Source organism: Petromyzon marinus, chromosome 21 (genome assembly GCF_048934315.1).
Source record: "Petromyzon marinus isolate PM22_M1 ecotype Great Lakes invasive population chromosome 21, UKy_Petmar_22M1.pri1.0, whole genome shotgun sequence".
NCBI classification, from domain to species: domain Eukaryota; kingdom Metazoa; phylum Chordata; class Hyperoartia; order Petromyzontiformes; family Petromyzontidae; genus Petromyzon; species Petromyzon marinus.
Window position 1 is genome coordinate 6,084,831 of NC_133687.1, and position 119,216 is coordinate 6,204,046.

Genomic DNA, 119,216 nt, shown 5'->3' on the forward strand with positions numbered 1-119,216 from the left:
CCATGCAGAGATACATATCTAAGAGTAATCTTTAAGCTTAGGTGACAGGTGGAAATTCGCACAGTTGGTTACATACAGTGTGTGAGCACATTCTTTGTGGTATGTTGAAAATGCTCAAAAGTGTTTAAAAAATTTGAAGCATCCTGTATTTATCTGGAGTGCGTGGCACCATTTGAGGTGCTGCTCACATCTCCCGTTTTGTGTTTGTCATTGGTTTTGTCATTTACATTGGCATCTCGTGATCTGTTGACAAAATTAAAAAGTGTGACGACTTTTTCACTTTCATTTATTTGCTTCCAGAAATTAGGTTAACCTCCAATGTCAACATGGTTCACATGCGGACTGCTTGCATGCACTGAGTGAAGTTTAATAGGAAATCTGACACTCACAGATTGAAGTTTGAAGATTAAATCGGAAACCAGAAAATACTGAATTGAGGCTATGATAAAATCTGACATTGGAATAAAATTTATTTATAAGCATACAAAGGACGTTTTTACACAGCTATTTAACACAATCGTATAATCAACGATATGAACAACTTAATATAAAAATACGTACAAATTGCATGATCTGCGAACCGCAGGATGTAATATATATAGGGGAAATTTGTGAATGTGTCTCTGTTCAAAATTTTTAGTGTACGTCCCGACATGCAACAAACTTCAAATTTGCCATGTGAGTACTTTCCAGACGCAATAATGCATATATTTTGCACGGCAAGTGAGCAGTGACGTCACATCTCTGTCATGTCACCCGCATTCGGCACCGTTACACAGCGTACCTGCTGATGTCATGCATCCCCCCCCCCCAAACCCTCCGCGAGTAAAGTGCCATACGAATGTGTTGCAGGTTTAAGGCGTTCTTCGCGCAGCATTGCTTTATTGTTTCAGTCGTTTACTGCCATACGCACCCTGAAAGTTGTGTCTGCAGCAAGCGCGTGTATGTGTACCTATTGACACACGCGTATGTGTGTGGGGGGAAAGGTAGTGTAGTGGTTAGCGCACTGCACTACGAACCCGGCCACCCGAGTTCGATTCCCGCTCATGGCCACCACTGGTGATGATTATTTGAACCGGTCCTGAGCCTCGCCTAGCTCGACTCAGCCTCAAACGAGTAACTGGTGTGGTGTGTGAACATCGCCACTGCGGGGACAAAGGCGGCCGGGCGTGGTGAATCCAAGTCCCGGGCGAAGCCTGGTAGTAAAGCTAGTTTAAGATAAAATCGGGCATTTTCAAGATGGCTGCCGGATCGGCTGAGCGGAATCGGTTAAAAAACCTCGAATCACGATCCGCAATGACCATATATGGGCAAAGATACGCCTCTTTGACCAACGGCACGCCCACAGTCTTCTATATGTGGGCAAATCTCTGATCGGTGATTTCGTCAAATGTACGATTTTGTGGTATTACATCGCCGTCCACCATCAGGGCAGGGTTGGAGCAGAACTCATTGGCACTGATTCGTCTCTCAGCCAATTCTGCAGTAGTAGACTCAAGACGGGCATGTTCAGTAAAGCTTACATGCCCGAAGCATAGCATGAATTCTAGATTTGAAGCTTTCGTGACTGCAAGGATCCATACTCTTTCGTAGGTAAAAAAATAAAACAACACAAGTGTGAGAGGGATTAAGGTGCCTCGACAAAGGAATTAGCATAAAAAAATAGCATTTGATTGGCGGACTTAGCATGATGAAAGGTGTAGCACGCGGCAGTGCACCTTTAAGCTGTGTGAGAGGGAGATTAAGGTGCCTTGACAAAGGAATTAGCGTGATCGGCACTGGCAGTGCACCAGCCTGTGCTGCAAAAGTTTGGAGTACCACTACTTGAAAAAATATACTGTACCAATGAGAATTAGTGTAATGTTTAGTTCGATTTAGAACATCTTTCCAATGGTTAGTTAATTTGAAACCATCTTCTCGGTTGAAATTGTGTCTGTGTTTGTAGATCTGAATTGCCTCGTGAACAAATCTCTGATAAAAACCTGTGGGTTTGCAAAGAACCTTGGTATCGGAGAAAATTATATCGTGATCACCCACAGCGTTGTAACAGTGATCAGCCACGGCAGAAGAATTCGTGCTGCCGTGTTTCAAATCTGATTTGTGCTCGCGAATTCGGTCAGAGACATGTCGCTTCGTCTCCCCGATATAGCAATCACCGCAGGTACAACTCAATTTGTAAACCCCGGGGTACTGTAAGTCAGGAATGACATCCTTCACGGATGGGATCAGATCACGAATTTTATGTACTGTATTGAACCGGACCTGGATCTTGTGTTTGTTTAGAATTTTGGAAATCTTTTTAGTAACGCCTGCTATATATGGTAGTGTGATGGTTGGCTCTGTTTCACTCGAGCGTAGTCTTCGAGACAGGCTGGTCCCTTCACCTGATGAAGGCCATTTGTGTTGTGGCCGAAACGTCGTGATTTTTGCTGTTTTATTTTTTTTACCTACGTGACTTTACTGAATAGAACCAAAAGAGTAAAGCTGCTACGCTTCGGTGGGCGTTTCTGAAACTTGCCCCGTCTAGCAAAAAAACACATTTGGTGAAAAAAAATGTCCCCATAAATAATGTAACGATAAAGTTTAATGATATGATGTACACACACAGCAAGATGTCAGGACGAATAACTGAGGGTACACCGCCGTGTTGCTGTATATCACTCCGCATAGCATTTCGTACGACTCAGCTACCCAGCTCAAGAAAGTAGTTAGTTGTCGACCGCTCGGAAAGCACGCTATAACGGTGCAAGTTATGCGTTATGACGGGCATGTTCCCTGTTATAACGGACGCGTGTGATGTGTTCTCGAATGGAAGAAAATGCGTTTTCTGAACATGTTTTAAGTGAGGACTTATCTCTTTATTTATAGGCATGCTAAAAGCTCTTTGTAATAACGAGCAAATTATATCTTGATTTTAAGCTTTCGTGACTGCAGGAATCCATACTCTTTGGTTCTTTCGGTAAAGTCACGTAAAAATAATAGATCACGACGTTTCGATCGCCACACAAGCAACCGTCTTCAGGTGGGAGTGAGAAACAGGCTGCTGAAACAAGTCCTTATATATAGAGCCGAGAGAGGGGGAGGGTTGCCACATCGGGCAAGAGGGTGGGGGCTGAAGCTTGTGCTGAGGTGGCCATTGTATTGTGAGAGATTAGCATGTCAACGAGTAGTGACGGTTTATCAGCACTAGGGGGATAGAGCGCTGAACAGGGTGAAGAAAAGGTAGCGCTGAACAGGGTGAAGGAAAGGCGCGGAGGCGATCGAGAGTCGAGTGTAATGACGGTATATCAGCCACTAGGGGGATAGAGCGCACAGCAGGAGACACAGACAGAGATACACACACAGAGAGACACAGAGAGACACACACACAGACACATAGAGAGAGAGACACACCTAGAGAGACACACAGAGAGAGAGACACAGAGAGAGATACACACAGAGACGCACAGAGGGACACACCCAGAGAGAGAGACACACAGAAAGACACACCCACACAGAGAAAGAGACACACACAAAGTGACACAGAGAGAGAGGCACAAATACACACAAGAAACAAAAAGAGAGAGACATACAGGGAGACACACAGAGAGAGAGACACACACACAGATAGGTACACACACAACAACATCACAGCCAGTTATAGTCTGCTAAAAAACAAGAGCCACCGCCACATCGAGGGAAAGGGGGCAATGTTAAGAAACCCATGAGTAACATCAGCAAGGACGAGCGTTTTGAACTCGCTCAATTGAAAAAGAGAGATGACATTGCCATCCTCTCAGCCGACAAGGGCAATGCCACTGGCATCATGGATAAAACCACTTACAACAACAAAATTCAGGACCTTCTTAATGATGGCAGCTATACCGAAATCAATAGACATCCTACCAACCGCCTGGCCACGAAAACCAACAATATAATTACTAATTTGACTTCTAAGATACGTAGATGATACGTTCGTCATCTGGCCATATGGCCTGTCAGCACTGAACCAATTTTTCAACCACATAAATTCCATACGCCCATCTATCAAATTCACCATGGAAGTAGAAAATGATGGCAAGCTACCATTCCTGGATGTTTTGATCGAGAAGAGACCTGATGGCTCGTTCGGACACTGTCTACAGGAAAGCCACTCACACGGATTCCTATCTAAAGCCTGATTCCCACCACCATCCAGCCCAGAAGAATTCCCTCATCAAAACACTACACCATAGGGCCCACTATATCTCCGACCAGCACCACCTAGCCAGTGAACTGGAGCACTACACCAAGCACTCAAGATGAATGGATATTCGGATCGCACAATCCGCAAAGCTGTATCCCCAACTATGGGTAGAGAACCATCTGAGGACCCAATCAAAGCCATCACCTTACCATACATAGCAAGGGTTACCAAAAATATTTCCAAAATCTTGAACAAACACAAGATCCAGGTTCGATTCAACACAGTAGACAAAATCCGTGACCTGATCCCATCTGTGAAAGATGTGATTCCTGACATGCAATACCCTGGTGTCTATAAAGTAAGTTGTGTCTGCGGTAGCAGTTACATTGGAGAAATGAAACGACATGTCTCGGACCGTGTTCGCGAACACAAGGCAAATTTGAAACACGCAGCTGATCACTGCTTGAATGTGGTGGGCTCACACGACATTGTTTTTTTCCGAGACCAGGGTACTCTGCAAACCTTCGGGCTACCATCAAAGATTTGTTCATGAAGCCATCAGATATATAAACACAGACATAACTTCAACCGAGAAAGATGGGTACAATTGAGAAATCATTGGAAGGACGTTATTAACCAGGTAAAGCCTTAACTGCCTGTTGATGTTTCCATCCATTCTGTCATTGTCAGCAGTTTTTTCCGACTCTCTGAGTTACATTACCAAGTTCAATGTCTTTACTTTAACGGGTTAAATGTCTCACTAACAAAGCAAACATTGCCCCCTTTCCCTCGATGTGGCGGCGGCTCTCGTTTTTTACCAGACTATAACTGGCTGTAATGTTGTTGTGTGTGTCTCTCTGTATGTGTTCCTGTATGTCTCTCTCTCTCTCTTTGTGTGTATGTGTGCCTCTCTCTCTGTGTCACTTTGTGTGTGTCTCTCTCTGTGTGTGGGTGTGTCTTTCTGTGTATGTCTCTCTCTCTGAGTGTGTCCCTCTGTGTGTGTCTCTGTGTGTGTCTCTCGCTGTGTGTCTCTCTCTGTGTATCTCTCTAGGTGTGTGTCTCTCTCTCTATGTGTCTCTCTGTGTGTGTCTCTTTCTGTGTCTCTGTGTGTGTGTCTCTTTGTCTATGTGTGTCACCTGCTGCGCGTTTTATCCCCCTAGTGGCTGATATACCGTCATTACACTCGACCCTCGATCATCTCCGTGCCTTTCCTTCACCCTGTTCAGCATTGCTTTCCTTCACCCTATTCAGCGCTACCTTTCCTTCACCCTGTTCAGCGCTCTATCCTCCTAGTGCTGATATACTGTCAATACACATTGACATGCTAATCTCTCACAATACAATGGTCACCTCCTCAGCACAAGCTCCAACCCCCACCCTCTTGCCCGATGCGGCAACCCTCCCCCTCTCTCGCCTCTATATATAAGGACTTGTTTCAGCAGCCTGTTTCTCACTCCCATCTAAAGACGGTTGCTTGTGTGGCGATCGAAACGTCGTGATCTATTATTATGTTTATGTGACTTTAACGAAAGAACCAAAGAGTAGCAGATGATAACCCTCTAAAAAGAGTCACGAAATTATTTTTCCAGTCTTGGTCCATCAAGGAAGCAGATAGCATCTCATTAGATAGAGTAGATGTTTGTGGTATAACATTACGGTATCCTTCAAGACAGAGCTGATGAATGACTGATATCTTTTTGGGAAGCAAGTTCATATGAATTATTAGAGAGATACAGTATATGGGTTAATGTTGTGGCTAGACATCATATTTGCCCATTACATTTTTGTTGACCAGGCTACCGTGCGTTCTGCTGCCCGCAACATGCGGGGCCCCAGGTGAAATCCCAGTGTGGGTCCCCCGACGCCATCAAACTAAACCGGAAGGATTACATAATTTGACACCATCATGTCGAAGCACGAGACCCCTCCCCCCACCCCAAAGCGCGGGGCCCAGGCGGTCGCCCCGATTCACCATGTACCCTCGGGACGGCTCTGCCTGCAACAGCTGTGATGTCCAATTCAAGCACTTCCCAGAATAAATCCTCTATAGATATCGAGATTTGATATTGGGTGAATTGCGGCAGGGGTTGTGTTTTTGAAAAACGGTGCATAACTCAAAATAAAAATAAAGGAAGTGGTTGGGGTTACGGAGAGCATGCTATCTAACCTCATTCTTACGTCTACATATTTCACTGATTACAGTACATTTTACATTTATAATACATTTATTAAAGATAGTAACAACTTATTTAAAGAAATTACAGTACATTTTACATTTATAATGCATTTATTAAAGATAGTAACAACTTATTTAAATAAATTACATTTAAAAATTACATAAACAAAAAATATGTTTTACATGTGTAGTGTGTTTTACGGAGACACACACTTGTTCTTGGAGGCAACACGTTTATTACAACACCCCAACAGGGTTCCTACATAAACGTACACTGGTTCTACATCTAGGTGATAACTACACGGTTAACTAGACCACAAAGGGGTAACTACATAACCGGGTCAGTCAGCAACATACTGCCTGACCCACGATGCCGAGCGTAACATTAAAGACCGAAGATCGAGGATCGAAGAGATGTAGCACCGACGGGTTCCATTCCAACTGGGTCCCGAACCCTCTCGGGACTGCCCCTTTATCCTGCTAAGCATGGCCTGACTCCGCCCTCGGCCACACCCCCTTCTAGATCCTACCAGAAGGCTCTGGCCCATATAACACGTCCCTTGAGCCCCCTTTCGGGCCCCATTGCTCCCGTACCTTGGTCACGTGCCCTCTTGGGTTCACACAGAGTATCACGTCCTCACTTGTTCTCTCTCCGACCCTCACCAGAACTATGTCCCCTAGGGCCCGCTTCAATGCCATATCCACTCTGGTGCTAGAGAGAGACTCAAGATGCACAGTTCCACTCCTGTGACAGTAGCTGGCGCTAACCACCCTAGTGACTCCATATAAGTCACGACACATGTAGTGAGATGGTTACCGGATATATTGGTAGGCAAATGTGTGCACAAGACAAAGTTCACGCGGACAAGATCTTGAAAATATTGCGCAAGGAGATGCTGATGCTGCCCGTGCTTGTGGTTGTCGTACTGAACTTCAGGCATTGCTAGTGAACTTTGCTACCTGACTAACGATTAGCTCGCAGCGTATTCCGTACGTCATGGCCAATTCGCTTGAGTGGGAAGGAAATAATAGTACGCGCATAACAAAAATAAGTGTCAATCTAACGCGTTATTTCAAAATCGCGTTACGTAAACTCGCGGAAAACGAGAGGCGACTGAAATGTAACAGGCAAGTTAGGTGCTATGGCCGCAGATCATTGCTACTGGATAGAGAACTGAATTAGATATTACAACTGTGACTTATATGTTAAGAATTTCACTTCCTTTTATTATGGAGCCCAAGGACAGAACACATTGCCAGGCATGCCTGCATGCATTTCAGGGTCCATTAACACGTTATTTTTGTTTAACTGGTTTAATTATCACACCTCCGATTAACATGGTTGGCTAAATAAGGTGAAAAATAAGTTCAAGATACATCAAATAAAGAGCCATGGCCAATCTACTGCTGGATGAAAGCCGCCTCAAGCTGCTGCCATTTCTCACGATCGGAAATATAATAATAGTTCCTACACACGAACTGGTTTAGAGTATTTGGCGACTATAAATTTCCACACAAGCCACGTGGTTGAGCGATTTGTGGATAGGTCGCTTCTGAAAAAGAGCTATATAGCTCAGTGGGCCTTACCTGGTAATACAAATTTTTATTCTTAGTTCTTTCGGTAAAGTCACGTTGAAGGGAAACAATAAAATAATAATATATATAAAACAATAAAAATTCTCACGACGTTTCGACCATAACACAAACGGTCGTCATCAGGTGTGTCGGTTTGCATACATTTATTTATTTTCAAACGGCGTATCTATTAATTTATTAAAAAAACCGTCAGCGCCACGCGCAGCTATTTGGCAGTTTATTTAGAAGGACGAGTCCATCTATGTTCTGAAGAGAGGAGGGGGGAGACGAAAAAATTAATGTATGCTGTCTGAAAGCCACTGTAAGCGTGAACAATCAATTAAGACCTGAAATGGTTTATCAAATCTTTACAATGATTGCTAAGCCAGAATCCATCTTCTCGGTTGAAATTGTCTCAGTGCTTGTATATGTGGATAGCCTCATGAACGAATCTCTCATGGTAGCCAGATGGCTTACAAAGAACCTCTGTCTTGGAAAAGTCAATGTCATGTGAGCCTACTGGATTATAACAATGATCTGCCACGGCCGAGGTGTTGGTCCTACCGTGTTTAAGGTCTGCTTTGTGTTCACGAATGCGGTCCGAGACATGGCGTTTGGTTTCTCCAATGTAACTACTACCACAGAGGCAACTTAGTTTGTAGACACCAGGGTACTGTATGTCCGGAATCACATCTTTTACAGACGGAACCAGATCACGGATTTAATGTAATGTGTTGAAACGGACCTGGATCTTGTGTTTATTCAAGATTTTGGAGATCTTTTTGTGATCCCCGCAATGTAGGGTAAAGTGATGGTTTTGAAAGGCTCCTCAAGAGGGTCCTTCTTCATGGTTTGAGTGATAGCTTTGCGGATTGTATAGTCGGAGTAACCATTAGCCTTAAGAGCTTGGTGTACGTGCTTGAGTTCACTGCCTATGTGTTCCTGGTCGGATATGCATTGGGCTCTATGATACAGAGTCTTGATGAGAGAGTTCTTCTGTGATGGATGGTGGTGGGAATCCGGTTTCAGATAAGCATCCGTATGGGTAGCTTTCCTGTAGACAGTGTGGCTCATTGAACCATCAGGTCTCTTTTTAATTAGGACATCCAAAAAAGGTAGCTTGCCATCTTTTTCGACTTCCATGGTAAATCTGATGGCTGGGTGTATGGAATTGATGTGGTCGAAGAATTGGTCTAGAGCAGGCCGGCCATGTGGCCAGATGACAAAAGTGTCATCCACGTACCTCTTCCATAAGGTTGGGCGCAGAGTGGCAGTCTGGATGGCATCAGTCTCAAATTTTTCCATGAAAATGTTAGCTATAACCGGAGATAGGGGGGAGCCCATTGGGGTGCCCTCAGTTTGTTTGTAGAAAGTTCCATTCCAAGTGAAGTATGTATTGGTTAAACAGTGTCTCACCAGGGGGGGTACCTCAGTGTTTAGTCCTTGATGAACCAAGTCTTCAATGATTGCGATGGTGTCAGGTACAGGAACCTTGGTGAATAAGGAAACTACATCAAAACTGACAAGCAGGTCGTCTGGGGACAGGAAAATACCCTTGATTGTCGATACCAGGTGAGTAGAATTTTGTACCGCAGAGGTGGTTTTTCCAGTGAAAGGACGCAGGATTTCAGACAAAAAAACGAGCCAGTTTGTAGGTGGGGGAGTTGATAGTAGAGACGATGGGACGAAGGGGTGTATCTACTTTATGTATTTTTGGTAAGCCGTATAATCTTGGTGGCCTGGCAGCAGAAGGTTTCAACGAAAACTGTTTAGATTGATCAATTAATGCGGTTGAATCAGAAATTATTTTGTTGGTTTGTGTGACGAGGCTGTTGGTGGGATCTCTTTTTATTTTTGTATAACTACCATCGTCGAGTAATTCTTTAATTTTGTTGTTGTATTCTATTTTATCCATGATGACAGTAGCATTGCCCTTGTCAGCTGAGAGGACTACAATATCATCCCTCTTTTTTAATTTATATAATTCAAAACGCTCATCTTTGCTGAGGTTGCTAGCTGGCATCTTAGCGTTTTTGAGGGTTGCAGCGATTTCAGATCTTGCTATGTCTGCAGCGATGTGACCCAGGCCCCTGAGAGCAACGTCTACTTGGGCAATTATATCATTAACTGGTATGTGTTTAGGTGTGACTGCAAAGTTTAGACCTTTAGCTAAAACGGATTTCAGACCATCGGAAATAGAACTGTTACTGCGATTAATTACGACTTTGTTAACGTCTAACTTTTTGGTGTGTGGGTCCGGTCTTTTGTTGAAGAGGAGGTTAAATTTGGAAATCAGGTTGTCCTTACATTTGGTCGACATAGTAGCAGCTGAAGAGGCAGTCATATTGTCTACATGTTCCCAATCCGATGTGGACATTGTTGCCGTCAATGATAAGTGTGATTTGTAGAGTGTCTTGTCTAACTGATCTAGTTCGGTGCGTATAAGTCTGATTTTTTCTGATATAAGAGCTAAGCTAGTTTTGAAAAGAATTCGTTTCGCATTAGAAGACGTTACAGCAGCAGAGGTCAGTGTAAATGCGATTGGTAGTAGTTACATTGGAGAAACCAAACGCCATGTCTCGGACCGCATTCGTGAACACAAAGCAGACCTTAAACACGGTAGGACCAACACCTCTGCCGTGGCAGATCATTGTTATAATTCAGTAGGCTCACATGACATTAACTTTTCCAAGACAGAGGTTCTTTTTAAGCCATCTGGCTACCATGAGAGATTCGTTCATGAGGCTATCCACATATACAAGCACAGAGACAATTTCAGCCGAGATGGATTCTGGTTTAGCAATCATTGGAAAGATTTGATAAACCATTTCAGGTCTTAATTGATTGTTCACTCTTACAGTGGCTTTCAGACAGCATACATTAATTTTTTCGTCTCCCCCCTCCTCTTTTCAGAACATAGATGGACTCGTCCTTCTAAATAAACTGCAAAATCGCTGCGCGTGGCGCTGACGTTTTCTTTTTTAAATAAATAAATACACCGTTTAAAAATAAATACATTTATGCAAACCAACACACCTGATGACGACCGTTTGTGTTATGGTCGAAACGTCGTGAGAATTTGTAGTTTTATATATATTTTATTATTTTATTGTTTCCCTTCAACGTGACTTTACCGAAAGAACTAAGAATATGAATTACTGCAGTCACGAAAGCTTTAAATAAAAAAATACAAATTTTGTTCAATAGTTTAGATTTCATTGTTCCATTTCCTCGATAGATATCTTCTTGGATGCGTTCCATTCCTTGACTAGAACGTCTTAATGATTCTTGACCATCATCCATCATCCCTTGGAGCGACGGTTACTCCCCAAGCCAGGTTACCTTCGTAACAATTTTCATGATGTATGTATGTTGAACTTATTTAGCACTGTAGATAGGCCACCAGGCTAATTGGAGGTGTGGGGGAAGGACAACAAATTAAAAGTGCATAACTCCAGTAGCTTCCTAATATTTGCAAGGAAAAGGGTTCCAGACGGCCACCAAAGCGCATCTAAAACGTGCGATGCCGTGAAAATGTAATTCACCCGAGTGTGTTCTCTAGCCTACGTTATCCTCTTCCTGTCTCTCGGTGTAATAACAAGCATGCACTTTTCAGTTTTTGTTCCATTAAAAAATATCTCGTGAAATGCCCACATTTGTGAACCATGTCGTGAACATAGTTTTATTTGTAATAGATTTATATTTACATGGCTTTGAAAGCAGAAAACAAATACATAAACGTAATAAATGCATTATTAAAACAATATAATCGCAAAATATTGTAATCAACGACAGTGGCATAAATTAAAACTACAATTTTAAAAATAAACGCAGCATAAACCACAACAGAAATTTGGGGCAAGTGGTGCGGCCAGCACCAGGCCCGGCCGTCATTGTCTCCGTAGTGTCGATGTTTACACACCGCACCAGGCACTTATTTAAGACCGAATCCACCTAGGGGAGGCCCAGGACCGGTTCAGATAATTGACACTGGTGTTGGCCGCGAGCGGGAATCGAAGTCGGGTCACTGGGTTCGTAGCGCAGCGCGCTCACCGATATACACCCGGTATATATAATAGGCAACGTTTCGGGCGACCGCCCTTCTACGCACACGTGGTCTGATGCACAATTCCCTGTCCTGCATTTAAAATTTGGTAGGACCCTCCTGGAATACTCTTGGGGGTCAGTGAGGCTTTCCTATATGTAAACAAGAGTAACTATAGTACTAATAATGGAATAATCTACGCATATTTCATTCAAATATGCATTCTTGCCGTGGTGGTGGTCCATCTTCACAGTGGTTGTCCTCTCCGGCACGTTATCTCCTCGTGGTGCAATGCAATCGCGTGGGTCCTACTATCGCAATGGGTCCTACCAACGACTCTGGGAGTCTGAATTAGCATTTGGTGCCCTGCTCTGTGTGCTTCTTCCGATTTCTCAGCATAATTTGCTGCCATGCACAGCTCCGTAATTCGTAGCTGGACGTATTCTGCACTGGCTGAAAAAGTACTTTAAAGGTATATGGGTCGTCTGCTTTTCACTCCGGAGTTTCAGCTCTTACGAAACCCCTCCACCAAATAGTCGACCAGCCTGACGCGTGGCCACATCGGCTATAATGTCTTCAGAGCCCGATAAAATATGTATCACTTTGTATAAACATATAACCATCATCATCATCATCTCTATGGAGTTAATAAAATGATTGGCACTACTTTGTCAAAAATCCTAATGTAGTTGTATCCCTGGTAGAGACCCATCACCCACCTTGGCAATGTGGAATTTACACTTCTGGCTGGCTCCGGACTGCCAACGGCGATGAGCGCGCCACCGACATCGCGTGACTTTACTGTACCGATGAGTTCTGAGGATGCAACCACGCTACAGTCCTGTCTCTGTGTCACTGCTGCCTGTTGGGATGGCCACGTATTCTCAACTCTAAAAAAATGTAGGGGGGGGGGGTTACGACACAGCAAAATATGCCAAGCGTTCAGCTCTTTTGAACTGGTGGTCTGGATAAGGCTGTGATCGCTTGAATACGCAATGCTGCGCTCCCTCCTGTGTGTATGGTTGAAGTTCAGTTATTTATCTGTTTCTCGCGGAGGAGACGAGTGAAGTGACGTCATTGCTTGACCAGGGGCGGGGGGGTCAATGGGAGACGTGGAGAGGAAACGGCGGCCAGCGGGCCGCATGCAATACCCCGCGGCCCCGATTCACACGGCCCAGGGCCACACAAGGCCTGCCACTTCGAAACAGCCCCCTTCAAACGACCTTTGCTCGCGTTACTGCAAGCGTCTTAGCCGCACTAATCGGATACTAGAGGGAGGGGGTGGATATATTTGACATGGAAACAACACTGTGTGAATGTTATTTTTGTATGTCCTGCTCAGTCACTTGTTCATAATAAAGGGGTTTCTTTTTGGGTTAGATCGCGTAAATGTAAATGTATCGTTAACCCACCACCACCCGACACAGCCACTCGGTAAGGTTCGTCACGTAAAACGAAACGTGCCGATTAGCTACCACCGGAGTGCTGGAGAGTAAACCCATGAAATTTACAATTTGAGTACTACGTTTCGCTGGTGATTACAACCAGCTTCATCAGGCGATTTGCCATAATTGTGAAGAAGTCTTCATGTTTCCGCGCTTAAATAGAGTAGTAAGATGATGTCATCACTGTGCTAACTCAGTCACTTGTGTCACTGCAATGGCCCCTAAGTAAAGTGTAAAGCTTCTCCACCCCCACCCCAGCTTAGAAAAAGGGGACAGGAAAAGCTCAGATGCGGTTCAGCGTGAGGGCGATGTTGAGTTTATGAAAATACGAGCGGAGCTTGCACAGCGGGCAACTCCGGCTCTTCTCTCGCGCCTCCGCTCTCCTCTTCTCAGCCTGCATCTTCCTCTCGCGCTGCCTCTCTCTCTGCCGAGCCACCTTTTGTCTCATTTTCTGCTGAAGTCTCTTCTGCTTCTGCTGCTGCTGTTTCTTTTTCAGATGCTGCTTTTGGTGCTGCTGCTTCTGCTTCTGAGACTGGTGATTATTTTTCTGTGGTGGCTTCTGCTGTTGTTTCTGCTTTTGCTGCTGCTGAGTCTGATGATTGTGTTTTTGTGGTGGTGCTGGTGGCTTCTGCTGTTGTCCTTTCTGCTGCTGCTGCTGATGATGAGCCTTAACACGCTGCTTTTGCTGATGCCAATGCTGCTGCCACTGCTTTGTCGCCGTTGGGTTGACGTTGGGAACCTTTGCGGATGACGATGGCGACGATGACGATGACAATGTAGAACCTTGAGACGGTGGTGACGATTGGGATGACGATGATGTCGCTACTTCCAATGAAGATGACTCTTCTGAAGATTTTGATGCTGTTGATTCTGATGATGACCCTGATGATGCTGATGACCCTGATGATGGTGGTGGTGGTGAGGGGGCAGGGTCCCAGGGAAGCCACGCTCCGCCTGTGAGGCCCGGGTCGGCTCGCCGGTCGTGAGGAGGGAACCACACGGGCACAGCTGAGCGGTTGTACGCAGCGAGACGGAGCAGCAGGCCTGGGAGGTGGGGAGAGGCGAGACACCACAGGGGGGAGGGGAGAGAAGACCGGGGTTAGGGGTGAGGCAGTGCTGAAGGTGGTAGAAAGTGGGAGTGCGTAGTCATGTAATTGATTTATTATTATTATGACGATCATTTGAGATCCCCTGGCCGATAGGCTCGCATTATTAAAGGTGCCAAACGAGCCGTTTGGCACGATTCCCGTTGGGTACTCACTGTGATATTCAAGCCGTGTGATTTGTTGATAGTTCTTCCTACTACGTGTACGTAATTACAAGTGTGTGTATGTGTGGGGGAGCCATAGTTTAGTAGTTAGTGTGCCGCACTATAAATTCAGCGACCCGAATTCGATTCCTGCTCGTGGCCACCACCAGTGACAATTATCTGAACCGGTCCTGGGCCTCCCCTAGGTCTACTCAGTCTAAAATGAGTACCTCATGCGCTGTGTGAACATCGTCACTGGGGAGACAAAGATAGCCGGGCGTGGTGCTGGATACCCACCCCCTCGTGTGCGCCATGCCGCCCTTCATAAGTGCTCGCTAACAGCGCTTGCCCGAAAAGTCTGTTCACACTTTACGGGGAATCTTTGTGTGTGTCTCTGGGCGCGTGTCGAGTGGTGGCCCAGTAAATTGTACACTGCACCATTAGTAGGCCTTTGCGTGCTGCCGCCAGGGTCCAAATTTTTGCCAAATTTGTTAATTGGGATCATACACCGATATCGATTATCGCCTCCTACCGGTAGACCAATGCCTCCAGGTCGCTCTTGTAAACGAGACTCATCCCAGTCTCATGAGTCCTTACATTTCTTATGCCGACCCCGCGATATATCGAAACCGCGATGGGGAAAGTCCAGATGCAGAAGGGTCGACTGTATTTTTCCACCCTCCCCCTATATTGTGATACGCGTCTATTCTAAATAAACAACGCACGAAATAATGCATTGTGAAAGGGGCTAAGAATGGGGAACATGCCACGTGTCAGTTGATGGGAGGGGCGTGGAAACTGTGCAGACGAGATAGTAAAGTGAGCGAAAGTGGAGAAGATGCGTGGATGTGGAGGCTACAGAGAAGATAATATTCATATTGGCTTACTTACCTAGGAGAGCCACACTGAGTTTGAAGAGTCCGTTTCAGGGGGAGGGGGGTCTTGTATTAAATGGGAATGTTTGGCCAATACCGGTGACAATGCATGTTTTACTTGCTTAACTATGGGAGGAAACCAGATAAACCCTGATGAAACACGTGCATAACAGGGGGAGAGAACATACAATAGGCACCCGAGTCGGAAATCGAACCCTGGTCGTTCTGGCTTTGTGCCACAACTTTTTACCACCATACTAACCTTGTGGTGTAGGCTGGAGAGAGAGAGAGAGTGGACAGGCACGACGGAAAGTACAGCAAGTAGGTCTGGTGCCTGTTAGTGCATCTCACCCAGCACCACCTCCGGGTAGAGCGAAGAGACGTCGTGTCGCTCGTAGGGGTCGGCCGATATATTGAAGAGCCACAACATCTTCACCTCCTCGCCGCCATCGTCGCTGCCGCCACTGTCAACGTCACTGTCATCGTCGTCATCATCATCGTAGTCGTCATCGTCGTCATCGTTGGTCACTTGCACGTGGCGGTGCCACGCGCGGTCTCCTTTGAGTCCCGAAGTCGATGGAGGTGTTGCTGGTGCTGCTCTACCTCCACCTCCTCCTCCACCTCCTTCTCCACCAACTGCTCCTCCACCTCGTTCACCGACTCTGCCTCCTCCAACACCTATTCCGCCGCCTCCTCCTCTTACACCTCCTCCACTGCTAACTCTTCCACCACCTCCTCCGCCTCTTTCTCCTCCAGCGACACCTCCACCACCACCACCACGACCACCACCTCCTGCTTTACCTATTTCTGCTCTATCATCACCCCTTCCTCCTCCTTTCGGCGGTGCCGAGTCCTTGACCGGGAACCCCACGAAGCCCATCCCGACCACCGCGCTGTGGCTGCCCGTCATCTTGGTCACCTTGCTCACCAGGTATGCCGTCACGGGAGCGCTCCTGGCGCTCGCGTGGCGCTGGCTACGGCTGTCGTTACAGCTGTGCGCACGCGTGCTCGTGCTCTCGGTGGCGTTCCTCGCATGGCTCTCGCATTGATGGCCGTCGCTGCCGTCGCTCCTGCTATCCCGTCGAGTCACGGCACCCGGGTAAGCGTTGTTGCCGTTGCTGGGATGGCTGTTGCTTAAGCTGCTGTCGCCACGGTGGCTGTTACTTCTGTCTGCGTTGCTGTGGCTCCCGTTTCTGCTCCTTGCATTGCTGTTCCGCGGAGTGCTGTCGACTTGAAGCATCTTTCTCCTCTTGCTGTTGCTGTGCGTTCTCATGGTCCCGTTGTTGTCACCCTGGCCGCAGTGCCGTTTGCTGTCCTTGCAGCTGAACCCGGGCCCAGTGCGATCCTTGCCCCCAGCTGGGCTCAGCTTGCTGTCCACGTGCTGCTGCTGCAGCAGCGGCTGCTGCTGCAAGATATAGTTGCTGCTGTCGATGACGTTGCTGTTCGTGTAGTGGCTGGGGAATAATCTTGTCCCGAGATTGCCGCTCGGCGACGCTGATGATGACGACCCTGATGATGAAACAGAAGAATGAGACGACAAAGACAACGAGGATGATGATGCCCTCGCCTCTTCCTCCATCACTGCCCCTCTCCTCCCTCTCCGGCTCCTTCTCTTCTTCCCTTTCCTCTTCCTCCTCTCGCCCTTCCCTCTGCTGCCCTTGCTGCCTTTGCTGCTCTTGCCGCTGTCGCTGCCCTTTGCGATCCGCCCTCGCGAGTAGGAACGCCTCTCCAGGTTCCACCAGCGGCCCTGGAGCTCCGGCCCAGTCCGAACGGGGACCCAGTCGCCGTGACCCGGATCCCCGGTCAGCAGCTTCCAGGGCCCCGAGCGCAGCGCGGCGGTCACGTGGCAATCCCAGACGCCCAGGCTGCACGCCCAGTGCGAGGAGGATGGAGATGATGACGAAGATGACGAGGAGGATGAGGAGGACGAGGATGAGAGGGGGGAGGGGGCGACCCTCTGTCGCTGAGCGATTGCATGTCTAGAAACGCGCTGTGGTGGTGGGTGGGTGGGGTAAGATGTTAGCAGGTGAAAGGTGATTGGTGAGTGGTGGCGACGAGCCAGGTCAGGGGGTGGTAGGTGATTTGTGAGTTGACACGAGTGAGGCGTTGGCAGGTGACAGGCGAGGGGTGATGTGACGGGTGAGCGGTGAGAGATGATGCATCGGCAGTGAGGAGTGCAAGGCGATCGGTGAGGTGAAGAGTAAGGGGTCGGAGGAGATAGGTGAAATTACAGGTTAGCGAGTGGACAAGAAGTATTTATAGAGAGAATCATTATCATTGTTTGTATTGTCATCAGAATATTTATTTAAACTGGAAGGATCCGATTGACTAGAAAGCTCTTTTTCACAGATGTCCAGTAGGGGACGGATAACACACAAAAAATAAAAAAAACACGATCGGAGTGCAAAGTAGCAAGTCACTAATTATAAATAAAGTATTTGTAAATTGCACGTGCAGTTTTCTCTGTGCAATGAGGCCACGTGGACAGTCGTTTTACCAGGTAAGGTCCACTGAGCTACATAGTAGCTCTTTTTCAGAAGCGACCTGGCCACAAATGATAGCTCAGCGAAGTGGCTTATCATGTGGCAATTTATAGCATCCAAATACTTTAAATGCTATGACCTGGAGATAAATCTACGCAAGCACGGGGACTTCCTGAACACCAGGCGAGGTAGTTAACACCTAGCCACCGTGGTGAGATGTTCGCGCAGTGTGCCGGCGTGGCCATCAACATAAGGACTCCGACACTCACCTTCATCGGGTTGATGTTGTGTAGAATTTCCTTCCGTGGTGACTCACTGCCCTGGCTGATGACATCCCACACGTCAAAGCCGTCCAGGGGCAGGGGCAGCCGGTCTGATCCCTCACCAGTACCGTCTGATCCCCACCCAACGCCATTCCCACCTTCTCGCTCGTCTTCTTTGCCATGTCCTCCTGCACCGTCCCCTTTTCGTCTGCTCGCACCTCCTTTCCCTTCTTCTCTCCCTCCTCCAGCCACATGTGCTCGTGTGGTCCCATCTCCTCTCTGACCTCCTGTCATAACATTTCTGTGTTCTCCATTCCCACCTGTTATCCCATGACCTGCCACACCTTCTCGTCTGGCCCCACCTCCGCTCCCATCCGTCTGATCTCTTTTCCCATCACCTCTCGCGTCTTCTATCCCACCTTCTCTCCCACCTCTCCCCTGGCCCCACGACCCTCGGCCCACCCTCCCATCTCCCGTTTCACCTCCCCTCCCACCACCTGCGGCCACATCCGCCCGTCCGGTCCCATCTCCATGCCAGTCTCCTTCCTTGCCATCTGTTCTGTCTCCTCCTCCCTCTCCGTCTCCTCCCGCTCCTCCGTCCCCGTCTCCTGCTCCCGCCAGCCTCCTTTTCCTCCTCCTCTCCGCGAAGAAGGCGGGCAGGTCGACCCCAGCGAGGCGAGCCAGGGTGGGGAACCAGTCGGTGACGTGAATGAGCCCGCGGCTCACGGAGCCCTGGCGCTCCGCCGGGATTAGCGGGCTGTGCACGAAGCCGACGGCACGCATCCCGCCCTCCCAGTAGCTGCCCTTGCGGCCCCGCAGTGGCCAGTTGCTGCCCCCGATGTACGGCTGCCCCCCGTTGTCCGTGGAGTACACGATGATGGTGTTGTTGTAGTAGCCGTAGCGCTAGGAGGGAAGATTACGACGGCGTTACCGACGTTGCCACAATCGGCATCATTGACCAGGAAAGCCTAATTTATTTTTCAGACTCAAAGACTCTTGTGCAGTTTGGAGGCGATGTTGCCAACTGGGTACAATGAGCGCAACCGCAGTATTGACCAGGGCAGCCACACCGGTCAACCCGCAGACCTCTGCAATGGGTGGCAAAACGAGCGATGCCCATCGTGATCACCACACGGTTGTTATTGGTGTCACCATCATCATGGTTATCATAGTTACCATTGTTATCAGCACCATCATCAGTCAAAAATTATGACAATGGGGGGCATTGGTTAAACATCTCAATGTATCAGGGCCCTTCTGAAAAGGAGTCTTGAGACTCGTCGAAGCTCTCCCGGGTAAATAATTCGCGTAGTAATCATCAACGTGTTGATTGTCGTGGCGATTGTGGTGGTTTCCGGCGGTGCTCATGGTGGAGTCGCGCAGCTCCTGATGGTTATTGTAGTTGTTGTCGTGATGATGTGACCTGCAGTGCTCTGAATGGGTGAGTTCATGGGCGAGGGAGTGAGTAGGTAAGTGGGTGAGTAGGTGAGTAAGTGCGCGAGTGGGTGAGTGTATTGTTGAGTGGTTGAGAGTATAAATGAGTGAGTGTGTGAGTAGGTAAGTGAGCGAGTGAGTGAGTTCTTGCGACCTGCAGTGTGGTGGTAGTGGTGGTAGTGGTGGGGGGTGATGGATGAATGCAGCATGGGGATGAGACGACACGGCCAGTCCAGTGAGCCCCAACCCTCGGCACAGGTGGAAGGAGTCGGTCAGTGACGTTAAAACGGAGTGGCAGAGGGCGGAGAGGGTTTTTGACGACGGATGTTGAGGAAGAGGAGGTACCCTCACCTTGAGTGCGCGCGTGATGTTGCTCACCGCCTCGTCCAGCGCGGTGACCATGGCGAGGTGCCTGCGGCGCTCCACGCTCCAGAGGTGCGCGTAGGGCAGCACGAAACGGCGCGGAGCCTGTGCAGGGGCGTGCGGCGCACGGAACGCCACGTACACGAACATCGGCTTCTGCTGCTGCTGCTGCTGCCCTCTTACCTGCTGCCCTTCTCCCTGATGTTGTTGCCCGTTTACCTGCTGCTGCTCTGCCTGCTTCTCTTCAGTCAGATGCTGCCCTACTTCCGGCTGCTCTCCGTCCTGTTGTCCCCCCTGATGATGCTGACCTCCTGCTTGCTGATGCCCTTCTCTCTGATGCACTTTTCTCTGATGCTGCTGCCCTCTTGTCTTCTGCTGCCCTTCTCCATGATGCTGCCCTCCCTGGTGCTGCTGCCCTCCTCTATGTTGCCCTTCTCTCTGGTGCTGCTGCCCTCCTGTTTGCTGCCCGCCTGCCTGATGCTTCTGTTGCTGCCCCTCTCTCTGATGCTGCTGCACTCCTGTCTGCTGCATCTGCGGCTGCCCTTCAGTCGGATTCTCCTGCCCTCTTGTCTGCTGTCCTCTTTTCCGCTGCCCTCCTATCTGCTGCATCTTCTGCTGCTGCCCTCCTGTCTTCTGCTCCTGCTGCTGCCCTTCTACCTGCTGCACCTGCTGCTCGTGCTGCTCTGTTACCAGCTGCCATCCTCCCTGCTGTTTCTGCCACTGCTGCTGCGCTCCTTGTCGTTGCATCTTCTGCTGCCTTTTTCCCTGCTTCCCTTTGTCCTGCTGCGCCTGCTGTTCTTGTCCTTTTGTCTGCTGCCATCCTGTATGCTGCCCCCCTCCCTGTCGATTATTCTGCTGCTGCTGCTGCGGCTGCCCATTTGCCTGCTTCTCTTCCCTCCGCTGCTGTCCTTTTACATTTTGCATCTGACGCTGCCCTCCTGTCTTCTGCTTTCGCCCCTGCTGCAATCGAGACTGCCCTTCTCTCTGATGCATCTCTTGCTGGCCTCTGCCCGCCACTGCCCTCAGCACACCCATTCTCGCGGGCTGCGCCCGGGTCCCGCGCCACGGCTGCCCGCTACTCCGCGTCGCTGCCCACCTTGCACACCTTTGCCCACGCTGCCCCACCGCCACCTGTTGACCCCTTCGTTTCTGCTGTCCACGCTGCTGCTTCTGCCCATTTAGCTGATGTTTAATTTGCTGCTGATACTGCCCAACGTGCTGTTGCTGCCCATGTAGCTGAAACTGCCCATGTATCTGCTTCCCATTGTGCCGCAGCAGCGCATGTGGTTGCTGCTGCTTTTGTTGATGCAGCTGTTGATGCCCAATTAGTTGCAGCTGCGCACGTGGTTGCTGCTGCTGTACGTGTGACTGCTGTTTTTGATGCCAATTTAGCTGTTGCTGACCGTGTAGCTGCCGATGATGATGATTGTGCTGCTGCTGTTGCTGCTGGCGCTGTTGTACACCTAACTGCTGCTGCTGTTGTTGCTTCTGATGTTGCCCCTGCTGGAATTGCTGTACGTGTAACTGCTGCAGGTGTTGCTGCAACTGTTGCTCCAACTGTTGCTGCAACTGTTGCTTCAACTGTATCTGCAACTGTTGCTGCTGCTTCTGCTGTTGTATGTGTAACTGCTGTTGCTGCTTCTGCTGTTGTACATGTAACTGCTTCTTTTGTTGCCGATCCTGCTGCCCCTGCTGGTGTCCCTGCTGCTTCTGCTGGTGCTGCTCCTGCTGTTGTTTTTTCTGCTGCCCAGGCTGCTGCTGTCCCTGTTGCTGGTGTTGCTGCTGTCCCTCCTGCTGCTGCCCCCGCTGCTGCCCCTGCTGCTTCCCCTGTTGGTGTCCCTTCTGATGCTGTTGTTCTGGCTGTTGTCTCTGCAGCGGCTGCCCCTGCTGCTTCTGCCCCTGCTGCTGTCCCTGCTGTTGCCCCTGCTGCTTCTGCCCCTGCTGCTGCCCCTTCTGCTGCTGCATCACGTTGCCCTCCCTCCAGTGCTGCTCGAGCAGGCGCAGCACAGCGCTCGTGTAAACCTCCGTAGAGTAGCTCCCCGCCGCCTCGTAGTCCGGGGTCTCTCCATCGGAGTGGTCGTAGCCACACAGCAACCCCGCACCACCACCAGCACGGGTCTTCCCTCTCAGCCTCACCGCCGCTGCCGCAACCCTCCCCAGATGGAAGAGACCCGGCTCTCGACCTGCTTCTTGCGGAGGCTCGGGGTGGTAGTGGTGGTGCTGCTGCTGGTGGTGATGGCGGGGAGGCTCCCGTGTGGCCTCGTCGTCGTTCTGGTCGGAGTGGACCTCGGAGGGCATTGCAGGAGCAGCAGCCGTGCCGGACTCTCCACCTCCCCGGGTCCCGGCCCTCTTCCCAGGGGCGCCGCCTGTCCCCGCAGTGGTTTGGTTATCGTTAAGCGAAGAAGAGATGGAGGAGGTGGATGGAAAGGAGGAAGCAGAGGGAGAGGAAGACGATGTTGACCAAGGAAGTCTCCAAGTTGCCTTCTTGTGGACAGAAGTCTTCAATTTCATCTTCTTCATCTCCATCATCTTCATCTTCGTGTCTGCTCGCCTCCCTGCCCCTCCCGCTTGACTCGCTCGCCACTGCTGAGGGGCTGGTGGTGATGACAATTTCAATTTAGCTTCTTGCTTCTTCGTTTGACCTCTTTTGAAGCTGCTGATGCTGCTGCTCGAGCCTTTGTCAATTCCTCGTGCAGGAGCACTCCTTCCACTTTGAAACTCTGCTGCTCTCTCATCATCAGCAGCAGCATCACCCTCCTTACCACTTGCTCCTCCAATTACCGCTGCTGCTGCTCCTGCTGCTGCCCTTGATCCTAAGTCTGTCCCTGCTGTCCTAGTTCCTGCCCTTGATGCTGCTGCTACATCTACTGCCCCTGTTATATCTGCTGCTGCTGCACCAGACGCTGCCCGCGGTGTGCCGGCCACCCCTGCTGCTCCCGATACGCCAGATGCCCTTGATGCCGCGTCTCCCGCCGCTGCAGCCCCAGACGCTGGCCCTGCTGCTCCCGAATTGCCCGCTGCCCTCGACGCCGCGTCTACCGCCGCCGCTGCCCCAGACGCTGCCTGCGGCACGCCCACGGCCCCTGCTGCCTCCTCCTCCGCTGCCGCAGACATTGCCCCGTCGGCGGCGGCGGAGCCAGAGCCCCCCCCTGCGGCGCAGGCGGTGTGCGTGAAGTGGTCGGCGCTGCCCGTGAGCGAGCCCAGGAAGGAGTCGAACCCGCGACTCGTGGGGAGGCATTCACGGCGCCAGAAGCCCAGGTGCCACTTGCCCACGGCGTGCGTGGCGTAGCCTGCGCCCTCCCGCAACGCCTCGGCTAGAGTGGGCACCCCCGCTGGCAGGCACGACGGCTGGCGTGCACGGATTATGGAGTGCTGCATCCCCGTGTGGATCTGGTACCTGCGAGGTGAGAGGTGTCGGGGGGCGTCGGAGGGTGGGCGAGTGGGTATGGGTAGGTGGGGTGTGGGTGGAGAGATGGGTGAACAGTTGATTCGTGAGACGTTAACTACCTCGCCTGGTATGCAAGAGGTCATGGGTTAGATCCCGACCCTTACGCCTGCTATATATTTGGAGTTTGCATGTTCTCCCCGGGGTCACGTGGATTTTCCTCTGGATCTTCCGGTTTTCCCCTGCACATGTAGAATCGACATCACGTGTTTAGAGTAAATGGCTGCTATAAATGTCCACACGATAAGCCACTTCGTTGAGCTATCATTTGTGGCCAGGTCGCTTCTTAAAAAAGAGCTTAAAGCTCAGTTGGGTCTTACCTGGTAAAATAAAATAAAGCACAGTTTATAGTTTAGCTTCTTCTGGGTTTTACTGCCACCGTTGATGAGCACAAGGCCCAAAAGTCCCCAAAAAACCGTCAAGCGGTGGCAAACGGTGCAGTCTGTGAAAAGTAAACATGATTAAAAGAGTTCACACCATTTCTTGCGTTGAGCAAGATGATCGATTGGTTGGGTAGAGTGTTGGTCAATTGATCAGCTGTTTGGTCGGCTATTTAGTGGCCATTCACTTTGGGTTTTTAAAATTATATTTATGCAATGCTCAGTCTGCTCTTCAATTTATCATCGGTCGTTTAATATAATCGATGAGTAAATTAGTTGTTCACTTATTATACCGAAAATGAGTCTGTTGCTACTTGAGCAAATAGTAATTCAATTCATTGGTAGAACATTCCACCAGTGAGCTGATTACTCAATAAATGAGTTGACTCATCAGCTAATTAATTGATTTATGAATAGCTTAAATGAATTAGTCAGGCGGTCAAGCATTTAACTTGGTCAACTCACCTATCACTCGGTCGGAATCAGCATCGGATCCAATCATCTATGAAGCTCTTTTTCACAGACGTCCACAGTCACTCGATCAGCCAGGTAAATGTAGCCAATTGAGTGGTCAATCAGACAATCGGTCCGTCGTTGGTCACTCGCTGAACTGGTCCGTTACACTCGGTAAATGACGCGATAACCTACCTGCCCGTGAGCAGCTGGCTCCTGGTTGGGGTACAAATGGGCTGCACGTAGTAATTCTCCAAACGCACCTGCACGCACGCAAAGACAAAGATCCCCCCGTACAGCCTTAACAGACTGTTGGGGCAAGTGCTGTTAGCGAGGAGCATCTATGAAGGCCGGCACGGCACACGAGGGGGTGGGTGGCCAGCACCACGCCCGGCCGCCTTTGTGTCCCCAGTGGCGATATTTAGACACTGCAGCCAGGTACCCATGTGAGGCTGAGTGAACCTAGGGGAAACCCAGTACCGGTTCAGATAATCGTCGCTGGTGTTGGTTGTTGTGAGCGGGAATCGAATTCGGGTCACCGGGTTCATTGCCCAGTGCGCTAACCGCTGCATGACCGCACGCTCTCACGAAAGGGTTTTATTTCCTACAATTCAACGGTTCAAAAGTATATATTTTTTACAGTAATATGTATAAAAGGCGAAGGATGTCTGCAACAACTCACTTGGCTCCCAATTATACGTTGCTCGATCAAGAGTCAGATCAGTTGATTCATTTTGTGTAGTGTCGGAAAAGAACCCCAAATTGACAATTGTGTTTTTAGATAAATCTTTGATTAAAAAAAATATTAGTTAAAAATAATTAATTGCGTGAATGTTTAAATAGGATATGCTAGATCGGCGTATGTTACGGTAAAGCTAGTATATATTTTTTATTAACTCTTAAGGTGGGGGGCAGCTCAACCACCCTCCCCTTATTCCGCAGCAGGCCCTTGAATATTTATCAATAATTATTTTTCACTCGAAAAAAATCTAAATTTGTCCCCCCGCTCGCATATTAATCGCGTCGCCTGCAACGATTGGCGCTAAACTCCCCCCCCCGGCCCCCTACCCCCAGGCCCCCTCACCCCACCCCGCCCAGGTGCAGTGAGCAAGGACCGTGGATCGAGCGCACGCACCCCCTGCGCTGCCAGCCGGTCGAGGTGCGGCGTGCGCACGTGCGGGTTGTGGTAGCCGATGTCGTTGAACCCTTGGTCGTCCACGAGGATGAAGACGATGTGCGGCCGGGGGGCCGCCGCGCCCGCTTCCGCGCCCAGGCACCGCGGTGCCCAGCAGCAGAAGCGGAGCGCCGACACGAGGAGGAGCAGCTGCTGCCGCTGCCGCCACTGCTGCTGGATGGGTCCCATCGGCGCGAGGTGGGTGGGACGGAAGAAGCGGAGGAGCCACCTGGGGATGAATGTATGGATAGGGGGGGGGGGGTCGCTTCCTTCCTCTGCCAGACGCTCACTCTACACCTGTGTCTACACCTTCGTTTAACCTGTCTACCTGCTACCCTGTGTATCTTTTTGTCGACCTAACTATCCACCTATCTGGATAACTAACTTCAATGTGTATACTTATCTCCCTGCCTACCTGTTTGTATTTTTGTCCAACAACTTACTTGCCTACATGTCTGTCTGTGTAAGTACCTGCCAGTGTCTGCATATGCGTTGTTTACCCACCTGCCCGTGTATATACATAAATATATACCTGTGCAAATACCTGTCGGTGTGTCTCTCCGCCTATGTACATAGCTATCAGCTACTCTGTCGACTTGACTGTCTAGCCACCTACCTACCTGTTTCCTACCTTCTTACCTGTATATCGATGTTGCTAAATGTTCCGTGTGATTGTTCACTTATCCTGCTTGTGTGTACCCATGCAGCTATTGATGTTCCTACCTGCATACCTGTGTATTTACCTGCATGCCTACCTGTATTATTGTCTACCCACCTACCTGTATGTCTACCTGTTGAAATGTCTACCGACCTATGTACCTTTCTGCCTATCTACCTATATGTACCTACTTACCTAATTGTCTAATTATCTACCTGTCCACCTATCCACCTATCTACTGCCTGTCTGTATAAATACCCGTCTGTATTTTTGTTTGACTACCTCCTTACAAATTAATATATTTTACTGTCTCTCTACCTGTATAAAAGTTGATCTACCCACCTGTATGTCTACTTGTGTATCAACTTACCTGCCTACTCACCTGTATGTCTACCTGTTTATTGACTTACCTACTCACCTGTCTGAACTTGTGTCTGAGTTTTCGACCTACCTATCTGTATATTTACGCTTATATGCCCAACGAAGCCTCACCGAGGCTCAATATTCTTTTTTCAGGAGGGTCCTGCCAAGTTTTCACAGTAGAGGAGTGGGCGACCATTGCGGCATAGATTCCAAATGTATAAATGTGCGGTACAATTATTTCAGATCAACGTAAACTTGGACCTTGACACCTATGTCCACGTCTGTGTTTTGTCGGTATGTCTTTCTGCCTACCTGCCTCAACCCTTCCTATTTGGCCTAGTCTGTCCGCATGCCCTATCCACGCGTCAGCGTTGTATGTGTGAGTCCTGAAAAGCATGTGGGGGGAGGGGGGGGGTGGTTGGTTATCGCGCCGCACTACAAACCCGCCAATCCGAGTTCAATTCCTGCTCACGGCCAACACCAGTGACGATTATGTAAAACACGGTCCTACCCTGCCCCCCACCCCTAAGTCGACTCAGCCCCAAATAAGTACCTGGTGACAAAGGCGTCAGGGTCGTGGTACTAACCACTCACCCCCTCGTGTGCCGTGCCGGCCTTCATATGTGCTCGCTAACAGCGCTTGCCCTGACAGCCTGGCAAAGCTATACGGGGGACCTTTGTCGTTGGTTGCGCTGACAGAGGTCAATCGCCCCACCACACTTGGAACAGGGGAGCGATGGATCATGAGCCGGGGGAGAGAAACGAAAGAGCACCGTCAGTGCGGGTCGGCTCGACAACACCACGCGGAAGGATGCGGACGCCACGCGTGCACACGCGCTCGTGCACGCTTCACGTCTGTACGTAACAAGAAACCACGTGAACTGGCACTCCCAGAGGCATACGTCAGGGACGCCGCGGTGGCGAGCTGTTAACTCCCTCGCCTGGTATGCAGGAGGTCGTGAGTTCGATCCCGATCCCAACCCGGACGCCTGCTATATATTTGGAGTTTGCGCCTCTATCTCTCCCCGTGGTCGAGTGAACTTATCTCCGGGTCCTCCGGTTTTCCCAAGGACTTTTAGAATCACCAAGCATTTAGAGTATTGGCTGCTATAAATTTCCACGTGATAAGCCACTTCGTTGAGCTATTACTTACGGACAGGTCGCTTCTGAAAAAGAGCTATATAGCTCAGTGGGCCTTACCGGGTAAAATAAATAGTTTTTTGTTTGTTTTAATACAGCAGCAGCGAACTTTGCTGGACGTCCTTGTACTGATGAGTTCCAATTAGCACAAAGCCATGACAACATAACCACCACGCATTCGGTCACCTCTTTTGAGCTGAAGGTCTGAATAAGGCTGAGACGTTTTGCGCACGCAATTCGCGCCTTTGCGTGTCGTTAAATCTGCAACAGCCATCATGCGCCGCTAAGTGGCGGTGACGTCATCGCGGTGTTTGTGCCAGGATAGGTACACTTTGAGGCCACATAAAGTGTCTTAAGGCTCGCTGATAGGTCACGGGATAGACCCAGGTGCCAGGAGTTGACTGAGATGATTGGCAGATGCACCACCTGTGCTCCCCACTGTGCCACCTCTGCGTGTTATCTGCCCAGCGCTCTGCTCATTGTTGTGAGCATCGCTCCTCTGCCCACCACTGTTATTGGAGGGCGACTGCCTCCAACTGCCCAGCAGCGTCCTTCACGAGTCTCCTCCATCCACAGAAGCCGATCTTGACACCGCTGATACCGATCATCTGCAAGTCCAATCAGCTCCGCATTCTTCAGTATCATATCAGCCCATCTCTTCTTTAGCCCGTGCCCCGCCCGTTTAGCCCCCTCTATCTGGCAAATCAAAGGCTGCTTGGGCAATGCGGTGGCTGGGCATGGGGGCTGCATGACTCAAACAAAGGTAGTTTCCCTGCCAGATGAGCTCACCGATGATGGGGGCTGTGTCCTGATCTCTCAAGGATCTGTGAGCACCCCACACAATCCAGTCTGTTAAACCCAGGATGGATCGATCACTGGCGTGCCAGCCTAAATGTTTCAAACCGGCCCAGATGTTCCATCAAAGGGGTCTACTTTCGGAAGCAAAAAATAAGCGAGAGCATAATTGTGGCCGAGATGGCCAAGAGCTTCGTTTGGCGCGATGTACCAGGCAGCTTCCACACAGCAGCGTGACGTAGCTTGTGAAAATGAAATGCCGCTTGACTCATTCAGAGTGAGACCTCTACTACCCATGCAGAGCTGGTCATAGGCACACTGATCAGTTATGGAAGCGCCTCCACTCTCTCCACAACTGTACCATTACTCAAGCGGTAGTTGAGTATTTGATGACAAAAAGATACCCAGGCAGGTGCTTTGTTCCGGTTGAGGGCTGATGGTAAGATCCGCATCTCTTAGTGGCACATTCTAGGTTCAGCAGTAGCGTCTCTAACTCCTGAGAGCGAGGAGTGATGAATAATTATCAGATCATCAACATACGTAACAATAGGTAGCCATCCCTATTGTGACGTATGTTCTGTAACGGGAATCCATTCAATGTATCCGCACCAGGCGAATATTCCTCTGGTACAAACAAAGGAAAACATCTCAAACTACGTGGTCAAAAGAGATAAATGAATCATGTGTATGCCAGAAGACATCCCTGTGAAAAGGAAATAATGACTCCAGGCCACGAAGTTTTGCCCGGGCGTGATGGCCCTAGATAGCTGGAATGGCTTTTCCCATCAGTCAGCATTTCTGGGGGGTCTGAACTGGGTACCCAATGCAGCCGTAGCATCTGCGTGAACCGCAGTCCCATTCCCACTCGGCACCACGAGGACTTGGGCAAGATGCCAACGCCAGCTGCAAGCGATGAAACTCCGCTTGAAACTTTCAACAGCGGTCTAAGACCAAGATAGTAGGACCACTTTCAAAGACAAAGATCCCCCGTGTAGCCTGTCACAGACTGTCGGGGCAAGTGCTGTTAGCGAGCACCTATGAAGGCCACCACGGCACACGAGGGGGTAGGTGGCGAGCACCACGGTTGGCTGCCTTTGTCTCCACAATGCTGATGTTTACGCACAGTGCCAGATACTCATTAAAAGCTGCCCAGGGTTCTTCGTCCGTGCGTGACTGTGTATGACAGTGCAACTAAGGCTTCTGTGCGACTGTTGAGACTACGTGTGTAACATGATGTGTGTGTGGGGGGGTGGGTGTAATGTGCGTGTGTGTGTGGGGAGCGGTAGTGCAACAGTTAGCGCCCTGCGCTACCATCCCGGCAACCCCCGTTCGATACCCATTCATGGCCACCAACACCAGTGACGATTATCTGAACTGGTTCTGGGCCTCCCCTAGGTCGACTCAGCCTAAAATGAGTACCTGGTGTGGTGTGTAAACATCGCCACTGGGGACACAAAGGCGGCCAGGCGTGGTGTTGGCCATCCACCCCCTCGTGTGCCGTGCCGGCCTTCATGGGTGCTACTCGGTAACAGCACTTGCCCCTTCAAGCTGATCAGGCTATATGGGAAATCTTTGTTTTGTGTAACCGTCTTCGTCGCGTGTCTATGCGAAATTGTGTTGGGACTGTGACTGTGGGTGTGTGATGTGAGTGCGTGGCACGGAGCGCAACTATGCCAATGCAATGCGTTACTCAGCTACACGTGCTGCACACAGGCAGTCATGCATCTTTAGACCATACAATGACAAAGATCCCCCGTTTAGCCTTAGCATACTGTTGGGGCAAGTGCTATGAAGACCGCCCTGGCACACGCGCACAAAGGGGGTTAGTGTAGTTGACACCACGCTCGGCCGCCTTTGTCTCTGCAGTGGTGATGTTTACACATCACACCAGGTACTCATTTGAGACTGAGTCAACCTACGGGAGGTCCAGCGCCGGTACATATATTCGTCACAGATGTTGGCCGCGAGCAGGAATCAAACACTCTTGGACTACTAAGGGTCACCAGATTCCTAGAGCAGTGCGATAGCCACTGCGCCACACACCCGGAGAGACGTACAAAGACACAAATGCCCCGGAAAGCCTGAGCAGACTGTCAGGGCAATTGCTGTTAGCGAGCACCTACAAAGGCCGGCACACGGCACATACATCCTATAATCACACATGTACAGATGTAGTGACATCGCGGTATGTCACTGTGCTGTGCCGGCCCTAGAGTGGCACGGCGTGCGATGTAACGACATCACGGACACCACTATGATGTGGGTGTAGTGCCGGCCCTAGAGGGGCTCTGTGAACGCTGGTTGATAGCGCTAAGCGGCACCACACTTGTCGTGCAGTGCCAGCCCTGCAGGATAGGGTGTGGGTGTGCCGGGGTTAATAAAGGCCATGGCACTCTGGTTGAGGGGGAGGCCGAGACACCCATCGCCTTCCGTAGCATACTATTGGCGCTAGAAAAGGCTGCCTTCACGAAGATGGACCACGACGGAGTCGATTCGCTGGTCCTCGAGAGATTGTTGACGTTGGCAAAGGACCTCAACATCATCCTGCTGGCTGTTGGCAAAGACGACTTGTTTCTGTGACCAGTTACAAGCTAATCACTCAGCTGTTTCAATGCTAAATTCTATGCTAATTCCTTTGTCAAGGGGTACCTCTGTGGATGTGTATACTTTAACTTAGCTATTTCAATGAGCCATTTCAATGCTAAATTATATGCTAATTCCTTTGTCAAGGCGCTTTGTTTTCCTCTCACACAGCTTAAAGGTCGTGATCTAAGCGTGGCTTCTCTCACTCCAGCGCTGTCCTCCAGACAGTCTCGTCCCTTCACCTGATGAAGGCCGCTTGTGTTGTGGCCGAAACGTCGTGATTTTTTGTTATTTTATTTTCACCTACGTGACTTTACCCAATAGAACCAAAGAGTAAAGACGACTTGTCTTCTCTCAAGGTTGCAAGATGCATCCAGGCACACATGCTCTTGCAACATCATAAGGGGTTAGCGGCGTGTACCGCGCCTCGTGAGGTGTGGGATACACCCGAAGATGTGGAACCCGTCCAAGCCTGCGCTTCCACTCAAGGCGGAGGCTGGTGGGGGGACGGCATGGTGCGATGAGATGAACAACTGTGCTAGCCCATGCGTCGCCCGCGCTTTGCGAGGGAAACATCGTTGGCGGTATAGGGGTCACGTCGAATACAAAGCCGCAACCAGTTTCTGATGAAAAATGGATGGATAAACTTTGTTCTGAAAATGCGGAATTGTCCGAGTCCCAGAGGGGTGGAGTTGAGGTCGCTTTTGTGTTTAGCAAGGGCAAATTTGACATCAGCCGCACTACGCTTTGAGTGAACACATTGATACGGGTGACGCCGCTCCCATCCGGGAGAACCCCTACAGGCTGAGCACTATGGAAAAGGAACACGTACGGCTAGCGGTTGATTAAATGTTGGGCGCCGGTATCATCTCGCCGTCCACCAACCTTTGAGGAGCCCCAATTGTTCTTGTTAAAAATCAGGATGGTAGTTTGCATGTCTGTGTTGACTTCTGTAAGCTTCATAAGATCTCTGTGGCTGATGCGTACCCTCTCCCTCAGATGGACGATTCCCTGGATGCTCTAGCGGGAGCACGCTATTTTTCGACTCATGACCTCCTATCCGGATTTTGGCAGTTGCCACTAGATGAATCATCTAAGCCCAAGACAGCCTTTCGTACACCGCAAGGCTTATTTGAATTCAATCAGCTTCTGATGGGTCTTCATTCTACGCCGGCTACGTTCCAGCAATTGATGGAACTGGTTCTAGCTGGCCTCCAGTGGGACTTGTGCCTGATATCGCGATGATGTTATCGTTTTTAGCCGTACGTTTAAAGAACATCTCGAACGGTTACGTGCTGTCTTTTTTAAAATGCGTGCGGCGAACCTCAAATTTAAACCGCAGAAGTGTCACCTGCTCCAAAAATCTGTTCGTTATCTTGGTCACATCCATATATATAAAAGTCAAAAATTGTGGGTTTGTGGGTTTGTGTGTGGTCGCTCGCTTGGCTCTCCAACGGTGGGGTTTACGTAAAAAAATATAGCCAGATACCACGCCGTAAGCCCCGCGGTCAGCAAGCGCTATTCCTTTTTCACATCCGTCAACTTTAAATTAGTTTAATTAGCGATTTAGTGCGATTTTTGTGTGCTTCACTATTATTTATTTATTCATGACGTGTGCATGACCATACCAACTCACGTGCCTTTGGTGGGGGGAACGGCCCATGCCAAGTCGCACGCCTTTGGTGGGAGTGAGGGGGACATTTCTTTCGCGTTAAAAATGCTATAAAAATACACTAAACGCTGACATAAATTCTTCACTGTGTTATGTCCGCCCCCCCCACCCCGATGCGTGGAGTTACTAATATATAGAGTCGCTAGATGCTAGCACTATAGGCAGTAGACCATTTAGTTATCACGCACATCCGACCATACCAACTCACGCGCCTTTGGTGGGGGGTGGGGGAACATTTTCTTTCGCGTTAAAAATGCTAAAATAATCTTCACTGTGTGATGTCTCCCCCACCCCGATGCGTGCAGTTATTACTACTAAACAGTCGCTAGATGTAGCAGGTACCACCACAGTCGGTATGCACTGTTGTAATCATAGCAGGTACCACCACAGTCAGCATTCACTGCTGTAATCATAGCAGGTATCACCACACGGGACTAGGCCTCACCACGCCACTCTGTCAGGTGAGTACTTTGTGCTATAGAGTCGATAAATACTGCTATAGAGTCAGCATGTACTACTGTAGTGATAACAGGTACCACCACAGTCAGTATGCACTGCTGTAATCTTAGCAGGTACCACCACAGTCGGTATGCACGGCTGTAATCATAGCAGGTACAACCACAGTATGCACTGCTGCAGTGAAAGCAGGTACCACCACAGTATGCACTGCTGTAATCATAGCATGTACCACCACAGTCAGTACGCACTGCTGTTACATTTTTAAGAGTAGTTTTGAAATATTTTTAAGACCCGGGCAATGCCGGGTACTTCCTGCTAGTAGTCAGTAAATCAGGGATAGTGACGGACCCAAACTAAACCGCGTGTGTTCGTACTTGGCCGACCCCCACGTCGGTGGGGAAGGTGTGGAGTTTCATAGAATTTGCGTCCGATTACCGCTGTTTTGTCGCCGGTTTCGCCACTATCGCCAAACCTCTCCACGCCTTGACAGCAAAAGGTCAGAAGTTCCATTGGGGGGAGGACGAGGAGGCCGCATTTGTTGCGCTCCGAGATGTCTTGGTGAATGCCCCTCCCCTCTGCTGCCCCGACTTTTCCTTGCCATTCGTCCTTGATAGACGCTAGTAACACTGGAATTGGCACTGTTCTGTCTCAAGTTGTCAATGGCGTCGAGAGTGTTGTCGCATATGGTAGCAGAGTGCTGTCTCCGGCCGAACAACGGTACCGTGTCACACGCCGGGAACTTTTGGCTATTGTTTTTTTTTGTGCAACAGTATCGCCCCTATCTTTATGGCATACGCTTTGAGGTGTGTTCTGCCCATTCAGCGCTACAGTACGCGCTACGTATTGAGGAGCCATCTGGCCAACTTTCACGTTGGTTGGAAGTCCTCCAGGACTATTTATTTACGGTTTCCTATCGCAAAGGTTCCCGATACACAAACGCAGACGCCCTGTCGCAAATACCAAATGAGCGACAGGTGTGTGTGTTTCTCAGGCTTGGGCCGTTGTAAAACGCCTACCGAGGACTCGCCCCCTCCCCTTGCGGCGTCGGCTGGAGTTGAAAACTGAGGTAGCCAATGGACCTGTGGTGCGTGATGCCGTCATTGGCTTGGACCATGCGGAGTGGGGGCGCCTCCAGGTTGAGGACACTTCCCTGCTTAAGTTACGACGCCGTGTCAAGGAGGCTGACGGGGGTGGGGATCGACGGGTGTAGCCTCTGTCATCCTCAGATATGGATTGCTCATGCATTGGGACGGAGGGTTGTGCCGTGACAACATTGTTGTGCCCACTGCCCTATGGGGTAAAGTCATCTGGGCAGTGCACGAGTGACTGCTGCACCTGGGGATGCATAAGACGCTAGCCACACTTAAGCTCAACTTCTTCTGGCCTGGCATGGCGGAAGATGTCGCAAATTTATTGAAGGGGTGTGTGCAGTGCGCGCGGCAGAAACCCCCACTAAAACCCTGTTGTCCACCATTCCAATCCATTCAGGTCTCCCGCATAAACGAGCTGGTCGCTCTTGATATCCTTGGTCCATTTCCCACTACCTCTCATGGGAATAAGTATTTGCTAGTGGGTGTCGAGTATTTTTCACGCTGACCGATGGCATGGCTTCTCCCCAACCAGTCGGCGGCGGCCATCACCGAGGCATTCCTCGATGGCTATGTGATGGACAAGGGTGCCCCTGAGCGTCTTCTGACTGATCAGGACAAAAAAATGGCTTCTAAATTACTGCGGGAGGTGTGTGACTTGTTGGGAACAAAGAAAGTACGTACATCACCATACCACCCCCAGACGGATGGAATGGTGGAGCGGCTGCACAGGACTCTGACCTCTATGCTGAGCCATCAGGTCAGCGAGTCCCAGCTTGACTGGGACTTGCATATTCCCGGAGTCCTGGCTGCCTATAGAATGTCCCCTCACGCATCCACCGGCTACTCACTATTATTATTTATGTATGGAAGAGAACACGACCCCCCGATTGATGTCCAATTACGAGCCGCGCCAAACAAGGCTGAATCTAAAATTTCTGACTCTATGCGCTTTACCCTTCAGAAGCTTTCGGAAGCGCGTGAGGCTTCCAGGAAAAATTCCAATTCGTGCCAATTGGCAAATAAACGGCTGAGGGGTTACCATCTTTCCGCACATGAGTGGGTTCCAGGTGACAGAGCCTGGCTGCACTTTCCACAGGTACCGGTGGGTACATCACCCAAATTGTTTAAACCCTGAAGGGGGCCGGTTGATGTGATTCGGATCATTCGGCCCCAGTGTGTTCAGATTCACTTGGGTCGGCGGAGTTGGTTTGTACATCCCTCGCGCCTCAAGCCTTTCATCACACCGCGTGAATTCATCCCATCTTCACTACGCAGGGGCCAAGTGTCAGATGTGTCCGGCGAGCTGAGGTGTGTACCCACTGAGGTTGGTCCTCAGGTGATCCAGTCCTCAGGTGCCACGCGTTTAACGTCCCCCAAGCCACCACCTGCGCCATCTCCACTGCATTCGGGAGAGGAGAGCCCATCTGCCCGGCCGACTGCTCATCATGAGGAGTCGGGTTCGACGGGACATTTGCAAATTCCCCCCGGGACCTCCAGGGAGAGTGAGCCCACCTTCCCTGGGTGCCCAGCCACAAGGACTCGATCAAAGACTCTTCGGTTTTCGTGATCCCCATACATACACGCTCCCACACCGTCCGTTGGTTGTCGCACTTGGCAGGCCGTATTGGTTATTGGCTGAACCTAGCCTTTATTGTGCTTGTGGGTGTTGTTACACGGGGAGGGTGGGAGATGCTGGTGATGGAGGGGGTCCCGAGCATTCGCGTTTTACTGCATTTTTTTCTCTCTCTTCCCTTGCTTTTGCTTATTGTTCTGTACTTCCCTCCCCTTTCCCCGTGAGTTATTGTATATTTGTAGATAGTGTATATATTGTATAGAAGGGTTTTGGTATTTATTTGTTGAGGGGGAGTTAACAGCGGGGATAGCTGAGTGCTACGAGGGGGGGGGCTGATGTAGTGACATCGCGGGATGTCACTGTGCTGGACCGGCCCTAGAGAGGCACGGCGTGCGGTGTAGCGACATCGCGCTCACCACTATGATGTGGGTGTAGTGCCGGCCCTAGAGGGGCTCTGTGAACGCTGGTTTATAGCGCTAGGCTGCACCACACTTGTCGTGCAGTGCCAGCCCTACAGGATAGGGTGTGGGTGTGCCGGGGTTACTAAAGGCCATGGCACTCTGGTTGACCCGAGAGGACACGTGACCAGTTAAGTCTACAAAGGAGCCCCAAGTGGGGGCTAGGAGTCGTGGCCAAGGGCGGAGCCAGCCACACCACAGAGAATATAAGCCGGATCCCCCAGAGGGACCGGCGTTGTTGTTCATTTTGAAGAAGTCTTCGTCAACGTCCTACGTTCTACCAAGTCTCCAACACGTGGACCTGGACCCGAGCTGTGGTCCCGGTCCGTAGTAGCTAGTTACGTTGTAATTAGTGTAGTTAGCATGGTGGTCACCACCATAGGTTGTTCTTCTGTTAAAGGGCAGTTACCCCATGTGTTGGTGTTAAATAAATGTGTTGCCTGCAAGAGGACGTCTGCAACTCAGTTGAACTCACAACACATACATACAAGACAAAGATCCCCCGTATAGGATTAACAGACTGTAGGGACAAGTGCTGTGAGCGAGCACCTATGAAGGCCAGCATGACACATGAGGGGGTGGGTGGCCAACACCATGCCCGGCCGCCTTTGTCTCCCTAGTGGCGATGTTTACACACTGCACCAGGTACTCATTTGAGGCTGAGTCGACCTAGAGTAGACCCAGGACCGGTAATCGTCACTGGTGTTGGCCGTGAGCAGTAATCGAACTCAGGTCGCCAGATTCGTAGCGCAACACTACCGCTCCCATACATACACACACAATGTACACACATCCATTCATACACAAACGTCATGTCCGCACGTTCATGTCTGTGCGGACCGTGGGTATCCGTGTGAACTGGGGGTTTTGTTTGATGATGTAAGAAGCTTGTGTGTGTGTGGTTAGTGCAACTCTAAGATGCGAGCGATCTGAGTTAAATTCCCGTTCACGGTTAAAAAAAAGTCTGTGACAATTATTTGAACCGGTCCTGGGTCTCCACTCGATCGACTCGATCTTAAATGAGTACCTCGTGCAGTGTGTAAACGTTAAACACTTGGGAGACAAAGGCGGCCGGTCGCAGTGCTAGCTACCCACACCCACGTGTGCCGTGCCGTCTTGTATCAGCGCAGGCAAACAGCACTTGCCCCAACAGTCTGTTAAAGGCCACACGGGGGTTCATTGTCTTTGTGTAGTGTGTGTAGTCGTTGTGACTACAGTGAGGGAAAAAAGTATTTGACCCTCTGCTGATTTTGTACGTTTGCCCACTGACAAAGAAATGATCAGTCTATAATTTTAATGGTAGGTTTATTTGAACAGTGAGAGACAGAATAACAACAAAAACATCCAGAAAAACGCAAGTCAAAAATGTTATAAATTGATTTGCATTTTAATGAGGGAAATAAGTATTTGACCCCTCTGCAAAACATGACTTAGTACTTGGTGGCAAACCCCTTGTTGGCAATCACAGAGGTCAAACGTTTCTTGTAGTAGGCCACCAGGTTTGCACACAACTCAGGAGGGATTTTGTCCTACTCCTCTTTGCAGATCTTCTCAAAGTCATTAAGGTTTCGAGGCTGATGTTTGGCAACTCGAACCTTCAGGTCCCTCCACAGATTTTCTATGGGATTAATGTCTGGAGACTGGCTAGGCCACTCCAGGACCTTAATGTGCTTCTTCTTGAACCACTCTTTTGTTGCCTTGGCCGTGTGTTTTGGGTCATTGTCATGCTGGAATATCCATCCACGACCCATTTTCAAAGCCCTGGCTGAGGGAAGGAGGTTCTCACCCAAGATTTGACGGTACATGGCCCCGTCCATCATCCCTTTGATGCGGTGAAGTTGTCCTGTCCCCTTAGCAGAAAAACACCCCCAAAGCATAATGTTTCCACCTCCATGTTTGACGGTGGGAATGGTGTTCTTGGGGTCATGGGCAGCATTCCTCCTCCTCCAAACACGGCAAGTTGAGTTGATGCCAAAGAGCTCCATTTTGGTCTCATCTGACCACAACACTTTCACCGAGTTGTCCTCTGAATCATTTAGATGTTCATTGGCAAACTTCAGACGGGCATGTATATGTGCTTTCTTGAGCAGGGGGACCTTGTGGGCACTGCAGGATTTCAGTCCTTCATGGCGTAGTGTGTTACCAATTGTTTTCTTGGTGACTATGGTCCCAGCTGCCTTGAGATCATTGACAAGATCCTCCCGTGTAGTTCTGGGCTGATTCATCAACGTTCTCATGATCATTGCAACTCCACGAGGTGAGATCTTGCATGGATCCTTAGGCCGAGGGAGATTGACAGTTCTTTTGTGTTTCTTCCATTTGCGAATAATCGCACCAACTGATGTCACCTTCTCATCAAGCTGCTTGGCAATGGTCTTCTAGCCCATTCCAGCCTTGTGTAGATCTACAATCTTGTTCCTGACATTCTTGGAGAGCTATTTGGTCTTGGCCATGGTGGAGAGTTTGGAATCTGATTGATTGCTTCTGTGGACAGGTATCTTTTATACAGGTGTAGTGGAGTAGGAAGGTGTGTTGTGGAAACTGCGCGATTGCATGATCACACGGACAGTGTGGGTTATCTTGGGTCAGCCTGTGGAGAAGGCGAAAACAGTGTGGGTCGTGTTAGGACAGCCAGGTGCAAAGGCTGGGATGATGAGGTAACGGTTGGGCCAATTAAGTCAGAGGATCAGCAACGGTAGTGATTGGCTGTGGCTGTTGTCAAGGGCGAGGAGGCGTCGAGATGTCTGGAGAAAGGCAGGTGTTTGAGGACGCGAAGCATGCGGAGGCACGCGGGCCAATTAATTAGCGATAATGAGAATGGGGATAAATTGGGGGGAGACACACAGAGAGGGAGAGTTGGAGCTGGGAACTGGACGAGGAAGACGTCGAGTTTGGAAACAGAGTAGAAACAGAGTTGGAAACAGAGTTTGGAAACAGAGTTTGGAAACAGAGTTTGGAAACAGAGTTTGGAGACAGAGTGGGAAACGGAGTTGGAAGAGAGTGTGAAGCAAGACGAAGTAGTTAGCAGTGGAGTGAGCGTAGTGATAGCGAAGCTGAAGCAAGACGAAGTAGTTAGCAGTGGAGTGAGCGTAGCGATAGCGAAGCTGAAACAAGACGAAGTAGTTAGCAGTGGAGTGAACGTAGCGATAGAGAAGCTGAAGCAAGACGAAGTAGTTAGCAGTGGAGTGAGCGTAGCGATAGCGAAGCTGAAGCAAGATGAAGTAGTTAGCAGTGGAGTGAGCATAGCTATAGCGGAGTTGAAGACGCTGTGTGCGGAGTGTGCGAAGTCGCTGTGTGCAAAGACACTGTGTGCGGAGGAGTTGAAGAGAATAACCAGCAGTGGAGAGAGCGTAGCGATAGCGGAGCTGAAGATGCTGTGTGCGGAGTGTGCGAAGTCGCTGTGTGCGAAGACGCTGTGTGCGGAGGAGCTGAGGAGAATAGCCAGCAGTGGAGAGAGCATAGCGATAGCGGAGCTGAAGACGCTGTGTGCGGAGTGTGCGAAGTCGCTGTGTGGGAAGACGCTGTGTGCGGAGTTGCTGAACGGGGAGTCGCTGAGTGCGAAGCAAGTGAAGTGATAGTGGGGAGACAAAGGTGGTGAGCGAGACGAGCGGAGCACGGCGAGCAAGCCATGGTGACCAGGATACTGTGGAGTGTGGAGGACATGTTGAATGTTGTAAATAAAGCGGTGTTCGAAGAAAGACAGAAGTTGTCCGCGTAAAGTCGAACACTACATTTGGTGTCAGAGTGACTACGAACCACGCCGAGATGTCAAAGAAGGCGGCAAAGAAGATGAACGTGCCGGTGGACTCGTCCGATGACAGCAACGACGAGGACATGCTGCCCATGTCCGGCCAAGTGGCCGATACTCCTCTGGAGGGTCGGGTCGATCAAGAAATAACAGAACGAGACGGCGGTTCGAGCGGGGCCGAGACCCCCGAACCGTCGGGGGATTGGAGAGTCCTCATGGCCCAGTGGGAGGCCAGGATGGCGATGCTGACAGAGGCGTTCAACCACTTTATGACATCGAACCACGTACAACCAACGGTGTCAAGTCAACCAGCAGATGTTGCCGCGGGGTCGGAGTGATTGGAGAAATCCGACGACAAGGAAGCGCAGCCGTCGGGAACAGCACGGCGACTTCATGTGCAGCGGTTCGAGGCCAAAGTTGGTGATTGGACGGCATTTACACGACGGTTCCGAGCGGCTTATCAATCTCTGGAGTGGACTGAGGGTGCCGCGCTGCGGGCACTGTAGACGGCCCTCGATGATGATTCTTTGGCGACATTTAATGGTTTCCCTGCCGCCGTCAGGTCAACGCTTGATGGGGCATTCGCGGCAATGAGGAAGGTGTACGAGCCGCGGTCGGTCGCCAAATGTAGATTTCAGCAAAGGAAGCGGGAGGGCACGGAATTCCCTCTTGCGTTCCGCAGCACGTTGTTGGCCCTCGCTCAAGTTTCATACCCAGCGATGGACCAGGAGGCCCTAGATTCCTTGCTGCAGGAGAAGCTTTTGCAGTTGGCGAAGGAAATACGGATCGTCCTTTCGCTTCCTGACAGCAACAACGATGACGACATGTCGTCTCTACAGATCGCCAGGAACATCCAAGTCAACCTGGACCTCCGCGACGAGCCAGCGGTGGTGGGTGTGCAGCCGCTGCTGATGAGCGCTGCCGCGGCCGAGAGCGCGATGGCGGTGAACGAGGCGCCACCGATTGCAGCGGTGGCCGGGGTGCCACCTGCGGGCGTGCTGCGTCGTCCCGCGGTGTATGGAGTTGGCACACAACGGACGTGCTACGAGTGCGGACGGAGAGGACATCTCGCCCGCGACTGCTGGCGGCGCAGGGGCGGCCTTCCAAGGGCGCCGACCAGCTACAACCGAGGATTTCCCCAGGACCGAGGATTCCGGGTGAGTCGCGATACATTCAATACACGGCCGCTCTTTCCACGTCACCCATCTGCGTCATATCACCCACTCCCATCTCATTTGTATGTTGCGCAAGGTCAGGACATGTGGGGCGCGTTGGTGCATCATGTGTTGGGAGCCGCGCCGGTGTCGTCGGATGTGATGGCACGTATTCAAGGAGTAATGGTCAGGGTGATTGTTGATACAGGGGCTTCTGCGACCCTTATTTCGTTACAAACTTTTTGCTCGCTGCCGACTTCACCCCAGGCCCTAGAACCGGTAGACGGGCCATGCATAGCAGCAAATGGTGGCAGCCTTGGTATTATTGGTTGTATGGTCGCGACGATTCAAATTGGGGAAGTGAGCATTACGGGGAATGTCTTGGTTTCTACGACCTTGGTGGTACCGTGTTTGCTGGGCACGAATTTTTTGCAAATGATGCCGCTTAAAATTTCAATAGAGAAGGGGTGTTTGGAATTGCCATCGGGGAAATGTCTGAAATTTTTGGGAACGCCTTCTAAGTTCGTGGTTGCGAACGCCGTGGTGCAGGCTGTGGTGAGCCGCACCGTTCGTGTTCCGCCTGCGACTCAGATGCTTGTGCCACTGCGCTTTAAGAAACAGATGCCGTTCGATGAGCAACAGGAGGGTATATTGCTGATGCCCTCAAATGCTGTATCTTAGATGCCCACCTTGGTAGGGGCTTTGACTATTGTACCGGCAAATTGCGACCCTTTCATACAAATTGTGAGCAACAGGAGGGTATATTGCTGATGCCCTCAAATGCTGTATCTTGGATGCCCACCTTGGTAGGGGCTTTGACTATTGTACCGGCAAATTGCGACCCTTTCATACAAATTGTAAACGCGGAACACGAACCGGTTGTCATTCAGGAGGGTACCACGTTACCGAAAGCGATGGCAGCGCCGGGTCCGGAGGGGGAGGCGTGTTTGGCAACGGGACAGAGTGAGATGTTGTCGGGTGATGGAGATGATCCAGAATGGTTGCGAGATCTTCATATGCAAAACTCCGAACTAACGCCTGTGCAACGGTCGTGTCTTCATGGGTTGCTCGTGGAATTTAAAGATGTGTTCAGTTCAGGTAAATATGACGTGGGTCGTACGTCGTTGTTGCGGCATCACATTGATACTGGGAATGCACCCCCAATCAGATTGAATACCCACCATGTAAGTCTGCTGGAGAAAGATTCTATTCGGTGAGCCGTTGATGAGATGTTAGAACAGGAGATAATTTCTCCTTCATCCAGCCCGTGGGGAGCTCCTATTGTACTCGTTAAAAAGCGCAATGGGGCCATGCGATTTTGTGTTGACTACCGAAAACTGAACAAGGTGTCTGTGGCAGAAGCATATCCGCTCCCACGTATTGATGATTCGCTAGACGCCCTGTCCAGCGTGAACATTTTTTCGACCCTCAATCTGTTGTCGGGCTTTTGGCAATTGCCCTTGGATGAAGAGTCTAAACCTAAAACCGCTTTTCGAACACCACAAGGGTTGTTCCAATTCAATGTACTCCCGATGGGGCTCCACTCCGCGCCGGCCACCTTCCAACGATTGATGGAACTCGTGTTGTCAGGACTGCAGTGGGAGTCGTGCTTAATATATCTGGACATCATTGTTTTCAGTAAGGATTTTGACGAACATTTGCAAGCGGTGTTCGAAGAAAGACAGAAGTTGTTCGCGTAAAGTCAAACACTACACAGGTAACAAGCTGAGATTAGGAACACTCCCTTAAAGAGTGTGCTCCTAATCTCAGCTCGTTACCTGTATAAAAGACACCTGGGAGCCAGAAATCTTTCTGATTGAGAGGGGGTCAAATACTTATTTCCCTCATTAAAATGCAAATCAATTTATAACATTTTTGACATGCGTTTTTCTGGATTTTGTTGTTGTTATTCTGTCTCTCACTGTTCAAATAAACCTACCATTAAAATTATAGACTGATCATTTCTTTGTCAGTGGGCAAACGTACAAAATCAGCAGGGGATCAAATACTTGTTTTCCTTCACTGTATGTGTATACTGTGTGTCTGTGAGTTTGTGTATCTATGGGTGCGTGCCAACGCCTGTGTCTGTGACGTGTGTCTGTGAGTGTATGTGTCTTTGTGTATACTGTATGTGACGTTGTGTCTGTGAGTGTATGTGTATCTTTGTGTATACTATGTGTCTGTGACGTGTCTGTGGGTGTATGTCTTTATGTATACGGTGTGTCTGTGACGTCTTGTGTCTGTGAGTGTACTTGTGTCTTTGTGTATACTATGTGTCTGTGACGTTGTGTCTGTGAGTGTACTTGTGTCTTTGTGTATACTATGTCTGTAACGCTGTGTATCTGTGAGTGTATGTGTCTTTGTGTATACTATGTGTCTGTGACGTCTTGTGTCTGTGATAGTATGTGTGTATTTGTGTATACTGTGTAACGTATCTGTGAGTGTATGTGTGTCTTTGTGTATACGATGTGTCTGTGACACTGTGTATCTGTGGGTGTATGTGTGTCTTTGTGTATACTATGTGTCTGTGACGTGTCTGTGAGTGTATGTGTCTTTGTGTATACTATGTGTCTGTGACGCTGTGTATCTGTGGGTGTACTTTTATCTTTGTGTATACTATGTGTCTGTGACGCTGTGTATCTGTGGGTGTACTTGTATCTTTGTGTATACTATGTCTGTGACGCTGTGTATCTGTGGGTGTACTTTTATCTTTGTGTATACTATGTGTCTGTGACGCTGTGTATCTGTGGGTGTATGTGTGTCTTTGTGTATACTATGTGTCTGTGACGCTGTGTATCTGTGGGTGTACTTTTATCTTTGTGTATACTATGTGTCTGTGACGCTGTGTATCTGTGGGTATATGTGTGTCTTTGTGTATACTATGTGTCTGTGACGCTGTGTATCTGTAGGTGTACTTGTATCTTTGTGTATACTATGTGTCTGTGACGCTGTGTATCTGTGGGTATATGTGTGTCTTTGTGTATACTATGTGTCTGTGACGCTGTGTATCTGTAGGTGTACTTGTATCTTTGTGTATACTATGTGTCTGTGACGCTGTGTATCTGTGGGTGTATCTGTGCCTATGTGTATAATGTGTCTGAGACGTGTATCTATGGGTGTGTGTTTATTTGTATACTTTGTGTATGCGTGCGTGCGTCCGACCCGCCCCGACTGTTGTAACGTTCTTACCAGCCCCTACTCGACATCTGTGAAAAATATATTTTTTAGCTCATCGGATTCCTCCAGTACATTTGAATATTCTGATTCTGTGTGCCTCTGTTTATGTGTGTGCCATGTGTGTACCGTGTACATGGCTGTATTCACAACATGTGCTCTGTGTGTTCTTGAACACAGGCACGCACACACAAACACAAAGGTTCCCCTACGGCCTTAACAGACTGTTGGGGCAAATACTGTTAGCTCATTTGAGGCCGAGTTGACCTCGGGGCAGGGAGGCCCAGGACCGGTTCAGGTAAATCGTCACTTGGTGCTGCTGTCCGCGAACGAGAATCGGAACTCGGGCCGCCAGGTTCGTAGCGCCAGCGCGCTTAACATGCACGCGCGCGGACACACACACACGCGCGCACGCGCACGCACGCACACGTGCGCACACACATACCGTAGCCCTGTCCGCTCCCACAGTGGCAGGAAACCAATCTCGCTATGAATCCGGTCGCGCGCAGGGGGAGAGCTCTCGAGATGTTCCAAAGAGAGAGAGAGAAGGAGGGAGTTGACCATGAGAGACACAGAGAGAGAGAGTCAACGGCGTGAAGTTGTATGCGGGGAGAATTGGGAGACCCGGCTTCGACTGGTGAAGCGGTGTGTGCGTGAGAGAGAACGGGGAGAGAGAGAACGGGGAGAGAGAGAGTGCGGGGAGAGAGAGAGCGGGGAGAGTGGGAGAGAGTGTGTTTGAGAAGGGCAGTGTTCGCTGCTGCTGCGGTATTTAAAAAAAAGTAAAGTGTGGGTGTATGCTTACATCTCCGATGCGCGGAGAGTGTGTGTGACTGGGGAGGGGTGGTGCAGTGGGTCCCGAGCCTCCCCTAGGTCGGCTCAGCCTCAAATGAGTACCTGGTGCGATGTGTAAAAATAACGCGACTTGGGAGACAAAGGCGGTCGGGCGTGGTGCTGGCCACTCACCCCCCTCGTGCAATGCGCAGGCCTTAATAGGTGCTACTCGCTCACAGCACTTGCCTCAAAAGTTTGTTGAGGATATACTGGGGACCTTTGTTTGTGGGGAGCGGTAGTGTAGCGGTTAGCGCGCTGTGCTACCAACCCGGCAACCCCAATCTCCCTCACAGCCACCAACATCAGTGACGATTATCTGAACATGTCCTGGGCCTCCCCTAGGTCGACTCAGGATAGAGTCCATTGCAGTGTTTAAATATCGCCACTGGGGAGACAAAGGCCATCCACCCTCTCGCGTGTCGTCCCGGCCTTAACAGGTGCTCGCTTACAGCACTTGCCCCAACAGTCTGTTAAAAGCTATACAGGGGTTCTTTGTCTTTGTGTTATGAACGCAATGCTTGAGATGCCGATAATGATGATGATGACGATGACATAAAAGTACTCGAGTTTGATCATCGTAATGATATCTTTGATGATGCTAATTCATTTGCTCCTTTTGGCCGATGATGCTGATGATAAAGAAAACGAGGAAGCTTCGTAGCATCATCATCATCGGTAGGAGCAGTCGCATCACCATCGTTGACAACAGCGGTCACATCCTGCGGATGATGATGAGGGGCCGTCCATAAATGACGTCACGCGATTTTGGACGATTTTTGACCCCCCCCCCTCGTCACACGGCGTCACAAAAAGTCAGACCCCCCCCCTCAAATATGACGTCACAAAGCTCTGCCCCCCCCCCCCTCAAAAACCATATTACCATTTTGAAAATAAAACATGCTTCAAATCGCATTAAACTATTGTCATTGTAGTGCGTATTTAATGTTGCGCTGCACTCTGATGTTGTAGGAGAAAACATGTATTAAAAAGTCTATTTAATTAAGTAGAACGTGCTGTCTATATTTATTTAAAGTTGCGCATTTTGATGTGACGTCACATTTCTCACCTCCCCCCCCCCTTGTCACACATCGTCACAAATGTCTGACCCCCCCTCCCTAGGTGCGTGACGTCATTTATGGACGGCCCCTGATCATAATCATGATGATCATTATTATCATCAGTAACAACAGCGTTAATACATTCATGGAGAAAATTATGAAGATCATCATGAAGAGTGTTCCGTTACTGAGAGTGCTACTGCTGATATTGCCCACGCTGATGCTGATTAATATTACAATCGTGATGAACGTCATAAATCGTTCGGCGAAAAGACATCCCATTTAAATACTTTAATAAACTGCTTTGGAACAACAACAACAAAAATCGCCTCTATCACAATTCACATTAAACACACGCGCACACACTCTCAACTCTCAACCACAGGCGCATATGGCATCAATTCCATCCCAGCTCACCCATTACGTGCCTGGGGGGGTAGGAGAGGGGGGGGGGGTACAGGGTGAACGGTGGGGGGGGGGGGGCTAGATAGTGGTGGGGGTGAGCGATGGCAGTTGCCTCGGCATCACTAATTAAATGCCACCTGGTTTAATCAGTCGAGAGGTCACGTGCACGCCAGGCAGGTTACCATTATTGAAATATTTTCCATTTTTTGTTAATTTCCCCCGGGAAAGCCTCAAGGTTATTTCTTCAGGCGGGGGGGGGGGGGGCTTCTATGCCAAGGCGTCGTGGAAGGGGGCGACGTTGCTGCTGCCGCTGTGATCCCAATCCACTCGTTTGATGATCATTTTACTATTGGGATGTTCGGTCAATGGCGGTTGCATAGACATGAGCACGGGTGGCGACGTACGGTGCAAAAGAAGTTCCGCATACGTGGTGGGGTTTTTTGCCACGAGCGAGACAAAGGCGGCCAGGCGTGGTGCTGGCCACCCACCCTCTCGTGTGCCGTTGGTTACTCGCCAACAGCACTTGCTCCTACAGCTTGTCATGTCTTTGAAGGTTCTATATGGGGCATCTTTGTCTTTGTTTGTATTTTAGCTGGAGAAGGAACCCGTAGGGAACCCACGCATAGTAGGGAGAGTGAGAACATACAAACTCCACGCAGAAAGGCGCCCGAATCGGGAATTGAACCCAGGTGGCTTCTTGCTGCGAGGCAGCGCGAGTGCTCGAACCGCATCAACCGCCATCAGCAGCAGCAGCATCATTTGCATAACCACTATCATAATCTTCAGCAGCAGCACTGCCATTAGCAGCAGTAGCAACATTCATCATCAGCAATAGCAGCATTATCATTAGTAGCCAATCAGACACTAGCCCTGCCTCTATCCCGAACCCGAACCACACGAGCCAATCAGCAACTAGCCCTGCCTCTATCCCGAACCCTAACCACACGAGCCAATCAGACACTAGCCCTGCCTCTATCCCGAACCAGAACCACACGAGCCAATCAGACACTAGTCCTGCCTCTATCCCGAACTCGAACCACACGAGCCAATCAGACACTAGCCCTGCCTCTATCCCGAACTCTAACCACACGAGCCAATCAGACACTAGCCCTGCCTCTATCCCGAACCCTAACCACACGAGCCAATCAGACACTAGCCCTGCCTCTATCCCGAACCAGAACCACACGAGCCAATCAGACACTAGCCCTGCCACTATCCCGAACCCTAACCACACGAGCCAATCAGACACTAGCCCTGCCTCTATCCCGAACCAGAAACACACGAGCCAATCAGTCCCCTAGCCCTGCCTCTATCCCGAACCAGCACCATACGAGCCAATCAGACACTAGCCCTGCCTCTATCCCAAACCCTAACCATACGAGCCAACCAGACACTAGTCCTGCCTCTATCCCAAACCCTAACCACACGAGCCAATCAGACACTAGCCCTGCCACTATCCCGAACCCTAACCACACGAGCCAATCAGACACTAGCCCTGCCTCTATCCCGAACCCTAACCACACGAGCCAATCAGACACTAGCCCTGCCTCTATCCCGAACCCTAACCACACGAGCCAATCAGACACTAGCCCTGCCTCGATCCCGAACCCGAACCACACGAGCCAATCAGACACTAGCCCTGCCTCTATCCCGAACCCTAACCACACGAGCCAATCAGACACTAGCCCTGCCTCTATCCCGAACCCTAACCACACGAGCCAATCAGACACTAGCCCTGCCTCTATCCCGAACCAGAACCACACGAGCCAATCAGACACTAGTCCTGCCTCTATCCCAAACCCTAACCACACAAGCCAATCAGACACTAGCCCTACCACTATCCCGAACCCTAACCACACGAGCCAATCAGACACTAGCCCTGCCTCTATCTCGAACCCTAACCACACGAGCCAATCAGACACTAGCCCTGCCTCTATCCCGAACCCTAACCACACGAGCCAATCAGACACTAGCCCTGCCTCGATCCCGAACCCGAACCACACGAGCCAATCAGACACTAGACCTGCCTCTATCCCGAACCCTGACCACACGAGCAGTATATTAGTTCTGCATCTTTGAAAACTCGTTGTTATAAATGGTGCCCGGTCGATTAATGGAGCCTCCTAATTTGCCGAAGACCACAACGCCCTGAATGTGCCCGATCTCGACGAATCTCGTTCGCGAAGCATGCCTGAGCCTGGTCCGGTGCTTGGGGAAGGCAACCCCCCACAGGTGCTTGCCAGGTGCTGTAGGCGCCGTGCTCCAGTTCTGCGAGGTGCCAGCAGAGGGCAGAACAGTTAATCAGAATATGTATTTATACTGGAGGAATCCGATGAGCTATAAAGCGCTTTTTCACAGATGTCGAGTAGGGGCTGGTAAGGACGTTACAACAATGGGTGCGGTCCACAGATAGAGTCGGACCCATGTGGATTTAATCCATCTGTTCGGATTTTTGAGCGTTATCCCCTCGTATTTAGCGTAGTGGGGTTTTTATTTTATTTTTCCGACGTCTTCGGACTCCTCCCACACGAAGCCAAAGTCTCACGAGTGGAATCAATGGCCAAACATCCCAATGGGGACAGGACCCTCCCGACAATGAGTCTTGAGACTCAGCAATCGGTGCCTTCCCTGCGCGAATGCAACAGCAAACACCCGCAAATCGTTTAACGCATCTTTTTCTTTTTTTGTTAGTTCTTATTACAACTCAACGCGCGTTCGGTACAAAGCGCCGATCACAGAACGGAAGGGGATACAACATATATGTCTGCTAATTTTTTGTAATCTCAGGAAGCCCCCAGCACGTGCAGCGGAACGTCGGATGGCCATGTTTTTGTTTATTGTAGTACGGAGTTAGACTGATGGCCTTAATCTTAGTTGTCTTGTGGTTGTTGTTGTTGGTGTTTGACTTGCATCCCACTGGGATTTTTGTACACAGCGTTGGTGTACGGTGCTATCTCAGGAATATTTTGCTGTTTTTTTCCTGGATTTTCTGTTTGCACAGTCACAGTCACATAGTCACTTTTAAAGATGTTTTTTCTTGTTCATGTTATTGTTTGTTGCGGTTGCACCCGATTCAAGAGCCGAATGGCTCACAGGGCTATACCAAATGAATGGAACTCTGAACTATGCCGAGTAACACGGGGCACAACCGCACAACGCCACCACGCCCGAGACCTTCCCCTGCAGTGCATCGGACCGCACGGCAGGGGGAGCAGAGTGATTTCCAGAGTGGTCCAGATGTCCTGTGACCCCCCCCCCTCAATTGATTTACCTCAAATGTGTTTTTTCCCCCCTTTTGCTTATACATTTCTGTTTTAAATGAAGCTTAATTATGTATTTACTTCAGGTGGCCGATACGAGTTCATGTACTCTTGGGGAACGGCTTGCGGTGAGCGTATGGGCTCATGAAAGATCACACACCAGCACTATGAAAGATGTTCGAAAGGATTTGAAAGATTTAACAATAATGATACGTATTGAAACAGTGATATTGCTCGCGTTATATTACACACCCATTGGGGTATACAAAACCTATTACGTTTTAGAGAATAAAATTGGGGGGGGGGGGAGGGGGGTCACAAGACATCTGGACCACCTTATACTGTACAATATTTTAGTACAGGCGGAGATTCGTATTTGTTTGTGGGGCCAGGCGACGTAGGCTTATTTGTCAATACTTGTCAATAACCCTCCACCACCCGACACAGAGATCGTCACGTTTGCAAAGCGACTGTGCTGTTCTCCAGTTGTCCGGATGAAAATTGGGAGAAGTTTTGCCCAATTATTGGTCAAGCTGGTTCAAAAACTTAATACATTTACGAATGAACTTAACGTGACTCGTCGCCGCGTCCTATAGGTTCCGTGGGATGGCCAGCGCCGGCTGCTGGGGAAGGGGGGCGCCGCGTAACCATGAGCGCACGGCGAGGGAATGCGGGAAGTCGCGAGTGTTTATACACGGGGCAGTGTGAGTCACAGAAAGAGGGGGGCGTGTGTGATGGGGTGTGTGTGATGGTGTGTGTGGGATGGGGGTGTGTGTGTGATGGGGTGTGTGTGATGGTGTGTGTGTGTGGGATGAGGTGTGTGTGTGTGTGATGGGGTGTGTGTGATGGGTTGTGTGTGATGGGTTGTGTGTGATGTGGTGTGTGTGATGGGGTGTGTGGGATGGGGGTGTGTGTGTGATTGGGTGTGTGTGATGTGCTGTGTGTGATGGGGTGTGTGTGATGGTGTGTGTGGGATGGGGTGTGTGTGTGGGATAGGGTTTGTGTGTGAGATGGGGTGTGTGTGATGGGGTGTGTGTGATGTGGTGTGTGTGTGCGAAATGCTGAGGGAGGGTGGCGTTTGTGCACAGACTGCCCTATATGACATATAACAACAGTCTGGACCACTGGACGGGTTCCGCAGGATTGGAAGGATGCCCTGGTGGTCCCCCTCTTTAAGAAGGCTGACCGCACAGACTGTAACAACTACAGGGGCAGTTTAACACGTAGGCTTTCGCGACCAATATTATTCATAATAAAGGTTTTTGGGTTAGATCGCGTTTATTTATAAATGTGTCGTAACCCTCCACCACCCGACACGGCCAATCAGCAAAAAAAGTGTCACGTTGACAAAAGACAAATAATTCACTACTTCAGCCCACCGGTGTGTTGAAGAGCTAATCCACATTTACAGTACTCAAACTGTAAATGTGGATTAGCTCTTCAACACACCGGTGGGCTGAAGTAGTGAATTATTTGTCTTTTGTCAACGTGACACTTTTTTTGCTGATTGGCCGTGTCGGGTGGTGGAGGGTTACGACACATTTATAAATAAACGCGATCTAACCCAAAAACCTTTATTATGAAACTACAGGGGAATCTCACTCCTCAGTGTGCCGGGAAAGGTCCTGGCAAGGATTATTCAACATCGCCTCGCCAGGCACGCTGAGGAGATGCTTGCGGAGCCCCAATGCGGTTTCAGGAAAGGGCGGTCCTGCACAGATGCCATATTTTCTGTCCGTCTGCTACAGCAGAGGTGTAGGGAATTCCAACAAGACCTTCATCTCTGCTTTATTGACCTGGTCAAGGCCTATGATACCATCAGTAGGCCTGGGCTCTGAGTTGTTCTTCGTGCTTTTGGAGTCCCTGACCCTCTGCTCACGATCATTAAGGACCGTCATGATGGTGAGCGGGCCCGGGTAAAACTACGTGGCCGGGAGTCAGAGCCATTCCCTGTACACCTTGAGGTGCGACAGGGATGTCCTCTGGCTCCCACATTATTTAACATCTATTTTGACCACGTAGTTCGTGAAGCCTTCAATAGCTGTACCGGGGGAATCTCCATTTGGTGCAGATATAATGGGAGGCTGATCGATGTCCGGGTGCGGTCAAGGGATGGCTCCCTATTGCTCAACCACGTTATGTATGCAAATGATTTGGTAATAGCTGCTCATTCAGAGGAGGATTTGGAGACGCTGCTGCTGAGACTGGAGCGTGCCACTAAGAAATGGGGCCTTACCATCAGCCCCACCAAAACTAAGCACCTGCCTGGGTATTTTGTACAACTCCCAATCCGTGATGGGGCAGTTGTGGAGAGAGTGGAGAGTTTCCCATACCTAGACAGTGTGCTTATGACCGGCTCCAGTTTAACAGCAGAGGTCTCACTCCGAATCAGTCGAGCGGCAATATCTTTTCATCGGTTGCGTAATCCTGTGTGGAAGCTACCTGGTCTGTCGCTCCGCACTAAGCTTCAGGTCTTCTCGGCCACGGTCATTCCCTCCCTTCTCTACGCTTGCGAAACGTGTACCCCCCTTAATGGAGCATCTTCGCCGGTTGGAAACATTTAGGCTGGCCTGCCTACGATCCATCCTGGGTTTAACCAGACTGGATTGTGTGAGGAGCTCAAAAATCCTTGAAAGATCTGGGCAAGGTCCCATCGGTGAGCTCCTCCGGCAGGCAAGGCTGCGTTGGCTGGGTCATGTAGCCCGCATGCCCAGCCACCGCATGCCGAAACAGCTTTTGTTCTGCTGGATCGAGGGGGCTAAACGGGCGCGGCACGGGCTAGAGAAGAGATGGAGTGACGTGGTACAGGAGGACGTGGAGCTGAGTGGACTTGCCGATGACTGGTACCAGCGGTGTCAAGATCGGCCTCTGTGGAGGAGGCTCGTGAAGGACGCTATTGGATAGTTGGAGGCAGTCGCCCTCCAACAACAACGGAGGGCGGAGGAGCGACGCTCACAACAACGAGCGGAGCGCCGGGTGGATAAAGCACAGCAGGTTGGCACAGTAGGGGGCACAGGTGGTGCATCAGCCAATCGTCTCAGTCATCTCAGTCAGTCGACCCGTGGCACTTGGGTCTGCCCCGTGACCTCTTGCCAGCGGACGTTCGACACTTCACGTGGCCTCAAGGTGCACATAGCCTGGCACAAGCGTCGTGGTGACGTCACCGCTACTAAGTGGCGAATGGCGGTTGTTGTTGTTTGGGGAGCGGTAGTGTAGCGGTTAGCGCGCTGTGCTATGAACCCGGCGACCCGGGTTCGATTCCCGCTCACGTCCAACGCCAGTGACGATTATCTGAACCTGTCCTGGGCCTCCCCTATGTCGACTCAGCCTCAAATGAGTACATGGTGCGGTGTGGTGCTGGTAACCCACCCATCGTGTGCCGTCCCGGCTTTCGTAGCTGCTACTCCCAAACGGCACTTCCCCCCAGGGTCTGTTAAGGCAATACGGGGATTTGTCTTTGTGATGGGGTTTGCGTGGTTGGGGTAGCGGTTGTCACGCTGCACTACGAACCCGAGATCAATTCCCGCTCCTCGCTTTGGTCGGCTCAGCGCAATGTGCAAACATCGCCACTCGGGAAACAAAGTCGGCCTGGCATGTTGCTGGCCACCCACCCCCTCGAGTGCCGTGTCAGACTTCATAGGTGCTCGCGAAGAGCACTTGCCCCAAATAGTGTAGTAAGGCTATACGGGGGATCTTTGTCTTTGTATTGTTCCACATTCCTCATCTTCCTCTTCCTCCCCGTGCCGCCAACACTCCCGCGCGCAGTCCCACACCCATCCCTTGCACAACTCTACCCATCACCACGAACACGCCGACTCACTCACCGCAGCTATCAACGCACCGAGCCACACGGCTATAGACACCCCCGGCTTGCATCAGTCTCTTCGCGCCTCCGATTAGCGCGAAAGAAGTTAAACATATCACACATTACTTACGTACCTGGATTTGAACGTCTCACGGGCAAGTGCTTCGGTTGGCAGGTGAGTGAGCCTCCGATCACGACGAACACGCCGTCGATTTACCCGTGTTCTCCGGATTATAAGACGCACTCCCCGCAACCTCAAGCCCTCCCCCCTACCCCATAAAGCGAACGTTTGGGGTGCGTCTTATAATCCGGTACGTGTGTGTGTGTGCGCGCGCGCGCGAGTGACCAGATCTGCATAAACTTTATTGACACCGCGTTCGGGGTGCGTCTTACTTTCCGGCGCGTCTTATAATCCGGAGGATGCGATATTGTTCCATAATAATCATCAGCAGCCAGGATCAATCCACTGCTCGATGAAGGCCACGACCCACCCCCACGCCCGCCTGTACCAACCGCGGCAAACATCAGTGGCGAGTGGCACCACAGACGTGGTGAAGTATGGGGCCGTCCATAAATGACGTCACGCACCTAGGTGGGGGGGGGGGGGGTTCAGACATTTGTGACGATGTGTGACGACGGGGTGGGGGGGGGGGGTCTGAGAAATGTGACGTCACATCAAAATGCGCAACTTTAAATAAATATAGACAACACGTTCTACTGAAACAAATATACTTTTTTATCTTCTTTGGTTCTTTCGGTAAAGTCACGTAGAATGAGAATAAAGAACCAAAGAAGATTAATCCTTGCAGTCACGAAAGCTTTAAATCGAGACTTTTTATGTTTTCTACCTACAACATCAGAGTGCAGCGCCACATTAAATACGCACAATGACAATAGTTTAAAGCGATTTGAAGCATGTTTTATTTTTTTGGGGAGGGGGGGCAGAGCTTTATGACATCATATTTGAGGGGGGGGGTCTGACTTTTTATGACGCCGTGTGACGAAGGAGGGGGGGGGTCAAAAAATCGTCCAAAATCGCGTGACGTCATTTATGGACTGCCCCCTAACCGCGGCGGATCCACTTATACTGCTGTGTGGACAGAGCTCGAGGAGGGGCGGAAGAGGGGAGGGGGTGAAGAATCTTGCACCGTGGTTTAAAATGCCGCACCGGGCGATCGATTCGAACCGGCGAACCTCTCGCTGGGTTGCAAGTCCGGTGCGTTACCCATCGCAGCACGAGCCGCTCCCCCCACCTCCGGCACTCTCGAGTCTCGACGTGCCCGGTTTGACCGGGGGACGTTCGCGATGTGGTTTCCTGACAGTCCAGAAATGAGACCGGTTTCGCTTCGTATTCTTCTTGGTTCTGTCGGTAACGTCACCACGTAGAAGGGAAACAATAAAATGATTTTAAAAAATATATAAAACAATACAATTCTCACGACGTTTCGACTGCGACACAAGCAATCATCATCAGGTGTGAAAACCACAACGAGAATTTGTTTTAAAAAAAAGTGGCGGTTATTTTTTTTATTATCAGATTTTCGGTTTCGCTTCGTTGTGTATGCGTGCGTGCGTTGAACTTATTTCGCACCGCACGTAGCCAACCGTGCGAATCGGAGGAGCGCGGGTAGGGACAACGAAACTAAGCACACAAAGGCATACTCTTTGTTTTTTTTTTCCGGTAAAGTCACGTAGGTAAAATAAAATAAAAAAACAACTAAATTAAATCACGACGTTTCGGAGGCAACACAAGCTTCCGCCTTCAGGTGGAATAGTCACAGCGTCAAGTGGACAGCTCTGAGATATTCTGCTGTGACTATTCCACCTGAAGACGGAAGCTTGTGTTGCCTCCGAAACGTCGTGATTTAATTTAGTTGTTTTCTTTTATTTCATTTCACCTACGTGACTTTACCGGAAAAAAACCCCAAAAAGTATGAATCCTTGCAGTCACGAAAGCTTCAAATCTAGAACACACAAAGGCATTTCTAAAGAAATGTGTTTTCAACCTAAGTGACTTAAAGGTGTATAGCTCCAGCGGCTTCCTAATATCGGAAGGAAGAGCGTTCCAGACGGCCGCAGAAGCGCGCCTGAAAGCGCGCGACGCGGTTGATCGTCTTCGGTTCGATGGCAGCAGCCAAAAGCCGCTGCTGCTGCGAGGATGAGCGGAATTCGCGTGATTGATGGTATATGTTTCTTGACAAGACATGTGTTACACCACGTGGCCTGATGAGCCCCCCCCCCCACCATAGACTCCAACGGCTGTCATCCATTCTATCGATCTGGCCTCTCTATTTGATGTGCCACGAAGAAGGGTCATTGCCCGAAACGTCTCAGCTATTATATGCTTTACCTTTCTAAGGCCGCCGTGCTATTGACGCAACGTTTCGATTTGTCGTTGTGATTGTTGGCTGCGCTTGTGCACCACTGCCAACGCAGCAGCGGTAGCGTCACCAGATCACTGCTGTTAATAGATTCATGACGCGCCCGGACAGCCAAGTTTCGACTCGCCCTGCCATTAACATATTTTCCGGATTACAAGACGCACCCCCCTCTTTGAATTGTAAATCCATAATTAATGGTTCGAATGACCAGACCTGTCGGCTTCTTGACATCGTGAACGCGATTTGGGGGTGCGTCTTACTTTTTGTGAGCGTATTATAATCCGGAGAAACCGGTACTGCATCAATCATCGCAAGCGACAACCGTGCACTTGACTTGACTTTGTTTACAGTGCACGGATGTTCAGCACAGGGCCGGAGAGTTAGCGAGTCGATGGGATTGAGCAAGACTCTTGTCAGGAGCGGCTCGACCATTTCGGCGAACTGGTCGGTCGCCTCGGGCGCCAAGTTAAGTAGGACGACAAATTCCAGGATAACAATAGAAAAAAAACACAAATAAAATTACCAAGCTGTCGTTATTTCAATTCCCGTGCGCCTACAGAGGGAAATATGAATTATGATTAATTTCTCAACATTTCTGAGAATGTATTGGTTAGACAGACGGACAAACCGAATAATTATGCCTCTGTTTAAAAAAACTGCGCCTCAACAAAACATTAAACGGAAAATATGGGCTACATTTTTTTCCAGTTTACCAAAAACATCAGCCTAGATCTGCCCTTGGGGTTTGCGGGTGGTGGCGCCGATTGCATGGTTCGCCTCGGGCGCCAATTGCTGGCAGCTCGTCTAGGGCCGCCCCTGATTGTTCTTGGGAAAAGAGGATATGGGATGGAATTTTAAAGTGGAGGCAGCATTGCGAGGGAATAAGCGGAAAGAAACGTTTTGTGACCTGCAGTTTGGCGAGTTGGTGGGTGAATGGTGGATCGGTTGGTGAGTGAGCGTGTGAGTGACTGCGCAGTGAATGCACCGTGAGTGAATGCCCCGAGAGTAATTTACCTGGGGAGTGAATTCCCTCTACGCGTTATCTCTCACACAGACTTTGCGAAGCAGTACAAAGCAAGAGTCATGCTGCCCGCCACCGTGAGTTCCTGCGAGAACCACCCACTGCACCGTGTACTCGTCGTGGTTCCGTGTTAACCCTCTGTAGCAGCAAACGCACTCACACATTCATGCCCATACGTTCAGACGTGCCCAGTACATTCATCAGCAGCAGCAGTCGTAGCAGCAGCCATGGTCGATCCACTGCTGGATGAAGGCCTCCCCAAGCCACTGGTCCAAGTGATGTAATAATCCACGCAGCACCTGGGCACGAGCTACGTTCGTCTCTCCATCTGCACGCTGAACATCATCGCGAAACGCCTTTCTGTTCATTGGCTGCCACTCCATCGTTATCCTTGACCGTCCATCACAAACTCGTGACATCAATGCCGATTCACTGCACCCACACGTACACACCTCCGATTAGCACGGTTAGCTATGTACGGTGTGAAAGAAGTTCAACATACGTACACGTTGCACGCGACGATGATGATGCCATTGAAGATGTTCATGTATTTGACGATGATGATGATCAACTTTCTTGTTGATGTTGTAAATTATGGTGGTGATAAATGTGTTGCTGATGATGAAATTGAGGACACTAATGCATTAATAATAATTAAGATTGATGGTGAATTCAATGATGGTGTTCATGATGATGTTTATCAACCAATCAAATGTCGTTTAATATAGCGCCTTTTACAAGAACATGTACAGTATTATGATGTGTATTATGCTGATATTGATGATAGAGATGTAAATGATCATGATTTTCGTTATGATGATGGTGATATGAATAATGATGTTCATGATGATAATGTTAATGATTTTAGTTATGATGACGTTGATATTGACAATGATGTTAATGATGATGATTTTAACTATGATGATGATGCTGATGATTATGTCCCAGGCTCCATCGCGTGGAACCATCCGTCCGAGTACCACGTTTGATGCAAAGACCGATGCAGAGAGACTCAAGAAAGCGATGCGAGGCCTGGGTAACTACTCCCCCACAAACAGGCAACCTTGGACCAACTTTCACCCCAACGTTGGCTCAACGTTGGGCCAATGCTTTCAACCACATGCAAACGTTGAACCAACGCTAGAATGTTTATATATATGTGTATGTTGAACTTCTTTCGCACTGTACGCTACCAACCGTGGCTAACTGGAGTGTGGGGGAACGGACAGCAAACTGAACACAAAAAGCATTTCTAAAGAAATTAATTTTAATTCTAGATGCTTTAAGAGTGCATAGCTCCAGTGGCTTCTTAATATCGGAAGAGCATTCCAGACGGTCGCAGAAGCACATATTAAAGTGCGCGATGCGGTGAGCGTCTTTATTCGATGGCTAGCCAAAAGCCGCTACTGCGTGGATGACCAGAGTTCGCGTGATGGTTTATGCTCCTGTATACCAGATTCATGCCTGGTATACGGGAGGTTGTGGATTCCATCCTGATGCCTGTATATTTGGAGTTTGCATATCCTCCCCGTGGTCGCATGGATTTTTCTCCGGGTCCTCCGGTTTTGTTCCTCAACATTTAGAATCAACACGCGTTTAGAGTAATTGGCTGCTATAAATTTCAATATAAGCCACTTCGTTATTATTTGTGGCCAGGTCCATTTTTAAAAGAGCTATATAGCTCAGTGGGCCTTACCTGATAAATATATATTTTTTAACATTGTTATGTACGTCGAACTTCTTTCACGCCGGGTGTAGCCAACCGTGCTAAGCGGAGGTGCGGGGGAAAGACAACAAACTAAATGCAGAAAAGCAGTTCTATAGAAATTAGTTTTCAACCATGCGGCGGCGTGTGGCGTCGCCAGGCACGGACGAGGATGCGATGATCGACGTCCTGACACAGCGGAGCGCCGCTCAGCGACAGCAAATCACCGTGGCGTTCCGCAGCCTCACGGGGAAGGTGACAGAGACTCGGAGTAGGCGCGCACACAACCCGAACGTGACCCCTATCCCCCGAAACCCTACATACAGCAAAAACACAACCACACTGAACCTCAACCATAAGCCGAGCCCAGCATAGAAACCCTGCAGGAGGTCACAGGTTCGATTCCGGACCCTGGCGATGCCTGATGTGTATTTGGAGTCCGCGTGATCTCTCTCATTACACGTCCCTGCCTCCCTTCTCCACATTTACAAACACGCGTTTGTGTCGATGATGATGAAGCCACTTTGATGAGGTATCACGTGTGGCCAGGTCGCCTATGAAAAATAGCCGAAAGCACAGTGGCCTTTACCTGATGAAGAATAAGGTAGTTGAGTAAACAGCCATAACTTAAATCCTAACCATAACCCGAATTCTAAACCCGAAGTACAAACCCCAGCTTAAACCCTAACCCAAAACACGAACCCTAAACCAAAATAAAAAATCTAACCCATGACCTATATACTTGGTTGTCTCTGGCCTGAGCCCCTAAAAGCAGCAACACTCTAGCGCTGTCTTTGCACGAATAAACATCCGTGAGGTTTTACTGAATAGGTTATAATTAAATATTTTCTTAAATTACACGCTCATCCCCGCTCCCCCACGCAACGCTCACCCTCAGCCCCACTCTCTCACTGACAGTCGCTGGTGTCGGAGGTGGAATCTGAGGTGTCCGGAGACCTGGGAAGACTCCTCGTGTCTCTGCTGCTCACGCCGGCCATGCTGGATGCGCAGGACCTGCGGAACGCCATGAAGGTGAGCGACAGGGTGGGTGGGCGAGCGACGGGGTGGGTGGGTGACTGAAGGGGAGGGCAGGTGTGTGAGCTGCAGGGCGAGTGGGTGAGTGAGTGGGTGAGACGGTAAGTGAAGGAGTGTGTGGGTGAGTCTATCGGTAAATAATTAAATGAGTGAGAGTGTGAGTTGATAAGTGCGTCAATTTCTTGAGTGAGTTTATGAACTCCGGACTTGCTGGGTGAGTGAGTGGGTGGGTGAGTGGATGGGTGAGTGGATGGGTGAGTGAATGGGTGAGTTGGTGGGTGATTGAGTGGTGGGTAAGTGGGTGAGTGAGTGAGTGAGTGAGTCGGTGAATGAGTGGGTGAGTGAGTTTACTCGCCTGTCCCTCCACAGGGCGCCGGTACCAATGAGGAGACTCTAATGGAGATCCTCGGCACCCGGACCAACAAACAGCTGGGGGAGCTGGTGCTCGCATACCGCGAGGGTACCGGCGCTCACCGCTTCCACGCAGTTCACCAGCCCTCACGACCCAGCTCGGCAGCCCTCACCACCACCCAGCTCACTGGCCCTCACCACTATCAATCACCTTGCTTACCTGACCCTCCCCACCATCACTCAGCTCACCTGCGTCAAAGTTGTGGCCATGATTCAATATCGCAATGCAATTCGAGAATAGATTACCACACAGTAATTTCACTTATAATGTAGCTGCTTCTCGTGGCTGGAGAGGTCACATGACCACATTACCTACAACACGTAGGAATCAAAATACATCAATGTCCCCCAATGTCTCCCACAATCTCTCAATGTCTCCAAATGTCTCCCACTGTCTCCTAACGTCTCCTCATGTCTCCCACTGTCCCCAAATGTCTCCCACAATCTCCCAATGTCTTCCAATGTCTCCCGCTGTCTTCTAATATGTTACCATGTCTCCCACTGTCTCCTGATGTCTCCCACTGTCTCATAATGTCTCCCACTATCTTCGAATGTATCCCACTGACTCCCGCTGTCGTCCACCGTTTGCCAATGTATCCCATTGTCCGCCAATGTCTCCCAATGTCTTCCCATGTCTCTGGCCGTCTTCCACAGAGTACAAGACTAGCCCTGACGATGACATTGGCTCTGATACGACCGGCTACTTTGAAAAGACACTTCTGACCCTGCTGAGGGTGAGACACAAAGAACAGGGCTCGGAGTTGAGAGTCAGAGTTAGGGTTGGTGTCCGAAGTCAGGGGAAGCGTGTTAAAGGTTATTGTGAGGGTTGTGGTTAGGGGTCGGTTACGGCTCGGTGATGAAGACCACATTGATGATCATGATGACGAGGGTGAGCCAGAGGAAATGAGTGTTAAGGTTACAGTTGGGATTAGAATTAGGGTTGGTATTAGGGGTAAAGGTTATGGTTGATGATGGCAGCGACAATGATGGTGACTACAGTAGCTATGAAGATGATGATGACTCTGATTATTGTATGTTGAACTTCTTTCGCGCCATACGTAGCCAACCGTGCCAATCGACAACACTGATGATGACTGATTATTAAGGCGAAGGCAACACTGATGATGATTATACTGATGATGATGATGACCTCCCCAGGGCAGCCGTGATGAAAGTGGAAAACCAGACCTCCAGCAGGCACAGAAGGATGCAAAGGTAAAGGTCAAGAGGTCGCGTGTCCGGATTGTGGGGTGGTAGCAGCAAGTGTCATGGGAAATAGAGGGGGCTCGGAGGAACGTGAGTGGGGGAGCGCGGGTGGCTCAGAGGTCAGAGCGCTGAGCCAGCACCACTGAGTCCCTGGGTTCGAATCCAGGGTTCAGCCGCCTGTGGTTAAACCGGGCTCTCAAATGTGGCGAGTTGATGGTCTCGGCCTGGTCACCAGTGATTACATAGAGAGCCACAGACTTACACAGAGACCCATAGACTCACATAGAGACCCAAAGATTCACATAGAGACCTAAACACTCACACAGAGACCCGTAGACTCACACAACGACCCATCGACTTAGACAGAGATCCATAGACTCACATAGAGACCCATAAACTCACATAGAGACCCATAGACTCACACAGAGACCCATAGGCTCGCACAGAGAACTATAGACTCACATAGAGACCCATTTACTCACTTAGAGAGCCATAGGCTCACACAGAGACCCATAGACTCACACAGAGACCCATATACTGAGTGTTGAGTCGATGGTTTCAACCCAGTCACCAATGATTGCACATGTAGGAAAAATAAGCAATCATTTGCACTTAATTTGGATAAATTCCAGCAGAGCATTAAAATATCAACGACTAATTTGTAATATTGCGCCCCGTGCCTGACATCCAGAATAATGATTTGTATTAATATTGGGGGAAAAGGTGCAATGACTGCACCCCACCTAAGCCCAGCACCAGACCTCACCTCCACTCACAGGGAGAGGGAGCCTGCATGTGTGTGCGTGGTGCTGGCCACCTACCGGTGCTTCGAACCTGGTGATCCAGATTCGATTCCCGCTCATGGTCAAGACACCTGGTCCTGGGCCTCCCCTAGGTCGAATCAGCCTCAAATGAGTACCTGGTGCAATGTGTAAACATTGCCACTAGGGAGACAAAGGCGGTCGGGCATTGTGTTGGCCACCCACCCCCTCGTGTGCCGTGCCGGCCTTTATAGGTGCTCGCTAACAGCACTTGTCCCAGCAGTCTGTTCATGCTACGCGGGGGATCTTCGTCTTTGCGTGGTGTGGACCCCAGGTGCTGTACGAGGCTGGAGAGAAGAAGGTCGGGACGAATGAGGATACGTTCATCTCCGTGCTGTGTGGCCGCAGCGTCCCGCAGCTCAAGCTGGGTGAGTGGGACGCCCGATCCCAGTCATCGGCAGCGCGGCAGCGGCGACATTCGCGCTGCCTCGCAGCAACTAGGACCTGGGTTCGGTTCCCGACTCAGGCGTCTTTCTGCGTAGAGTGTGTGTGTTCTCCCCCCGTTCTGCAGAGCCCAGTTCGATTCGCGCTTACGGCCAACACCCAGTGACGATTATCTGAATCAGCCCTGGGCCTCTCTTAGGTCGACTCAGCCTCAAATGAGTACCCGGTGCAGTGTGTCTAAACATCGCTACTGGGAGACAAACGCTGGCCACCCACTCCCTTCGTGTGCCATGGCGGCCTTCGTAGGCTATAAGGGGAATCTTTGTCTTTGTATTGTTAACCGGTATTTGTAAAAAAATTCAGAAAAATTACACCACTAATTATTCAATTCGGATCAAACAGCAGCAGCAACATTGTGCCCCCTCCCTTACCGTGAAAGAAACGTGGCAGAATCCTCCTGAAAAAGAGTCTTGAGATTTGGTGAGGTCGAATATTTTGTTATCGAACGAAAAAGTTTTATTTTTGTCTCTCTTTTCAAAATTCCTTCTCCTACATCTCTTTCTGCCAACTCCCTCCTCATCCCCTGGGGCTTTCTTCATCTCCCTCATTCAGGTTTCCCATTCGCCACGGTGGCAAGGTGTTAACCATCTCGCCTGGTATACAGGAGGTCGTGAGCGAGGTCCCAACCCTGACGCCTGCTGTATATTTGGAGTTTGCATGCTCACTCTCCCCGTGATCACGTGGATTTTTCTCCAGGCCCTCCGATTTTCCCTCCACATTTATAATCAACATGCGTTTCGAGTATTTGGTTGCTATACATATACACATAAGCCACTTCGTTGAGCTATCGTTTGTGGCCAGGTCGCTTCTGAAAAAGAGCACGTATAGCTCAATGGGCCTTACCTAGTAAAATGAAAAAGTTAAGTTTTTGTTTAAATCATAATAATTTGCAGCACGTGGTGAATCCAGTGCTGGACAAGACGCCGTGTCTGTCATTGGGGTTGTTTGACCTACTTAACCACGCCGGTGCCCGTGTGTGCATGTGTTCTCCACATGGTAGTGTAGTGGTTAGCGCGCTGCGCTACAAACCTGGCGACCTGTATTCAAATCCCACTCATGACCAACACCAGTGACGATTATTTGAACCGGTCCTGCGCCTCCACTAAGTCGACTCAGCCTCAATTGAGTACCTGGTGCAGTGTGTAAACATCGCCACTGGGGGGACAAAGGTGGCCAGGCGTGGTGCTGGCCCCCCACCCCCTCGTGTGCCGTGCTGGCCTTCATAGGTGCTGCCCGCTAACAGCACTTGCCCCAACAGTCTGTTCAGGCTATACGGGGGATCTGTGTCTTTGTTATCCACAGTGTGTGAGGAGTACCGCAAGGTGAGCTCCAAGGACCTGGAGGACGTCATCAAGAGCGAGACTTCAGGGTCCTTCAGAGACCTACTGCTGGTCATAGGTGCGGACGCACGTGCACATGTACACACGGACAAATATCCCTCGTATAGACTTATCAGACTGCTAAACTAAACTAGAAAACAAACAATTTGTAATTTTACCACGTAAGGCTCACCGAGCTGAATAGCTCTTTTTCAGAAGCGACCTGGCCACACATGATGACTCAACGCAGTGGCATATCATGCGGACATTTATAGCAGCCAAATACTCGAAACGCGTGGTTCTAAATGTGGAGGGAAAAACCGTAGAGTCCGGAGAAAAATCCACGCAACCACGGGGACAACACGCAAACTCCAAATATACAGCAGCAGACGTCAGGATCGGGATCAAACCCACGTCTCCCTGTATACCAGGCGAGGTAGTTAACATCCCACCACCGTGTCACCCCTGTTGGGGCAAGTGCTGCTAGTGAGCACCTATGGCTAGCGCTGTGCCCGCCCGCCTTTCTCTCCCCAGTGGCAATGTTTCATGCACACTGCACGAGGTACTCAATTAAGGTTGAACCGACCTAGGGGAGGCCCAGGACCGGTTCAGATATTTGTCGCCAATGTTGGCCGTGAGCAGCGAAATAACTGGGGTCGCTGAGTTCAGAGTGCAATTCAGTGCTAACCACTGCGCCGCCACTCCCCACACACGCGCACACACACACACACACACCTACAAGTGTACAACATACGCACATTTCTCTGCGCAGCACAACGTCACACATCCATCTCGCTGGGGAGGTGTAGGCGGATGTATGGAGAAGTCGGATACGTGAGCGGCACAGTGGCATCATGGTAGTGGCACTCGCGCCTCGCAGCCAGAAGGTCCCCGGGTCGCTTCCTGACTGCTGTGTGCGTGGAGTTTGCTCTGCGTGGGTTTTCGTCCAGGTTCCCTGGTGGCCTCCCCCCCCATAGCTAAAACACTGACACAACGTAACCGGCATCGGCCAAAATACATTCCAATGCGGGGTCACACACACACAGCAGCAGCAGCAGCTGCGGCATCTGTCCCTCCTGCAAAAACTTGGCAGGACCCTCCTGAAAAAGTCTTGAGACTCTATGAAGCTTTCCTGGGTAAACAAGCGTAGTGATAGTAATATGCACAAACATTGCACTGGGTGTGGGCAGTCGATTGGTCAGGGCGGATCGTGCAACGGTTGGAAACGCTACGATGTTCTGCACCTTTAAACTCCGCGAATGAAGCGGAGGCTCCCTTTGACGGCCTGGCCTGTCAGCTTTCCCTCTGCGTCTGTGTTGTTCTCTTGCAGTGAAGTGTGCCAAGAACACCGCCACCTATTTCGCTGAGCGACTGAACTCGGCATGCAAGGTGAAAAGGAAACATTGGAGCATCCATTGATTTAAAACCGCTTCGGAAATCCATATATGCGATGAAAATTGCCATGCATTCAGTTCATTTGAGCTGTATTTTTTTTTTAGCAGGTAAGGCCAACTGAGCTGTATAGCTCTTTTTCAGAAACGACCTGGCCATAAATTACCGCTCAACCAAGTGACTTATCGTGTGGAATTCTTATTGAAGCCAAATGCTCTAAACGTGTGATGTTGATTCCAAACGTGGAGGGAAAAACCGGAGGACCCGGAACAAACGTCCACGCGACCACGGGGAGAGTGAACACACAAATTCCAAATACACAGCAGGCATCAGGGTCAGGATCGAACCCACAACCTCCTGGATACCAGGCGAGGGAGATCACTTTTCACCACCGTGGCTGGATAAGGCTGAGAGGGTCTTCGTACATGGGGATGCTGCGTGCACTCACACGTGCGTTGTTAAATCTACTCCAGGCATTCATTTTATTCATGCACAGAGAGCCCTCTTGACAATCCACTGCTGGGCTTCAGAGGATTATTTATCCATAGTTCACCCGAGCATGAAGGGGAGCTGGAGGGGGGATAAACCCCCGTTTCCCCCCCCCACCCTTCCCCACCGCTACTAAAGGATCAGCCCCCATTTTCAAGTCTTGTAGTTAGGTCAGAAATTATTTTAAAAACAGCAGTTGTAGATCTTCCGGAAGCTTCGCACCAATTGCCCATTGATCGTCTGCTTTGGTAAAGGGCAAAAGCGCAGCCCTGCAATTGCTTCACTCGTGCCACTACTGTGGCAGGTCCTCCGCGAGAGGGAGCTCTGGAGAGACCCTAGGCAGGTGGGATACACGCACGCTACGCCCAGTGTTGGTATCGATCCCGTCGTTTAATTCCCCTGGCTTCATTTCGCTCGATCTCACCGTTCTGCTGTCGCTGCTGGGTGGGGATCTGAATGCAATGCACCTCCGCTTAGCACGGTTGGCCACGTACGGTGCAGATGAAGTTCAACATACATACGTACGGCGCACCTCCGATGAGGATGGTTAGCTATGTACGGTGCAAAAGAAGTTCAAGATGCATACCTCCGACGAACACAGTTGGCTATGTATGGTGCGAAAGAAGTTCTACATACATACATACGACGCACCCTCCGATTAGCATGGTTAGCTATGTATTGTGTGAAAGAAGTTCTACATACATACAGCGAAGCGATGGGACATTACAGCATTTCGTCCGACAACACAGTGGCCCGAGAGCCAGACCAGACCGCACGACAAACAAACACGGATCGTCGATGCTCAATCTATTTAGCGGTTACCACTCGCTGACAGCTTAACACTGCCTCCCTCGTGCCACCTATGAAGTGTGCATGCTCCCCCCACCCCACTATGCTGCAGGGCTGCGTAACCTCTCACGCCCCACCCCCCCCCCCCCCGCCTCGGTGGGACAGGGCTGCGGGACGCAAGACCGCACGCTCATCCGCGTGCTGGTGTCCCGTAGCGAAATTGACCTCCAGGACGTGAAGGTCCAGTACCTGGAAAAGTACGGAAAGCCCCTGAGCCAGGTCATCAAGGTGAGAACAGTTCGCCGGATCTTTTTTTTTTCCACCGCGCAGCTGCACTGAGCTGGCTCAGCATGGTCCTGGCACCAGGTTCTGTCCACTGCAATGTCGCCAAGGTCGTATGCGGCATACGAGTCGACACGTGTGTAAGGCGCTGGGGTGGCAAGATGTTAACTTCTTCGCCTAGTATACAGGAGGTCGTTGATTCGATCCCGACCCCGATGCCTGCTGTATATTTGGAATGTGTGTATCTCTCTCCCCGTGGCCACGTGGATTTTTCTCCGGACTCTAAAGTTTTTAGATTTAAAGCTTTCGTGACTGCAAGGATCCATACTCTCTGATTTTTGTTATTTTATATTTTTTACCTACGTGACTTTACCAATAGAACCAGAGAGTGTGTCTAAAGTTTTTCCCTCCACATTTACAAACGTGCATTTCAAGTATTTGGCTGCTATAAATGTCCACATGATAAGCCACTTCGTAATCATTTGTGGCCAGGTCGCTTCTGAAAAAGAGCTATTCAGCTCAGTGGTCCTTACCTGGTAAAATTACAAAAAATAGTTGAATAGACAACGCGGTGGCTCCGCGTCCTAGCAGCGTACAGACCAATGTCACGGTGAGCAGGAGGAGAGGTGCCTGGCTGGGCCCGTTGATAGCGTTGCCACCTCTGATGTCTAAAAAAAACGGGACACGTCGTTGGAAGAAGACGAATGCCTCGCGATAGCAGCGGAGGGCGGAGGGGGAGTACTGCGTGTGAACGCGATATATTCATTACCACGCAAAGAGGTCCATATTGACTGAGTTGTAATGAAACCATCTTCTCAAGTGTCGCGAGATGATGGACTCGGCACTGATGTCTTCCTCCATACAGACTCACGGACTAAGGTAAAAGGCCCACGGACTTGCATAAAAAATAATAGATTTACAATCTTCTTTTTTCGTATGGCTGATGCAGAGCGACAACTACAATTTCACATTCAGGTGGTCAACCCAGATAACTGTCAGGAGCAGCAGAATGTATCGCCATAATGTCTCCTTCGTATTTGTGGATCGGGCACTGCGTCATTATGTTGTACATTCTGTTCTAGATGACCACAGTCGCATAATGGAGAGTTTTTAAAGCTCCATTTGTTCATCAGGTATCCGCATCTGTGCAGTGGATGCGATTTAGGGTGGATCATGAGCTTCGTGGAAGATTAAACCCAAGGGATCTTATACGTTGGGTCTTTCACGAGGTGTCTGTTTGCGAGTTCTTTTGAACTCCATTTAGCTCTCGATTAGATTCACACCGAGACCCATATACTTCACACAGACATGCATGGAGACCCAGAGATTCGCACAGGGACGGCGTAGTAAGACCCGCGCAGACCGCGTTGCCACCTAAGCCTCGTGTTCTCTCAGGTAGAGAAGTCGGGGTCAATTGTGCTTCACCCGTGGGCCTCTCCCGTGTGTTCCCAGGAGGAGACGTCCGGGGACTACCTCAAGGCCCTGCTCAAGGTGTGCGGAGATAATGCGTGAGGGAGCCCGTGGGAACCCGTGAGTGGCAGGAGGAGGGACCCAGCGAACGTGGAACGTTGAGGCAACGTTGGGCCAGCCACGGTGCTGACGTTTAGGGCAGTGTCGGCATGTTTACTGGCAATTTGCAGCATCACCATCATCTACACCATCATAAAATGAAACACTCACGTGTTATGCATACATTTTACGTAGATAAATTCAGGGGTGCGGGAAGCCACAAAAAAGTGCAAAGGTAGCCAGAACAATCGCCCAAGCTTTGTGGTCCTAGATTGTTGATGTTTGGCTAACTCCATCAGTCATTATCCCTGTGGGAAGAAACCGGAGCACCCAGACATGCGAGTGGGTTGACGTGCTACGGATGGAATACAGATGGAAATTAATCAACTTGGGTGTACTACCATCATATCCTGGCGAGCCGGGAGATAGCAACCTCATCGGATGACAGAGACGCGTAAGCCACTATCATAACCACTATCATCATCAGTGTCATAATTACCATCATCACAACCACCATTGTCATCATCGGTGTCACGATCACCACCACAACCACCATCGTCATCACTGCCATCATCATCAGTATCATCATTACCATCATCACAACAGTGTCACTATCATCACCACCAACATAATCAGCCGCATCATCAGCAGAGGCCGCATCATCAGCAGGTTAAATAAAGGATGCCAAGTCAGAGGAGACACTGTCCAGACCATGCCCACTCGCTTTTCTCAACAATCGTAGATGCTTTTCTTGAACCTGCGTCCGTGTCCTCCGCGCGCTCCTCCTCTCTGTCTCTTGTTGCGCCGCATCTCTCCACGCTTTTGTGGCACTTTTCAGTTTTCCTTCCAATCTCTTGTTGGGGTTTTTTGTTTGGTTGTTTGTTCCATGACCCCATTTAGAATCCGTGTTTCACAGTAGCCCGTGTGCTAGAGTGGCATACCCGTCAACCCCTCGTCATTGCCCTATCTTGTACCAGACCAATTCAGACCTTACCCTTGTAAATCTCAACGTTCGTCTTACGAAGTGCCATCACAAGGGAGAAACACAAATAGACAGAAAAATGTGTCCGTATTGAAATGGCTGTACGCCGTATGGACCTGAAAACTCAATTTCCCTGTACAAGAACACGGGGTCAAACCGTATGGGTTGACACGGTATGGCAGTGATGGTGGTGTTGGCAACTTGTGGATTTACTATTACGAGCGAGATGATTGTGATTGATTGATGATTCCGATTGTTTACCCAAGGATTAAAGCCTCGCAAAGTCTCAAGCCTTTTTATTATTATTATTACACGCTTTCTATTAACTCTGTTGCTGTCGTATCCTCAAATCTTGTAACTCAATTTTAACTCACTTCCCAATGTAGTATCGACTGCAAACTTGGTATACGTATGTCATACTGATGACAATACTATATTCTATCATAAAAATACAAAAAATATTTTTAAACATTATTTTTTATATGTTATGTTTCGCCTTGGGTCTAATTGTCCACGCTCAACTGACGTTGGCTGTAAATCACCACGGTCCCCATACGTTGTGGCAAGCTTCGGGGCCACTTCCTGGAGTCGTGGAGTTCTTCCATTACTAGTACGGTACATTTCATTAAAGCATGTTTAAAAAAAAACGTTTTTTTTATTATTACTTATTTTCAGGATTCAATCATCTGGGGGCTGTTGCCGCTACTGCTGCTGTTGCCGCTTGGCAATAGTGCACTCACACCAACACACTTGTCAAGTGTGGGCCCCTAAATAATTATTTGATTATAATCAAATATATAATCGGCAACGTTTCAGGCAATGGTTAAATGTGCGATGGGGGTATTGCCCAAAACGTCGCTTATTGTATATTGTTATCTCCTTTTAAGGCCACACACACACGTCGTTACTGACGACGTGTGTGTGTGTTTTGAGTTTCTTGCGAGGTAACGCTCTGCTGCCTGCAACAGTACAATTGCACGTGGTGGTCCAGATGTCCAGTGACCCCCCCCCAATGAATTGACCCCTAAAATATTTTGTTCCTTTGCACGTTCATTTCAGTTCATTTATTTTGGTATAGCCCTGTGAGACATTCGGCGTTTGAAATTAAAACAGAAATGAGCGTGCAAAAGAACAAAAAATGTTAGTCAATGGGGGGGGGGGGGGGGGGGGGGAGTCACAAGACACCTGGACCACCCTGTACAGTCCGCTGTATATTGAATGCTAATTCCGAACCTGGATGCTGACTCGGTCCGTCTAGATTTATTGGAATAAGCAGCACACACACACACTCTCGTGGATAAGAAGTACCCCCCGGGGGACCGTGACTCGCGTGTCCGTTCATGCACCTTCGTGCCATTGGCACCGTTATGCAGTTGTTTATTTGCTCCTCGTTATCATTCGCACGAACATCATCCACCGTCAATGTCTCCGAGAATCGTCCCGTTGCGCAAGTGACTGCGCGCTCCCTCACAATTTCAGAGCCCTTTATACGACCGCGGTCCCTTGCGAGAGTCGAACCGCAAAGGAACGCAGTCCTTCTGTGAAGTCGCCGTCGGTGTAGACCAGCGCATTATAAATAACCGCGGTTCCTTGTGAGTCTATACAATATTACGGAGCAAATCATTGCGGTCCCTTATATGACTGTAAATGACTGCGGTCCCTTATTAATATTACATCCAAATGGCCACGGTCCCTTATTAATATTACATCTAAATGGTCGCGGTCCCTTATTAATATTACATCCAAATGGCCGCAGTCCCTTATTAATATTACATCCAAATGATCGCGGTCCCTTATTAATACATCCAAATGGCCGCGGTCCCTTATTAATATTACATCCAAATGGCCACGGTCCCTTATTAATATTACATCCAAATGGCCACGGTCCCTTAATAATATTATATTCAAATGGCCGCGGTCCCTTATTAATATTACATCCAAATGGTCGCGGTCCCTTATTAATATTACATCCAAATGGTCGCAGTCCCTTATTAATATTATATTCAAATGGCCACGTTCCCTTATTAATATTACATCCAAATGGTCGCGGTCCCTTATTAAGATTACATCCAAATGGTCGCGGTCCCTTATTAATATTACATCCAAATGGTCGCGGTCCCTTATTAATATTACATCCAAATGGTCGCGGTCCCTTATTAATATTATATTCAAATGGCCACGTTCCCTTATTAATATTACATCCAAATGGTCGCGGTCCCTTATTAATATTACATCCAAATAGTCGCGGTCCCTTATTAATATTACATCCAAATGGTCGCGGTCCCTTATTAATATTACATCCAAATGGTCGCGGTCCCTTATTAATATTACATCCAAATGGTCGCGGTCCCTTATTAATATTACATCCAAATGGTCGCGGTCCCTTATTAATATTATATTCAAATGGCCACGTTCCCTTATTAATATTACATCCAAATGGTCGCGGTCCCTTATTAATATTACATCCAAATGGTCGCGGTCCCTTATTAATATTACATCCAAATGGCCACGGACGACAATCCATAGCTGACAACCCACGCGCTTGACTAGAATTCTTGTACAGTGAAACCTTGGATTGCGAGCATAATTCATTCCGGAAACGTGCTCGTAATCCAAAGCACTCGTATATCATAAGAAATCATGGAAACTCAGATTATTCGTTCCACAACCCAAAATTACTGTATTCATATAAAAATGATTAATACAAAATACCTTTTTATATTTTTATTATTTAAATTTAATATAAAGTAATCAAATTTATTAATTACATTTAATCGTGGCTGGTGTGAGGGAGACGAGAGAGAGGATGAGGGTTATTGTACAGATGAGGGTTATTGTACAGTTACTAAAGAAGTCACTACACTTGGATACAAAATAAAAAAAAATATTTACGCACACACACGTGGTCACAGCACTATAGTACTGTGGTAAACAGTATACACGTGGTCACAACACTATAGTACTGTAGCAAACGGTATACACGTGGTCACAACACTATAGTACTGTAGTAAACAGTATACACGTGGTCACAACACTATAGTACTATAGTAAACAGTACACACGTGGTCACAACACTATAGTACTGTAGTAAACAGTACACACGCGGTCACAACACTATAGTACAGTAGTAAACAGTATACACGTGGTCACAACACTATAGTACTGTAGTAAACAGTACACACGTGGTCACAACACTATAGTACTGTAGTAAACAGTACACACGTGGTCACAACACTATAGTACTGTAGTAAACAGTATACACGTGGTCACAACACTATAGTACTGTAGTAAACAATATACAGTGTGTATAAATGACCACGGTCCCTTACGAGTGCAGTATATATGACCACGGTCCCTTACGTGTGCAGTATAAATGACCACGGTCCCTTAAGTGTGCAGTATAAATGACCACGGTCCCTTACGTGTGCAGTATAAATGATTACGGTCCCTTACGTATGCATTATAAATTATCACGGTCGCTTACGTATGCAGTATAAATGATCACGGTCCCTTGAGTATGCAGTATAAATTATCATGGTCCCTTACGTATGCAGTATAAATGATCATGGTCCCTTACGTGTGCAGTATAAATGATCACGGTCCCTTACGTATGCATTATAAATGATCACGGTCGCTACGTATGCAGTATAAATGATCACGGTCCCTTACGTGTGCAGTATAAATGATCACGGTCCCTTACGTATGCATTATAAATGATCACGGTCGCTTACGTATGCAGTATAAATGACCACGGTCCCTTACGTATATAGTATAAATGACCACGGTCCCTTAAGTATACAGTATAAATGACCACGGTCCCTTACATGTGCAGTATAAATGATCACGGTCCCTTACGTATGCATTATAAATGATCACGGTCCCTTGAGTATTCAGTATAAATGACCACGGTCCCTTACGTATATAGTATAAATGACCACGGTCCCTTAAGTATACAGTATAAATGACCACGGTCCCTTACGTATACAGTATAAATGACCACGGTCCCTTACGAAGAGCCGTGTAAAAATGATCGCAGGCTGCGTTGGCTCATCGGATTTCAGGGTCGAGTTTTAATGATCAGGGAGGAGGTGGTTGGTGATGGTGATGATCGTGGTGGTGGTGTAAAGACGATCACCACCAGCGCTTGTGCCAGGCCAGGTGTACACTTGCGAAGGGCAGGCACAGATGTACATGCACGGTATGACAGACGCGCACGGAAACGGAGGTAACGGTCAAATGTGCAGACGCACTGACGAGACACAGAGACCAAGTGACACACACACAACATAGACTCTGCGTCGGAGGGGTTCTCGCTCGCCCGAGTGAGCTGGGGGGAGGCGACGGCATCCAAGGGTAGAGATTTCGCGGGGTAGAGATTTCGCGGACCATGTCTGAAGACTACGAGGGGAAACTCGAGAGGTTCCGAAGGAGCCACACGAACCCCTTCAACTCCTCCACGTCGTCCGGCACCACGACCACCACCAACACCACTCACGACTCCACCACCACCAACCACAGCGACATGGAGGAGACGGCGGAGGGAGGCGGCCAGTCGCACGGTGACCACCACTGAAGTTTTGTGTGTGTGGTGTGTGTAGTATGTTGTGTGTGTAGTATGTAGTGTGTGTTGTGTGTGTAGTATGTAGTGTGTGTAGTATGTAGTGTGTGTAGTATTTAGTGTGTGTAGTATGTAGTGTGTGTGTTTTGTGTGTGTAGTATGTAGTGTGTGTTGTGTGTGTAGTATGTAGTGTGTGTTGTGTGTTTTGTGTGTGTAGTGTGTGTTGTGTGCGTAGTATGTAGTGTGTTTTGTGTGTGTAGTGTGTGTGTTTTGTGTGGTGTGTGTAGTGTGTGTGTTGTGTGTGTAGTATGTGTGTGTTTTGTGTGTGTAGTATGTGTGTGTTTTGTGTGTGTAGTATGTTGTGTGTGTGTTTTGTGTGTGTAGTATGTTGTGTGTGTGTTTTGTGTGTGTAGTATGTTGTGTGTGTGTAGTATGTTTTGTGTGTGTAGTATGTTGTGTGTGTAGTATGTTGTGTGTGTGTTTTGTGTGTGTAGTATGTTGTGTGGGTGTTTTGTGTGTGTAGTATGTTGTGTGGGTGTTTTGTGTGTGTAGTATGTTGTGTGTGTGTTTTGTGTGTGTAGTATGTTGTGTGTGTGTTTTGTGTGTGTAGTATGTTGTGTGTGTGTTTTGTGTGTGTAATATGTTGTGTGGGTGTTTTGTGTGTGTAGTATGTTGTGTGGGTGTTTTGTGTGTGTAGTATGTTGTGTGTGTGTTTTGTGTGTGTAGTATGTTGTGTGGGTGTTTTGTGTGTGTAGTATGTTGTGTGTGTGTTTTGTGTGTGTAGTATGTTGTGTGGGTGTTTTGTGTGTGTAGTATGGTGTGTGTGTGTTTTGTGTGTGTAGTATGTTGTGTGTGTGTTTTGTGTGTGTAGTATGTTGTGTGTGTGTTTTGTGTGTGTAGTATGTTGTGTGTGTGTTTTGTGTGTGTAGTATGTTGTGTGTGTGTTTTGTGTGTGTAGTATGTTGTGTGTGTGTTTTGTGTGTGTAGTATGTTGTGTGGGTGTTTTGTGTGTGTAGTATGTTGTGTGGGTGTTTTGTGTGTGTAGTATGTTGTGTGGGTGTTTTGTGTGTGTAGTATGTTGTGTGGGTGTTTTGTGTGTGTAGTATGTTGTGTGGGTGTTTTGTGTGTGTAGTATGTTGTGTGGGTGTTTTGTGTGGGTGTTTTGTGTGTGTAGTATGTTGTGTGGGTGTTTTGTGTGTGTAGTATGTTGTGTGGGTGTTTTGTGTGTGTAGTATGTTGTGTGGGTGTTTTGTGTGTGTAGTATGTTGTGTGGGTGTTTTGTGTGTGTAGTATGTTGTGTGTGTGTTTTGTGTGTGTAGTATGTTGTGTGTGTGTTTTGTGTGTGTAGTATGTTGTGTGTGTGTTTTGTGTGTGTAGTATGTTGTGTGTGTGTTTTGTGTGTGTAGTATGTTGTGTGTGTGTTTTGTGTGTGTAGTATGTTGTGTGTGTGTTTTGTGTGTGTAGTATGTTGTGTGTGTGTTTTGTGTGTGTAGTATGTTGTGTGTGTGTTTTGTGTGTGTAGTATGTTGTGTGTGTGTTTTGTGTGTGTAGTATGTTGTGTGTGTGTGTTTTGTGTGTGTAGTATGTTGTGTGTGTGTGTTTTGTGTGTGTAGTATGTTGTGTGTGTGTGTTTTGTGTGTGTAGTATGTTGTGTGTGTGTGTTTTGTGTGTGTAGTATGTTGTGTGTGTGTTTTGTGTGTGTAGTATGTTGTGTGTGTGTTTTGTGTGTGTAGTATGTTGTGTGTGTGTTTTGTGTGTGTAGTATGTTGTGTGTGTGTTTTGTGTGTGTAGTATGTTGTGTGTGTGTTTTGTGTGTGTAGTATGTTGTGTGTGTGTTTTGTGTGTGTAGTATGTTGTGTGTGTGTTTTGTGTGTGTAGTATGTTGTGTGTGTGTTTTGTGTGTGTAGTATGTTGTGTGTGTGTTTTGTGTGTGTAGTATGTTGTGTGTGTGTTTTGTGTGTGTAGTATGTTGTGTGTGTGTTTTGTGTGTGTAGTATGTTGTGTGTGTGTTTTGTGTGTGTAGTATGTTGTGTGTGTGTTTTGTGTGTGTAGTATGTTGTGTGTGTGTTTTGTGTGTGTAGTATGTTGTGTGTGTGTTTTGTGTGTGTAGTATGTTGTGTGTGTGTTTTGTGTGTGTAGTATGTTGTGTGTGTGTTTTGTGTGTGTAGTATGTTGTGTGTGTGTTTTGTGTGTGTAGTATGTTGTGTGTGTGTTTTGTGTGTGTAGTATGTTGTGTGTGTGTTTTGTGTGTGTAGTATGTTGTGTGTGTGTTTTGTGTGTGTAGTATGTTGTGTGTGTGTTTTGTGTGTGTAGTATGTTGTGTGTGTGTGTAGTATGTAGTATGTTGTGTGTGTGTGTAGTATGTTGTGTGTGTGTGTAGTATGTAGTGTGTGTGTAGTATGTAGCGTGTGTTTTGTGTGTGTAGTATGTAGCGTGTGTTTTGTGTGTGTAGTATGTAGCGTGTGTTTTGTGTGTGTAGTATGTAGCGTGTGTTTTGTGTGTGTAGTATGTAGCGTGTGTTTTGTGTGTGTAGTATGTAGCGTGTGTTTTGTGTGTGTAGTATGTAGCGTGTGTTTTGTGTGTGTAGTATGTAGCGTGTGTTTTGTGTGTGTAGTATGTAGCGTGTGTTTTGTGTGTGTAGTATGTAGCGTGTGTTTTGTGTGTGTAGTATGTAGCGTGTGTTTTGTGTGTGTAGTGTGTAGCGTGTGTTTTGTGTGTGTAGTATGTAGCGTGTGTTTTGTGTGTGTAGTATGTAGCGTGTGTTTTGTGTGTATAGTGTGTAGCGTGTGTTTTGTGTGTATAGTGTGTGTGTGTAGTGTGTGTGTGTTTTGTGTGTGTAGTGTGTGTGTGTTTTGTGTGTGTAGTGTGCAGCGTGTGTGTTTTGTGTGTGTAGTATGTAGTGTGTGTGTAGTGTGTGTGTTTTGTGTGTGTAGTGTGTGTGTAGTGTGTGTGTTTTGTGTAGTGTGTGTGTTTTGTGTGTGTTTTGTGTGTGTAGTGTGTGTGTAGTATGTAGTGTGTGTGTTTTGTGTGTGTAGTGTAGTGTGTAGTGTGTGTTTTGTGTGTGTAGTGTAGTGTGTAGTGTGTGTTTTGTGTGTGTAGTGTGTGTAGTGTGTAGTATGTAGTGTGTGTGTAGTATGTAGTGTGTGTGTAGTGTGTGTGTAGTATGTAGTGTGTGTAGTATGTAGTGTGTGTAGTGTAGTGTGTGTAGTATGTAGTGTGTGTTTTGTGTGTGTAGTGTGTGTGTAGTGTGTGTAGTGTGTGTGTAGTATGTAGTGTGTGTAGTATGTAGTGTGTGTGTAGTGTGTGTGTAGTATGTAGTGTGTAGTGTGTGTTTTGTGTGTGTAGTGTGTGTGTAGTATGTAGTGTGTGTAGTGTGTGTTTTGTGTGTGTGCCCACCTGGGGAGCGGTGGTGTCGCGGTTAGCGCGCTGTGCTTCAAACCCGGACGACCCGAGTTCGATTGCCGCTCACGACCACCAAAACCGGTGAACTGGTTCTGGTGCCTCCCCCTTAGGTCGACTCAGCCTCAAATGAGTGCTCGCTAACAGCACTTGCCCCAACAGTCTGCAAAGGCTATACGGGGGGGGAAACTTTCTTTGTTGTGTGCACCAAGCCTGGCACAGCAGCCGTGGTTACGTCACTTGGTGGTGATTGTGTGGTGTTGCTGATGTTGCTGATGCATTTGCAGGAACCAGCGACTCTGAGTCTCGGGAGACGGAATCGGAGCTGGAGTTGGGGGCGGAATTGGGGCTCACGGAGAATCATTTTCCTCCCCCGCACGTGAGAGCCCCCCCCCCACATCACAGAAATCCCCCCCCACAGATATCCCCCCCTCCCGTGTGTGTAGTGAGCGGTAGTGTAGCGGTGATTGCGCTGCGCTACGAATTCGACGACCCGAGTTCGATTCTCACTCACGGCCAACACCGGTGTCGATTATCTGAACTGGTCCTGGGCCTCCCCAAAATGCGGCCGGGCTTGGGGCTGGTCACCCACCCCGTCGTGTGCCGTGCCAGGTGCTGCTCGCTAACAGCACTTTCCCCAACAGTCTGTTAAGGCTATACGGGGGGGTATCCTTGTCGTTGTATCTATGTGTGTGTGTGTCTTGTTTATCTATTAATATAAAAGGAAATATGTGAATGTGTGTCTCTTCGAAATGTTTAGCATACTTCCCGACATGCAACAAACTTGAAATTTGGCATGTGCGTAGTTTACAGACTGTACAGAATGTAAAAAGTATAAAAATATACTTTTGTATTTTGGGCGGGGGGGGGGCGCAATAATGGATATATTAAATTGTACGGCAAGTGAGCGGTGACGTCACATCTGTGATGTCACCCGCATGCAGCAGCGTCACGCAGTGTGCCTGCTGACGTAACGCATCCCCCCCCACCCTCCGCGTAGGCCGTGTATTAATCCAAGACAAGAATCTAAGTCCCGGGCGAAGCCGGGTAGTAAAGCTAGTACAGTATATCCGTGTCTATCTGTGTGCGTATCACTGTTGTATATGTAGTGACTAATTCGGAGACACTAAGAGTTGGAGGCACTTCTTTTTTATTAACAAGCACCAACGGGGTTAACACTTTTATAATTAGTCCGTCTATGGACGGCGACGTTACTCAGTCGGGACAGTTGGTAGGCTGCCTGAGACGACGACAAGAAGAATGGTGAAGACTTCAGTAGCACGACACGGGTCCCACTTCATACGACAGCCCCGAGGTTCCCTACAGGGGCCCTTCTTATACTGTCAGCGTGGCCTGGCTCCGCCCCCTGGCCACGCCCTCTTTCTAGAACCTACCAGCGGGTTCTTCGTGTGCCCCATCTGTGACCTTTCCCCTAGATCCCCCTCTGGTGTCTAACCTGGCCTGCTGACTTCAGGGCTGCCGAAGCTGCAGATCCCCTTCCCTGCAAGTAGCCAGCGCTATGCTGCTACATTACTATTATTCTATGCCACTGCATACATATAGGGGAGTGGTAACACCAGTGACGACTATCCGAACCGGTCCGAGGCCTCCCCATTGATCAACTGAGCCTCAAATGAGTACCTGGTGCGGTGTGTAAACATCGATAGCTAGGGAGACAAAGGCGGCCGGGCGTGGTGTTGGCCACCCACCCCCTCGTGTGCCGTGCCGGCCTTCACAGGTGCTGCTTGCTCACGGCACTGGCCCTATAACAGTCTGTTCAAGGCCACATGGGGGATCTTTGTCGTGTATATATCCGTGTGTATGTGCGTGTGCAGGGCCTGGCCCACGTGAGCCGGCTGGAGGAGCTGGAGCACGCCGTGGAGATGTGCAAGGTGTCGGTGCTGGAGGCCTCCGAGTTCTCGGCTCGCCGCGAGCAGGCCCTGGCCAGGCTCGTCCAGCTCCGCATCAAGATCCAGGAGCTCAAGGCATGCGGGGGGAGGGGTGGGGTGGGGGGGGTGGATGTTATCTCCCTCGCCTAGTATGCAGAAGCCATGGGTTAGATCCTGAGCCCGACGCTTGTATATATGATGTCTACGTGTCTCTCTCTTTCCCCGTGGTCACGTGGATTTTGGTTTTTCCCCTCCCCACTGAGAATCTGGCTGATGCTATGAATTTCCACTTGAGAAGAAGCCCCTTCGTTGAGCTATCACATGTGGCCAGGTCACTTCTGAAGAAGAGCTACACAGCTCAGTGGGGTTTACCTGGTAAATAAATAAAATAGGGTTCGTTTTATTTTCGTTTACTGAACCAGTCAATTGACAGAGCCTTCCACTGGCTCTCTTGAACTCATGTAGAAACCTCAGAATCAGAGTTGTAATGGGAACACAGTAGCTGCCCCTGTGGAGCATCTTGAGCCACGGTCGTAGTCACATGCCATGTTAATCTACATAGTCAATAACGACCATTCACAACCCTCCTCTCCCTCATCTTCCCCTCCCACCACCTCTCTAACCCTTCCCTCCTTCCCCACTGCCATCCCCCCTATCTACCCATTCACCGCTCCCCTCCCACTCCCCTCCCCATCAGGAGCCAGAGGACGAGGAGCCGGACGTGAAGCTGCTGCTGGATCACCGCTTCCGCAAGCGGCACAGCCGGAGTGTGAAGCACAGCTGCGAGCGGTGCAGCACGCTCATCTGGGGCGTGCTGCAGACCTGGTACACCTGCTCAGGTGAGCGGGCGAAGCTGGCAGAGTCGACTGTCGGGCTCGTCCGATCAATTGCTCGCGAGCACAGAATCCGCGCACCGCTTACCAGCACCCGCCACGAGCGTGGAGGTTGTGGAGGTTGCAGCGGTCGCGGAGGTCACCGTACAATTTCACAGAGGTGGCGACCTGGCTCAGTGGTCCAAGGCGTGAAGCTGGCACTGCTGAGAGCCTGGGTTCCAATCCGGGTTTGAGCCCTGTGGCCGCAGCAACTACAACGGGTTCTCCAGTGCAAGCGAGTTGATGCTCTCAGCCCAGAGACACGTAAACTCGCATAGAGACCTGTAGACTCTTATAGAGACCCGTAAACCTACATATGGACCCAGAGAATCTGTAATCGGTGATCCGGGCTGAGACCTTCAACTCGCTGCACTTGAGATCCCAGTTTAATCACAACCCAGTCTATACAAGTGTCTGCGGGTTGCTATGCGAGTGTGTGTGTGTGTGTTTTTATGGGAATTTATGGGTCTCTAGATAAATATATGGGTTTCAATACGAGTCTGTGGGTGTCTATGCGAGTCATTCGTGACCAGAGTTGAACCCAGGTAACTCTGCAATGCCAGCACAGCATCTCTGATCACCGAGCCAAACTGCCACCCTTAATATTCATGCGTATAATTTTATCTATATCAACACAACTATATAACACGCGTCTCCTGCCACAGGCTGCCACTTCAACTGCCACAGCCGCTGCCTGGACTCCATTGTCAAGCGCTGCGTGAGGGTGAAGGTTAGCCACCAGTCTGAATTTGAGCTCCGCATTTGCCCGGAGCAGGGCCTGGACCGCCAAGGCTTCTGCTGTGCCGAGTGCCGTGCGCCCATTGCCATGGGTGAGCTTCCACCCCACCCTCTCTCTTCCTTACCCCAGCCTGCTGCCTGCCTGGCCCCTTCTTCGAGTCCAGGACCAAGACGGTCTCCCTCTCTCTCCCTCGCTCTCGCTCTCCTCTGCCTCTGACTGGCTGTGTCGTGTATGTATGTTGAAATTCTTTCGCACCGTACGTTGCCAACCGTGCTAATCGGAGGTGCGGGGGAAGGCCATCTTAGCCTCAATTGAGTACCTGGTACGATGTGTAAAAAAAAACATTGCCTCTAGAGAGACAAAGGCGGCCGGGCGTGGTGCTGGCCACCGACCCCCTCATGTACCGTGCTGGCCTTCATAGGTGCTGCTTGCTGTCTAACAGCGTCGGTCCCAACAGTCTCAGACTATAGGGGGAGGATCTTTGTCTCTGTGCATATTGTGAAACGCGGTAGCGAAGTGGTTAGCACAATCACTCCGAACCTGGCGACCCAAGCCAACGTCAATGAAAAATATCTGAACCAATCCTGGGCCTCCCCTAAGTCGACTCAGCTTCAAATAAGTATTTGGTGCGGTGTATAAGTATTACCACTGAGGCGGCGTGGTGCTGGCCACCCACCCCCCAGTGTGTAATGCCGGCCTTCATTGGCACTGGCTAACATCACTTGTACCAACAGACTGCTAAAGGCTACCTGGGGTACCTTTGTCTCTGTGTGTGTGGGTGCAGGCCTGGTAGCCAATGAGGCCCGTCTGTGCGATTACTCTGGACGCTACTACTGCCCCAACTGCCACTGGAACGACGCGATGGTCATCCCAGCACGGGCCCTGCATAACTGGGACTTTGAATCTCAGAAGGTGAGGACAGCCAGAGGTGAAGGAGGGGGGGGTGCAGGCCAGGTGTGGTGGCCAGGGGAGGGAGTCCCCCCCCTTCACTGGGTGGATGAAGCCCAAGAAAGCGCTGAGTGACAAATGTAAGTTATATGAATGTTCTAGAAGGGCTCGAGCGCTGAGCAAATGACAAATGTAAGTTATATGAATGTTCTAGAAGGGCTAGAGCGCAGAGCGAGTGGTGTGTGTGTGTGTGCATGCGTTTGCGTGACGCCGCTGTGGCCCAGGTTTGCCGGTCGAGTCTGCGCTTCCTGACGCTCATGCAGGGCCGCCCGGTGCTCAACGTGAGACACATCAACCCGTTGCTCTTCAAGCACGTAGAGGAACTGGCGCAGATCAAGGTGAGCCGTCGGTGAGGCGTGGGGATAGTTGGGGACGGGATATGCAAATTTGGCTCGGGGGGGGGGGGGGGGGTCAAGCAGGGCCAGGAGTGGGGCTAACGATGCGGTTACTTCGAGCGATCGATGCCAGGGCTGGCTCGGCACGGCTCTGTTCTGCAGTGGAAAATACATTTAACCACCACCACTTCTATAAATCTTCTCTAAACCCACCTCCTCCTGTGTGCGGACAACAGAAGCTGCGATCGGACATCCTGAAAATGAAGCCGTACCTCGTCACCTGCACAGACGCGCTGGAGTCCCGAATTCTCCTCGAGGTCGGCGCCAGCGGTTGCCCAAGTTTTTTTGTTTCGGGGTCCCCCCCCCCCAAATTCAGTTTCAAGGCACTGCCGCCACAGTGGTGCAACGGCCGGTAGCATCTGGCCTGCGACCCAGAGGTGGCCGGTTCGATTCCATCTCCTGACGCGGCAGTTGAAGGAACGGTGCAAGTTGGTTATTATTTGCTCTTTTTCAGAAGCGACCTGGCCACAAATGATGGCTCAACGAGGTGGCTTGTGTGGAAATTTCTCGCAGCCGAATACTCAAAATGCATGATGTTGATTCTAAATATGGAGGGAAAAAACAGAGAACCCGGAGAAAAATCTGCGTGACCACTGGGAGAGAGACACGCAAACTCCAAATATATAGCAGGCGACAGGGTCAGGATCAAACCCACGACCTCCTGTATACCAGGCGGGGGAGTTAATCCCCTACCTCCACCCCTGCCACCTCTTTCCACCCAACAGTAGCAATGGGATGCATCGCAGATAATTGATCGGCAGGTCGTGTGTGGTGGAGTAAAGCATGAGTACTTCCATCGTGTACTCCCGTAACACACCAGACGCTCGTTCATTGGACTAGCTTGCTCTGCCATTGGCTCGTGCCACTGCTGGGGGAACGGCCTCCACCATGAACCATCATCACATGAACTCCGGTCATCCTCGCAGCAGCAGCGGCTTTTGACTAAGCCATCGAACAAAAGGCGGCCACCGTGTCGCGCGCTTTTAAATGCACTTCTGCGGCCGTCTGGAACGCTCTTCTGATATTAGGAAGCCACTGGAGCTGTGCACTTTTGAATGATCTGGATTGAAAACTCATTTCTTTAGAACTGCTTTTTGTGTTTAGTTCGTTGTCCTTCCCCCCCACGCCTCCGAATTGGCTATGTATGGTGCAAAAGAAGTTCAACATGTATATGTTGCTTCAACTGCCGCACCGGGAAATCAAATGGAAATGCGGACCCGCTGGAGTGCGCTTCCGGTGTGCTCACCATGACATCACCGTCGCGTCTGCAAGCTTGCAATTAATCTACTTTGTAAATGTTGTTCTTCTGGAGGCTCACTCATTGGATTTAATTGGTAGCTTGTAACGTATCTATTGTATGTACACTACAGTATGTAGGGTTTTTTTTTTCTGGAGGCACTGTCACTGAATCGCCTTGGCAGCTTGTAATTAGTTTTCCCTGCTCACTGGAGGCTCTCTCATTGGACCTGACTTAGCAGCTTGCAATGATTTGTCATTGTGTGTTGCTATTCTGGAGGCTCTCTCATTGGACCAAACTTAGCAGCTTGTAATGATTTTTCATTGTGTGTTGCTATTCTGGAGGCTCTCTCATTGGACCAAACTTAGCAGCTTGTAATGATTTGTCATTGTTTGTAGTTATTCTGGAGGCACGCTCTCTTTGGACCAAACTTAGCAGCTTGCAATGATTTGTAGGCCCTCTTGTTGGACCGGTTTGGCGGCTTGTAATGACTATTCTTGTTATTGCTGCTGCTGCTTGTCCCCAGCTGCAGGAGAGGCAGCACTTTGTGGAGAATGTGGACATGTACTCCATGCAGGACCTCATCGACGTGGTCGTGGGGCGGCTGAGCTCCACCCTCACAGACGTCCACACGACCTTCGCCAAGCACATCAAACTCGACTGCCAGGTGCACACACGCACACTTGGGTGTATGCGGCCGTCCATAAATTATGTCACACACCTGGGGGGGGGCGGGGCGTCAGACATTTGTGACGATGTGTGACGAGGTGGGGGGGGGGTTTGAGAAATGTGACGTCACATCAAAATACTTTATTAAATAGACTTTTTAATGTTTTCTCCTACAAGATCAGAGTGCAGCGCCACATTAAATACGCACTACAATGACAATAGTTTAAAGCAATATGAAGCATTTTTTTTTGCTTTGTGACGTCATATTTGAGGGGAGGGCGGCTGACTTTTTGTGACTCCGTGTGACTAGGCGGGGAGAGGGTGAAAAATCGTCCAAAATCGCGTGACGTCATTTATGGACGGCCCCTTAATACACACACACGTTCATGTACGGGAAAACACAACGGCCGCTGTTCAGCACTCAGTGGAGGTGACGTCACCCTGGCGCTCGTGCCAGGTTAGGGGCACGTTGAGGCCGTCACGTGAGGTGTGAAAGGCTCGCTTGCCAGTAGGAGGAGGTCACGTGAGAGATCCAGGTGCGGGTGCGATGGGTTGACTGACTCAAATGACGGGCAGATGCGCCACCCGTGCTCCCCACTGTTCCAACTGTGCTGCGCTCCGTTGTGAGCGTTGCTCCTCTGCCCCCCCCCAATTTATGTTGGAGGGTGACTGCCTCCAACTGCCCAGGAGCCATCCTTCACACTATCTCACACACACCCGCACTTTCTCGCTCTCTCTCACACTCTGTCTTTCTCAGCGATGCCAGGCCAAAGGCTTCATCTGTGAGCTCTGCCGCCAGGGGGAGGCGCTCTTTGCATTCGACAACCACACGGCCGTGTGTCCCAACTGCTCGGCTGTTTTCCACAGGTCAGCAGCATCACCATCATCAAGCACCATCATTAGCACCAGCATCATCGTAATCCGCAGCACCATGATCATCATTGTTGTCATTATCAGCAGTATTGTAATCATCGGGGAGGCTTTCATCCAGCAGTGGATAGATCACAACAATGATGGTGGATAATTGTGACGATGGTGAAGACGGCGAAGACGATGATGAGTGTGACCATGTTGCTCTGTTGCTGCAGGGACTGTTACTATGACAACGCCACTGTGTGCTCCAAGTGCCGGCGCTTAGAGGCGCGGAAGAAATCCCTGCAGCATGCCCCACGTGGTGGGGGGGAGGGAACCCCAGGGGAGGGGGCCCCTCGAGGTGGTGGGGGGGAGGGGGCCCTAAGCGGTGACAAGGAGGAGGGCCCGCGTGGCGCAGAGGTTGGTGACGAGGATGGCGATGGCGATGACGATGACCTTGACAACGAAGTTGACGACACACGATGACAGCCAATCGCATGCAAGCGGTCTTATATGTAAGCCAATTACAGGGGAGCAGTCTAGAACAATTGACCAATCTTGAGCGGGAATCAAAAGGTTTGAACAATCACGTTTGAGCCGAGTGTAAATTACTGAACAATCACAGATGGAGTGAAATTTCCCAATCGCGAGCGAGTGGTCTGTACATTTTGATGAATCGCAAGCTCGGCAGTCGTGGACTATTCACTCTTCCTTCACCTCGTTGACATTTCCCCACTCAAGAAGTTTTAAACTCGCCGTCGGACAACGCCGGGAGATGCAGCAGCCCTGCTGCGTAGTCTCTACAAGATGCGAGTTCCCGAATTGAAGACGACCGTCATCAGCACGCGGCACTTCTCGTCGTATGAATTCACAGCACTCTATTTAACAACACAATCCATTCTCTTGCACCCCAGTGGTACGTGTCCAACGTTATCCCAACGTTGGCTTGTGGTCAGAACCGTTGGCCCCAACGTCCCATGTTTTACTGGGATGTCGTCTCCCTAGCGGGACGACATTTGATTGTCCTGATTGAGGATCGCGATCCAAATCAATAATCGGTTCCTTGTCTCATTTTTGATCGTATCATTTGTATTGTTTCTCGAAGGTTTTTTCTTTTTTGACGTTTGCACAGTTTTTTGTTAAGTCCGCTAGCCCGAATTGAATCGTTACGGGTTGTAGAGCTGCAGTGATGAGAAGGCCTGTGCGACAGTCTTACGTTGAGTGAACTGCACTTTAAACGTTTTAAAATGAATCTTTGTTCGTACCTGGAAGTTAAGCAAAGCACAAAATAAATACAATCAAAATGTGAAAAGCAATTACGAATATACAGTAGACTCTCGAATATCTGCACTAATGATGGGGAGGATGGCCGCGGATAATTAAAAAATATCAATTTTCCGCGGATCTCTGCGAATAACCACTAATATAGGTATAAATTATGTTTTAAGTCTTATAATTTCGTAAATTAAATCTCGCAATAAATGATGGGATAAATCCCTCAATGAAGCACACAACTAACGATTTCGATTCTTATTATTTTGTTTTAGAACGAATACGAACGATTGACCGATCAGTGGCATGATGAGTGATAACTTTCTTGCTTCCGTGCAGAAGGCTACCCACTATGTGGATAGCAGAGCCACACCAATCAAAATCAAACCCCACTGTTGTAAAGATATGCAACTATTGTACTGTGGAGGCAATCACGTGGATTTCGGATTAACCGGCACGCACATTTGTTCGTTTTAAGAACGTGACCTGTAATAACCATTTTCAAGAAGAACAATGTATAACTGTTTTTAGATTAATACTCTTTGGTTCTTTCGGTAAAGTCACGTAGGTAGGAAAAAATAATAGATCACGACGTTTCGATCGCAACACAAGCAACAGTCATCAGGTGCGAAACAAACACAGCAGGGAGGAATGCTGACGAAGGAGAAAGAGCTGCTGCAACAAGAATTCATATAGGATTTTTGGTGGGCCCAACCCAAGGGTAAGTGGGCGGAGCTAGAGAAGGAATTTGTGCGTAAATCTTGATTCGAAGCTGTGAATGTGAGAGATTATAGCATGTCGATGTGAGACTGCCCAGCCACCGGAGGTGTGCCAATGAGAAGATTAGCGTGCCAATGTCGGAGAGCCGGGCGCTAATCTTTTCATTGGCACACCTCCGGTGGATGGGCCGTCTCACATCGACATGCTATAATCTCTCACATTTACAGCTTCGAATCAAGATTTACGTACAAATTCCTTCTCTAGCTCCGCCAACTTACCCTTGGGTTGGGCCCGATCAAAAATCCGAGAAAACTCTTGTTGCAGCAGCTCTTTATCTATCCTACGTCAGCAGTCCTCCCTGCTGTGTTTGTTTCGCACCTGATGACGGTTGCTTGTGTGTTGCGATCGAAACGTCGTGATCTATTATTATTTTGTCTACCTACGTGACTTTACCGAAAGAACCAAAGAGTATGGATTCCTGCAGTCACGAAAGCTTCAAATCAAGATTGTATTTAGATTATTTGGGCTTAATCGAAATTCTATGAGTTATTAATGTATGTCAATCTCAGGTGCTCGGTAATCCACACATCGGTTAAACTGCACGCGGATAATCAAAGGTGTCTACTGTATATGGAAAACTGATTCCGCAGTGATCGCCAAGAAAATTAATATCATATCTTGAAAACCTGGTGATAAGTGATGTTAAGCGGGGTCACCAATAACGGTACAAACCCACATCACATGATATCTGGTGCTGAACTGAATTTGGCCAAAGTCCAGCTCTTGAGAATGAAAATATCGGTTTGACATGCATGCGAAGAACCTCCCTCTCGTACGTACAGCAAGTGAGATAGTGCTCCCCTCTACTGTGTAGACCAGAGGTCGCCTTTAAGAAGGGCTGTCCGAGGTGGCTCTGTGATATACACTTCCATGAGCTGTTCTCTAGGAGGGGGGTCGCGTGTTGCTCTCTGCAGGAGAGTTTCTGAACGGATCCTTCGTGTCGTGACGAGGCGACGCCGAAATTAGAAAATAAAACTAAATTAAACATCACTCGGTAAAACTCGTGGGCTTTCGCGACCAATATCCATAAGATATTTTATTTTGGTTCGATCGCGTAAAATATAAATGTGTCGTTAACCTCGCCACCACCCCAACACAGGCAGTTAACAAGGTTTGTCAGATATCCAAAATATGTCAACCCTGGTGGTAATAAGTGGTGTTCAGGCGGGTCACTAATGACTGTACAAACCCACATCCCATTATATTTGGTGCCGCAATTAAATCTTGCTAAAGTCCAGCTCTTGAGAATGATAATATATAAAACCAACAAAAAAAATATCACTCGCTAAAACGATAAATAAATCGAGATTATTCGCTCCAAGTGTCTTGAGAGCCGACGAGCAACTTGGATACCTGGGAAATAGTGTCTGTGCTTTCGTCTTGACTGATGTTTTCTTACAAAGCCACAAAACCAGTGGTTCCCAACATCCCCGTGTCGCGTAGCCCCTAATACACCGTCAACCGTTCACCTACCAGCACCCACACAGCACTAACGATAATTAAATTATGCACATTTCAATCATTTGACAAACGCAACTAAATACGTACACTTTAATGTGTTTTATTTTTAAATGCTACCGTTCACTTTAATTATAAGACTGATGATGAAGATTGATTTCAACTTGTAATCGCGCCGTGCAGTATTTCTCCTGCGAAGAGAGAGTGAGGGAGGAATTGCACACGAGGACTGTAACGTGGAGTGGGATGTTATCCGGGGGTTTCTGCGTTCCACATGGAAGGCAAAACCCCTCGTTGACGATGGAATTGTCCAAACATTCCCGTGTGGCAGGGGACCCCTCCGAACACAAGAGTCTCGTCACTCACCGAAGCCCTTTTGAGTGATATCGTAGCACTGTTATTTGTATTATTATTTGAATTAAGTTAACTTGCATTCGTACAACTTGAGCTTAAGGCATGTACGAAATTCTTATGGTTCGATGGCCGATGCAGCCTTTGTCTTTGTCCGAATAAAGAAGTCATGTCACTGAGCTGGAGTCGGAGCGATTGTTTGTTTGGTTGTTATTGTTTGACTTGCATCACACTGGGATTTGAGCACACAGCGTTGTAATACGTTTTTTTTGTAAGATTTGCTGGTTTATCCAGGATGTTTCTGTTGTGCGTCGTCGCTTCAAGACGATTCTAAAGAAATCTACAACCTTCGATTCCTTGGCGCGATTTAAAGTAGCGAAGAAATTAATTCATCGATGCCGATTGTGATACGGGCATGCATTGTCACCGGATCTGAGTACGTGTGCAAAATGTGGAATTGATTGGACAACGGGAAGTGGACGAAATTTTTATTGCAAGATTTGACCACGACAAACTGAGGAATCTAAGTAAAGCCGTTGAAAAAAGCAGAGTTAATGAACGCAAATGTATTGTAAGTGAAAGACCTCGGTGGGCCCTTGGTAGGATGGGGATGGTTTGGTTGTATTTGTATGCGTATCAGTGATTTGCTTACATTTCTTGTTACTATGCACTCCTGTACTGTTGTAACGTTCTTACCCCGTGCCCCGACTGGCCATCTGTGGAAAAAAAATCCTCCAGTAGAAATAAATATTCTGATTCTGAATTAAACAGCTCCTCCGATGCGTTGTGCGAGAGCCTCCCCTGAACTGATGGCACACCGGTTACGTGACCTCATCGTTTCCTATTTTAGATTAAAGGTAGCCTGCAACTGCGTCGTGATCGCTGCAGATTCTTCACATTTCGTATGGCTGATGTAGATCATACCGGTCAACCCGTACGGTTTAGCCCGTATTCTTGTACGGGTAAATTGACTTGTCAAGTCCACACGGCGTAAAGCCCTTTGAATACGGGCAAAAATTATAAAACATGTTTTGTCTATAATCTTAGCTCTTTCGGTAAAGTCACGTTGAAGGGAAAAATAATAGTATATAAAACAATAAAAATTCTCACGACGTTTCGACCATAACACAAACGGTCGTCATCAGGTGTGTCGGTTTGCATTTATTTATTTTTAAACGGTGCATTTATTTATTTATAAAAAAACGTCTGCGCCACGCGCAGCGATTTGGCAGTTTAATTAGAAGGACTAGTCCATCTATGTTCTGAAAAGAGGAGGGAGACGAAAAATTAATGTATGCTGTCTGAAAGCCACCGTAAGAGTGAACAATCAATTAAGACCTGAAATGGTTTATGAAATCCTTCCAATGATTGCTAAGCCAGAATCCATCTTCTCGGTTGAAATTGTCTCTGTGCTTGTATATGTGGATATGTGGATGAACGTTGTGATGTATAAGGGGGCACGGGGCGACCAATAAGGTCTGAATTGGTCTGCAATAAGGTAGGGGGGGAGAGGGCGGGGCGGGGCGGGTGAGGGCGGTGCGGGGCGGGTGAGGGCGGTGCGGGGCGGGTGAGGGCGGTGCGGGGCGGGTGAGGGCGGTGCGGGGCGGGTGAGGGCGGTGCGGGGCGGGTGAGGGCGGTGCGGGGCGGGTGAGGGCGGTGCGGGGCGGGTGAGGGCGGTGCGGGGCGGGTGAGGGCGGTGCGGGGCGGGTGAGGGCGGTGCGGGGCGGGTGAGGGCGGTGCGGGGCGGGTGAGGGCGGTGCGGGGCGGGTGAGGGCGGTGCGGGGCGGGTGAGGGCGGTGCGGGGCGGGTGAGGGCGGTGCGGGGCGGGTGAGGGCGGTGCGGGGCGGGTGAGGGCGGTGCGGGGCGGGTGAGGGCGGTGCGGGGCGGGTGAGGGCGGTGCGGGGCGGGTGAGGGCGGTGCGGGGCGGGTGAGGGCGGTGCGGGGCGGGTGAGGGCGGTGCGGGGCGGGTGAGGGCGGTGCGGGGCGGGTGAGGGCGGTGCGGGGCGGGTGAGGGCGGTGCGGGGCGGGTGAGGGCGGTGCGGGGCGGGTGAGGGCGGTGCGGGGCGGGTGAGGGCGGTGCGGGGGGGAGAGACGTCACCGCGCACTGTACCGGCAGGAGGCGGAAGCGGAGTTGACCCCGCACTGTGCGAGGCGAGGAGCGCCGTCTCCGCCTTCCCCATGGCGCGCCCGGCGGGTACGGTGGTGGTGGCGGCGGCGGCGGCCTCTCTCCTTCTCTCTCACGCATTCACTCAACATGAGAGTCGCACTCTCACGAGTTTCACTCAACATGAGAGTCTCACTCTCACGGTAATAACTGGCTAGTCTCACCCTGACGGGAGAGTCTCACTAGATTCTAGATTTGAAGCTTTCGTGACTGCAAGGATCCATACTCTTTGGTTCTATTCGGTAAAGTCACGTAGGTTAAAAAAAGAGTCGCACTCTCACTGGCTTAAGTCTCTCGCTAAAGTCTCACTCACTCGTCTCGCTAGACCCGCTAGAGTCTTATAACTCTCATGGCCACAAATGACGGCTCAAGGAAGTGGCTTAACCACGTGGATATTTACAGCCGCAGCAATATTCCAAACGCGCGATGTTGAGTCTAAACGTGAGACGCAAAACAACCGGAGGACCCGGAGAAAAATTACACGCGACCACGGGGAGAGAGACACGGAACTACAAATATACAGCAGCAGCAAGCGACAGGGTCGAGATCGAGCCCACGATCTCCTGTACACCAGGCGAGGGAGTTAACATCTCATAGCCACCGTGATGATGATAGAGAGAGAGACACGCCAACTCCAAATATACAGCAGCAGCAGGCGACAGGGTCGAGATCGAACCCAAGACCTCCTGTATACCAGGCGAGGTAGTTAACATCTCATAGCCACCGTGATGATAGAGAGACACGCAAACTACAAATATACAGCAGCAGGCGTCAGGGTCGAGATCGAACCCACGACCTCCTGTACACCAGACGAGGTAGTTAACATCTCATAGCCACCGTGATGATGATAGAGAGAGAGAGACGCGAACTACAAATACACAGCAGCAGCAGGCGTCAGGGTCGAGATTGAACCCACGACCTCCTGTACACCAGGCGAGGTAGTTAACATATAGCCACCGTGGTGCCCCAAAGAGACTGGAGATGGGGGCGCATATAGAAACTCGTTGAAAGACAAAACACGGAGTTTTTTTTTATACGACTGCTGGTTACAAGATCAGCGCACATACCAGATGATAATGCTCACGTGATAATTTCCAATTAGACCAGCTTCCAAAGTGATACAGCCGAGATTCGATCAGCTTACCTTATTAGCCAGTTTAGACCAGCTATAATATACCAGATGGAGCAGCTCAGATTTAGAGTATACAGTATATCAGATTAAACAGATCAAATCAGACCATATTAGATTAAACCAGACGCCAGTCGGATGCAAGAAGACCAAATTAATAAGCCACTTGTCCTGCAAGTCGTCAACTTCACTCACCCGCACCCGTCTTTCCCCGACCTACCAAATACCCCGTTAACCCTTGAAACCACGCACCCTCGGTCCCGACCCATGACCTGCCCCCCCCCTCCCTCCCCTCCCCCAGCGTCTGGAGACCTGCTGCGCTCGCACTCGTACACCCTGGCCATGAGCCTGTCGGACACGTCGGTGTTGAGCATCACACAGAGCCTGCTGAGCGCCGGCGTACTGAACCGCCACGAGTGCGACGCCGTGCACGCCAAGGCCACGCCGCTGGAGAAGGTGTCGGCCCTCACGGCGACCATGATGCGGAAGGGGCCCTCCGCCTACCCGAACTTCTACGGCGCGCTGGAGGAGTGCGACCCGGCACTCTACGAGCAGCTCACGGGAATCAAGGGTGCTTGGATCGCTCGCTCGCTCGCTCCCTCGCTCGCTCGCTCGCTCCCTCGGTCGCTCGATCTCGGGGGCCCTGTCAGTCTGCCGATCGGTTGGTCGGTCATTGGGTCGATGGGTCGCTAAAGAGGGTATCGTTCCCTACACTGGTCACCCACCCACGGTGGCGAGATGTTAACTTCCTCGCCTGGTATGCAGGAGGTCGTGGGTTACTTCCTGACCCTGACGCCGTTATATTTGCGAGTTTGCATGTTCTTTCTCCCCCGTGGTCGCGTGGATTTTTCTCCGGGTCCTCCGGTTTTTCCCCCAACATTTAGAAACGTGGTGTTTAGAGTATTTGGCTGCTATAAAATTCCACGTGATAAGCCACTTCGTTGAGATATTATTTATGGCCAGGTCGCTTCTGAAAAAGAGCTATATAGCTCATTGGGCCTTATCTTGTAAAATAAATTGTTTTAGTTTTGTTTTCTCCCACTGTCTGCATAAATATTAAGATTGCCAATAGTTGTCGCGCCCTGGCCGATGTATCCTCCCTCATCTCTTGTCTATCCCGCATTGTGCAACCCTTCGCTCCAGCACGCGATAGCTCATTGCGGATGGGTAAGTGTAAAGCGAGTTGGCATTCCCGAGTTGAGGCTAACCATGCTTGGTATTCGTCTCTGTCTCAACAGCCAGAAGACCGCAGATACATCCACAAACGCCGGCCACCACTGCTCCTTCGGGTGAGCGCCTTCACACGGATGTGGTACCCTCACGGAGATCTGTCACACGGCTGTGGTGCCCTCGTGGAGCTCCTTCATACGGCTGTGGTGCCCTCACAGAGCTCTGGCCAATCCCATTCTGAATGCCTCCCCTCTCCCTGCCGCCCCCTTTCCATAACCGTTGCTACCATTTGTCTTTTTTTTCCATCCTTTTCCTATAATTTCCCATTAATTTGCGTCTCCGTTTTCCCCAATTGTCTTTTTCCATACATTACGTCCTTGACACAATTCTCCTTCCCGTGTCGCGCCACAGGCAAACAGTTGCCATCGTATGACGTATCTTCGCATCCACCACATCACGGCAACTGTACCGAACTGTTTTACACCTCGCCAGGAGAGGAGTTGTCACCGCTCGGTAGAGGAGACCTATAAAACTGGACAAATTATATTTGGTGTTCGCGCCATTCTCAGAGCGCAAGCCTATCACAACGGCTCCTATATTTTGCAGACGACTAAAGTCTGCAGTAGTTTCACAGAAGGGGGTGAAGATGGAGTAATTTTCTTTTATTTATTTTTTCAAGAAAGGCCAATTTGGACCGTGATGCTGGCACAGATGGCTTACTCATTTTTGAATGAAGTTGCGGGCTTGGGGGAGATGGCGACAGGCTTGAAGGAGTCAGTAGCGTTACTAACATGGGGGTGGCGGTGGCCTTGCCACCCCCCCCACCCCGTGGTGGCCAAAGCTATGAGTTGGGGCCCCCTTGACAACCACAATGAGATGTGTTTTCAACAGAGGCGCCACGGTGGCGAGATGTTAACTACCTCACCTGGAATACAGGAGGTCGTGGGTTCGATCCCGATCCTGACTCCTGCTGTATATTTTTAGTTTACACATGCTCCCCGTGGTCGTGTGGATTTTTCTCCGGATCCTCCGCGTTACATTTCCACATGATAAGCCACTTCATTGGGCTATCACTTGTGGCCAGATCGCTTCTAAAAAAGAGCTATATAGCTCAGTGGGCCTTACCTGGAAAAATAAAAATGTAGTTTATTAACAGTCTTGAGGCCCCACCTCACCGATTGCTGCACCCCCTGAGCTGATAATGTTGTTACGCCACAGGGGGAAGGCCTTCATCTTTCAGTGGATTCATCAATGAGCGATCTGTGTTGTGTTTTTCGTGAGATTCCACAGTCACTTACATCAGCATCTACGACTCCACCATCACAAACTCAATCGTGGGAAATGACAACAAACTGCATCCTGTGGCGAGTGAAGAAGGTAAGGCATGCGGCCACGGAGTCGGCCTAGACTGGGGTTTTGGCCGAGGCCACACGTCGGTTGCTTGCAACTTTATTGCACGCAACTGAATCGCCTGTATGTGGACAGGCGATTCCTAGTTCACAGGTGTCATGTAAGCAATCCGCTTAAATGACACCTGTGAACTCGGATTGTCTGTAATTTCCTTGTTGCGTAACCACTCGCTCAAATGTGGACAAAGTAATTGCAGGTGATGACTTGAGTTGCGCAATCTTGAGAGCGACTTGCTCGTGTGCCCTGCACTCGACGTGTAAGAAATCATGACATGGCCGGGTGGCTGAGAGGTCATAGATGAGAGCCACTGAGCACCACCACCCCTGGGTTAAAAATTCGGATTCATCTCCCCAACCGTGATTAAAGCAGGTTTCCAAGTGCTCGTGTACATCACTCCCCCTCTCCATAACAGTGTCCAGATATCCATCCATTTTTCCATCCATCTGTACATGTCTCGGTCCGTCCATCCTATTGTTTATCTGTGTGCGTGTGTCTGTGCCCATGTGTGCGTGTGTCTGTGCCCATGTGTGCGTGGGGGGCGGTAGTGTTGCGGTTATCGCGCTGCGCTACGAACACAGTGACCCACTTTCAATTCCCGCTCACGGCCAACATTTAAACCGGTCCTGGGTCTCCCCTATGTCGACTCAGCCTTAAATTAGTACCTGTTGCGGTTGTAACCATTGTCATTAAGGAGACAAAGGCGGTCGGGTGTGGTTCAGGCTACCCACCCCCTTGTGTACCGTGCCGGTCTTTGTAGGTGCTCGCTAACCGCACTTGCCCCAACAGTTTGTTCAGGCTATACAGGGGGTCATTGTGTGTCTGTCTGTCTAGGTCCTCCAGGACAAGGCTGTCCGTCGTGCAACACATGCAGTGGACAGACGGAGGAGACAACAGCCTCCTTCAGAGGGGACACAGAGGCGCCACCTTGAATAATCGCCCACCCTGCTCCGCCTTTCAACGATCTCTCCCCTCCCTGCGCTCCCCTCTCTCTGCTCCCGTTTACCTTCTCTAGCTCTCCCCATCAGCCTTCCCACCTCTCTCTGATCCCCCACCTCTTACCCCCACTCTCAGCTCTCTGTCTCGCATTAACCCACTGACTAATATCAATGAATGAAGTCTAATTTAGAAAATTTGCCGTGTATATATATACACACGTATGTGAACGTGGTTAAAATGATAGAATAAGAAAACACGTTTTCACTTTTTATTACGATCTTTGGTTATTAATCCCTGGACTGCTTTACCATTCTACCATTTCCTATAGTGTTATGCGAGCCCCATTTCAAAATCATTTAATAGGTGTGCACTGATGGGAGACGTGTGTGTGTGTGTGGGGAGCGGTAGTGAAGCGGATAGCACGCTGCACTACGAACTCGGCGACCCGAGTTCGGTTCCCACTCACGGCCAACAGAACTTGTAATGTGCCTCCCCTAGGTCGACTCGGCCTCAAATGAGCACCTGGTGTGTGTAAACATCACTAAGGAGTCAAAGGCGGCCGGGCGTGGTGTTGGCCACCCCCGGCCTTCATAGGTGTTACTCACTAACAGCACTTCATAGGTGTTACCCACTAACAGCACTTCATAGGTGTTACCCACTAACAGCACCTGCACCAACAGTATGTTATGGCTTTACGGATCTTTGTTTTTGAAGGTGCAAAAGGCAGCTATGAAAGCTATTAGTTTTATCTTGTTATGTTTTGTTTGTACCTGAAATGTACCCCTGCTAAGCTATCAGCACCAAGTCATTACAGGAAATATCCATCCAGATCGCTCGCTGAGCAGTGCAACCCCGTCTTGCTGGAGAACAGCCCACGGAAGTGGATGTCACAGAGCTACGTCTTGATATCTCTTCAAGGAACCTCTGGCCCATAGAGTAGGGTACAGCACTTTCCACGCCCGCTCTGCGTACGCATTTGCAGTTCGTCGTATGGCAGCCAAGACAATATTTAACTTCTTGAGAGATCGAATTTTTTGCCGAAGCAAGTGCACAGAGTAAAATTTTGTATTATTTTTTTTTGCGTGCAATCAATTGTGACCGGGCTGAGACCATCGACTCGTGAGAGAACCCGCTCTAATCACAGGTGGCCAAAACCCGGATATTTAAAGCCAGAATCTCGGCAGTGCCGGCTCAGCGTTCTGACCTCTGAGCGACCCGGCCGCCTCAGAAGCTGTTAAATATCTTTGGGCTTCCCCCTATACTGTACTGTATTCAGTGGTGAGGGTCGGGTGAGCTGATGGCTGGCGATTGCCGCGGCTCGGGTGAGTGGCGAATGACTGATGAGGGTCAAGTGAGCGTCACGTTAACTCGTCCCTGGACGGGCTGTGCAGTGATGTCAGCTGAGGAGCTGTGGTGGAACATTTTAACCGTGGTTTTGAGTTTTTCTTAACGAGGCCAAGTTGAGTAGCTACAACGTAAGAGCTGGCGTTTTATTATGTGCTATGCAAGCAATATCAATCGCAATGGTGTTAATGATTAATGTTATTTTTCTACAGTTTCATACAATTGTTACGAAGATATGTATAATTGTGCTGTTGCTTGAATATGCTTGAATACAAATGATGCAAGTGTCATCGTTACACGCTGCCTGTGCCTGCTGATTGGTGAATGCTCAGCATGTACCGGTGAATCGATTGAAATTGTTTCTTACGATCGCGAACCACGCACACGCATTGTAAGAATCATGTGGACGAATTTTTTTTATTTGTGGTGTTTTTATATTCTTTGGGTCTTTCGGTAAAGTCACGTAGATAGGTTGAAGGTTGAAAGAAAATAACAAAAAAACTACGACGTTTCGATCACAACACAAGCGATCGTCATCAGGAGGAGAAAGGAAAGTTGCCAAGGCAGACTGTTTTAAGGGTTTAAAATGTGTGTAGCCCAAGGGTCATGAACGAAGTGGGCGGGTCTAGTGATGTTAATGTGAGAAATTAACATGTTAAGCCACATTAACATTCGAATCGTTCACATTAACATGTACATTAACATGCTAATATCTCACATTAACATCACTATCCCCGCCCACTTCGTTTATGACCCTTGGGCTACACCCATTTTAAACCTTTAAAACAGTCTGCCTCAGCGGCGTTTCTCCTGATGGCGATTGCTTGTGTTGTGATCGAAACGTCGTAGTTTTTTTGTTATTTTCTTTCAACCTATCTACGTGACTTTACCGAAAGGCCCAAATAAATTGAATTCCTGCAGTCACGAAAGCTAATAAGTCAAGATTGTGGTGTTTTATTAAAGTGAAAACAGATTCGTGTAAATATGCATTATGTCGGTTCAGCTTTACACCAGAATACATGCTCCGTTGGGCCAACGTTGGCATGTGGTTGGAACCGTTAGACGAACGTCCTGTCCAACTTCTCCCACGTTGAGCGAACTTTGGTCCAACGGTTCTAACGACATGCCAAACTTGGCCTGGACATTACAGGTTTACTGGGCCCGTGCATGCCTCATTGTTGCTTCCAACAATGCGTGTGTGTGTTCTGTTTATCATGGACAATAAAGTTGCTTCATAATACAGTGGTACCTCGGAGATCGAATGCCCCAGAACTCGAACAATTCGGTGATCGAACGAAATTTTCGACCTTTTTTTTGCCTCGGACATCGAACAAAAATTCGGAGGTCGAACAACTGGAAAAACCTGTTTGGGCCGAGACGCGTAGCCAGGGCGACCGAGACAAAGGCGAATGACCCAGTTTACGCGTAGCTCTCGTCCTTTATCACTGTAAAGTTCCTGCCCCCCAATACCACTCCTCTCATCCAGCCCATGGACCAACAGGTATTTTACAACTTTAAAAAAAAACTCTACACGAAAGCCCTATTTCAAAGGTGGCAAAATGGGCTGAGTTACACAATTTTTAGAAAAATATCCAGATAAGGCGGTAGCCAGCAGAGCAGGCGATTTTTATAATGATAATGCATTTAGTAATTTCAGAAACATCTTAAAACGGAGGCAGAAACAATCCTCTCTTGATCAGTTTTTAGTAAAAAGGCCCTCAAGTGAATCACAGTGCTCGAAAAAAGGCAAAGAAAAGAAAGAACCCCAGAAGGGCAGTTACCCAACGTGTTTATGGAGGGGGACTCCCCTTCCAAGCAACACTGACACCTCCCCTCCTCACCACCTTCCACTCAAGCCATCCACTCTCCTTACTACAGGTAAAGTGAAGTTCAATGTTCATTTATTCTATTAATTATACCTGTGTTTCTTGTTTTTTGTATGCTTTTATGTACTGTACTATATTTTAATATTGTAAACTTTGTGCAAAAATGGCCCATAGCATCTTTGGATGGGGAACCAATTAATGCTATTTCGATTCATTTTTATGGGGAAAATTGATTCGGTGTTCGAACAATTTGATGTTCGAGCACGGTTTTGGAACGAATTAAGTTCGATCTCCGAGGTACCACTAATTCATAATAAAGGTTTTTGGGTTAGATCGCGTTAGTTATAAATGTGTCGTAACCCTCCACCACCCGACACGGCCAATCAGCAAAAAAGTGTCACGTTGACAAAAGACAAATAGTTCACTACTTTAGCCCACCGGTGTGTTGAGTGAATCCACAACATTTACAGTTTGAGTATGACGTTTCGCTGGTAATTACATCCAGCATCATCGGGCAATTCGCCAGAATGGTAAAGCCCTTACTTGCTCCCGGTCTTAAATATAGCAGCAGGGTGACGTCATCATTTAACTCATTCATCAACTCAAAGCAACTTTTCTCTAAATGCTTTGGAAAGTTTTGTGTTGCTGCGCGCACCGCCACGTGGCCGTGATTGGCTGGAATGTGCAAACCTGGGTCGCCATGACAACATCAAAGGCGAGCATTTAAAATGGCGCGTTTACACGTGACAGCATCGACGATGATGGAATTTCTTTTTTTTCCAGCTGGATGTTTAGGCTCGTATTATTTAATCTGACAAGGCCCCATTGAGCTAATCAGCTCTGTTAACGAAGACGATCACAGCCCAAGGCCGTCGGCAGTGGCGGCATTTACAAGATCATTGCAGGGTGGAGAAAATGTACAAACAGGAGCAAAACAAACTATACTTGACCCACGCTAGAACCTAATTCTAACAGGATAAACAACGGTACACAAATCAAAACCAGTGCCAAAAAACCCTGTCACAGATAAACTATAAATATATTTTAATCAGTTAAGGCCTACTGAGCTATACTGTATAGACTACTATAGAGCATCTCTTTTTCATAAGCGACCAGGTCACAAATGATAGCCCAATGAAGTGGCTTATGTGGAGATTTATAGCAGCCAAATCTGAAAGCGTGATGTTGATGTGTAATGTGGAGGAGATAACCGGAGAACCCGAAGAAAAAATCCACGTGACCACGGGCAGAGAGACACGCAAACTCCAAATATACAGCAGGCGTCAGGGTCGGGATCAACCCCACGCTCTCCTGCATACCAGGCGAGGTAGTTAAAGTGGAACTCAGCTTTTGCATTCGATATTCGGGAGCCACTGGAGCTATGCACTTTTAAATCTAGATTGAATACTCATTCCTTTAGAACTGTTTTTTGTGTTTAGTTTGTTGTTCCCCCGCTCCTCCGATGAGCACTGTTGGCTACGTACGGTGCGAAAGAACTTCGACATTTACAGCAATAGTGGCAGAGGCGATCCTGCAGCATGGCCTTACCACACATGCCTCGGAGAAGGTAAATGCGTAATAATTAAGAATTGGTTATTAAGGATACGTGTTTTTGCTAACATTAATAACACGCGCTGTTTTATTTTTATCTATTCAATTTTTTTAAATAAAGCCGTATCATTTTGCTTCTGAAATTAAGCAGTCCCACAAGTTCGTATGGTTGATGGCAAGTCTAAAAAGACTTTCCGTGGACAGATTTATGAATGGGGATATTGTTATACTGAATATTGCGTCGAGATTATTCAGATTATTCTGCTGCTACAAATTTCCACGTGATAAGCCACTTCGTTGAGCTATCATTTGTGGCCAGATCGCCTCTACAAAAAGAGCTGTATAGCTCAGTGGGCCTTACCTGATAAAATAACAAAAAACTGTTTTGTGATTTCTTTACCTTTCCCATACTTTGCACTCCTATCGTGTTTTTTGTGTTTGTTGTAACGTTCTTACCTGCCCCGACCGGACATCTATTATTTTACGTGACTTTACCGAAAGATCCAAAGAGTATAAGCTTTATAGCTCATCGAATTCCTTCTGTATTTTTGTTAATTTTGTCTATTAATTTTATTATTTTTTTGCCTGTGCGTTGGCCCCGCCTTCTCATCCTCCAACCCCGCCCACTGCTCCTTGTAGCCCCGCCCTCTGCCGACGTCGCGAGGCGGTAGGCGTTGACTACGAGAGCAGTGGGAGCGCTCACGCCTCGCTAGGTTTCCGATTACACTTCAGCCAGAGCGCTCGCTCATCGCTAGGTTTCCGATTACATCGCAGTGGGAGCGCTCGCTCATCGCTAGGTTTCCGATTACATCGCAGTGGGAGCGCTCGCTCATCGCTAGATTTCCGATTACATCGCAGTGGGAGCGCTCGCTCATCCCTAGGTTTCCGATTGCGACTCCGAGAGCGCTCGCGCTGGTAACGTGATCATCACGTGAATCCGCAGAATGAATGATAAATTATGTTCATGCGTTAGGCCCATATATGGAGTAATGGCGTGTGGCTTTGTCCGTATATAAGGAAGACTGGAACGGGAATCGACGTATTTTTTATGATTCAATTCTCGACCGGTACCGGTCTGTGGCCTGTTAAGAACTGGGCCGCACAGCAGGAGGTGAGCGGTGGCCGAGCGAGCGAAGCTTCATCATCATCATCTGTATTGACAGATGTATTGACAGATGATGAAGCTTCATCATCATCTGTATTGACATGATGAAGCTTCATCATCATCTGTTATTGATAGATGATGACAGCCGCTCCCCATCGCTCGCATTACCGTGTGAGCTCCGCCTCCTGTCAGATCAGCGGCGGCATGAGATTCTCACAGGAGCGCGAACCCGACTGTCAACTGCGCATGCGAGGGATCCAGGTTGCGCGCTCCTTATGAGAACTCAGAATCCGACACTTATTTTAGTCCGCGCGTGGCCCGACGATTATTTTATTATTCACCACTTCCGTCCGCGCCTCTTTCCCGCACTGCGCATTTGTCTCAGCCACAGTGTTGGTAGAAAGCCCACAAGATGACCCCTAGTAGTCACAATGAGTTAAGAAACAGACGTCGCTGGAGACCTTCTTTGAAAAGGGGGAAAGACCCAATGATGACCACCCCCCCGTCCGTGAAAAAAACTTGTCTTCCACGAAACCGGTCCCTGGTGCCAAATAGGTTGGGGACCGCTGCGTCGACGTCTATCTCTTTGAGCGCTAGCGCGTCGCTAGGTTTCCGATTAAAACACATTGAGCGCTGGCGCGTCGCTAGGTTTCCGATTAAAACACATTGAGCGCTGGCGCGTCGCTAGGTTTCCGATTAAAACACATTGAGCGCTGGCGCGTCGCTAGGTTTCCGATTAAAACACTTTGAGCGCTGGCGCGTCGCTAGGTTTCCGATTAAAACACATTGAGCGCTGGCGCGTCGCTAGGTTTCCGATTAAAACACATTGAGCGCTGGCGCGTCGCTAGGTTTCCGATTAAAACACATTGAGCGCTGGCGCGTCGCTAGGTTTCCGATTAAAACACTTTGAGCACTAGCGCGTCGCTAGGTTTCCGATTAAAACACTTTGAGCACTAGCGCGTCGCTAGGTTTCCGATTAAAACACTTTGAGCGCTAACGCGTCGCTAGGTTTCCGATTAAAACACTTTGAGCGCTAACGCGTCGCTAGGTTTCCGATTAAAACACATTGAGCGCTAGTGCGTCGCTAGGTTTCCGATTAAAACACTTTGAGCACTAGCGCGTCGATAGGTTTCCGATTAAAACACTTTGAGCGCTAGCGCGTCGCTAGGTTTCCGATTAAAACACTTTGAGCGCTAGCGCGTCGCTAGGTTTCCGATTAAAACACTTTGAGCGCTCGCGCGTCGCTAGGTTTCCGATTAAAACACTTTGAGCGCTAACGCGTCGCTAGGTTTCCGATTAAAACACTTTGAGCGCTCGCGCGTCGCTAGGTTTCCGATTAAAACACTTTGAGCGCTAACGCGTCGCTAGGTTTCCGATTAAACTCGTGCGTGGTTACGCAGTCGCGTTTCGCAGTGGTGCATTCGTGAAGCGTATATGTGTACTGTGTATTCATCATTTCCCCGTGTGCGCCGAGCCAGAGCAGGCACGCTCATCATTCATTCGCTCGTTAATATCGCCGTGGCCTTGAATTGCCGACGTTTCGGGATTTCCTCTATCCCCCCCTCGACACTTCCGCATTTGACACTTCCGGGCACGCAGTCCAAGAAGCGAAGTGAAACTTGGCGAGTAAAGAAGCACAACAATCCTCGCCGGTAGCGGAGACTTTAGTTTCTCAGCGGTGGTCATTCAGCGATAATTAAGGGTCGGCGAGTTTTGTTCTCTAGGGACGTCCACAGGTGAGTCTTGTTACGTGCGCTGTGGTGGTGGTGGTGATGATTGTGGTGGTTCGTGTGATGTGATCGCGACCAGCACTTGCCCCCAAGTGTGTTCAGCCTGTAGTTGTGATGATGATGGTTGTGGTGGTGGTTCGTGTGATGTGATCGCTAGCAGCACTTGCCCCCAAGTGTGTTCAGTCTGTAGTTGTGATGATGGTTGTGGTGGTGGTTCGTGTGATGTGATCGCTAGCAGCACTTGCCCCCAAGTGTGTTCAGTCTGTAGTTGTGATGATGATGGTGGTGGTGCGTGTGATGTGATCGCTAGCAGCACTTGCCCCCACCAAGTCTATTCAGCCTGTACGGGGGATCTTTGTCTTTGCGTCACAGTGATAGTGGGGAGCGGTGGCGCGGTGGTTAGCGCGCTGCACTACGAACTCTGCGACCCGATAACGATTCCCGTTCACGCGGCTACCTATCGGGTCCTGGGCCTCCCCTAGGTTTACTCGGCGTTAAACGATGACCTGGTGTGGAGTGTAAAAACATCAGCAATGGGGAGACAGCGGCGGGTCGGGCTGAATAGCCCAACATCCTCAAGTCGTCTAGACCTACGCGTTAAATATCTATTTTGGTGGTGGTGATGGTTGTATTGTGTGATGGTGTTTGAGGTGGTGGTGGTGTTATCGTGCGTGGTGTCGTCTGTGTGATGAGTGGCGGTTGGCTACGTACGGTGCGAAAGAAGTTCATAAAATATATATTTGGTGGTGTATTGTGTGTGTGATGATGTTTGTTTGAGATAGTGGTGATATTGTGCCTGGTGTCGTCCTTGTGATCAGCGCGGATGGCTACGTACGGTGCGAAAGAAGTTCAACATATTACATTTGTAGTGTTTATAAAGACGAATAAACTTCTTATGAGGCACACTCTGTTTATTGTAATTCTTCTCTTACACAGTCCTTAACACACGGAGGGGTATACGGTCCCCTCACCCTAAGGAGGTACAGCCTCCGGACTCAGCGTAACCTACACACAGGTCTCCTTGATACCTAAGGAGGTACAGCCTCCTAGCTTGGCGGGACTTGCACGTCTACCACTATCCCAGAGTCCTCCGGCTGGGACCTAGGGGAGGCTATCTGACCCACCGCTGGCCCGGTGGGTCCTGACCACTGGGTACGCCGAGCCTTAGCTCTCAGAAGGGCTGGAAGGCTGGGTCCAGGGTCCTGGCTATCTTCAGCCCGGGCTTCGGTCTTCGTGTAGGGAGAGAACTCCCCGCGCTCTGCGCGCTCACCCTTCTTATACTCGTTTGTGGCCAGGTGTAACCAATCCCACATTCCCACGTGGAACTGTCTGATTGATTCTTACCAAACTGTGGCTACGATCCACTTCACCTCGTCTGACCCCAACCGTTATGTACACCGAGGTAACGCTGCCCTGCCCCCTTGATACCTGGTGGCAATGCAGGTTACCGAACAGTGCGTGGTTAACACCTCTACACATACATTGTGGCGATGCTGCTGTGTGAACAGTCGTCCCGTTTCTACAATCGATCGAGTTCCTGCACGTGAGCTGATCTGATCCACCGCTTTGGTGTTCATCCTATATGGAGCGTTCCCTCCTTTGGCTGCTACTCCATCGTTCATCTCGACCATCGGCCATCATCATCACCACCACCATCATGCCGAATGGTGATGTGTCCCGTCAAAACCTACCCTTCTTAACAGCCAAACTGTGTTCTCAAATCCATCACTTCCTCTTTCATTCTGTCAGTAAAAAATCTCAAGCGTGCATCTCTCCGTGCTTATCATCGTCTATCCACTGCTGGATGAATATCAATATGACGTAGTTAGAAATCAAATCAAACAAATCACGACGTTCCGATCGCAACACAAGCGGTCGTCATCAGCGGTCGCTCATGTTGCGATCGAAACATCGCGATTTGTTTTATTTAGTTTTTCTACCCACGTGACTTTACCGAAAGAACCAAAGAGTATGGATTCGTGCAGTCACGAAAGCTTCAAATCAAGATCAGGGGCGGAGCCACAGGGGGGGGGGCTGGGAGGGGCTCAGCCCCCCCTGAAATTTTGGGAAAGTCGGTAATTGGGATAACCGGATATCCGGCTGCTGCAAAATGCTGCAGCCTGCCACCTTGTGCTGCCCTGCAGGCTGCCCTGCAGGCTGCCACCTTGTGTGCTGCCCTGCAGGCTGCCACCTTGTGCTGCCCTGCAGGCTGCTTGAGCGGCAGCCTTTCGAACTTATCAAACTTATTAGCCACATCAGCGGCTTCGACCTATTAATAAATTCCGCATTCAAATCCAATAAAATTAGTTTTATACATTTGTGGCGCCCATTGGAAAACATTACACTGGATATCTCAGAATATTGAAGTCAGCCCCCCCCAAAGACAAAATCCTGGCTCCGCCCCTGATCAAGATCAATATGATGCCTCTAACTTCCGTGTGTTCTCTTGGTCCGCGGGTTCCTCTTCCTGTGCCCCAGTGTCATGCCAAGATGTGCGACTGTCCAGGCTTCGTTGCGTACTCCGTTACTCCCCTGCCCATTGGCAAATCTATGGCTCAAACTCTCCACCCTGTCCAGGCTTGAACTTTATTCATTTCACTGCATGGATCTCTTTCTTTCAAGTCATAAAACACAGTGTTGAGATGTTAAGTTCCTCGCCTGGTATACAGGTCGTGGGTTCGATCCCAACTAACGTCTGCATGTTTGGAGTTTGCATGTTTCTCTCTCTTTGGGATCACGTGGATTTTTCTCCGGGTTCTCCGGGTTATCCCTCCACATTTAGAACCGTGCGTTTAGAGTATTTGGCTGCTGTGAATTCCCACGTAATAAGCCACTTTGTTGAGCTATCATTTGTGGCCAGATCGCTTCTGATAAAGAGCTACGTAGCTCAGTGGGCTCCACCTGGTGAAAGAATAATAGAATAGATTCAGCAGCATTTAATATTTCTTCGCGGACTTTGCGACTGCTCGTTTTTAATCATTGTTTTGCATCCGTCCGTTGACAATACCGCGATCATTCAGAGACAGCGGTGACACGCGTCATCTGACCTTGTGCGCTCTCTATCTCTCTGTCCCCAGATTCCTCGTAAACGGAGACCTCTGGGCTTCTGGTTGTGTGACTGAGCCGCCGATGCTAGCTGGTGCAAGGATGGGTTCCCCGGTGCCCGTGGTTCTCCTCTCCTGCGGTTCCTTCAACCCGATCACCAACATGCACCTTCGCATGTTCGAGTTGGCTCGCGACCACCTGCAGGCCACAGGTGAGAGAGCGAGAGAGATAATCCTCTAGGGCAGTGGAATAACTCTTCCCCTAACTCTTCCCCCCCCCCCCATTACACTACTGCGTCTATCCTCATGGCATGTGCCACGACTTAACGATGTGATGCAGGGAGTTTGGGGTTGGGTAGGTCGGTTGATGTTAGACCCTTTAAAGACAATAAACCGTCTCTGACCACGAGGGTGTACGGTCTTGAAAACACTCGCGGTTGCAGAATTTGAAAACGCAGAAACCTTGTTCCAATAGGACAAATGGGGTTACGTTCCTGGTACAAAGTGCGAGATGCGTATGCAGGCTGAACAAAGACCAGGGTGCATGAGAAGCATCTAGAAGCAACCAGCAGCATCCCATCTTGTGTGATGCTACGCAGAGGCAGCCGTATAACCGCTTATTCCTACTCGCGTGGCGTAGTTCTGTTCACTCAATCGCGTTATGTACAATTCGCATCGGCGTTATAAAAAATGCGTTCCCTAATAAATTAATTGCGTTATATCCAATTCGCGTCATGAAAACACGCGGCATTATTGGAGAACTGACTATGCATTTAGTAACTCGCGAATATGCGAAACTCGCCAATCCAGAGCTCGCAAATAACGAGGGGTGTGTAACATAATGCTGATAATGACACTCTCCCGTCCATCTCTCCCTCCCCTCCGCCCGCCTGCCCCGACCCATGTTCGCATGGCATGTCCCAGGACAGTACCATGTGGTGCAGGGGCTGCTCTCCCCTGTAGGGGATGAGTATGGGAAGCCCGGGCTGGTCGCGACCGTTCACCGCATGGCGATGGTGCAGAAGGCCGTGGCGGCCTCCGGGTGGCTCAGCGCCGACCCATGGGAGAGCGAGCAGGGCAGCTGGCTCGAAACCGTCAGGATCCTCAGGTGGTGATTAACGTAGCTCGCGTGGTTCATAATGGGCAGCTCGGAGAGACCCCTGTCAGCAATGCTGAGGCAACGCCGATTCTCGGGCAGTGTTCTTCGATAATTTTCAGGAGGGGGGCCACTTTCACCGATAAGACATCATCAGTGCGAGGGCCGCCACACATTTGAAACTATTGGGGTTTGACAGTACGATGTTTATGGGGCGGTGTTTTCACTTTTGTGTATTGTCAGGGGCCGTACGTCGTGGGCCGCCCTATAGACCACCAGCGGCCACACTAAAGGCCACCAGGAGCCGCCAGTGGCCCACAGGCCTTGCAATGAAGAACACCGTGATAGAGGATGGATTTGAATCTGGGTTTCGGTGGCACAGTCGTTATTAAATATGATTCTCAAGCGTTGCGAGTTGGTGGCCCAGCGACCAAAGGCTTCCAAATGAGTCCACAAAGAGGCGCATAAACTCAAAACAGATTTGCGTAGATTTGCATAGAGACTAGAAGACTCCTGCAGACCCATACACTCACGCAGAGTCCCATAGACTCTCACGGAGACCCACAGTTTCGCATAGAGACCCATCGATTCGCTGAGACTGAGCTGTGATGAAACTGGCTTCTCCACTGCACTGGCTTCTCCACACACCGTCTCCTTCTAATAACGCACGCTTCCCTGCGCCCAGACACCACCACAACCGCATCCTGGAAGAGGGGATTGTGCTGGGCAACGCTGCCACTTCGGGCGTGACCACGACCAAACAGGAGGACCTGGTTGATGGTGAGGCCTCCAAGGAACACCGCCGCCACCTTCGCCCTCGTCTTGAGATTTTGACCGTCGTAGAAAGGGCCGGGGGGTGGGGGATCACTCGCCGAATAACAAACCAAAAAAATGCTTCAAAAAAAATATTTGTTGACATATGCCACCCTTGGGTGGCACCGATATAACAAGTGGCTCAAAGACCTTGAACACCCACCACCCCCGCGCATCCCCCATCTCCCGCGTTTCTTAGGATCCCATCCTCGTGGCGCCAAACGGAAGCAGAAGTGGGAGAGTGGCGGGTGTGTGGGGAAGAGGATTAAAACCGTGACAGGGGACGAGCACACGGGCAACGACGGCGTGGAGCAGCAGGAGCAGGTGGAGTCGGCGGTGGCGGTGATGGAGCCAACGGGCGGCGAGACAGCGCCGGCCGGTGAGGGAACCACCGCCAACTCACTCGGCGCCGTCGGTGGTCGCAATGTCCAGAGAGTGCCACCGTGTGGACCGCTGTGGCGTGACGAGTAACTGCGTTGCGTGTGCGTGCGTTCGCCGGTGCCAGGCCAGCCGCGCGTCATGCTGCTGTGCGGGGCCGACCTGCTGAAGTCGTTCCAAGTGCCGGGCCTCTGGGACCTGGCCGATGTGGCCGAGATCGTAGGCCGGTTTGGCATCGTGTGCGTGTCGCGCTGTGGCTACGACTGCCCGAAGATTATCTACGAGTCGGAGCTGCTGTGGAAACACCGCAACTCCATCCACCTGGTGCAGGTGGGCGAGACTGGGTGGATGGGACCCCCCCTCCACAAACACAAAGATCTCCCGTATAACCTGAACAGGCTGTTGGGGCAAGTGCTGTTAGCGAGCACCTATGAAGACCGGCATTGCACACGAGGGGGTGGGTGGCCAGCACCACTCCCCCAGTGGCGATGTTTTTACACACCGCAACAGGTACTCATTACGGTGCTGAGTCGACCTAGGGGAGGCCCAGGACCGGTTCAGATAATCGTCACTGGTGTTGGCCATGAGCGGGCATCAAACTCGGGTCGCCAGGTTCATAGCGCAGCACGCTAACCGCTACACTACCGCATCCCCTCTCCCATCTTTCCCATCCTTGGATCTGGTCAACTAACATGACCTTTATGAGAGTGCATAATATCAGCAGCGTTGCTTAAACCCATGCAAACGCCAGTATCGACATTCAGCCAGGCCTGCTTCAACCAATGCTGGTGAACTTTCAGATGGGAAAGCACGGCAAGGACCCCGGCTTGATGCAAAACTATGTAATGCAACAACTGAAAATAATCTGTAGCGTCGTTATGAGAATATCTTGTACCTGCAGACCCAGGCTAGTTAAATAAACGAAACTTTTTCTATTTTACCAGATAAGGCCCACTGAACTATATAGCTCTTTTTCAGAAGCAACCTGGCCACAAATGATAGCTCAACAAAGTGGCTTATCACGTGGAAATGTATCGTAGCAAAATACTCTAAACTGTTTCTAAATGTGGAGGGAAAAACTGGAGGACTCGGAGAACAATCCACGCGACCACGGGGAGAGAGACACACAAACTCCAAATATACTGCAGGCGTCGGGATCGAACTCACGACTTCCAGGCGAGGTAATTAACATCTTGCCACCGCGGTGCCCCAAATAAAAACACTGCTCTTTGCAATGCGTCACCCCCGCCCCCCTCCCTCCTCTGCCCCCCCCCCCCGGGTAGGAGTGGGTGACCACAGAGCTGAGCTCAACGCACGTGCGCCGCGCGCTCCGCCGCGGTGCCAGCGTGCGCTACCTTGTGCCGGACACGGTGGTCGAGTACATCTCCCGGCACGGCCTCTACCAGAGCGACGAGGAGGAGGGGAAGGACCGCTTCGCCCCGCTGGCGCCGCTCGCTCGTCGCCGGCAAAAGGCTGACGGCGCCGCAGAAACAACCGCTGACGTCGCAAACGACAACGCCATCGCCGAAACCACGAACCGCACCGCCGGGACGGCCAGCGTCACCGTCACCGGTGTCGCCATCGCCGCCTTGAAATAACAACGCGCAAAGAAGTTGACACGTTTGTCGATGATAACCGTCACGCCATGCTCGTGCCGTGCGTGGGGCCTTAAAAGAGAATAATGTGTAAGAGGCAGCATTTGTACGTCTGTATGCGGAGTGACGTGCAAACTCCAAATATACAGCAGGCGTCGGGGGTCGGAACCGGAACCCACAAACTCCTGCGTAGCAGGCGAGGTAGCTGTATGTAAGTACCAAACCGTGCTAAAGGTGCCGGGGAAAGGACAACAAACTAAACACGAAAAGCTCTTCTCAAGGAATGAGTTTTCAATCTAGTTGATTTTAAAATGCATGGCTCCAGTGGCTTCCTAATATCGGAAGGAAGAGCTGTTCCAGACGGCCGTAGAAGCGCATCTGAAAGCGCGCCATGCGGTTCACTGTCTTTGGCTCGACGGCTAGCCAAACGCTGCTGCTACTGCGAGGATGACCTGAGTTTGCGTGATGTTGGTGTATGCTCATTTACGAGATCAGTGAGGTATTGTGGTTCATTTGTGGCCATGCACTGACAGAGGATGTGACTGAGCTGTCTTGCGCATCAACCTACAGTTGCAATCGGTTTCTTATGGGTCACGTCGTTTGGGGCGTAAAGTAAACCAGAGGCTTTGTACCCTCTACCACTCGATGCGGCCAAACCAGCCGGGTTGCTGTCACGTGGGTTCGCGTGCCAAGCGGCTTCGGGTTTTTTTGGCGAACCAGGCGATGAGAGGAGGGGGGGGTGTAAAGCAAACCACACATTTTTTGGCAAAATTTACGCGACCGCATCGCTGGAGGTGACATCGAGCGGAGCTCTCAGGAACGCCCGGCGATCCTCAATGTGACCGGTTAAAACGTGGTACAACAGTGTCGACGTCGCTTTGCTTCGCAAACTCCTTCCTCCAGTCTGCTGGAAAAAAAAAAACAAATCTATTGGCACAATTGGCCCCCGTGACTTGACAACTTGATTTTATTGGCTCTGTCAACATATACATTACACCACGACAATCTAATCCCAAGAGTATGAATTATGAAACATTTCACTTAATTGTTACATGATGTTCCATTTCACACGTGAATAAATTTGACAATATGATGTGTAATTATGTTTTTTGTGTGCAGACATTGGTGGCTTGGTTGGGGCGTGGGGAGCGGCGGCGTGGTGGTTAGCGCACCGCCACCATGCTAACCACTGCCAGTCAGCGATGTCCATTCATGAGCGTTGGGGATTTGCGTCTGCTGCGCTTTGAAGCGGAAACATCTCTTGAATTATTAGTGTACGGTATTTCCTATACTTCCTTCACGATCGGTTTCGTGGAACCAATTTCTGTCGTTATGAGGTGTTATTTTGTAATAGGTAAAGGCGCAGGCCTGCCATTGCTGGCTCACGCCACTGCTGTCAGAAGAGCCATAATCGGAGGGATATCTTAGGAGTCCCCCCCCCCCTTTGCCCCGGGAGGGTAACAGAGATGCAATCGATATCAAGCATTTTTTTCAGCTATTTTTCAACAACGTTATCTCGTCCCGCTTGCTGTACTGCATTTTAATACCTCCCGCATATATTTACACAAACCTTTTGACGGTGGCATCGTTACGCATTGCAACGTCGCCAGGTCCCAAGGCTTGTTCGCAGGAGGGTGCTGCTACGCTGGGGTGTGTTGGCCAAGGATTGGATCCGATGAGAGTTGATCTTCGCAGCAGGGAGGAAACCAGAGAGCCCGGAGAAAAGCCCACCAACGGACACGCGCAGACGAGGAGGGATAGTAGCCCTCGCACTCAGATGGCACCGATCCTACTTGCCGTGTTTTCTCGTAGCTCTAAATGGGTGGCCGCCTTCCGCAAATTTGATTCGTCCCACCGAATTCTAGATTTGAAGCTTTCGTGACTGCAAGGATTCATACTCTTTGGTTTTTTTCGGTAAAGTCATCAAGTGCAGCGATCTTGCTGTGACTGTTCCACCTGAAGACGGAAGCTTGTGTTGCCTCCGAAACGTCGTGATTTAATTGTTTTGTTTCATTTTATTTTAATTTTACCTACGTGACTTTACCGAAAAAAAAACAAAGAGTATCACCCCACCTACTCGAGCTGCACGAACCGTGCTGATGGTCGTGGGTTCGATCCCAAACTTGGCACCTGCTCTATACTTGGAGTTTGTATATCTCCCCGTGGTCGCGTGGATTTTTCTCAGGGGCTTCCGGATTACCCCCCCCCCCCCACATTTAGAAACATGATTTTAAGAGCATTTGGCTGCTATACATTTCCACACGATGAGCCACTTCGTTGGGCTATCATTTGTTGGCCAGGCCACTTCTGAAAAGGCTATATAGCTCTGGTTAAAAATAAATAGTTTAAACAAATCGTTAAAATAATGGCTTCCTCGTTGGTGTTGTGGGGGGGGCAATGTATGTCCTGGTGTCTGTCTCGTGGCGTCTCCATGGTGTTTGTTGACGTTAATCCGCGCTTTGAATACCGTGTTTCCGTCGATTATATGGTGCTCTGGAAAATAAGACGCCACTAATTTGTGTCCAGTGTCCATGAACGTCATGGTCACGCGCACATATGCACATACCGGATTAAAACTACACAAAGTTTTTTATTTCACCAGGTAAGGCCCCACCGAGCTAAATGGCTCTTTTTTTCAGAAGCGACCTGGCCACAAACGACAGCTCCACAAAATTGCCTTATCACGTGGAAATGCATAGCAGCCAAATACTCTAAATGCACGTTGATTCGTAACGTGGAGGGACAAAACCGGAGAAGCCGGAGAAAAACCCACGTGACCACGGGGAGAATATGCAAACGACAAATACACAGGCGTCAGGCTTGGGATCGAACCCAGGTCCTGTATGTGCCAGGCGAGGTAGTTAACAGCTCGCCGCCGTGGCACATTGTGGTACACGCTCGCAAGAGCGGCAACCCCTCCCCCGATCCCAACTGTGAAAACTTGGCAGGGCCCTCCTCTGATGGAGCCGTGAGACTCTGCGAGGCTTTCCCGGGTAGCAAGCGTGGAACACAGGGAGATGGCGTCAGTGTCCGAAGCACGTGGTATTTGAGGTACCAGAGTTTCATCCCGTCTATGTCGGCGTTACAAGACGAAGAATCCGTTCGGATCTCTCGCAGAGCAGCGCAGCGTTCATGTTGGAGAACAGCCTGCGGAAGTGGATGTCGCAGAGCTACCTCCGGGATCCCTTCAAGTGACCTCGCGCAGTTCGAGGGTGCATCGCGCTTTCCCACTCTCCCTGCCACGCGAAAAGTTCGTCTCTTGGCCGCCAACCCGATGGGGTTTTTTTTATTTTGTAAATCAATCTCGGAGCTGGACTTCTGCCAAACCAAGTCCAAATTGAATTTAACCGGCTGAGTGGCGCTGGCAATGCACGTGGCCTGTAATCCAACGCTGTGGAGGCAGCAAGGGTTTTGTGGATCGCACAAACGGTGTGAAGCAACGGGGAGCGCGAACACGCAAACTACAAATACACAGCAGCAGCAGGCGTTACGGGTCTGGATCGAACCCACGACCTCCTGCATTGGAGGTCGATGAGTATGTTGAACTTCTTTCGCACCGTACGTAGCCAACCTTGCTAACCGAACCGCGAGGGGAAGGACACCAGATTAAGCAGTTCTAAAGGAATGAGTTTTCAATTCTAGATTTAAAGCTTTCGTGACTGCAAGGATCCATACTCTTTGGTTCTATTCGGTAAAGTCACGTAGGTAAAAAATAAAACAACAAAAATCACGACGTTTCGGCCACAACATAAGCAGCCTTCATCAGGTGAAGGAATCAGGCTGTCTCGAGGACAGCGCTGGAGTGAAACACAGCCACGCTCAGACCGCGGACCTTTAAGCTGTGTGCGAGAAAACAAGGTGCCTTGACAAAGGAATTAGCATAAAAATTAGCATTTGATTGGCCGACTTAGTATAGAGGTGGTGTACGTGCGGGTGGACTTGCTGTTTGGCGCGGGGGGGGGACGGGGGGTTTACCTATTGATGGTGTGAAAAGTGAATTTTTAAGAGCTGCGAAAGTTTGGGGTACCACTACTTGAAAAATATACTGTAGCATTGAAAATTAGTTTAATGTTTAGTTCGATTTAGAACATCTTTCCAATGGTTGCTTAATTTGAAACCATCTTCTCGGTTGAAATTGTGTCTGTGTTTGTAGATCTGAATTGCCTCGTGAACAAATCTCTGGTAAAAACCCGTGGGTTTGCAAAGAACCTTGGTATCGGAGAAAATTATATCGTGATCACCCACAGCGTTGTAACAGTGATCAGCCACGGCAGAAGAATTCGTTTTGCTGTGTTTCAAATCTGATTTGTGCTCGCGAATTCGGTCAGAGACATGTCGCTTTGTCTCCCCGATATAGCAATCACCGCAGGTACAACTCAATTTGTAAACCCCGGGGTACTGTAAGTCAGGACTGACATCCTTCACGGATGGGATCAGATCACGAATTTTATGTACTGTATTGAACCGGACCTGGATCTTGTGTTTGTTTAGAATTTTGGAAATCTTTTTAGTAACGCCTGCTATATATGGTAGTGTGATGGTTTTGACCGGAGTATCAAGTGGTTGTTTCTGTATGGAGGGAGAAACAGCTTGGCGGATGGTACGGTCAGAGTATCCATTCCTTTTGAGGGCCAGGTGTACATGTTTTAATTCACTGGTCAGGTGGTGTTGGTCCGAAATGCAATGAGCCCTATGGTATAAAGTTTTGATGAGATAATTCTTTTGGGCTGGGTGGTGGTGGGAATCAGGTTTCAAGTAGGAATCTGTGTGGGTGGGTTTCCTGTAGACAGAATGCCTCAATGAGCCATCAGGTCTCCTTTCAAACAGAACATCTAAGAATGGTAGCTTGCCATCTTTCTCCACTTCCATGGTGAATTTGATGGCGGGATGTCTGGAATTGATGTGGTGTAGGAAAAGGTTCAGAGCTTGGAGGCCATGTGGCCAAATGACGAAAGTGTCATTCACATATCTCTTCCACAGGGAAGGTCTGAGGGTGGAAGTCTGGATGAAGATATTGGCTATCACTGGTGACAAGGGGGATCCCATGGGGGTACTCTAATTTTGTTTGTAGAAGGAGCCATTCCAAGTAAAGTAGGTATTGTTTAGGCAGTGCCTAACCAGTGCAGGTGTGTCGGGGTCTAGTCCATGTTGGACCAAATTTTCAGTTATTTCAATGGTATCAGGTACTGGGACCTTGGTGAACAAAGAGACCACATCGAAGCTGACAAGGATTCTAAACAAACACAAGATCCAGGTCCGGTTCCATACAGTACACAAAATTCGTGATCTGATCCCATCCGTGAAGGATGTCATTCCTGACTTACAGTACCCCGGGGTTAATTGAGTTGTACCTGCGATTATTGCTATATCGGGGAGACAAAGCGACATGTCTCTGACCGAATTCACGAGCACAAATCAGATTTGAAACACGGCAAAACGAATTCTTCTGCCGTGGCTGATCACTGTTACAACGCTGTGGGTGATCACGATATAATTTTCTCCGATACCAAGGTTCTCTGCAAATCCACGGGTTTTTATCAGAGATTTGTTCACGAGGCAATTCAGATCTACAACCACAGACACAATTTCAACCGAGAAGATGGTTTCAAATTAAGCAACCATTGGAAAGATGTTCTAAATCGAACTAAACATTAAACTGATTTTCAATGGTACAGTATATTTTTCAAGTAGTGGTACCCCAAACTTTCGCAGCTCTTAAAAATTCCATTTTCATAGCATCAATAGGTAACCCCCCCGCGCCAAACGGCAAGTCCACCCGCACGTACACCACCTCTATGCTAAGTCGGCCAATCAAATGCTAATTTTTATGCTAATTCCTTTGTCAAGGCACCTTGTTTCCTCGCACACAGCTTAAAGGTCCGCGGTCTGAGCGTGGCTATGTTTCACTCCAGCGCTGTCCTCGAGACAGCCTAATCCCTTCACCTGATGAAGGCCGCTTGTGTTGTGGCCGAAACGTCGTGATTTTTGTTGTTTTATTTTTTACCTACGTGACTTTACCGAATAGAACCAAAGAGTATGGATCCTTGTAGTCACGAAAGCTTTAAATCTAGAATTGATAACCTCTACGGGGAGGGCTTTCACCTATCTGTTAGAGCTTTTAACAGACAACGGGACAAGAAGTCACAGCTCATCGAGACGCTGACCTTCCTCAAAAGATGCCGCCATCACAAGGTAATACCAATCGCTTTCACACTCACTTCTGCTGCTGTATCGTCTCCGAATTCTAAACAGATTCTGTTTAAGGCCAGCCTATCTTTAATTTCAGAGAGGATAAGGCTACTCCGATTTGAACTCGATACTTTAGACAGGACTCTCCTACAAGCTCATTTAATGTTAACACAAAAGATGTCACCTTCTGATTGGAATCACGTAGACAACATGACTGCTTCTTCTGCTGATTCACTGTCAGTCAAATGTAAAGCTAACCTGATTTCTAAATTCAACCACCTATCAAAGAAGAACCCAGTTCCACATATAACAAAACTAGATGTTAACAAAATCGTCATTAATCAGAGTAGCACCCCGATTTCGGACAATCTGAACACAGTACTGGCTAGGGGACTGAATTTTGCTGTCACCCCAAAACACATACCAGTAGATGATATCATTTCTCAGGTCGATGTAGCCCTCAAAGGCGTAGGACACATCCAAGCAGACGTTGCGAGAGCTGAAATAGCCACTATTCTTAAGAATGCGAAGAAACCCATTAGTAACATCAGCAAAAATGAACGTTCTGAACTCGCGAATTTAAAAAAACAGAAATGATATAGTCATCCTCTCAGCCGATAAAGGCAACGCTACTTTAATTATGGATAAAGATTCATACAACAACAACATCCAGAATCTGCTCAACGAAGGAAGTTACTCAAAAATTAAAAAGGACCCTACCAATAGCCTAGCGATAAAAACCAACAAGATCATCACAAGTTCGACCTCCCTAATCGACCCAACTAAACGTCCCTCCCTAAAACCTTCTGCTGCAAGACCCCCTAGATTCTATGGTCTTCCCAAGATTCATAAAGAAGGCACCCCACTACAACCCATCGTATCCACGATCAACTCCCCTACCTATAGACTAGCCCGTTTTCTGTCAGATACCTTGCTGCCTTTCACTGGCAAGACCGCCTCAGCAGTACTTAACTCAGCCCAATTGGTCTCTATGGTCAAAGACGTTGTACTGTCCCCTGACGATATCCTTGTCAGCTTCGATGTGGTCTCTTTGTTCACCAAGGTCCTAGTACCTGATACCATTGAAATAATGTAAAATTTGGTCCAACATGGACTAGACCCCGACACACCTGCACTGGTTAGGCACTGCCTCAACAATACCTACTTTACTTGGAATGGCTCCTTCTACAAACAAAATTAGGGTACCCCCATGGGATCCCCCTTGTCACCAGTGATAGCCAATATCTTCATGGAGAAATTTGAATCAGACGCCATCCAGACTTCCACCCTCAGACCTTCCCTGTGGAAGAGATATGTGGATGACACTTTCGTCATTTGGCCACATGGCCTCCCAGCTCTGAACCTTTTCCTACACCACATCAATTCCAGACATCCCGCCATCAAATTCACCATGGAAGTGGAGAAAGATGGCAAGCTACCATTTTAGATGTTCTGTTTGAGAGGAGACCTGATGGCTCATTGGGGCATTATGTCTACAGGAAACCCACCCATACAGATTCCTACTTGAAACCTGATTCCCACCACCACCCAGCCCAAAATAATTCTCTCATCAAAACTTTATACCATAGGGCTCATTGCATTTCCGACCAACACCACCTGACCAGTGAATTAAAACATGTACACCTGGCCCTCAAAAGGAATGGATACTCTGACCGTACTATCCGCCAAGCTGTTTCTCCCTCCATACAGAAACAATCACTTGATACTCCGGTCAAAACCATCACACTACCATATATAGCAGGCGTTACTAAAAAGATTTCCAAAATTCTAAACAAACACAAGATCCAGGTCCGGTTCAATACAGTACACAAAATTCGTGATCTGATCCCATCCGTGAAGGATGTCATTCCTGACTTACAGTACCCCGGGGTTTACAAATTGAGTTGTACCTGCGGTGATTGCTATATCGGGGAGACAAAGCGACATGTCTCTGACCAAATTCGCGAGCACAAATCAGATTTGAAACACGGCAAAACGAATTCTTCTGCCGTGGCTGATCACTGTTACAACGCTGTGGGTGATCACGATATAATTTTCTCCGATACCAAGGTTCTTTACAAACCCACGGGTTTTTATCAGAGATTTGTTCACGAGGCAATTCAGATCTACAAACACAGACACAATTTCAACCGAGAAGATGGTTTCAAATTAACTAACCATTGGAAAGATGTTCTAAATCGAACTAAACATTAAACTAATTTTCAATGGTACAGTATATTTTTCAAGTAGTGGTACCCCAAACTTTCGCAGCTCTTAAAAATTCCCTTTTCACACCATCAATAGGTAAACTCCCCCCCCCCCCGCGCCAAACGGCAAGTCCACCCGCACGTACACCACCTCTATGCTAAGTCGGCCAATCAAATGCTAATTTTTATGCTAATTCCTTTGTCAAGGCACCTTGTTTCCTCGCACACAGCTTAAAGGTCCGCGGTCTGAGCGTGGCTGTGTTTCACTCCAGCGCTGTCCTCGAGACAGCCTGATCCCTTCACCTGATGAAGGCCGCTTGTGTTGTCGCCGAAACTTCGTAATTTTTGTTGTTTTATTTTTTTACCTACGTGACTTTACCGAATAGAACCAAAGAATGAGTTTTCAATCCAGATATAAAAGTCATCTGAAAGCGCGCGACGCGGTGGTCGTCTTTGTTCGATGGTTAAGCCAAAATCCGCTGCTGCTACTGCTTCTGCTGCTGCGAGGATGAGCGGAGTTCGCGTGACGACGGTTTAGGCTCCTTGACGAGATCAGCCGAGGTGTCGCAGTT

The 119,216-nt window shown here is 49.4% G+C and overlaps 4 protein-coding genes across 7 annotated transcripts; 3 read left to right on the top strand and 1 right to left on the bottom strand.

Moving 5' to 3' along the window:
* Positions 1 to 11,571: 11,571 nt before the first annotated feature.
* Positions 11,572 to 45,198, bottom strand: LOC116944411 (uncharacterized). Its single transcript, XM_032957994.2, has 7 exons — positions 44,839 to 45,198; positions 25,487 to 25,754; positions 24,547 to 24,614; positions 20,062 to 23,470; positions 18,283 to 19,179; positions 15,882 to 17,520; positions 11,572 to 14,450 (listed from the first exon to the last, which is right to left on the bottom strand). The coding sequence occupies exons 1-7, from the start codon at positions 44,955 to 44,957 to the stop codon at positions 13,690 to 13,692; spliced, it is 7,161 nt and encodes a 2,386-aa protein (XP_032813885.1). The 5' UTR covers positions 44,958 to 45,198; the 3' UTR covers positions 11,572 to 13,689.
* An 8,464-nt stretch (positions 45,199 to 53,662) lies between these two features.
* On the top strand, positions 53,663 to 69,828 carry LOC116944457 (annexin A3-like). 3 transcript variants are annotated; one of them, XM_032958081.2, is made up of 13 exons: positions 53,663 to 53,927; positions 57,188 to 57,231; positions 58,103 to 58,190; positions 59,020 to 59,114; positions 59,778 to 59,891; positions 60,264 to 60,354; positions 60,960 to 61,039; positions 61,464 to 61,520; positions 62,607 to 62,700; positions 64,079 to 64,174; positions 65,426 to 65,484; positions 66,931 to 67,053; positions 68,500 to 69,828. In XM_032958081.2, exons 2-13 carry the CDS (start codon positions 57,217 to 57,219, stop codon positions 68,557 to 68,559), a joined length of 972 nt encoding a protein of 323 aa, XP_032813972.1. In that variant the 5' UTR covers positions 53,663 to 53,927; positions 57,188 to 57,216; the 3' UTR covers positions 68,560 to 69,828. The 3 variants fall into 3 exon arrangements, with proteins under 3 accessions (XP_032813972.1, XP_075924583.1, XP_075924584.1); XM_076068468.1 differs by lacking the exon at positions 53,663 to 53,927 and adding an exon at positions 56,416 to 56,597 and having other exon boundaries at positions 57,186 to 57,231; XM_076068469.1 differs by lacking the exon at positions 53,663 to 53,927 and adding an exon at positions 56,644 to 57,081.
* Positions 69,829 to 73,488: 3,660 nt separating this feature from the next.
* On the top strand, positions 73,489 to 89,136 carry DEF8 (differentially expressed in FDCP 8 homolog). Of its 2 annotated transcripts, none has more exons than XM_032958041.2 (11): positions 73,489 to 74,097; positions 77,783 to 77,874; positions 79,331 to 79,480; positions 80,082 to 80,223; positions 80,922 to 81,086; positions 81,780 to 81,907; positions 82,168 to 82,281; positions 82,515 to 82,595; positions 84,108 to 84,242; positions 85,002 to 85,111; positions 85,333 to 89,136. In XM_032958041.2, exons 1-11 carry the CDS (start codon positions 73,926 to 73,928, stop codon positions 85,580 to 85,582), a joined length of 1,539 nt encoding a protein of 512 aa, XP_032813932.1. In that variant the 5' UTR covers positions 73,489 to 73,925; the 3' UTR covers positions 85,583 to 89,136. The 2 variants fall into 2 exon arrangements, with proteins under 2 accessions (XP_032813932.1, XP_032813931.1); XM_032958040.2 differs by having other exon boundaries at positions 73,491 to 74,097; positions 84,102 to 84,242.
* Positions 89,137 to 102,745: 13,609 nt separating this feature from the next.
* Positions 102,746 to 111,348, top strand: LOC116944449 (nicotinamide/nicotinic acid mononucleotide adenylyltransferase 1-like). The gene is made up of 7 exons (XM_032958068.2): positions 102,746 to 103,328; positions 106,400 to 106,578; positions 107,291 to 107,474; positions 108,148 to 108,242; positions 108,475 to 108,654; positions 108,781 to 108,983; positions 109,937 to 111,348. Exons 2-7 carry the CDS (start codon positions 106,452 to 106,454, stop codon positions 110,249 to 110,251), a joined length of 1,104 nt encoding a protein of 367 aa, XP_032813959.1. The 5' UTR covers positions 102,746 to 103,328; positions 106,400 to 106,451; the 3' UTR covers positions 110,252 to 111,348.
* Positions 111,349 to 119,216: the final 7,868 nt, after the last annotated feature.

Coding starts and splice junctions, on each gene's coding strand:
- DEF8 (XM_032958040.2), top strand. CDS start 73,926: ATGTCTGAAGACTACGAGGGGAAACTCGAGAGGTTCCGAAGGAGCCAC. Junction 77,875..79,330: donor ATCATTTTCCTCCCCCGCAC/GTGAGAGCCCCC, acceptor GTGCGTGTGCAG/GGCCTGGCCCACGTGAGCCG. Junction 81,087..81,779: donor CCGTGCGCCCATTGCCATGG/GTGAGCTTCCAC, acceptor GTGTGGGTGCAG/GCCTGGTAGCCAATGAGGCC.
- LOC116944449 (XM_032958068.2), top strand. CDS start 106,452: ATGCTAGCTGGTGCAAGGATGGGTTCCCCGGTGCCCGTGGTTCTCCTC. Junction 106,579..107,290: donor CGACCACCTGCAGGCCACAG/GTGAGAGAGCGA, acceptor GGCATGTCCCAG/GACAGTACCATGTGGTGCAG. Junction 108,984..109,936: donor ACTCCATCCACCTGGTGCAG/GTGGGCGAGACT, acceptor CCCCCCGGGTAG/GAGTGGGTGACCACAGAGCT.
- LOC116944411 (XM_032957994.2), bottom strand. CDS start 44,957: ATGGTCAACTCCCTCCTTCTCTCTCTCTCTTTGGAACATCTCGAGAGC. Junction 24,615..25,486: donor ACCGGCTGGCAGCGCAGGGG/GTGCGTGCGCTC, acceptor GCGTGCGTGCAG/GTGCGTTTGGAGAATTACTA. Junction 23,471..24,546: donor AGCCAGCTGCTCACGGGCAG/GTAGGTTATCGC, acceptor CTCACCTCGCAG/GTACCAGATCCACACGGGGA.
- LOC116944457 (XM_032958081.2), top strand. Junction 61,040..61,463: donor CACTTCTGACCCTGCTGAGG/GTGAGACACAAA, acceptor TGACCTCCCCAG/GGCAGCCGTGATGAAAGTGG. Junction 65,485..66,930: donor GACTGAACTCGGCATGCAAG/GTGAAAAGGAAA, acceptor TCGGTGGGACAG/GGCTGCGGGACGCAAGACCG.